This window comes from Lygodium microphyllum, chromosome 8, assembly GCF_053477565.2.
Source record: "Lygodium microphyllum isolate KBCC chromosome 8, Lygodium_microphyllum_v1.1.10, whole genome shotgun sequence".
NCBI classification, from domain to species: domain Eukaryota; kingdom Viridiplantae; phylum Streptophyta; class Polypodiopsida; order Schizaeales; family Lygodiaceae; genus Lygodium; species Lygodium microphyllum.
The window spans coordinates 3,419,714-3,563,892 of NC_141142.1; the positions used below are offsets into that span (position 1 = coordinate 3,419,714).

The following is a 144,179-nucleotide window of genomic DNA, read 5'->3' on the forward strand; positions in this document are numbered from 1 at the left end:
TTTCAAGGTAGCATAGTCATTGTAGAGAGGAACTTTGAAAGTGTAAGCACTAAATTATTGAGAGGTAGCAAAGTCATTGTAGAGAGGAACTTCGGAAGTGTATGCACTAAGTTACTTTTGGGTTATGATGTGTTAGTACTTTTGATAGTATCAAGAGTTGGTCTTCTTTTTGTATTGATGATATCTTGATTTAAGTTTTGATTTTGCACCAATGGCACCCCCAAGTCATTTGTAACTAAAAACTTATGTGTCTTTTTGCCTTAGGTCTTTATTGGCACACTAATTTCAAGGTATGTGTCTAAAGTCAGTATGCATTAATGTCCATTTTCTCTTTTGGAAACATTCCCAAAGCAGTTACAACAAATAAAAGGCTTGATTTCTTATTAGTAAGACATACTTAATATATAGAGCATGTTATGGGTGTATTGTCCTATCCTTGATTATTTTATTTGTCAGCTTTACGCTCTTATTATCCACACCCATGAGTAGTGTGGCATTAGGCTACAATAAACCTTTTATAAATGATGGTGTCTCTATAAGAAATTTAGGTGGTTCATGGTCTTTGGTTATAAAAGTTTCTTTTTATAGATGAAAAATGAGTTTAAGTCATATGTCCTACAAAAAACGTCGGTCATACATGTAAGATCCTTTAACACACCTTTTCCCCATAATTTTAGGGGGCTATCATAGTTCAACCAAGACGAGAGAAACTATGGTAATCAAATTTTAGGGGGCTACATTGTGAAAGAAGATTGCTTTCCATGCATGTCTTTGAGGCCTTCATAAGAAATCAAATGAGGAAAGATAAGAACTAGTTGATGAGGAGCACTAAGGATGTTCAAAGACATCAAGTTAGGACTAAACTAAGTCCAATGCTATAAAGAAAAAGAATTAAAGTGGATGATATTATTGAAAATCAAGCAAGGAAAGAATAAGTAACTTGGTTGAAATATTAAAGCAATCAAAATGTTCGAATGGAACCAATGTATGGTTAAAAAATGAGCTTATATTAGCATAGCTCAAAGGACAACCAGGAGAAATTGCCAAAATGAAGGTAGTTAGAAAGAAAAGCATCTAGGGACCATATCGAGGTAGCAAAGCCATCTTAGAGAGGAATTTTGAAAGTTCAAGCACTAGTTACTATTGGGATTGAGTGCTAACGGGCATTGGATAGTGCAATACGGTTGAGTTACATGGATGGTGATGATAATGGCTATAAGTAAGAGGTTGTTGGGGGTAAAGGCCAATGACCAATAGTTGGGTGGGCACCCCTTGTATAAATGTGTACTCTACAATCAAACATAAGTGATGATAACAAATAATAATGATACCATTCATTTTGTATCCACATCACTCTTATGTTCTCTTTGTAACTCAACCCTCTTGCACTTCATAGCCCTTTTCTCGCATGTCACCATTGCTTGCATCTCACTCTTGACATTGTCATCACCATCATCAATAGTGACCTGACCTACTTTTCTCTTTAGAAATCTCTAGATGACTCAAATTTTGTTGAATCACCCATGTAGCCTTTGCCCAAAACAACATATTTTCTAAGAAAAGCACTTTCCAAATTGATGCATTGTTCCCAAATTCGATATGTATGCACAACTTTTCAAAAAAATGAAAATAAAAACAAAAACTTGTTGCTTTTTTAAAGTTTTTGATTTTTTTTTTCTATTTTCAGAGGTTAACTCCAAAATAGTGGATAATCTAGGTAAGCTTATGAGAGCACAAAATGTTCTCCTTCATGCTCTCTTCACTATCTATAAGAAGACACTTGATCAAATATTTCTCTGTTTAGCCAAAAATCAAGCTCAAAAATAAAAAAAAAAGTTCATATTAGAAAAATATTTTATTATATTAGAGAAACTTTATAAAAAAAGAGCAATTACCAAAACTTTCTCACACATTTGAAATGATCTAAAAATCATTTCTCAACACTATTTACATGCATCACAAGAATATTTGACTAGTCTGTTGAGGTGTATTACATTTATCTTTTCGAGCATTTGTCAATAAGATTTTGTTCTATTTCAAGCATCAATGAAATGAATAGGAGTCACACATTAAAGACATCTTAATTGATGCATACCATGAATGCTTAGATGAAAATTCAACCAATGATAAATATTCATCGATGTTATTTTGTTTTTCATTGATATACATCCTAAGAAACATGTAAATTTAGCAATTGCCATGCATGACTTTGCTATTGTACCCATCAAAACAAAATAAATTTTTTTGCAACTATTGAATGATAGGTTTTGTAATGATATTATCTCTTACTATATATATATATATATATATATATATATATATAAACCCCTCCATTTTAGATAAATCGAGGCTTGATATTGATAAATAGAAGGTATTTCATAAAACTCTATGGTCACAAAAGAAATTGGGTGTCTCGTCAAATTTAGGTCCAAATTATCCTCAAGGACTAATTTACCATTTTTATTCTCCATCAAGGTGTGCATGAAATTGAATGCCCATTCTTAATTCTATCCCGATGGGTTTAAAGTGTCTTAGCAAATGCTAGACATGACTTTTAAATCCTTGACTAAAATAATACTTTTAGCTATGCTATGCAAAAAAAAGTTCTATCACAAAGAGTTTTTCTACATTTAACATAGTGTTAGTTTTTTCATTGGGATAAAGTGACCTCTTAGTGAGCATGTCAACTATCACACATTTAGTATCATATCCTCCCCTAGCTATAAGTAATTTCATTATAAAATCCATAGTTATGGATTCCCACTTTTGATAAGATGTGTCTAATGGTTGCATTTTACAAGGCATATGCTTTTGTTTTATCTTTACTTATTGACAGTCCAAACGATTACTCACATTTATTTTAATGTCCTTTTTCATGCCTAGCCAAAAGCATAAACTCTTGAACTTGTCATAAGTTTGGCTAAATCTAAGATGTGTAGAGAAATATAAGTTGTGATACTCTTTGGAAAATTTACTCTTAAATTGTGAAGAAATAGGAATACACATACTATTTAAATAATAAGTATTTACTTTTAGCACATGAAACTTCTCTTCATACATCTTTCTTGGATTTTCATTATTCAAGAAAGTAAGGATCTTGGAATATATTGGGCCATCTTTTACTTCGAGTTGGAATTAATCAACTAGGTTAGTTCGTATACAATAGTCAAAGTATTGCACCTATCGATTCTTAAATCAAATTTCACTCTAAACAAAAGATTTCTTCAATGTTTCAAGGCATGAACCACAATAGTAAGCTCTAAGTGATGTACACGATAGTTCAACTCATATTTTCTCAAATATCTAGACTCATAAGCCACTAATATTTGTTGTTTTGCCAACACATATTCTAATTATTTTCCATTAGCATCACAAGACAAAACAAGTGGTTTCCCCATCTTTGAAATTTTGATAGTACAAATTTAAGCTACCCTTTATTTTATGATTGCAAAGGTTCTATGATAAGTAGTAGTTCAAACAAAATCCTTGGTCTTCCTTGTCAAATCGATCTCAATGGTCTTACTATCTTAAAGAAAACTTGAATATGGGTTCTCTCATATTGAGCTAATCCCATGAAACTCCTCGCATCTTTCACAGACTTGGGTTATAGACCAGTCAACGATCCCAGCACTTAACGTGACTGCTAATAAATGTTTAGCTTAATATTGTTATGTATATGTTAAATCCAAAAGCTACATTACACTTTGCTCTAATTGACACAACCTTTACCAAAAAGAGTTATATGTGTACATACAACCTCTTTTCCATCTCATACAATCATAGGATTTAACTTAACCTATTTCATATTTCTCAACACTCTCCCTCAAGCTTAAAATGAGCTTGCAGATATAATACTCCAAGTGTACTTCTAAAGTACTCAAACTTACTTTGCCTAATGCTCTAGTGAAGATATTTGTCAATTGGTCATTGCTTTTGATGTGTACTAAGTCTATCTCTCCATCCACGACTTTCTTTTTGTGGTGAAATAATAGTGCACTTCAATTTGCTTTGTTCTTGCATGATAGACTGGTTCTTTGCAAGCATAATGCTATTAATGTTATCATAATACACGATAACTCCAACATTTATTTCAATTCCTATATCACTTATAAGTAATCTCAACCATGCCTACTTACATGATGCCACTGCTATTCCTCTACACTTAGCTTCTGTACTTGACAAAGCAACTGTGGGTTGTTTCTTGCTGCTCCAACTCACCATAGCTAAACCAAATGAAAAAGCACAACCATAGGTGGATCTCCTATCCATAATACTTCTTGCCTAGTCTGCATATGTGTATCCAAACAATGTAGACTCGATCCCTTTCTGCCCTAATTAACTATTTCCTTGCCATACCTCAACACTCTTGTCATTGCATCCAAATGTGACTTGCATGGACTTTGCATGTAGTAGCTTATCACTTCAACTAAATAGCTCAAGTCTGATCTTGTTGTGGTTACGTAGATTAAGCTACCAACTATTTTGTGTTGAACATGGTAATATCCTCAACATACTATTCATCATCAACCATCTTAATGTTTTGATCCAATGGTGTATCAAGTGGTTTACATATGTTGTTATCCCATACTTCTCCAATATTTCCAAGAAATATTGCCTTTGCATCAACCAAATTCCATGTGGTATATCAATCACGTCAATGCCTAGAATAATCTAAGATATTTAATGTCGAATGGCTTGTGCAATCCATGCTTTACTTCAACAATTCCTCTTTCAAGGGTACCTATTATGATAAGGTCATCAACATAGATGACAACAACCACCCTTCCATTCTCCCTATGTCTAACATAAACTAAGTAATCAACCATGCTTTGTTGAAATCCCATGCTACATAGAGGCATGTTGATCCTCTCACACCAAGCTCTAGGTGCTTTAACCCACACAGTGCCTTTCTTAGCTTGCATAGATAATGTGGATGCTAAGGGTGCAAGTATCCTTCAGGTTGTTCCATATATACTTCCTCTTTCAAAGTTCCATTCAATAAAGTATTCTTGACATCTGTTTGATATGAATTCAAGTCATAAATCGAAGCTAAGGCAAATTGATCTAACTGTAGTCATCTTTGCAATTGGACTGAATGTCTCCTCATAGTCCAATCCATATGTTTGTGCTTGACCATTTGCAACCAATCTTGCTTTGTATCTTTCCAAGGAACCATCTAACTTGCATGTGTCCTTATAAACCCACTTGCAGCCAAATGTTTTTTTGCCATAAGGCAACTTAACTAAGTCCCAAGTCTTGTTCTTAGTTAAGCATCAAATTCCTCATTCATTGCATCCTTCCAATCTTTTCTTTTAGCTGCTTCTTCACATCAAGTAGCCTCTACATGCTAAACATAAGATATCATGTAAGTATTATGCATCTTCATAAGGCCATTGTATGTTAACTTATCACTAGATGTCTTATTCTTTTCAATCTTCTCAATGGAGGTGCATTAGAAGGTGTTTCAACTAATCTTGCATATAGTGGTACATCCTTTCCTGCACTTTTTATGCTTGGAGTCCTAAAATGAGGTATCCCTGACTCATCATCCATACACTCATCTTTTGAACTTTCACCCATAGGTTTCTTTCCTTGTGCTATATCTTCCTTTTTTTGTGCACTCCTCAACTTGTGGCTCCATGGATTACAATTCCCATTGCTTTCTTCATTAACTTGAGGGCCAAACATGTCTTCAATATGTTGATTTTTTTGACTATTGTTTGTTGCAATTTTTTCCCATAACCATCATCACTACTCTCATAAGCATCCATCTCAAATGCAGCTTTAGGTGTATACCAAGACTCATATTCATTGAACCTTACATCTTTGCTTATGTAGACCTCTCTAGTGATAGGATCATAACATTTATAACCCTTCTTCTCATTTGGATAGCCAAGGAAAATACATTTGATAGCGTTTTGTTCCATTTTTATCCTCAAGTCATCACAGAGATAAACATAGCATACACAATCAAACACCCTAAAATTTGCCACTATAGGTGTTCTTCCATACATCTTTTCATATGGTGAGATGCCATAGTTAATGCTATAGCAAGCATGTCCATAATATTAGCTAATACAATATGTACTCCTGAGTCCAATAAGTCAAATGCATGTGCATTTGGTTGATCATAGCTCTTTCCACTTTAGCAATGATCCTTTTTTTTCTTATATAACACCATTATGCTATGGTATATTATGTAAATGCAACCTATCTCTTATCCCATGATTGCTTAGGTAATCAAAAAACTCATTTGACATATATTCACCTCCATTATCACATCTCAAGCACTTTATGTAAATTTCAAAATGCTTGTCTACCATAGCTTTGAATTTCAAAAAACTTTTCAAAAGCCTCACTTTTATGTTGCAAGGAATGGACCCATGTCATCTTGTTGAAATCATTAATGAATGTAATGTTAAGCTTGTATCTTCCACTCAAAGATACATTTTGACATGGACCCCAAATATTTGAATGTACCATTTCCAAAGGATAAGTGGCAATTCCTCCTCTCTTTGGAAATGGGAGTCTAGACTGCTTGCCAAACTGATATGCCTCACATACACAATCATAGTTAACGTAGCCAAACTACGAGAGACCATGGACAACTTGTCTAGATTGCATTTGTTTCAACATTTGTAAGTTGACATGCCTAAATCTTCTGTGCTGTAACTTTGCATCCTTGTCTTGTCCATGTCTAGTCTCCAAATACATAGAACTTTGTGTGATAGGAGTACCTGGATCCAAAGCAAACAACTTGCCTTTCTTTTGGCTATGAGTTCTCTCTCTCTTTGATATAGATATAGAAATTCATCCTTCAATAAGGTGCCCAAGCTCTGAAATCACATCTATATCTGTGTTTAATTCATCTAAATAGATGGAAGATGGATTCTTACCATTCTTAGCAAAGGTAGTTGGACTGTCATGTAACAAGCAAAACAAAGGAAAAGACAAAGATGTGAGAGCTCATTCATCTCTACTTGGAAGGGTAGGATAAAAGATTTCAAACTTGGAGCAAACAGAAAAAGCATAAAAGAGGTTTTAGCACAACATGTATATATGCATAGAGAGTTGGATTTGGAACCTAGCGCTTCAAATCTTTCATTGTATAGACTGAATTGTAAGTATTTTATTCTCAATTTGTTTCTTTTATTAAACACAATATTAGATTTTGTTGCAACAAGTTTTGTTTTTATTTTGTAGATGTCTATCCTTCTAATCTTGACGAATGGTAGTTCATTGAGTCTATTATTAATATTATTGATGTTATGCATGGTTGATTATTGGAGAAGAAATGTACAAAGATAGAAGAAAAACACAACTCATAGAGAATGAAATATTTTTTGTGACCATTCTCATATTATCCCTATGCATAATGGACAATGGGAAGCAATATCCCGGCTTCCTTTGCGTGATTTTACAAGCCTTGAGTGGTCTTTACCAAGTCTAGCCATTAGTGAGAACTATAGATGTAAAATCTTTTCTACAATACAAAAAATATTAAAACCAAATATCTCAAGTAAGCTAAGAAAGGTTACTTTGTTTATGCCTATTAATGTATTTATTGATTTCTTTTCTAGTGTTAAGATATAGAGATCAAAGGCCATGCTATCACTAGCATATGATCATGTCCTACAATTTGTTGATAAGGGACGGGATACAAGAATAGAAAGCAAGATGAATTCTAAGATAGATCAATACTCTATTGCTTGCAAATACATTCTTACTACTCAAAATTCATCCTTAGCTTTTATTATAGTAGATGACATTATGTTGGTAGTAGTCTAGTTGCTATGGATTAGAATCTTGATGATTTTAGCAAAGATCCTATAGTGGACATTGTTATTTGGATCAATGAGGATATTATTACAATAGTAAAGGTTAGATCATCATGTACACTATATTAAGTGAGATTGGATTTATAGAATGAAAATATCAAATTTCCATGTTCATTTGCATTCAAACTTAATAACAAATGAGTATGTTTGTACATCAAGTCATACATAGTGTATATATATATGATTTTACTTCTTGAATGGTAAACATTTATGCTAATTTTTTTGTATATGTCAAAGAAAAGAGAGAGAAAGATATAGTGCAAGGACATTGAAGAAAATATCTCTTTACTTTGATTATAAATATAAGCTCAAATATTGTAGCAAATTTGTATTTACTTTCTTCATGATGTATGTGCATGAGGTTTTACAACACAATACATGAAGGCTATTTCCTTTTGTGAGGAACATCTTTTTAGGAGTTTTTTTAACCCTCTTTTGATGCTTTGGTTGCCTTAGGTTTTAAGGGCCCCTCTTTCTCTACTTGTACAGTCACTAAAAATTGTCATACATTTGAATGAAAGGAATGCTAGTTGAGTGCTATTTTGCAAGGGACTCTCTTTTGAGTGAAACAATATCTTAAATCAAATATATTCTACACTAACCCGATAAATTTGTCATCATTAAGATAAATAAACTTTACCAATCTTGTGTAATTTACAATTATCCTCCAACCACAAGAATGACTATCATATTGATGACAACTCTACAAATAAAAACACAAAGCAAAATTAAATAACTTATTTGTGGTAGTTTGTGGAATCAAGTATCTTCATGTATTTGATAAAAAGCTTACTGCAACTTGTCTATACTCCATTTTCTATAAGTAGATCAGAAGGCATATGAGGATTTTTTTATAGAACTTCAATTAATATTTTTGTAACTCCATATAAAAAATAAATAAAATTTAGAGTACTTACAATAGATACATGTTCAAATGATCAGGAAGACTTGGAAAAATTCAACATATATCATAGCATTTCCATGTATTCCTTTCAAAGACTTTATAAAAAAACACTGCTTATCTACATGGTCTATGGCAATCAAGGTCCAATGACTGGGACAACAAGCTCATGGCATCTTTGTGGGCATATAGGATGGCCTGCAAAACAACCCTAGTACAAACTCCATTTAGGTTGACCTATGGAATTGAAGCTATTCTATGAGTAGAATTCTTTATTCCAATTTTGAGAATAGTAGCCCAAGAGAGATGGAAGGGCTGAGAAGCATGGACAAATAGGTTAGTGGAGCTGGAACACCTATCTAGTCTCATTGGAACCTATACTCTAATATGTGAAAAGGCATGATGCAAGAGTTGGTTTGATAAACACGTCAAACAATGAGACTTTGGCCAAGAAGACCTAGTCTTGTTGTACTCTGTCAAGGGACACAAGCAAAAAATGAAATTTAGGGGATTGGGATCTTTCAAGGTTTGAAATATTAGTAGAATAGGGAATGTGGAACTTGAAACCCTAGAAGGAGAGGATATAGGTTTTTTCAATGAAAGTCACATAAAAAAATATTACCCACCATCACATCCACTTCATGAACCTGCGATGATAGATCCACTGACAAATGTGAGGGTTGCAACCATCATTGAACTAGAGGAGGAGGACGAGGAAGCAATAGCATTAGCCTACCAGGGAAGAACCTTAACCATCTAAAACACATACACTCTTGATGCACTAATTGATGAGGGAGCCGACTCAAATATCTTAACACATGAACATTAGACTGCCATGGGTCAATCCCAATTGCAACCAACCAATGCAAAACATAGCTTGTTTGGAGGGTAGTCCTATCCACTCTTGGGAAAATGAAAACTAATGGTTTCTACCAATGCTTTCTAGAGCACGTTTAACTTGGCATATACTCTCACCATGTGTCTATGGTGTTGATGGTCTCTAGCTTATCTCAATCTCTCAAATGTGTAGAGTCATAGTTTCCTGCTTCAGTAGTGGGTTAGCTTGACCAAGATCCCCCTAGGGTGACAGGAAGGGGTAGAACATGTGTGTTAGTGTGGGCCCCTGATTGGATGGCTACAGACCTACAATAATGTTGGGGTAGAGGGAAAGTTCAAGGTAGTATAGGGTGATAGGATGGATTAGAATAGGTTTGTTAGTACTATAGACCCTTGATTGGATGGATAGAAGCTTGTGATAGGGTTGGGGCATGGGACAAGATGGGGTAAAACAGGTGTGTCAATATAGATCCATGAATGGGTGGATATAGACCTATGATAGGGTCAAGATAAGACAATGTCTATTACGATAGACGTATTCTGCCTTGTCTTATCTCGATAGTCACAAGAACATTTGCACGGTGGAAACGAGATAGAGACACTCACCAAGATCTTATTCATGGATTCGGCTTGACCATTGGTTTGAGGATAATATGAGAAGATGGATAACAAGTGAGTGATCATGTCATTGACAGTGTGCCTTGGTCACTAACCAACTCTTTGGGACCACCAAATCATGAGATTACTTGTTTCCAAAAACTTGACCATGGTCCTAGCATCATTTTTTTGAGTTATACTATGATGCGGGGCTAATTGGACCAATGAAGTCAATTCCCCATTTTTCCAATGATTGGCATGCAATCATCAAGGTCAACTCCATTTTCTTCTTGTAAATAGGGACTTTGGTTCGATGGCACTCATCACACTGCTTCACAAACTTAGTTGCATCGCAAAATAGCATTGGCCACTACAATTGAGATTGGAGCACTTTTCGTGCTGTAGTGTCTCCACCAAAATGTCCTCCAGCAATCACGCCATGTGCTTCCTTGAGCACATCATATATTTCATGTTCACAAACACATCTATTTAAGAGTCCATCATTGTCCTAACCGATACAATTGACTTGCAATCAATTGATAGGGTTGGATTTTCAAGATTGGCCTCCTTAACCTATCTTTTTCTATGGGTCTTCAACAGAATCTGTTCTCTAGGATGTGGACTATGTCATCTACCCAATATGGTGTGAGGTTTGCTCTAATCAAATCTCGTTCACTGGACACTCTAAATAGATGTGTATCTAGTAGGTCGTCATTGTTTCCCTATCTAGCAATATCTCCTGTGTGTACACGAGACATGTAATCTACCATATAATGCTATATGCCCTTGCGTATGGCGCCACACAGAAGTCAAATTCCAAAAGCAGAAGTAACTATTGAGAAATGCATCTTGTTGCATAGGGTTTATTCACAAGATAAAGCAATGCTTGATGATTCACAAAGAAAGTAAAGGGTGTCGCTAAAAGATAGTCTCTAAACTTCTTTATGACAAACACCATGGCCAACCCTTCCCTCTCTATTGTGGAGTAGTTCATTTTCATATCAGTGAGTTATCTACTAGCAAAGCTCACTGGATAGGCCATGTTATGTTCACCTAGTTGGCACAACACTACCCCCATGGTAAACTTTGATGCATCAATGTGCACATGGAAGGTGATGGACCAATCTGGGGATTTCAAGATAAGAGCTAAAGTTAGATCCTATTTAAGCCTTTCATAGGCTTGTTGACATTCTTCAATCCACTCCAATATTATGAATAATTTGTACAAGTGTCGAGCAATCAATGCATGGTTCAGCACAAAACACCAGTAGTACCTATGTGGCCTAAGAAGATTGAACTCCCTTGTAGTTGGTCAAAGGAAAAAGGTCTATAATCACCTTGACTTTTGAAAAGTATGTGGCTATCCCATTTCTCAACACAACATGCCCTAAAATATAACCGTGCTTCACCCAAAACTAGCTCTTTAAGGGGTTCAATGAGAGACCATATCGTCGACACCATTCAATGACTATTGTCCAAGTGCTCTTCCCAATTGGTGTGGACGTACATGTCATTGATGAAGACTTCCAACCATTTTCTAAGCATGTCCTTGAAGATGGCACACATGAGGCATTGGAAGGTAGCAAGAGCATTGGTCAATCCAAATGGCATGACTATGTAGGTAAACACCCCCATTCGGTGGCGAATGTCATCTTGTCTTCATCCTCCAGATGGACTTGCACTAGGTTATAGCGTGAGAAGCCATCCAGAAAACTATATGCTTCCTTTCCTACCACTCTCTCTAGCATGTGCTTAGTGTATGGTAATGGGTAGATGTCTCTCTTTGTGGCTACGTTGACCTTCTTATAGTTTATGCATACTTGAATCTTCCCATTATTTTTCATGACTATGACTATGGGCGACACCCAATTTTTGTGCTCTATCTCGTAAATGAATCCTACCTTCAATAGCTTATCAATTTCTTCTTTCACTACATGTGCATGCTTAGGATTCATTGCATATGGTCGTTGCTTAACTAGTACTGCATCAGGGGTCATAGGGATGTTATGAGTCAGGATACTCGAGTTTATTCCTATTAGTTCATTTAAGGACCATGCAAACACATCAACAAATTTCCTTAAGAGATGCATGAGATCATTCCCTCCTCCTCCATTAGATCGTCTGCTATGTATACGGGTCGAGGCTTGTTGTCCTCCTCTCTTGCCAAGTTGACGACCTTAACTTTGGCTGGCCTTTGATGGGTTCACTACTTATCCTTTCCGCTTGGCTCCTACTAACACCACTATTTGATCACCCTTCTTGAACTTTGTGAAGCACTTGGGCAGATCTTGGGGTTTCTTCTGTCGTTTAGCTTCTTCTGAAGACTTTGACTATTTCTTTCTCTCGTCCTTGAGGCTCTTGCACCGTAGGTGGGCTGAAAGGTCCCCCTTGGTGTGTTTGGTCCTAGGTGGTCGGGGTATTTCGGGGTCACTATCAGAGCTCACCGCTGTCTCAAAATTGTACTTTTCATCCTCATTGAAAGAGGTTGTCTCCCTCGGTGATTGCAACTCTAAGACTGACGCCATTCCAAATAATTGGGGTTTCTTCTCTCATTCAACTTCTGAAGACTTCGTGTTTCTTTCTCTCCTCCTTGAGGCTCTTGTACTATAGCTAGATTGAAAGGTCCCCCTTGGTGCATTTGGTCCCAAGTGGTCGAGGTATTTTGGGGTCACTATCAGAGCTCACCTCTGTCACAAAATCGTACTCCTCATCCTCACTAAAAGAGGTTGTCTCCCTTGGTGGTCGCAACTCTAAGGCCTCCATTCCAAATAATGGTGTGGTGCAAGGCTAAACTAATCTCGCTTGCTCATAATCTACCACCTCTAGGCATTCTAGCCAAGCTCATTTACAATCTATCTTGGCAACTTCTTTGCTCACTCTAAACGTGTTGACCTCTTGAGGTTTAGTATCTGCTCTAATTTGCTTAATCAATCTTCCATCTGTGTCATATTCTTCTACTTCCCCTTTGCCTTCCTCACTGATGAAACATCAATCTTTGTACTCATCAGCAGAATCCTCATACTTGGACTATACTTCACTTATTACAGGATTCCTATTCTCAAGCTTTGTCTCGCCAGTCATGAGAGTCCAGTTATGTAATAAGTTTAAGGCATGCACCTTAGTCCATTCCCACTCTTTCTTCCCATAAGATCCTTGAGGGGTTTTAGATTGGCAGCTGGGTTGCCAACTAGCTGCCTTGATAGGTACTTGAGGATTTTGTGGAGTTCCAACTTGTTAGTTGGGATGCGATAAGCGATTGGCATTAATTCATTGATGGGACTCTTGACCATCGTGCACAAGGGCACTATGGGGTATGTTAGGGGTTATGGCTTTGTTGGCCTTACTAGTTGAATCCACAACTTGCCTATATTCATCCTCATCCTATGAGAATGGGAGATCAATAGTTGCCAATATTATGTGCATCCAATCACACTCATCCTTAGGACAAGGAATGTACCTCGTTATAGGTCCATAATCGCTTTAGCCCTTGAATCGCCCTTGATCATGGCAAAGATGGTATCTCTGTCCACTAATAAGGTTTTCCAACTATCCATCTCTACTTGAATTTCTTTTGATCTATTGCTTATGAATACCAATCTATTACCCCAATTCTCTATCACCCTAGTATTCCTCATCCAAGATCTACCTAGCAGGATATCATAATCCACTCCCTTCATGACTATGAAGTTCATGGAGAATTGGATTCCCACTATGTTTAGGGGCCAATCCTTCAGAACTCCAAAAGGTCTAACCTTCATCCCATTCACTAGAGAGACATTGAATTTTTCAATTTCCATCAGTGGGTTTCCCCAAACTTGCATGATTGCATGGCTAAGTACACTAACCCTTACTCGTATGTCTACTATCCCCTTTTGCAAAGCATCTCCTAAGGCAATGACACATAAGACTGTGTACATCTCAGTGCCTTTCCAAAAGGCATTCACTTATGGGGAACTCGACATTGGATTTAGTGTAAGACTTGGTATGTGTGTCATGGCGTCATGATCCGACAAGTCTTGCAGTTCATGTTTGTTACTTTGTTCTACCCATTACTTCAATTCTTTCCATAATGCGGGGTTTTGCCTAAGCAATCCTGCCAATGACAATGTCACCGGAGTTGTTATTAGGGTAGTTAGAAAATTTCCATCCTTCTCTCCCTCCTCAACTTCATGGACTCCTTGCCAATGCTCTTTAGTCGTTTCCCTATTCGTGGCATCCTTATTCTACCTATGGAGTTGTTCATGTGGTGATGTTGCCTCTCATGCTCTCAAGTATGTGGGAGAGACCAGTGGGATCATGGTTGAGAGTTCATTGATCCCATCCTCAATGCTAGGTAATGAGATACCGGCATGCTTTGTTTGAGCTTGTGTCATGACATTTATGGGGATAGGTGTGGCATTGTTTTTGGGTGACTGGACACAAAAGAGTTTGAGCGCCAGAAATGGTATGATTGTTGAGCTAGTGGAGGGTTTTCACTTAAGGCAATCAGTGAATAGATGTGTGACTCCACATTCAGGACACCTCGAGTCAGCCTTCTCTCTATTTGCTTGCTCCTTTTCAGGGAAGTGAGATGAGATATGCCTTGAATAGCCGCACATCAAACATGTCATTGGCTCATGGTTCTGAGCTCCTCCTAGGCCTCTACCTCTCCCTGTGCCTAAGGCCATGACCAGCACAGATCTATAGTCCATCAATATGGGATTACCCTCTTCGTCATAAGAGACATAAGGGTTCATGTATGAATCATCCTCCAGTGGCTCCTCCACAAAGCGCACGGAAGCATTGCTTGGTAGATGGGTCATGATAGGCCCTGGTGGTCTAGGGATTCTCATTGGGTTGATGTCTACCCTCAGAGTGGCTAGCTTTGAATCGTTAGATGTAGGTAGAGCCAAAGGGGATCCCTTGTCAAAGTATGGCAGCCTAAATCCTGGATAGTACTGCTAAGTTTAAGGTTGTTGGTAAGGTAACTGTCTTGGCAATTGGTAGTGCATGGTGTCATACCCGACTCTTCCATAGTTGGCACAAGACCATGATTTGGGATCGGAACATTCAAATGGCAGGTGGTTCCCTCCACAGTGCACACACTGCAATGTGAGGTTGTATTGGACTTCGCATTGACTCTTGTATCCCAGTCGGCTCCGATTTTAGATCAGCTATAGCTTGGGTCTGATCACCACTCTTTTCTTTTTCTTATTCATTGGAGGTTTCTCATTCGCTAACTATTGCAGTTCTCTTCTTGTTTCTAAATGTGTTGCTCCCTTGTTGTGTAACTCGAGAGCTTCTCTCCCTAAGCAAGTCATCCACGCGTATAGCCTCCTCAAAAGACTTGCAAGCACATCCCTTTGCAAGTTTGAGTTGCTTGCTAGGGCCTTATAGAGTTCCTCATTGCGGATCCCCTTAATAAATATGGTAGAGACCACTCTCTCATGGGGTCATCCAGCTAACGATATCCTCTTATAGAGACTTCTCACATGTGTGACATAGTCCCGTAAGTCATCCTTGTCTTTTTGGCTAACATTCATCAACTTAATAATGAGGTTATCAGAGTGTCCTGCCTCTAAGAATCTCTTGACGAAGAGATCCTTCAACTAGGTGAAGTTATTGTATTTGACATTGTCTAAACTAGTAAACCAAATCTACCCCTTGTCTCCCAAGCAAAGACCAAATGGATGTGCTCATTGAGCGGGATCCGTGAGGTTGTTAGCCTTGCACATCTACTCAAATTACTTGACAAAGATGTAGGGGTCATTGCCTATTCGGTATTTATTGAGTTGCTTTGCAACTATGGGTAACTTCATTTGGCATTTGGGGAGCCCATCTAATAGTGATGCCGCTAAGGCTGCCCCACTTTTCTCAGTGCTAGTATTATCTAGCAATCTTTTCATGAGTAACTCACGTAGTGTAAGGTCGGCCTCTAAGACACTCTCCCTATTGGCATTGCCTCCTATTCTGTACCTACATGAGATGGCTAGGATCCTTTGAACCTCAAGGAGCTCTCTCTCCTACAGCAACCTTTGAGCCCTTTGCTTCTAGCTACAACTCACAATGCACTACAATTCTATCCTTCCCAATTTCCTCTCCTCCTCAAGGTCGACTATGATATCAGTTGTTGCTGGTCTTCCATGATGCACTCTCCTTGTTTGTTGGTCGTATTGTGTGACAAGTCCCTAGATGTCATCCAAGTACTCTGCCACGTTAATGTCAAGGTAAAGATTGTTCTCATTCGAGTTGGCACCTACCATGATGGTTGTCTCCTGACCCGCTAATGCTTCTATGAGGTCAACTAGGGCCGGCTAAAGATGTATCCCTAATCTTGGCTAGTCTTCCTTCCCTCAATGGGCTAATGGTCCTGCCTTCCCTAGGTCTTTGTTTCTAGTGTCTTCGGTTACTTGTCAAACCCTGAGGTTGTACTCCTACTGGGGTGGGTTCATTTTTAGCTTAATCTCCCTTAGTGTATTAATCCAAAAGGTTGCAAGTGTACACACTCATACGCTAGCAATACGACTCAATGTGAGTTGTGTGAAATTAGGCTTTCCAACTTTCACATGTACTTAAATGTCTATAATGCAGAGTGTACCCTTTAATGAAGTCAGCTAGATCCAATCTGTTTCATGCCATCACTACTTTTTTGAGCGGGTTTTGATTACTCCTAATAGTTGAATTTGGGTCCTTCACGAGTTGTGACAGGTGGTCTTTAGCCAAGGCGTCAACTTAGGTCTCTATCCAAGGTAGTGGCCAATGGTTAGTTATTTTAATCACTTCTAGACTGCTAGGTCAAGGTTTTTGAATGCAAACAATTCTATGGTCTCACTTGTTGGTCTGGATTCCAACTTGGTTGGTGGACAACTGGCAGTAAGCCCTAATAGGTCTCAGGGTGGTAGAAAATAGTCAAAAATAGGGTTTTGGACAACTTGTCTGAGTTCCAAACTTGGTCGTTTGAGTCCCAGATTCGAACGTCTAAGTGGGCTCCTAAAGGTAAGTGGATGTCCAACTGGTTAGACAACTTGGACTCGGACAAGGGGTGCCCATCCAAGCATTCACGTGGCTATCCAAGACCTGAGATTTGGCCATCTGAGGCCCTAATTTGGTCTAAGTCTGAGTGGTCAGAGACTCTTGCAGACGTCCGAGTGTGTCAACCTAAGTGGTAGAACGTTTGAGCCCGCGGTTAGGATTCGAACATCTGAGAGGCTTATGGTCGTCGCGCTGTCTAAGGCCTGTGGTCACCGTTGGAATGGCGCACAAAAACATGTTCTAAAGCAATGCAATAATCAATAATAAGTACTCATAGCATACCTAAAAGATCCAAATGTGTCAATGGCAAAGGTTGCAAGTGCTGCTACATGTGGACCTATCACTCCATGTCTCTCTGTTAATAGCTCTCTCTCAATCTCACAGTATGCCAATGAGCTCTCTTCCGCTTTTTCACCTTTTGTGTTCTCTCTTTCTCCCCTCACACTTTGTTTTTGTTCATGGATATTTTAAAAAAATAAATTCATTCTTCCCTTGTTTCTTGGTTATACAAAGAGTTATCATTTCCTTCTTTTTCCTTATTTCCTAAATCTTAATGTCTCAAATATGATCAAAATACACTTTTCCTACTCTTAACCAATGCATAGAAAGCTTCCTAAACCTAAACTAATCCACAAGGGAGATCGAATGGCCTCCAACTCCCTTGCTTCCTACCTAAAATCAAGTGTCGTTTCAGAGATGAACTCTTACTTCATCAATCGATTTGGAGCGTGCAAACACTCAAGCTTGAATCCATTTGTCCCAGCAATGGAACCAAAATGTCATCACTTTGGTCAACAAACCATCAAGACCCCCAAACTGCTTATTACTTCAAGCATTTTAAGTCGAGAGCTATGGCTACCTCTCACATAGTTGTGCGCACTCTTCCACACACCAATGTAGTGAGCTTACCTTTGAATCTGATCGAGTACCTCCTCCCACAAATTCGTCAATAGCTTCAAGATTCAAGATATGCCCTTAAGCAAGCTCCATCTCCAAGCTATGAGATTTGACCTCCATAGCCATGTGTGCAAGAAGGGGGAAGAAAGAAAAAGAAGATGGAGAGAGGAGGAGATGAGCTTCTCCATGATCCCTCACACACACACACACACACACAACTCTCTCTCTCTCTCTCACTCCCTCTCTTATGCACAAGAAGGAAACAAGAGCAAGAAGCAAGAAGAGAAAAAGTTTGGCCACACATAACAATGAGCTTTTTTATTCATTTCTTGACTTTATACATGCACTTATCCCTTTCTTGGGCAACCATCCTCTTTTTGGTCCAGCCTTTGTCCATTCCTCTACTCTCTTTTCTTCTCCTTTCTATTAGCATAGGCCTTAACTCGTGCCTCTCATTCTTTACAACTTGCATGAGAGAGAGCCTAATACTCTTTTACAAAATGAATTTCAGTGTGCATGTCACTTTTCTTGCTAGCATATTAAGGTGCGCTTATTATTGTGCGCTTTCTTTTACATTTGAGACTTTTTCATGCACTTCATGTCTTCATATTTTTTCTAGTGCGCCTTTATCCTCCGTCTTCCTCTTATCTTGGGGTTGTCTTCCATTTCCAAATTTTCAACTTTTCTGTCTTGGACTTTCGAGGGTGTAACACAAGGTGGGTATATCTCGAAAGCTTTTGAAAATTTTTGTGATGAGTAGAATATTAAGTGTCAATTGACCGCACCTTACATCCCTCCCCAAAATGATTTTGCCAAGTGCATGAAAAAGACATTTCAAGAGAGAGTCTAGAATATGCTTAGCCAAGTAGGCTTACCATAGCACTTTTGGGCTTAGGTAGTTTTACTACTGCCATCCACTTGATCCCCTTGCACTAATATTGATTCCCAAGTTGCAGAGGAGGGTTGGATTGGGAAACCTCCATCATATGCTCATTTTGCGCATCTTTGGTTGTGAGACATTTTGCCATGTTCCCAAAGACAAGTGTAATAAGCTCGATCCTAAGTTTGTAAAATGCCTCTTTCTTAGTTATGGGGATGTAGGTGAGATGGACTATCACCTATGGAATTCGCAGACTCGCAAGGTTATCCATAGCCATGATGTCATTTTTGATACGGAAAATATGCATAAGCATCCTGAGCAGGTGGTTGAGGTGGTACGCAAAGTGATCTTTCAAGAGGAGCCTCTTGCTCCTGTACAACCAACTAAACAATTGTAGCAACTAATGTTCTAGTAGCCCAGGCCTAGCCTATTGTAGAGGATCAACTTGCTTTGAGATGCTCTACTAAAGCTAGACATTAACCTAAGTCTTTTACACCCTCCACGGATTATGTTATGGTAATAGATGAAGGTGGGCCTCTCTCTCATGATGAGGCCATGCACATAGATGATAGTCACTCATGGGACAAGGCTATGCAGTCAAAGTTTGGCTCCTTATAGACTAACCATATATGGGATTTGGTTCCTTTTCCTGGTGGTAAGAAGACGTTGCCATGCAAGTGGGTATACAAGTTGAAAAGTATCCCTGGACATCTCGAGCCCACTTATAAGGCCAAATTGATAGCTAAGGGTTTCAAGCAAGAATACGGTGTTAACTTCAATGAATTCTTTTCTCCTGTGGTTAAAATAACAACCCTACACTTGGTACTAGCATTGGTTGCTTAGCTAGATCTGGATATTTATTAGATGGATGTAAAGATGGCTTTTTTACATGGGGACTTGCATGATGAGATCTATATGCAGCAGCCTAAGGGCTTTGGAGAAAAACGCAGGGAATGCCTAGTGTGCAAATTGAGAAAGAGTTTTTATGGCCTTAAGTATGCACCTAGGGAATGGTACTACAAGTTTGACACTTTTATGCATTCATAGGGATATAGCCATGGTGCTATGGATCCGTGTTTATACATGAAAAAGGCTAGTGATGGCCACCTTTTGATTGTGGTACTCTGTGTAAATGATGTGCTTATTGTTGGGAGCGCTCATGATGAGCTAGATGCCTTGACAACTCAGCTCAAGAAGAGCTTTGAGATAAAGGACATGGGATATGCCTCACATATTCTTGGGATGTGCATTATGTGCGATCGCTCTAATGGGCTCCTTTATTTGTCACAAAAGGAGTATATCTAGAAAGTCCCTGAGCAGTTTCATATGCACAATGATAAGCCTATTAGTTGTTCTTTACCTTCTCATGTGAAGGTTAATCATGCCAATTGTCTATAGTTTGATGAGCAGAAGGCCAAGATGGCCTAGATCCCTTACGCATTCGCCATGGGCAATTTGATGTATGCCATGATAGCCACTCATCCTGACATAGCATTTGCAATTGCAATTGTGATACACTGTATGGCTACACTGTATGGCAGTTTGATGTATGCCATGATAGCCACTCATCCTGACATAGCATTTGCAATTGCAATTGTGATACACTGTATGGCTACACTGTATGGCAGTTTGATGTATGCCATGATAGCCACTCATCCTGACATAGCACTGTATGGCTACACCTAGTAGTCGGCATTGGGATGCTGTCAAGGGTATCATGAGGTACCTGAAGGGCACAACGGCTATGTGCATATACTATGGTGGCCAGCATACAAGAGTCATGGGGTACACTAACTCTGATTATGTAGGACATGCAAATTATAGAATGTCCACCTCTACCTATGTCTTCAACTTTGCTCGAGGTGATGTTTCTTGGATGTCCAAGGTGTAGAAATGCATAGCCCTCTCTACTACCGAGATTGAGTATGTTGCAGCCCACTGAGACTTGCAAGGAGGCTCTCTGATTAGGTCATCTAGTGGCAAAGACCTTGGTATTACTAATGTGGTCCCTACACTACATTCAAATTCTATGAGTGCTATCAAGTTAGCCAAGATTTCGTCGGTCTTCCATGCGAAGACGAAACACATTAAGGTGTATTACTACTTCATCAAAGAAGTCAATGTAGATAGGTTTGTTGATCTTGTCAAGATTTCAAATGACCAAAATCCTACAGATCTACTCACGAAAAATCTCTCAACGGTGACAGAGTATTTTGCCTTCCTTAGAAAGTTGATGGGCATTGGACGAGATGACATCTTTCCTTATCTTGTTGTACTTATGTACATTTATACTTTGTTACTTTTTTCTTATTCTCTCCTCACTAGGGGCACAATCACCTTTAATTGGAAGGTTGTTGGGGGTAAAGGTACATGTGCCTAGTTGCATGTATATTACTACACCGATAGTACCTGTATACATGTACACTACAGGTGGTGGATGCCCATCACTATCACTTCCTTTTTTATTCCTTTAGTGATAAGGCTGGTCACACATTGTGACTATTGAAGTTTCCACACCTTCTCTCTCTCTCTCTCTCTCTCTCTCTCTCTCTCTCTCTCTCTCTCTCTCTCTCTCTCTCTCTCTCTCTCTCTCTCTCTCTCTCTCTCTCTCTCTATAGCTCTTACTTCTGCTTGTGTGCTTCCACTCCGGGCGGCTCACTCCCTTTAGATTGATGTGTTTACAAAATAACTTACAACAACATGAATGTGAGAGACATATAAATCATTATTTTTAGCTTTTGCTAATCCTTTGGTTTGTGAGGATATGGATGTAAACATGGTGCAACAACAAAGCATGGCCTTCTCAATGGAGTCTGGTTTGAATAGTTATCAAAGGAGGGCATTTTTGGATGTACTTGCTACTAATATGAACAAGTTGCAAAGTGTTGTGTCTTTTTGGATGGATACTTCTACAATTTTGTCTTAGCAAAATTACATGGGGAAGGGAAATTTTGTGTTGGTAATAGCATCATCTAGAATTGTAGCATTATTGTTTCTCAAAGGACACACTACCCCTAAACATTTAAGACAAGCTTTTGTATATTCATTGATGTAATTCTTCTAGTCTATTAGACTTTTCTATTTCTCCACCATGTATGGTAGAACTAATCAAAATGAGATTGCTCAATTTTTTCATTCATTCCCTAAGTTGACCTAATTGATAGACTAATTTTTTTCTTTGCAAATCAAGGGGTGTGATAGACGCACAACCATTTTACATTTCACTACCAAGGGATTGTACTTGGTTACCAAGGACATGGCAAAGCCACCATATGCTTTAGTGCCACCATAATATCAATGCCTACGAGAAGTGAGAGACTAAACATTGTCATGTAAGAACGATAACAAAATTAAACAAGTGAATACTAAAAACATACAGTATCAATACTAGAGTAACATGGAACAAACCTCACTGAAGGAGTCAATAAACAATAAACACATCCCATATAGTGTTGGCAATAAGGCTTTCTTATAAACAAACACAGAAAGGTCAAATTTTCAAAATGGATGAAGCAATAAAGTTGACTCCACACAAATATATAAGTCACCAAGAAAGTTCTTGCAATGCAATATAGCTATTGACAATCTAGTCCACACCATCAAGCGAGTTAACCAATCAAAGTGTTTATGTAGTCGTTAGGTATATGTTCTCCTTTACACATTGGAGAGCACATGTCACCGATGGTGTACTTGCTAAACTAATTTTTGGAGTCTTACAATGTAGAACAATTTTTTTTATATCTTATTATTTTTCATTTTGTCCTAAAGTATGTTTGTCTAATGTGTGAAGGTGTTACACCCATGTCCTTGCTGGCTTTTTAAAAATGCATGGCTGCACCTTAGACATGAAATGATTTTGTACTAATTGAATATTTGGGCTTACATTGATGTTTGTAATCAAGGGCCACACAAACCCATGATTACCAACTGTTACATGTCGTCCCACTACAATGTCCATCTTGGTGACCAACTTAGTGGAGCCATATTCACTTTTACAATACACATGGTGCCTCATCGTAGCCCACAAATATGGAACCCTTAACATTGGGTTTATCAAACCATCTCACTACCACTTGAGCTAGTAGGTCTCTGTACATTTTGAGTAGAGGTTAGGCATATGTCTCTCAATGTGTGTAAGAACATCTTAATCTGTAGTATTCCAAAACGAACATCTATGAGTTCGTAAGTGAGACCTTATTTCTTTCCTTCCTTCCCACGTGATAACTTATTCATTCTAGGACCTGGTAGAAAATCCATATTGAAAGTAGCAAATTGTAGATCTAATTTTTAAAAAAGCTATTCTTCCAGCAATCAACAATCAACAACGTGAAAGTGTTGCAGTACTTGCAAAACTTTTTGTTTTGCCAGATGGAGAGGTTCTCTAAACTTATGGAAACATTCCATGGGAATGTGCACAATAATGGTTTTTCCACGGAGAAACTCACCATGGGAAACCCCTCTAACTAGAGCGCAAGCAACTAGGCCTAGCTCGAGGGGCAAGTAGCTCTGCGTCACGACTTGTCCCTAAGACGTTGTCCTTAACCATTGCATAAATTCGTCATCACAGATGATATTATGACGTGGGTCGTCTTCTCGGTGCGCCTGTTCTATGGCAGGCCTGAACTTCTGTCCCAATTGGACGTCCTGCACGCCCGCTGCGACGTGCCACACAGCTCGGGAGAGGCACAACCAAGCCTTATTCAGCCCCTCCGCATGGCAGGACGACAGACACGATCAGCACACACCTCCATGCCAGGTCTTGCAGCGCAAGAATGGCCGCAAATGGGCAGATGATCAGCTTCGCTTCGATCGCCAAATCCAATCGCTCTGCAACACCGGACAATTCGACACGGCCCTCGACGTCCTCTTCCGTATAGAGCAGCAGAATGTGGACGCGTTTGAGCTCGCATATCGATTCGTACTGGACTCCTGTGTTGAAAAGCGATCGATTGTTGTGATTAAGCATGTGCACCAGTACCTTGCTCTCTATGGCTTGCATAGAGTTACTTTTCTCTCTGAATGCGTGGTTGCCGCCTTTGCGAAGTGCGGCAACCTTGAGAACGCTCTCCAAGTGTTCCATCCACTGCCTTGTAGAACTGTTTTCGGCTGGACCGTGCTGATTTCGGCATACACTGACTCTGGGCATGGACAGAAAGCTTTTCACATGTACCAATGCATGCTAACTGACGGTGTGGAGCCAAGTAACTACACACTTGTAAGCCTGCTGAAAGCTTGTATCCACACGAATGATTTGGCACAAGGAAAAATGATACATATGGATGCTCGGGCTAAAGGGTTGGATTCCGATGTGTTTGTGGCAAGCATTCTCATAAATATGTATGGAAGGTGTGGAAGCATTGTAGATGCAGAGACTGTATTTTATAGCTTATCAATTCACGACTTGGTGACATGGACTGCCATGCTTTCAGCGTACCTTGAACAGGGTCAGGGTGGAAAAGCCCTGCAGCTCTATAAACAGTTAGAGGAGAAAGGCTTAAGTTCGGATGAGCGATCTGTAATAATCGCACTTCAAGCATGTTGCATAGTTGCAGAGGACGTATCTCCAGGTGGTTTGGCACAATTTACTGAGGTTACAGGTTTGGCTATTGGACGAGAATTACATGGTGAAATTGTGATGAAGGGATTCGATTCTAATTCATTCATTGCCAGCAGTCTTGTCAATACATACGGAAAATATGGCACTACACTTGAAGCAGAGAATGTTTTCTGTGGGTTATCTGAACTAAATGCTGTCCCATGGACAACAATGCTTCATGCATATGTTGGGCAGAAAGGAGGAGCAAAGGCTTTGCGACTCTACAGGCAAATGGAAGAATTTGGTGTGAATATAGACCGCTTGGCTTTTCTTGCATTAATTCAAGTATGTACCATAAGTACAGAAAGGGACAATCCTCAAATTGTAGAAGAGCAATTCGTCACAGAGATGCTCATGCAAGTGGGTTGTGCATTCCATGCTGCCTCTTGGAGGGCTGGCCTTGATTCGGATGTTTTTCTTGGTAGTGCTCTTATTAGTATGTATGGCAAGTTTGGCTGCATTGCCGAAGCAGAAAATGTGTTTTTTCAGCTGGTAGAGCATGACGGGGCCTCATGGAATGCAATGCTCTCTGCATATGTTGAGAATGGTGATGGCAAAACCCCTTTACAACTGTACAGGCAGATGCAAGAAGAAGGTATAGACATAGATGAATGGACCCTAGTGACAGCACTCCAAGCATGTTTGACTTTGGTGAAAGGGGAGGAAATTGTAGAAGGATGCTCCAACAAATTGATTTCTTGTAAAATCAGCAGAGCTTTACAGATTGATGCTCAAAGGAAGAACTTTGAATCAAATCAGCTAGTTTGTAGAACGCTTGTTGTTATTTACGGTAAATGTGGAAGCATATTGGATGCAGAGAATGTATTTCATGGACTGTCCCTGTCCAAGATTGCATCTTGGAATGTGATGCTCACAGCATATGTTGAACAAGGTCTGTGGGAGCCAGTTTTACAACTTTATAGACAAATGCAAAAGGATGACATAACTATGGACAATATCACACTCATATGTGTGTTACAAGCTTGTGGTGGATTAGGGGATGTGGAAATATGCCGGGAGGTGCATTTTGCCATGGTGTCCTCTTCGAATGCTCAGTGTCTTGTCATGGCAACCACCCTTGTACATGCATACGGATATTGTGCTCGCATGCTGGATGCCCAGGCTGTATTTGAGGGGCTGCACCAGCCAGATGTGGCTTTATGGAATGCTTTAATTACTGGTTATGCCCGAGTTGGAGACGGCAGCACAAGCCTGCAGAAATTTGAGGAAATGCTATTGGCTGGAGTTAAGCCAAATGAGCTCACTTTTCTCCCAGTTCTTTCAGTGTGCAGCCATGCTGGATTAGTTGACAAAGGTCTTGAGTACTTTGAATGTATGATTCGTGATTATGAATTAATTCCAGGGATTGAACATTATTCCAGTATTGTAGATCTCCTTGCTCGAGCAGGAGACTTTGTGAGGGTGATAAACATGCTTTCATTGATGCCCATGCAGGTTGATCTTGCTACATGGATGCTCTTGTTAAGTGCTTGTCTTAAGCATGGTAGTGTAGAACTAGGGAAGTGTGCATTTGATCATATAGTCCAACTAGATCCAAGAGAGGCAGCCGCATATGTCATGATGTCAAACATTTATGCTGATGCTGGCCTATGGGACTGTGTAAGTGAGGTGCATAGAATCAGACCCAAGCAAGGTGTATAGAGAGAAAAATGCTTCCCTTTGACAGGATAGCATAGCAGGAAGGCATTTTCTTTCATGAAATTGCCAGCAGAAAATACTTCTTTTTTGTTGGAGCACTGGCTCCAGGGGACTCAGGATTGGCAGTTATTTTCAGAAGCATGGATGCTAACAAATTGTGGTTGACTGTTGTAACAAGGCAAGAGGCACTAGCGTTTATGCAGTCTAACCAGACCTTAAAACTAAATGTTCCAACCGCTATATTATGGCAACAGAATTGGCTGCTCCATGGTTGCTGCTTTGGACTTTTGAAACTGAACATAGTGACCAGATTGCATTTCCTCTTGTACACATGTAAGGCACATGCTTAGTACAGCAAGCTGTACAGGTAGACATGTATAAAAAGTTTATCGACATCGCAAGTGTAGCTTTATTTTTTGCAGAAGACTGCACAGGAACTGTATCATGATTATAATTAGCAGAGTGCAAATGTGCACCTCCGCTAGGTGAATTTATTCATGGTGTGGTGAAGTTACATAATGGGGTGAATAACGGCAGCAACTGAACAGTTGTTAACATCGTAAGTGTAGCTTTATCCTTTGCAGAAGGCTGCACAGGAACTGTATCATGATTATGATTTGTAGAATGCCAATGTACACCCCTCCGCTTGGTGAATATATTCATGGTGTGGTGAAGCTACAGTTGAAGTTACATACGGGGTGAATGACTGAGGCAACTGGCATGCAAAATAGCCTACTGCTTTCCAGCAGTGCTGGTGCAAAGGATGGTCTTGCATTGAGGATCTGCAGAAGCTGGCGCTCATGCTCTAGGGTTAGAACTAATCTATCAGCATCTTCCAACAAGGGCAGTGCTGTAGTGGTATCAGTTCTTTACACAAATGTGGATTTTTAAAAATGTTGATGCAAAAGCCAACTTGAGGAAGATATGGACTTGCCACTTGCCAGCATTTACTCTGCACAATGATGATAATGAATAAGGTCTGAATAAAGCTACCTTTCTTTTGGCTCTGGTTGAAGGAGCTTGTTCTAAGTGCGTTTCTCTGATGAGTCCACTACAGAAATGGACTGCAAATGATGTCTGCTGATGGAGCTCTTTGTTCTAAAGGCTTGTCTCCGTTCTTGTTTCAGGCCCCAATCAATGATTGTTTCAGTTTCCCCAGTCCAGTTTCTTCACCAAGAACGATTGCTGTGCACATAAGGCATTATCAGTTGGGAAAATGGCATCACATTGCTTAGCTTTACAAGTTTGTGCCATCCATCCGGTGCAACTAAGCTCTGTGTATACATGGATGCTGTTGTTGTATGTATGTCAAAATGAAGCATGAAAATTGGGACAAGTCAGGCCCAACTTGGGTTGTTGCAGTTCCTAAAGTATGACCACATGTTTTGACACTGCACAACAAACTGTTATCTTAAAGACTTGTGATGTTTGATTTGGCTGCAATCATTGGGGTGGACTTTAATTTCTGAAGAATTGTCATGCTTCCAGTGGCTTTTGTGAATCGAATGTGATGCTTGGTTGTTTCAGAAAGCTCTGCCGCCTTACACACCAGATACATTAGGTAGTGCCATGGACAATGATCATCTTGTGCTTCAAATATTCGTGGGTTGTGTGACCAAGGATGTTAGGGGGTTTTTATATTTACAAGAGCACAATGTAGAGCAGAGCGTGGCTGTCAACAGTATGTGGTGTTTGTGTTGTGATCAACAGTGAGCAGGCTACAGTAGCACGTAAGCATGCATTATGGTTCTGCAAATTTTTTGAAATGACCATAATGCTGCAAATTTTTTGAAATGACAAAGTCTGTAATTAGTCACATTTGTGCTTCTCACGTTTTGGCTAATAGAGCCCAACAATAGTTCAAATTTGTTATCCATGGTATATTGCGATCAAATGAATGTAATAATGCTCCTGAAAGAGCTCTTGATATGATTAGAGGAACACATACACTTGCAGTGAAAAGAGTGCGTTGGAGGACTAGAATAAAAGCATTAAATATTGTAAACCTTTGTATAGTCGATCAATATAAAATGACCATAGACTGTTGATTTGCCACAGTCAAATGACAACTCACTATAGGTGACTTTGTTAGCAGCATTCAACCAAAATTGTCTCTTCTTGACAGTACTATGACGGAGAGGATAGAAAAAGGATTGCTCGTATGAAGTTGAAAGGCAATAGAAGCGTGTGAAGGTTATCATTGATAAAGGCTCGTTTGCAAAGGCTTTTTCAAGCATCTAGAGAACTCTGTTATGACTTGAAGAATCCAAGAAGTGGAAAAGGATGAGTAGAGGAGAAGGCAAAGGCAGCTTATGCTGTGCACAATGACAAATCCCTCAGTTTTCATTTTGAGGAACGATCTTGTGGATCTCCTCAACTGGTTGAGGGCTTCGGGCACCATGCCCCCAGTCATGAATCAGGGTGTTATTAAGTTAGTCCCTAAGGCACAGGATCATAGGAAAGGGATGAATTGGCGGCCTCTGACCCTACTCAATTTCTCATACAAAGTGTATGCCAAAGCCCTTGCCTCGAGAGTTAAGTAGGTATTTGGGAAAGTAATCCATCCGAAACAATACGGATTTGTGCATGGTAGATGCATACATGATGCCATCTCAAATCTAATCCTCTCTATGGATTACACAATAAGTAAATAGACAGACTTTATCCTAGTTAATGTGGACTGGGATAAAGCCTATGACAGAGTGAACTGGGGATTTATTTTGGCTGTGATGGCTGCCATGAAGTTTGGGCCAGTCTACATCACGAAGGTAACAACACTGTTCAAGGAGGCTACGGCTTCTGTCAATGTTAATGGAGTTTTCTCTTCTCCCTTTGCCTTGCATAGGTCTATCAGACAGGGGTGCGCCCTGGTATCCCTCCTCTTTGCTCTAATAACTGATCCTTTGCTCTGCAAGATTGATAACTGTATCCAAAATGGCTCCATTAGGGCATTACTATTGCCAGATGGCTCTCAATCTGCAGTGCAGTTTTTTGCAGATGATAATGCATCAATTGTTGAAGCAGAGAAGCCCTCGGTCTCTAAATTTCTGCAGGTTTATTCTGAGTTCTCTCTGCTGTCTGCCTCTAGAATTAACCAGGCAAAAGCTGAGCTATTTTATTTGTCTTGGAAGGACCCTGAAGGCTGGATTATGGAACTTGGCTTTAAGGTGATGAAGCTGGGAGAGCTGTTTAGATACCTTGGTGCCCAGATAGGTATAGGGGTTTCTCTAAAACAGCATTTCAAATGGTTCCTTGAGAAATTCCAGGCCAAGATGAAGAGATGGTTCAGCTCCCCCTTCTCCTTTTCAGGTAAGCTGACTATCATCAAGACGATGATGGCGTCCACAAGGGTCTACATTGCTTCAGTGTTGCCTTTCAGTCAATCTGCTTGGCAAAAAGTTGAGAGAATTTCCAGAGACTTCTTATGGTCTTGTGCAGATAGCAAGTCCCCGGCCCAAATTGGATGGGATACACTTCTTGAAAAGAGAACCTATGGGGGGTGTAGGCTTGGAGAGTGTGGTGGGTAAGGCGCAATCCTTACTCATGGCACAGCTGAAGAGACTTAACGACAGCCAACCTTGGATGATCGTTCTCAAGCACTGGATTGGTTCAGCCAAGATTCAGGGCATGACTTGGAGGAACGTTGACTGGCAGGACACTGTTGTCTGTCATGCTTGGCTCAGAATTCTGCAGTCTGAAACTGCTCAGGCCATGGTCGTTTCTTGGAAGAAGGCTACAAGTGATGCCATGTGGAGTCCTAGAGAATCAAGAGGAGGAAACTCTTCATTGAATGGCAGCATTTGGCTCTCTTCATATGCCTTTGGTCTAGAGCTTGCCCCAGTTCACCGCTGTCCTGAGCTCTCTAAGAGCGTACGTAAGAAGGGGCTGATTGCTTGAGATGATATCTGGGATGCCCGTGACTCCCAATGGCTCTCGACAATTTTGTCTTAAGACTAATGTGTATTAAGTTTGAGAAGTCTTGCTAAGTAAGGAACCTATCTTCGCCTTTTGGCAAAACCTAGGTGGTAAACGTTGCATTGCCCTAGCATAATTCTTAGGTGCAAATATCTATGCCCCCTTCCAATTAGGATTTGAGGTAGTAATAAGTGTCAGACTTCAGCACAATTCAGGTTTAAGGCCTAAGAAGCCCTTTATTAGATGTAGTAGATGCATTAGTTACATAGTGACAGCGTTAGTTGTTGAGGCGTTGGAGGGCTCTTAGCCTCATTTTGTAGAGCATCTCTCATGGGACTGTTAGTTCACAGAGTTCAACAAATATGGCTTCTCTGATTTTGTATATTTTCCCATTCTTTTAATACAACTTAATGTTTACTTTAAAACAAGGATAATAATAATTGTGTGTGTGTGTGTGTGTGTGTGTGTGTGAGCACAAGGTGATAGATTAAAATTTGCACCGATTTGTCATAAGAATAGTTCATTGTAAAGGTAATATTGTGTGCTAAAATTGATTAAATAAAGGGAGTGATCAAATGTGGTTGATGTCCTTTTAAATTTATTGCATGACATTGGAATAAAATAACATAAGTAGCAAGGCCTTCTCTTAATTTTCATCTGGGGGGATAAAATTTCAGTAAAATATAAGAGAAACATTTACTTGTTAGCATGGAACTAGATATTATCACTTGACAAGATATGTGATTGAGCGCCATTATACAAAAAGGCAACCTAAGGTGAAAAACTTTCCATGCTACCTTATGCAAATCATAAGTGGATGTTTGTAGCATACTATAAAATGCAGAACAAGGTTTATGATAAGACTCTATGAGTTCTTTGTCCTCCTCTTGAATGAACTTAATTTACTTTTTTTGCCCTTATGTGATGCATACACACCCACCCTACTTAATTTCATGATACTCATTCACATGCATATATACCCATAAAAACACGCGCGCGCGCACGCACACACACACACACTCTCTCTCTCTCTCTCTCTCTCTCTCTCTCTCTCTCTCTCTCTCTCTCTCTCTCTCTCTCTCTCTCTCTCTCTCTCTCATTGCTCCTTACTCATAAATTGTTCTAGGAAGAACAATTCATCATTGGCAAAATGTAGTGCAATTAGAATATGACATAGGGGATTCCATTGCCAAAATCTATAGGCTACTACCATGTGTCATTGTAGGAGCTTTCTTGTTGCCAACTACAATGCACAAAGCAAAGGTCTCTATGGCTCAAATAGAATGATAAGAACCTTTGGACCCTACTCAAGCATGTCTTGAGGATTCCCAAAATAGCACGATGATAATCATCATTGATCATTTGAGTCAAGTGACAAGGACAATGACAATGTATTAGTCAGATGGATTTGTAACTTGCATGGTTGATGCTAGGAATCTAGGATCAAGTAAAAAATTAGTTCAATTATCAATATAGCTAGCAATTGATTCGATCATGCTAGGATCAATGCATATTATACATTGTGTACTCTGTGCAAAATGATTATTGTTCAAGATCAAGATGATTGTGAAATCAAAGCAGCATTTGTCATTCTAATCCTCACCATTGTTTGATGTACGATAATTTTTATTTTGTTATGTATTGACCATGGATGACTTAGTGTTTTCCTTTATAGTAGTAATGAGAAATAAGTGCATACAACTCAAGGTTCCTAGGTTCCCTTAAAAGATAGGCACACAATAAAATTTTTGCAAATGAATTCCAAATTTGTTAGAGATTCCATTTTTAGAAGCTACTCTTCACAAGCTTTCTGATGATACATAGCATGATGGGGTTTCCCTCAAAAGATGGGGACACATTAAAATTTTTGCAAATGAATTCCAAATTTGTCAAAGATTCCAATTTTAGAAGCTACTCTTCACAAGCTTATATTTAGTAACTTAAAGGTTCATTACCTTCAATTCAAAGTTAGAATCTTATTGGAAATCACCACACATTACCCATGGTAACTATTCCCTACTATTCCTTCGTGAGTTGCTAGGTTCACACACACACACACACACACACACACACACACACACACACACACACACACACACACACACACACACACACACAATTCTTGTAGACAACATGGTGTCTATATCCTTATCTTAGCTTCACATTTGGGGACACTATTCTTAGTGTGGACATAAGTATATGCTTATATTCATCACACACACACACACACACACACACACACACACACACACAGCGAGAGAGAGTTATATTGACATCATGTGGAGATCAAAACAGAACTAATGAAAAATAGAAAGGGGGGATAATAATGTACAATCTATTAAAAGATCCACCTAAATATGCTTAGATGATCACTTCCCTTTTGCTTTGGATGCCTAAAACTCCTCGATGATGTGCTCTACCTTGTTTACAAAGTGCCCATTTCCCTTGTTTTCATACTTCATATACTTTGTCCAATTTTTGTTTTATGTACAGGAACTAGAGGATGTGTTACATCCATATCTTGGTCCCTTGCAAGGATCTGGTTTGCTTTCATTACCTTGACCTTTTCTTTCATTACTATGTATCGTAAAACAAGATGCTTCCTTTGACCATGATTAAGGGGTCTCCATTGTTAATGAAGGTAATGGCCCTACACACCTTTATTTGTAGGATTTTTGGTTGACAACATAGATGCTATTGCATCTACTTGACTAGCTAAGAGGGAACGATTATACTAGAATTGCCTATAAATAGGCCGAGTGTGAACCATTGGATAGGTGCTAAGAGAGATAGTAGACTATAGACAAATTGTGAGGAAGATGGACTATAGACTAGCTAAAAGAGAATCACTATATATATATATATATATATATATATATATATATATAAAGTCATGATCTTGTAATTGATTAATCAAAACAAGTTTGCCTAATGTTTATTGGATTTAAGGAATATAGAATTAGATTTTAGTTTACTTTAACTTCCCTTTTCCTAGCTTCTATTCTTTTGGTACCCTATATGAAATATTTTCTAGCATTAATCATGCATGTATATGTAAGAAAAATCAAGGTTGTTAATGGTCCAATGTTTACATGTATATTGCATGTATACACTAGCAAATGAAACCTTTAATGACCCCCCAACAAGGTCACTCTTTAATGAGAAGTTTCTATCTAAAGATATGTTAGAATGGACCCAACTAAAATCATAGGAGTTAAAAGCACATGCACATTTACCACTCTTAGATACTTGTAACTCCCCTTTGTAACATATTGCTCAAGTGCACCAACAAGAACTGCCTTCACCAATGCATGCTCCTCACTAAGGATAACACAAAAAATAATGATCATAAGATGAATACCTTTGATGTGTGCATATGCCCTCTTTTTCCTCCAAGAGAGATACTCCAACCATAAAGAAAACCTGATAAGAGTGATCATATCCAAGTCTTTGCTGTGTGCACGCACTGTGTGTGTGTGTGTGTGTGTGTGTGTGTGTGTGTGTGTGTGTGTGTGTGTGTGTGTGTGTGTGTGTGTGTGTGTGTGTGTGTGTGTGTGTGTGCGTGTGTGTGTGCGTGTGTGCGTGTGCGTGCGCACGCGCGCGCGTGCGTGCGTGCGTGCGTGCGTGCGTGCGTGCGTGCGTGCGTGTGTGGGTGTGTGTGTGTGTGTGTGTGTGTGTGTGTGTGTGTGTGTGTGTGTGTGTGTGTGTGTGTGTGTGTGTGTGTGTGTGTGTGTGTGTGTGTGTGTGTGTGTGTGTGTGTGTGTGTGTGTGTGTGTGTGTGTGTGTGTGTGTGTGTGTGTGTGTGTGTGTGTGTGTGTGTGTGTGTGTGTGTGTGTGTGTGTGACAATTGAGCTTATCATAAAAATTCCATAGATTGCTATCTTTTAGAACTGGTGACAAAAAAGTAAAGTTTTTAATAATAATGGATACACTTCCTATTTGAATTATAAATCCAAGAATGATATTTTGTAGTGAGGTACATATGGGAGATTATGAACCATCCTCAATACAAGGGCCATACAATGGTGTCTTGTAGTACAAGGAAGATTTCTTTTTTCCATATTTTTTCAAATTCCTAGGAATACATTTTTCGAACGAGAGTAATAAAAATACATGGTAAAGAGGTGATCCTATTACTTGCAAAACCAATCAAACAAACTAGTTAGTCAGGACTAAAGAGTATCAATGGGTTGTAGGTGTCAAGGGACCACTTTGGTTGTCATCCCCTTCACACCATGAGAATAATACCTAATTTGAAGTAAAAGAAGACATATGTTTTCCTTGGCACATAGCGATTGCCTTTTGTCTCTAAATATGAACTGATCCAATTGCATTGTACAAATAAGCCTATAGTGTGGGAGTTGCCATAGTTTTGTGAGAAAAAACTCCCATATGGGTGTAAAAAACCTTTTTTAATTCCATGGAATCATTAGAACTAGTGTCTCTTTTTACTTTAAATTATATTTATAAATTGAAAAGAGATTACTAAGAGAGTTGTTGTTAGAGTAGTGGATTAGTAGGTGGTTTAGATTTTTTTGTAAATAAATAAGACCTTACCACTTTGGGGTATAAAGTATCACAATAGCAAGAATTAGTAAGAGATTTAACTGAGTACAAATTTTTGAAGATAAGACTATTTCATGGATTAGCTCATAAATCTATAAGGTATTAATGAAGTCCAAAATGTTTAGAATTATTCATGGTTTAGCTCATAAATCAATAAGACATTACCACATTGGGATATATATTATAGTATTTAAGAGATTTAACTAAGTCAAAATTTCGTAAGATAAGAAAAAATGATGAATGTAAAACAAGAAGTTTAAGGGGGAAAGAGAGTGAGTTGCATGATTATATTTTCTTTTTAAAAAATAGGCTTCAATTCATAAAAGGTTTTTCTATCTTGAAGAAGAAATATTTACAACATATTATAATTAATAATGTAGAGGAATGAGTAATGAATGTGATTAGCTCATTAATCTATTGAAAAGGAAAAAGGGAATGACCAAAAAACCATTGTATTAGAGGACAAAATTACCTTGTGAGTGAGAGCCAAAGTGTCAAGACCTAAAATGGGCCCAATAGCAACTCTCACACACTCTAACCTCATTGTCGGACCTCACACAACCAACCTCCACAGCCTTGCGACCATGAGTGACTGGTTGTAGCTAGAAGAACTCTTTCTAAACATAACATATTGCATTGCAATCCAATCAACTAAATGCCTACCCCAAACTCCAAGAAAGAGTGCCCAATATAAGGTGTCCAACACACTAGATAAATGTAACACAGGCTTGTTGTGGCTTCTAATCACAAGCATACTACCCCGTTATATATTTACTGGTCCTCGTCTTTTGCACATATCGATACACTTTCTCAACTCTTTCTCACCACTTAACCCTTGAATCCTCATGACTAATCAACTTGAATCTTCCTCACACACTTAGTCAATGTAAAACAAGTGATACACATCGATGTGTATAGAATAATGCTTGCATGCATAAGTATATGGAAGGTGCACAAACATTATTAATAAAGAAGACAAAGTGAAAGTGCAATAAACAATATTTCCATATTTTTCCACGAACATGCCCTAACGATATGGGCATTGCTATACAAACTCAAGGACCCTAAGTATCCCAACTCATACTACCCTTGAGTAAACAAATAATACAATATCAATCTATATATGATATGCATCAAATATTACTTTATTTCAACAATATTTATCAAAATTTTAACCATTTGGCACACTTAGAATACAATGTACCAATGCCATACTACAAACCATCATATTTGGACATAAAAACCCTTATTTTTTAATATTTTGAAAATGAATGTGTGATATTTTTATATTGTTTGGTTCGTAGATCATTTTGAGCATATTGCTAATTACTGGTAATTTTTTGCTACTTTTATTACTTTTTGCTTGCTTTTTTAATTTATAGCTATTTATTTTATAATAAATCAAAACAACATCAGATAGCAAATGTAAAGTATTAAAAATCTAGAGACTCCAGCAATGTACCACAAACATTATTTCTCATACCACTCTCACTTCTCCCTCTCTTGCACCCATCCTCGCTCTCATAGGAATATACCTTACATATGTAGGGAGAAAAGAGAAAGACTACAATGCACGGAGAGAGAAAGACTTTTTAAAAAAACATTCTCATTTTTTTGATTCATCATGGAAAGTCATATCATCACATAGAGCTCAACAAGTAGGCTCCAATTATGTATTCACAAAACTGCCAAACTCCAATTATGTATTCACAAAACTGCCAAACAGTGAAGATCAAGGAGAAGGAGATCAAGAAATTAAGCATCATAATTTCATTTTTTTGCTATGTACACATTTTTTCTCTTCCTTCCCCTCTTCAAAACCACTAGATACATTAAACAATTACACTCCTTTGAAGTTTGCCCAAGTGTCCCTTCAAATTGAGCATGTCCACTTGATTTTGGGACCTTTTTGGCCTCCTTGGGGCTGCCCATTCCACATCCCCCATAAACTAAGGTCATTTGGTATGAAATTCCACCTTAAGCAAACTTTGTCTCTAGCTTTAAAATTTTCAAATGATATATTAATATGTGTGTGTGTGTGTGTGTGTGTGTGTGTGTGTGTGTGTGTGTGGGTGGGGGGGGGGGGGGGGGTGGATGAAATGAAATAAAATGATATATTAATGTTGGCAAAAAGTCCAAAATGTCTTATGAGGCCATGAGTTACGATCCTATGTATGACGATACAATTGTCTAAGAGAAGAATTGCAAATGAAAATGTAACAAATAGTATCAGAATACTAGAAACTATAAGGAAAACTCTAATTAACAAATAAAAGAGCTCTAGCTGATATAATCTCATGGGGATGTAGAGGATCTTGGCCAATAATCTCTTGTATCTATTTATGGAAGTGTCCTTGACACTTGTATCAGGGTCTGGGGCATCTGGATTGGCTAAGCTAAATAGCTCGATCAATCAATACCCTCATGTATGTGTAGATGATTGTGAGTGTGCTTGTGCTAAGACCTACTAGGTGTCTCTTGTGAAGAAATCTGCAAGTTGCCTCTGGATGGGGCCTTGGTATCCTGGAGCTACTATACCTACACTTTTCATCTTTGTTTCTTCTCTAATGTGTCATTGATTATGGTTGTAAGTTATGTGTATGCTAGTTGCTTTCCTTTCTTTGCCACTTAGATCCATTTGTTTACTTCCTCTGCTTGTTTTTTAGCCTTCTTGAGTATCTCAACCCGAAAGATGGCTTCCTTTGTCATATGCTCTTCTTTCTTTTGGAGTTCTACATTTCCTTCTTGATTCGAGTAATCTCCTCAACCAAGTTTGATTGGATTTCTCCCTCCTACAATCTAAGGTTGAGTTGTATTTTAGCAAGGCTCTCTATTTTAGTGATTTGATTCCGTCATCTTAGGCCTCAATTTTCAATTCAATGTTTTTAATATGGTCACTCAATTGCATGTTGAGTGTGCTCAATCCATTGTTATACTCTCTTTTAATTTTGTTGATGGTGTTGGTGAGATAAATAGTTCAATTTGCACCTATTTCATTCTACGACTAGGTTTGTTTACTAATTGGGCCTAAAGAGGTTAGGTCAGACTAATTATGTGCGAAGTGAATAGCACTCATTGAGCCCGAATGCAATGTAGGAGTCATAGTCATACCAAGATTTGCAATAGATGGCCTAACCATAGGACCTCCTTGCAAGACTCAATGGTTTATTATAATATACTTAGCCTTGGTAGTAGACAAAGCCATGCATTTCTACACCTTGGACATCTAAGAAACAGCACCTCTAGTAAAAGTCAAGACATAGCTAGAGATAGGACTTTCTATTATCAGAATGTCCTCCATAATCAAAGTTTGTGTAACCCATGACTCAAATATCATGGCTACCATAACAAATGCACATATCTGCAATGCCCTTAATGTATATCATGATACCCTTCATTGAGTCCGAATGTCACCTACTAGGTATTGCCATATAATGCGCCACAACTCCCACTACAAATGCTATGCCAAGTCTAGTGGGTATCACGACATACACTAAGCTGCCCACTACGGATGCATATAGGAGCTTGGCCATCTTGTCCTAGTCATCATTTGACTAGGGACAATCTACCTAACTGACCTTTGGATGAAAGGTAATGGGCATCCAATACACTTATCGTCCTAGTTGAAAGGTGGAAAAAGAGTGGAAGCACAAACAAAACCAAAGGGAGAAGTAATAGCTATGGAGGTTCAAGCAAGAGAGAGCAAGACGATGTGTGGAAAACTCCAAAAAATCAAAATGTGTGACCTACCTTCCCTTATTCTATTGTCAAAGAAAGAATAATGAATAAAGTGATAGTGACGAGTGGTTGCCACCTATAGTGTACAGGTGTGCGAGCAATAAGTACAAGTAAATGTAGGTAGCTAAGCACAAGCGGCCTTTAACCCCCAACAATTTTGGTATATATATTCCCTTAAAACTTGAGAGAATATTTCTAAGAGGTACTTCACATTCCCAGTCATCTTTGGACTGCACCAAAATATCATTTGTAAATATAAAATGGCAGGTTTGTTAGTTAATGCAAAAGCTAGAATTATGAATTCATAATATCCATATGTGGTATGAAAAGTAATCTCTGGAATATTCTTAGACTCAATATGAATTTGGCGATAGTCAAATTTCACAATAATATTAGCAAATACCTTTGCACCACACAATTGAGTCAACAAGTCATCAAAGTGAGGAAAATGATATTTTTTCTTTATGATTTTTCTTGTTGAGTCCTTTTTAATCAATACAAAGTCTATAATTTCCCATTCTTTTTCTCTTGAAATAGCACAAGAGAACCTTAAGGCAAAACACTTGGTTTGATTCAACCTTTCTTCAAGAGGCCATCAAGCTACAACTTTAACACCTTCAACTCTTCTATGGTTGAACCTATAGGGTGCGTAGTATAGGGCTGTGATTTAGGTATACCAGGCAAGCCATCACGAAGGATATCTTTGTACTCATCTAGTGGCCTTTCCCTTCCATTTATTTTTAATGAGTTTATTATTATCACATTTAAAATTAAAGTTCTTTGATTTCAATCTATCAATGCCTCATTTTCAATAAACCAACTTATTTCAATTATTACATCCCTTTCTCCCATGCTAATCACATAAAAATCTCCATCATGTGTTTTATGGTTCAAGGTGAAAGAAAGATTTTATGTAAGTTCCTTTGTATAATAATTTTTCTCCATTTTCTAACCCAGTAGGACGTTTTATGTTTTATCAGAAACAATGAGCACTACTCGAGTTAATCAAGAAATTTACATCGTTTTTTCAATTTTTCTTGAAATTCTTATACAATAGACCCTTACATGACACATGGAAGATATCGTGCGTTCTCATTCTCTCCAAAAATTCTAGATCTTTCTACGATTGTGTAAGTTATCTCTTCTTATGGTTATTATTGCTAGAATATTTTGATTTGGTATTTGTTCTCTTTGAGAATTGTTTTACACATTGCTTTTATCCAAAAGTTGGCTTTTTCCTTGGTCTCTCACCTAGCAAGCCATTATATAGTTTTCCAATAGTCATTTTAGGAAATTTTGCATGTATTGTGGGTCTTGCAGTTCTCGAATAATTTTGCAATGCTACGGAGTTGTAAAATCACAATCTTGGCCTTTGATTCTTCAAAGAATTTTCACCGTGAAGAAATCTTCAAGATCTTTAAATCATGCTTGTAGTTCCCCTCTTATAGGCGACCACTTGATCAACCCATACTAGATCAATGACAATCTCTAACATCTTCATGGCTTCTTTCCTAGCATGTTCTCTTGTGGAATATGCAAGAGGGTATTGAATAAGTTTTTCATGCTTCTTGATTCTTTGCTCCAAGGTTTTCATCTTTGTAGATCTAAACTACTCTAATATCACTTACAACAACACTTCTTTATAATCACATTAGACTTAATGGAAATTAAGTTGATTGAAGAGAATTATGGAGACAATAGAATAGAAAGGGAAGTATTATTGTAATCAATGAGAACAAAAAAGAGTATAATCAATGAGAATTATAAGAGGAGCATCAACAACATTGCATGATGTGGTTCTAGATAGAGATCGGACATTCCACCCACCCTCAAAGCATGTCATATACATCTCGATCTCAATCTCAATCTCATTTCCATTGTCAATCACACTCACAATCTCAACCTCACTCTCAATCCCAATTATAGGATCATGAAGGTGTAGAATAGAGCACCTCAACTTGCTTTCCTCTTTAGAAATCTATGAAGAACTCCAAATTCATTCAAATACCTATGTAACTTTTTTCAAAAATTGTGTATTTTCCAAGAAAAGCTTACCCGAAATCAATGCTTTCTCTCCAAATTTGGCATGCATGTGTGACCTATCAAAATAACAAAAAAATAGATAAAATAGTGTTGCATGTTTTGTGTTGAAAACTTTTTCTATCGTTGGAGGCTAATTTCTTAAAAACAATGAAGAATTTGAGCACACTTGTGAGAGAACAAAATGTTCTCCTCAATATCCTCTTCAATCTCTACGGATGTTCTAGGTCAATATCAACTCCATTCAACTAAAAATCAAGCTCAAAGAAACAATACATTTTCCTATTAGAAAAATTTTGATTTAAAAAATGTGTTATTACCCAAACTAATCTATGCATTTGAAATTGCCTAAGAACCATTTCTAAACATAGTTACATATACACCAAAAAAATTTCAACATGCTTATTGAGGCATGCCGCACTTTGGGATTTGTCAAGAGTATGCCACTCTTGGAGCTATTCACAATGTCTCCAACATTACTCTCAACTCACCTCATTTCTAGCCCTTCCACACAAAGGGTTAAGGCTCCACATTGTATCATTACATATTCTCTCTACATATTATGTTCTCTCATCAAGGATAGCTTTAAGAATATATGCATAATTTTATGTTATAGAAAATGTGGTGAAAGTTCTAGTTTAGACTTTAGAAAGTGAAGCGTTTTGTTTTATAAACCAAAGAAATATTATAATAAGCCTTGCAAATGCTTTCTATGAAACCAATAAAGAAATAGAACCTTAAAAATGTTGTTTTTAGACTCATAATGGCAAAGTTTTTTTGGTAAATGATAGTTTTCCATGATTATGGAAACAAAATAGTAAATGATAGTTTAACCATGATTATGGAAATAAAATAGTATACTTAAAAGCAAGGTAAATCAAAAATTAAAAAATCATCAAAACTCAATCTTTTTGAAACCAAATATCTTTGGATAATCTATTGATTATCTAGAGTGCAACATTAACTCATATTGTTTATATAGAAGCTTTGCCATATAGACTAATTATATACTAAAGCTTAATCATACGAAAAGTTCTCTATTGAACACCTTTTTCTTTAAAAATCCCATGATGCTAAACATTCTTTCATCCTCCTTTGATCCTAAAATCATTATCTGAACCCATTCAACGAGCCAAAAAAAAAAAGTATGATATTATAGAACTTGACTTATGCTCAACTTGTTCCATAAATGGGTAATAGCACCTAATTTTGTTGGCTTTATAAGTTTAGTAAACTACTTCCAATATAGCCTCTTCAAAGCATTGTGATTGTTGTAAAAGTGCATCCCCATCTATTGTTAAGATGGTTTCATCAAATTCCTACTAGTACCACTTTTTCAAAGTGATCTTTAAGCACATGGAGTCATTTCTTGAATTCTTCTTGAACAATGTGCATGTCTTATTAGTGGTTTCAAAATTATGGGTATGCTATTTTTTTTCCTCCTATATTTCATCTCTTAAGCATCAATCTTTTATTTCATGTATCATAGAATTTGCAACTTGTGCCAATATAGTTCTAACACTCTTCATGATATCATTAAAATTTTCCATTTATATCAATTGTCATCTAATAAGTTATCCTTGAACTCACTTCCTAGACAAATAAATATGTACCAACCTTGAGTGTACTTTGATATATATTTGTTTATTCTTAAAAAACTATTGCTAGATTCAAACTCAAAGTCTAAGATCTCATGCGATTTTTTGAATTTCTCCTCATATAGAGAATAATTCATATTTATATAGAAAGGATCTAATGCTAAGCATATCATCTTTTGAATATAGCTATATTTAGCCATATTCATTGTTTGATTTTGAGCAAGCTTCATAAGGACATTAAGCTTTGCAAGTAGAGAAATAATTTCGACAATACAAAAATATAAATTATCAAAAATTACAAAAGAAAAATTAAAGATAATATATTGACTCGAATAACATTGGAATACCAATTGATGTAAGAAATGACTCCAAATTTATCAAAGTTGTTAGTAGCTTTAATACATTATCAATGCCCTTCGACTTTTGAGCTACTAAACTATCAAAGGGTTCTAGTAAAGAGGATACTCATAGTAATGTTACTTGGCAAGTACAAGCTTATGCTTCAACAATTTTCTACCCTCTATTAGACATTTTTTCCATCTATTGGGACTTCAAATATTGTTTTGAAACTATTATAAAGAAAAATACTAGATAAACTAACCAAATAAACTAGTTTTTTTGTAGTCTCAATTTTTACTAATTGCAAGATGCTCACTAACTTTTCTTAAATTAGCAAAAATAAGTTTTTAGCTATGGTATCTTTTGGCATTAGCTTAATTGTAAGAAAATGCACATACTAAACATGATTTTTCACACGATAAATAGTCATGCAAACCCAACTAATATTATCTTTAACTCTAATCTCATCTAACAAGAGAGCTAAAACTTGATATTTTTTTCTTTCAATTTTCCTTAGTGACCTTATCTAATGCTTTTATTGTATCTCATGTAGTATGCATTAATGTGAATGTGAAAAATCATCGATCATAAGTTATAACAAAGGCCTATTACATGGCTAACCATTTGTCTCATATCCCCACGGGAGAAGCGGTTGGACGAGGCATTGTGAACGAACTGCTAGACACACATCTATTCCACTTATCTCGCGAAAATTATTTGTTTAGATCTAACCTAATGCCATAATGGGTAGATAACATAGTTTAAGTACTTGAACACGGACTACTGGAACAATCGATAGAAAAATCCCAACTTAGGCAACTCATCCTGAAAATCCAACCCTATCAATTGATAGCTAACCAACTTTATAGGCGCTGGGGCAAGACGGGTTACTACGCAAATGCGTATGTGAGCACGAGATGCATGACGTGCTGACAGAGGCACACAACGGAATTGTAGAAGGACATTTTAGCGAAGACGTGATAGCCCGCAAAGTGTTGCAGTCCCAACTGTGGTGGCCCACCCTCTTCCAAGATGCGGCACAATTTGTGAAGCATTATGACGAGTGCCAAAAGAATAAAGTTCCAATTCGTAAGGATTGCATGGAGCTAACCCCAATTATCGCATGACAATCCTTTGAGAAATGGGAATTTGACTTCATCAGACCCATTAGTCCTGCGGCACAATATTCACAAGCCAAATACATCATTGTGGCTACCGATTATGTGACGAAATGGACAGAAGCATGAGCTACGAGAAAGAATGACACTCAGACTACTGCTAAGTTCCTATGGGAGCAAGTGATCTCATGATTCCACTGGCCCATCGAATTAGTTAGCAACCAAGGCACACCCTTCATCAATGAAGTGATAGCTCACCTCATGTAATCCTTTCTAATCATCCATCAAAAATCCTCACCTTATTACCACTAGGCAAACGATCAAGTCACATCCACAAATAAAATCTTAGTAAACATCCTGACTAAAGTCATCTCTACTTCACGTAGTGATTGGGATAACAAGCTGATGGTGGCCTTGTGGGCCTACCACAAGGGCTTATAAGATGGCTATAGTGCAGACCCCCTTTAGACTGGCATACGGTACAAAAGCAGTCCTCCCCTTGGAATTTTTCATACCAAGCCTCGGGATAGCCCTTCAAGAAAGATGGGATGGGAAGGAGGCATGGATAGAATGCTTGATTGAACTCGAACGCTCATCGAAAACCCCGGCTTCTAGCCACCCATGCACTAATATGCGAGAAGGCAAGATGCAAAAGCTGGTTTGACAAGCATGTCAAGCAACACAACTTTGAATAGGATGACTTAGTATTGCTGTACTCAGCCAAAGGACATAAGCAAAAACTGAAGTTCTAGGGGCTACAACCTTTTAAGGTTTGAACCATCAGCCGAACTGGCAACGTAGAACTTGAAACCCTAGAGGGTGAGGGCACCCATTGAATGAGCCCCCAATGCCATCACCCCTTATCCACATATGAGTAGCCACTATCACTGAGATGGACAGTGAGGATGAGGACGCAGTAATACCATCTTACCTAAGCATGATGGTCATGTTAAGCACACATGCATTATTAACACATTGATCGATGAGGGAGCTGATTTTAATGTCTTAACCCATGACCATTGGACCCAAATTGGCAAACCCTAGTTGCAGCCCACTAATGCTAATCTCACCCCTTATGGAGACCAACCCTACACACTTTTGGGAAAATGCAAAGATCACAGTCTCTATTAAGTCAGAGAGCCTATGCGTCATCTTCTATGTATTTGCCAAATACAAAGGATGCAGGTCAAGAATCGTTGTTAGGACGCACTTTCAAGAAGCAAGCACAATGCACTGTAAATTATGATATGCATCATATTCACCTTGCCATTGGCAACTTTCGAATCGTGACATCTTTCAGCAAGGGCAGCAAGGCTCCACCCAAGCCTGCCATGCCATCGATAGAGCTACCTAGGACCGAGCCTAAGGAGGGGAGTCGTGAGTCATCAAGACCCACCTAGACTACAAAACCACTGCCAACTAAGGCCATACCCAAAGACACCAAGCCCACGCTTAAATGGATGCCAAAGTACCAAAAAATTACCTACTTGTCGCCAGCAAACACAGCCCCGCAAGGCTAACACCTGTCATTCAAACCCTGAGTGACCGATCTGACGCTATTGACATGGGCGCACAATCAAGCCACAATGGATCCCCAAAGATCTATTGCGAGCCCAAAGATACTACAAAGGCAACACCTGGATATGGGTGCCCAAAAAGAGAGATCCTAGAAGCATTGTCCAACCACAACCATCACTTGCACCCCATCTCTAGGAAGCCACACTCTTGCTCAGGCAGTGAACACCCAACAAACCCGTGCAACAAAGACTACAGAACCCACGATGATTGCGGTCAAAAAAACCCAATCGATCTATCAAACCAAATAGCCGTGTAATACCCCGAAATCATCTAAGCCCGGAGAGATTAGCACCCTAGAAGATCCATTTTGTCCCAATGACCTTCTTGTGGCTTGGACAATCTGCCAAGGGTCAGATTCCGTTCCTATCAATGCTCTACTCTTTCAAGGTCTTGCCCATTACCTGAAACAAACACCTAGATGACCAGGTCTTGGCCCATCTTTACATTGATCGCATCCTTACGGAAGAGGAGCTACATGTGGCTAGCCTCACCAACTCAGGTGATTTTCTAACCGATGTCCAAACTTACATTACCCAAGTATGCATTAGTCCTCGTAATCTCGATCGTCATGCCCACTTGGAATACAACCCGGATTTCTACGATTGGCTTATGCCAAAGTAGATCACACCATAATGTGCTCCAATGTCTTGCCTCTTCCATGTCTAATCCTAGGAAGGATTCTTCTCATTCCCAAGGGGAGGTGAAGTAAGGTGAAATCAAGGAAAAGTGTCATAAAATTTTGGAAATGAATAGAACTGCTCGAGGGAAATTTTTCTTTTTATGCTCAAAGCATGTTCTTCTTTCCATAATATCATGATCAACTCCTGTTTATTTTTCAGCAAGAAAATGTCTTAAGAATGCTAATGGTGAACCATGTTATATCATAGTAACATAAAATGACAGGGCAAGATAAAGGTAGCAAGCTTCCATTCACGGAGGAAGAGCAAGCTAAGTATGACTTGGCAGTAGAAAAAAGGGGCTACATCCAGTTCACATTCAAGAACGCCATGAACCTAGAAGACACCATCATGGAAGAGCCGCCCATAAAACAACTCGTGGACCACTGCAGCCTATAGAAGTACGTAGAGAAGGTTGGGCAGGCGGTCAACAACGAAAGGTGCATAGAATTTCTGAGGAGTTTCAATGCCGAAAGGAACTATGGCATGGTGACAATCATGAAAGGGGAGGAAACCCACCAAGTAGAGGTGGAATTGAGCCCTGTAGTGGTGGAGAAGGCCCTAGGTTTGACTAGCAGGACAGAGCGACACCCAAAGAGGGACATGCATAGCATGCTAGGGATGAACAAGGCTATCGTATACACAGTGGATGGGATAAGCTTAGCGAACGTCCCAAAATCTGAGATCAAGTTGCAAAAAAAGATGGTCCATGCTCTCTTTTCCAGTCAAAGGTACAATCCCCTTATGAAGAGAATCGGGGTGCAATTGTTGGAGAGCATCGCAGTGGGATCCCTAGATGAAATAGATTGGAACACCTTTGTGCGAAAAACTATCGGCAAGAGGGAAATCCCTAGCCTCCATAGTAAGATCAGCCTGAAGGAAGTCCTCCTCCAAGGCATCTAGCATCAGGTTCTCGGTGGAATCCTAATAGCCATCATCCACGAGGCCTTGAAAGTCACAGAGGGAGGTGAAGAGGGAGTAGGGGAAACCCTTGACTGATTGCCTCACCACGAACAACCACAACCTAGTGAAAGGACTACAAGAGATAGGGAAGTGCAGGAGACACAGTCCGGCCAAGGAGAGCCGAAGGTGCCGAAGAAGGGAACCATCGAAGCTACAAAAGGAGACGAAAGAAACAATGTCAAGGGAGCCGAGCTGAGGAGGGCCCAAAAAGAGTCCAAGAGGACCGAAGATGAGAGAAAGAGAAAAGCATTGCAAGAGGCAGAAGAGCTAAGGAGAAAGGAGAAGGAAGACATGGCAGAGGCCATGCACAGGTTTGTAGAGGAGACCCATAGCCCTAGAGAAATGGTCACCTTGAGTCCACGGCACAAAGGCGAGCCAAGCGGCAGTGCTGAAGTAGCCCCAATTATCGTAGGAAAGGGCAAGGCCCCGTTGCATCCCCGCCCATCGACTCTCACACCTCAGACCGTCACCACCACCTCCACAACACATGAGCTAGTGCCTGCTATGGACACCACTCAGCTCATGTCCATGATGCAGTTCCTGGTCACAAAAGTACAAGAGATAGCGCCAGTGGCAGGAGCCAAAAGGCTGGCTGCAGTGGATGCTGAGTCAAGGCGAGACCCAAACCGGCAAAGGTTGGAAGCACCACCACGGCGCCACCAACAATGCCCTCGGCTCTGCAGACTATGAAGCCTACATAGCTGAAATCCTAACCCAGCTAAAGAAGGCTAAGGAAGAGAAGAAGGCCGCGCCTGTGGAACTAGAGGCCGAGAGAGAAGTTGTCGCAGCTCTACAACTAGAGATGACACGGCAAGCCATGGAGCATTAGAAGGAAATTTGAAACCTGAAAGAGCAACTCGATGCCAAAGAATAAGAGGCACAAGAGAACGAAGATCGCCTAAGGCAAAGGCCAGAGGATGAAGCCCACGACCTAGTGACGGAACAGCGGGACCACAAGTTGCTCATCCAACAGTACGCTAAGCTCCAGCAAAATGAATGGCATGGGTGGAAGCTATGCATGCCATGAACTATGGGAGAGCCTGCAAGAAGGAGACCAAGCATCAAAAGAACGATGCCAAGAATGGGAGGATGCCCTAGTATTCCAATTGTGGTCAGGAATGGAGGAGTAAGGAAGGTTGGCGCAAGAGATAGGAGTTGTGTTGAAGGAAAGGAAAGAGGCCATAGAAGAAGCGATCAGGAGCCTACATGACAACTTGCGAAACGCACAATAGGAAGTGGAGGGACTAATGGCCATGGCCATGACTGAAAGAAAATTGCACCTAATGGAGCTAGAAAGCCAAGCACAAACTACTGAAGATCTATCAAAAAGACTCATAAAGGCCCACCAACACCTCTCCATGGCTAATCAGGGTAAAAGAATAGTCGAAGAGAAGTTGAACCATCGGAATAAAGAGAAGATCCAAATGTTGGAAGTATGGGATCAGCAGCAATAGGTGGTAATGATGATGTCTCAAGAGATGGAAAGGAGCAAGGAAGATCTGGAAGAGAAGACACAACAACGGGAGAGGCACAACTTTGAAAGAGTGTGAGGGTTGACAGGGCGCCTGGTAGTGGCGGAGTGTGAGAGGGTGCTCGCAGAATCCAGAGCTAAGACTGCTGAAGCATGCTCCCACACACAAAGGCAAGCCTTTTTGAGCATTGTGCTTCATGTCACACAAGTTGAAGGCAAGGATTCGATGGAGAGAATGAAAGGATGTTGGAATTGACAACGAGAGCTTTAAGGTATGGCTTGCAAGAACACATACTCCCAACCAGCCTCCTAGGCATAACCAAGGAGCAACAACGCAGCTACCTGCAACAAGGTGGCCTCTCCACCAATGAGCTCAGGGAACTTGCCCACTATGGAATAAGACACCAAGGAAGGGCCGAGACTTTGAGCAGACATTCAAAGAAGAACCGCAAATTAGAGAGCCCGGTCCATCCTTGCGTGATCTACCGCCAGAAAAGCTAGAAAGTACCCAGGTTCCCGAGCATGTTATTGTTGTAAGAAGAAGAAGATGGGAACTTGTGGAGCAAGCCCAACAAAGAGTGCGAGCATGGCCACAACAGCTTCCTGACGAGTCCATGCCACCATGTGAGGATCACCATCCCATCAATTGGCCGCAGGAGAGAGCTGACCATTTGGCAACAACGGAAGCTCCAATCCCAACCCTTCAAGTTCTCCTTTCTCTACCCACAAGTCTTGGACCGAGTCTTACCCCTGGAGGTAGTGGAAAGGATCATTCGTTGGGGCAATACTCTAGCGAACCAATGGGTCGAGGAGCAGAGCATTGTAACCATGCAATGGAGGCGGGAACCCACGGACTACTGGCAGAATAAGGTCTATCAGGTTCCCAAAGTTGTCCGAGGTTACAAGGCGTAGCCAAAGTGGCGGAGGATGATTTGGGACACTAATTTTGATGCATGGATGGCCTTTTGCGGCATGCTACAAGAAGAACAGAATGATCCTATCTACATGCCCTACCCTCGTAGACATGGAGTGGATTACGATAGGGGGTGCATGGCAGGTATGACTTCCCAAAGATCTACAATGTCAATGCAACAATCCCTGAGGAATTCATGACCTTTAGAGCAGGGAACTTGCATCCATCCATCAACCGCTTCCTCAAGGATTTCTCTTCTTGCCCGGACCCTGCCTTCATAACTACTTGCAATTACCTTAGGACCATTAGGTTCTTACTTAAACAAAAGTCCACAGTTGAGGAAGCCCACCTTCCCCCACTCTTTTTTGACATTAACCTAGGAATAGATAGTTGCACTATGGCTAGGCTCATGATGAGGGAAACCTTGCTTCCCTCAGTTTGTATGAGGATCCTTGAAGACATGAGCGATAGCCACTTTACAAGGTGTAATCATCCTTTCTTGTCAACCACGCCTCTTAATGCAAAGGCTCACATCAAGGAATACTTGTAGAGTCGCGCCTTTTTGACTAAGTCCCTAAGACCACCTCATGAATCGTCCGAAGAAGATTAGGGTGGAACCTAAGAGCACTTACATCCAAATGCCGGCTATGATCATCTACGTAAAAAAAAAAGCGCTGAAACACTGAACCCCCCAAACGCACCTTGAGTGCCATAATCACTGCACCTAGGGTTTCCATACCTAGCCCCATCCCCCATGACACATGCTTAGGGCACATCAGGGGTAGGGCATACCTAGCAAGGTAATTCTTGCATATGGTTTGACATGTCACCACCCTAAGCCCCCTGCACCGCAGCTCCCTTAGGCACAAACTGGGTCCTCAAGTGCGGGACACCACTGAGGTCTTACCAAGGTTAGACCCATCTCCCAATTCCACAAACATTAGCACCATGCACTCCACAGTAAGGTAGAAACACCCCCAGGCAGTGCACCTTCTTTTCTTCCCAGGTACAAACACAGACCCTGACCACCAGCTTCAAAGGCCCCATCATCCATGCAATGCACTCCCTATCTTATGCAACATGTCACCATGCAGGCACAACAAAGCAAGGGGAGGACGCAACAGCCCCAGTCAAACGTGAATGAAGAAGCTCATTTGGAGCAATGCAAGAGAAGGCAACCATGGAGGGCCACATGACGGATCTGTCCAACTGTCTCTTCAATTTTCAATATGGATCCTCATATCTGCATTTTTCCATGCAGGGATTCATCCAACTTCATTTTCAAATCCAAAGCCATAAATCCCTCCAACACACCTTCCAACAACACTCGTATCCAAACTCAAAACACCACCTGGCTACCCCTATAACACCATCCGACTCACCACCCAGTAGTGCCATGGGACTAGCACTCAACTAGGAGGGGGGTAATGTGTCTTGCAAAGCGAAGGAAGTAGAAAATGAGGCACCAATAGGAAAAGTGCAAGGCAAAAAAAAGGAAAAGGCACCCTACAAGAGAGTGGGCCCGGAAGAAATCTAAAAGCATGGGAACAACCACCAGGAGTACAAGACACAACCATGGAAGCCGCAAAGCAAGAAGGCGCACCTTTAAATATGAAGGCATAGCCAAAACCTTTGTAAAAGAGCGCCACTCTCACCCGTGCAAATTGTAAAAGTAGATGGGCTGTACAATTTGCACGAGTGAAAGCGTCACTCTCACCTATGCAAATTGTAAAGGTAGATGGGCTGCTGTAGGAAAGAAGCCAGGAAGATAGGAGAACAATAGAAAAAAGGGCCTAATGGCCATGTAAAAAGGGGATGACCACCCAAGGGAAAGAGGTTTTGTATATAAGGTTCAAAAGTGAATGAGAGCTCATTCTTTTATGTGTGGCAAAGTGGACTCTTCTTCTTCTTCTCTTCTTCTCTTCTCTTGCATGCTTGTGAGTGCTTGAGGGAGGGAGTGTGAGTGAGTGAGGGAGGGTGAGGGACCATGGTGGAGAAGCTCTCCATCTTCTCCTCTCTTCTTCTTTTCTCTTCTCTTGCTCGTGGCAATGGAGCTTGGAGTGTGGAGCTTGAGGATCGAGCTCACTTGAAGCTTGCACTTGGATCATGGAGCTACTGGAGTGCTCGAGAGAGGAGGCAACTCGATTTGGCATGGAGGTAAGCTCACTACACTCGTAGAGAGGGATAGCGCATCATCTATGTGAGAGGTAGCCATTACTGCTCGCAGCTTGAAACGTTTGAAACAATAAGCGGTTCGTGGGTCTTGGTGGTTGACTCTACACTAGATTATAATGGAAGCAATCTTGTCACAATAATGAAATAACATAAGATTCAAGACTTTGGGACTGGTTTAAGGTTGTAGTGAGAGGAAGATACCTCACATCATCCTTCATGTCTCTCAAAATGAGTGCATTCTTTGGTCTTAGGAAAATGGCCTACAATTGAGGGCTACTATTTCAAGTCATTCACTATGTATAAGTATGCTCCTCAAATGTTTATTCATGATAAGTTGTAAGGTTCTACCAAGGTTTAAACCCACCTCTTGAAAATCAAACAAGGCCAATTTCCTTGGATGATACCCTCATTTGGCCAAAACCTTGGCTAAGGATATTAATAAGACTAGCCAAAGAGTTAGGGGAATCCAACTTAGAATTGGTGGAGGTGGTTATATCCAAAACATAGCTTGAGTCAACTATCAAGGTCATTGGAACCCTTAAGCCTATACAATCACACATACCAAGAGATCTCTTAGTGATTGTAGATGCTTTTTTGGCAATGAGTTGGGTCATCCAAAGCTGAGTTTCAAAATTGAGATGAGAATCTTAACTTCATTCTAAGGTCAAGATAATTAATCTTTGAGGGTGGAGATGTAGAGGTCATGTAACTAGCATGCAAGATTTTGACAAGGTTTAAAGAACCTCTCAATGAATTGACTCTTATTGAAGTAATAGATTATGATAGTGTTCATGCTATTGTTGACAATAAGTGAATCAACTATTAGGATTACATCGTTTGCCACCTATCAAGGTAAGTCATTTCAAAGACCAATTGATTATGGAACTACCCATTCTTTCCTTTCACCCAAGTGCTTGAAGAATGTATAATTGAATTATAGATCAACTAAAAATTAATAGAACTTACTTGAGAAAAAGTAGTAATCTTTGGGTTATTCCATTAAGAGCCAATGATTGTATCCTAAGAATGGGTTAGCTTACAATCAATCATGTTGACATCCATTTTGTGAAAGGTATCATCACCTTAAGAAATATTAATGGTAATCCACCAAGGAAAATCATGTTTACTTAGGATTTAGTTAGCTAAAGGCAATCACAATTGTAAAGGCTTGAGAAAGTGTGAATAAATATAGCTAGAAAAATAAAACAATGTAGATGAATTCAAAGTAGGAAAGGAACCCTCTTAACTTGGAGTTTATATAGACTTATATTTTAAAGAACTTTCAAATGTTCCCTAACTCATGAAGTTGGCATGGAATTGACTTAGTTCCAAGAGCCAAGCTTTATCCAAAGGACCCTACAAGTTAGTTCCATAAGCTATTGAGCTTAAGGAGTTGTCATATACACTACAAAACAACAATTAATTCACCAAAACAATTCACATTAGGGATTTCATTTGCTTTTTCAAGAAAAGAAAAAGGGATGGTTCTCTTGAACTATGTATTGATTGTAGAAAATTGAATCAGATCACAATTAACTACACCTTATTTCTTTGATCAATGAGCTATTTGATAGTTTGTAATGATCAAATACCTTCACAAAGATAGATCATATGTCAATTTACTACCAAATCAAGGATGAAGATTTTCCAAAATCACACCAAATGCATGCTATGATCATTGTGGATTCTTGCTAATGCATTTTGGTTTGCAAAATCTTGGAGAATCTTTAATTGGATAGTGCAATATATCTTTAAACCCCATTTGGATGATTTTTTGCTAAACTTATTTATGTCACCCTAGTCTACTTCAACTCAATTTAAAAAATTATGATAGCATTGGAAAACCTCTACAAGCACAAATTGTATACCAAACATAGTAAATATGCTTCTTCTACTAAGCAATTGAGTACTTGGAATAAATAGCCTTTGAAACACACAATGTAGTTAATCTAGCCAAGATCAAGGATATCTCAGATTGGCTGTTCCCTCAGTTAGTGATGAAATTTGTTCATCCTTTAACATGATGCTATGAGATTTTATCGAGGATCATGCTTTGACAGCTACCCTTGACCTTTTGAAGAAGCAGTCTCAAATTAATTAGTTAAAGTATACCAAGAGAGCTTCAATAAGATAAATGAATGCTTAAATTCTTTGATTGCACTAAGTTAAAGTTATTACATAAACAAACATTTTAACGAATAGCCCACACATTTGGGAAATGTGAGCTTTATGATTAGATATGTCATCCACAATGTCGAGATGGTAACAAGCATCCATGTACTAAAACTATGGAAGCATTACTTTATATTCCTTGAATTTGTATTGGCAACAAATCACATGGACCTATAGTGGATCTCTACCCAAATAGAGATTGACATGAGACAAAGGACATGGATCAAAATAGTCTAAGAAATTGTATTCGAAATAAAATTCTAGTGTCACAATGATAATGTGGTAGTAAATGCTCTTAATCATCGTGTCTTTATGAGCTCCTTTCTTATGGATGATCTTATGGCTCCACTAATGTAAGGATCCATTGCTAGTTTTGTTAAGTAACCCTATCTTGAAAGTCACATGATAGGAAATTTCTATTGGATCTTCAATATCGAGCAAAGATTATCTTAGCACATCAAGGAGGAACCACCCTTAGAGATATGGCAAAGTTCAAGGGCTACCACCTTTAAGATGGATATCCTTACTTTCAAAATGGGTTGTAGGTTCTAGGATCACCTAACTAATATAAAGAAGAACATTTTGTTCAAAGCCCATGATAGTGCTATAATAGGCCACCAAGGGTATGCCAAGGCTTTGACATAGTATGAAGAAGCTATTGCTTGGAAGAATCAAGTGAGGCACTTTAGATATGACTAACAATGTCTAATTTGTAAAAGATCAAGGCTAAACATGTGAAAATGCTAGAGGAACTCCAACCACTAAATTATAAGGTGAGAATTTGCAAGCATGGACTTTGTCTTTGGTTTGCTATCCATGTAAGAAGGTTATGAGGGAAATTTTCTCATTATAGATAGGTTGACCAAGATAGCTCATCTCAATCTAGTTAAGGAAACCTTTAAAACCTTTTCTAAGAAATTGGCACTAATTATGCTTTATATGTTGTCTATATTACCCAAACACGTGTGACCAAATAGAGAAAACCAACTAGATTGCCCTAGAAGATGGATTGTATAACTTATTTTGCTAGAATTTAGTTACAAAATATCATAACTTTGGAGCATTTGTATGATCCCATTCAAAGCATTGTATGTAGTATGGAAAAGTAAACTAATTCTAGCATTTGAGATATAAGGGCCACCCAAGATTGACAAAGAACTTATGTAGATACACGATATCTTAAGGAAGGAGGCAAAGTCTTCCTATGAATTAAGTGCCCAAGAAAAGCTCCTTATGGTTCATAATGTATTACATAGCATAGCTTGGTAAACATTTCATATCTAGCCATAAACATGTATTAGATGATGGATAGTAGACTATGATGCCTAGCCAAGGTGTAATGAAGATGAAACATAACACAAGTTTAAATATTAGGGAAAAACCACTTATGAATCATATATTTTATGAGTTCTTGATTGTGTGGAGAGACTATCCCAAAAGTTTTTGTCAAAATGAGGATTTCTCAATTTGCCTAAAGGGAGAGAACATAATGTATTAGGCTTCTCCCTCCCTCCAAATGAATAGCCGTTATCCCCCTACTAGGCTTCTCCCTCCCTGCATATAACCCCTCGTTGATCAATTTAATTAGTACAAAACCAAAATTTTTACCACCTCTCCCCTTGGCCTATCTCACTTAAAGAGGGAGTATGGAGAAAGAAGATGACCACGAGGGAAGACAAGGAAGAGTGAGAAGAGTGGAAAAGAGGAATGACAAGAGAATGACAAGTAGGCATTTCCCTCTCCTTCCAATATATACCCCCACCAATACCCATGGATATGCAACACCTCCCTTAGTCTAGTACGTTGTGTACATCCCCCTTCCCCTAGGACTATCTAGTCACTTAGAGAGGGAGTGTGGAGAAAGAAGATGAGCATGAGGGAAGATAAGGAAGAGTGGGAAAGAGGAATGACAAGAGAATGAGAGGTAGGCATTTCCCTCTCCTCCCAATATATACCCCCTACCCCCACCAATACCCATGGATATGCATCACCTCCCTTAGCCTAAGTACGCCATGTACATTCCCCTTCCCCTTGGCCTATCTAGTCACTTAGAGAGGGAGTGTGGAGAAAGAAGATGAGCACGAGGGAAGACAAGGAACAGAGAGCAAAGTGGCAAATAGGAATGAAAAGAGAATGAGAGGTAGGCATTTCCCTCTCCTCCCAATATATAACCCCCCTTGTGCCTCCACCAATACCCATGGATATGCAGCACCTTCCTTGGTCTAGTACGTTGTGTACATCCCCCTTCCCCCTTAGGACATCTCTCTCTCTCTCTCTCTCTCTCTCTCTCTCTCTCTCTCTCTCTCTCTCTCTCTCTCTCTCTCTCTCTCTCTCTCTCTCTCTCTCTCTCTCTCTCTCTCTCTCTCTATGGTCTTGCTCGTCCTCCACCTATCTAAGACTTGCGAGCAACCAAAGTTTCAATCAACTCATATCAACCTACTAAACCTAGGTTTTTCTTAAGCATAAGCATATACTTTTATGTTGAAAATATATTTATCTTAAATGAATAGAAGAGCTAGGAAAAAGAAAGTTAAATCTAAATTACAAATAATTTTTTATTTGTTCAATCCTAGAAAAAATAGGGAAAGTCTTATCTTGATTAATCTACCATATGACCATGACTTTGATTATGAAAATGCCTAATTACTTTATTTTAGAAAAAGGTAGTGAATGAATTAGCTTGGTCCATGAATAAGACTTCATTAAGTAACAACACTTTCATTGCAAAAATACTAAATTTATTTAATATTCATCATGTATTTGTTTACATTGGTTCATCTTCTTTGGGAATGGTAACATTTTGGGAGTGTTGGCTAAATTACACACCCTTTAAATGCAAGGTCTTTCTTTGGCAAGTGATAATTGGTGAGTGCCTTGTTTAGGAGGAAAGGGCTCATAGCAACTCCTTTTAACTCTTGTAATCATTGTTGACTCTTGTGAAGGTCTTGCATAGTTCTAGCCTAAATAAAGGCAACTCTACTTGGCACCTCATAAATCACTCATTGTATCTCTTGGTCGATGCTATTTTATTAATACCTACTATTTGAGGGTGCACATTAGTGGATTTGGCCTCGAGGAATTGATCGATCAACTAGAGATGGCCTTGCTAGAGAGAGACACTGCCAATGTTGAGGTCATGGCTCTTAGGGCCAAATTGAAGGATGAATGAGCATAGAGGCAAGAAACCCCAACCAAAAGTAAATAGGATTTGTAAGAGCTAAGAACCCAAGTAGCAAAACCTTACAATTGTTGTCTTTAAGTGATCCAAAGTTTAGCTTGAACTCACCCTAAAGGGTGTGGAGCACTAGAATGGCAACTAACTTTCACCAACCATACCACCTTCTAAACCCTAATGAGACACTTAGTAGTGTGCTATAAAGAGTTGCTAAACAAAAAGGCCATGGACCCCACTATCATTACCCATGAGCATCATGGCTCAAAGAAGGAGGTCATGGTCATGATCAATTTGATGACTATAAAAAGGGAAAACTTCATCAAAGTCATGCGAATATTGATCACACCCCAAGGCTAAAGAAGATGCAAACACCTTAAGACTCCAACTCCAACTTGCTAAGGTTGTGCTCCACCACAATTTTGGCCCTTCCTCCCCTACAAAAAATGGGAGCAAAGATGAGGATGATGATGAAAATGAGATACTGGATCTAAACATCCTAGAAGGCTAGCCAAGCCAAAGCCATCATGATGCAAAATGACCTAGAATGGTGCTTTCTATCAACAACCACCAACCCCCAAACTTAAGCTCGTTAATACTAATGTCCTTCTCTGCACATAAAGCTCCAAATGAGCAATCAATGCATTCCTTTGTTCTTTTCTCTAGTCCTTTGCAACCTTTTCAAAATTCAAATTGAATGAATTTAGCTTAATTTCATGTCCTATTTAAATGATCAACTCACATGGCTCAAAATGTCATTTGACAAGGGGTGGTGGTTGTATGTTTAATGGCAGATGCCTTGTTTTTTAAAGGGTTATCAATTAGGGTTCTAGATTCAAAATCATCTTAATTGCTAGTTAAGTCTTGAAAAGCTTTAATGTATCACTTGGCTTGGTTTTAGGCCTAGAATTATAGGGGCAACTCTCGAGTCTTCCCTTATGCACTTTGGCTTTCTTCTTGTGCCTCAATGTGGTTAAGATCAATAGAATTCAAGGCTTTCTAAAGCTTTGCATAACAAAGGTTTGAGGGAGGGGTTGGATATATGGAATGAGCATACCCATGATTGGTTGGAGTAGGACAAGGTAGTTTTCCATTGCCTATTGTGAGAAAAGGGGACCAATTGACTACATTATGTGCTTTTGAATAAAAAGGAGGTGTGGCTTACTATGATAAGTAGATTTGAAGGGTACCTTTCCATATTTATTATGACTCATATATGCAAGCTTTTATTGAGATGCATGAGAAGAATGAAATTTTAAAGATGTAACAATATTCATCATGCTAAGGTGTGGTATAAATGGAAGAAGTGCTTTCGAGAAATTTCAAGCACTTTTTAACTCTCTTTTCAATGCCATTTTCATATTTCCCTCATAGTACATGTTCAATATCTTGGGTTGATACTCTTTCCCTAAGATTAAATTTAGTCACATGGAAGCTTATTACAAGGAGATTTCAAATTAAAGATAGAGTGGGCAAGAGAATGACCACCTCTCCTCTCTGTCCTTAGTGTAAATGGCAGGAGGACGACATCTTGTACTTTTTTTTGGTTATGTAGAGAAGTGAGAAAAGTTTGGAAGGCTTTGGGCAAATGGGTAAAGACAACATGAATCAAGAAGAAAATATCCATGAAAGACATCCCTCTTTTGCATACTTGTGTGGGTATGGATGAGGAAACTTCAAGATTTTGGAATGTCATCAAGGTTGTTTATTTAAAAATGGATGAAATTTTGTTGTTTCCAAGGAGACCCTAGTTCTAGAAAACCATTTGATAGCTTCACCTAGTTGATGAAGGAGATTTTGGTGGTTTTCTAGGGCTTAAGGAAGAAAGTTCAAATCAAAAGCTATCTATAAGAGGTTTTCTAGAATTTAAAGGAATTATACATTGGCTTTTTTGGGGTTTAGTTTTATGGTCATGTTACATCCTTTTAGAGAAGTTAAATATTATTCATTCTTTAAAATATATCCCATCATCAACCAACAAGAACTAAAGTGCAAGTAAGTAAGGCCATTAAAGCTCTAATTACTTTAAGCTCCCTCAATTGCCTTAAAGCAGATTTTATGATGTATTGCTTGAGTTAAGTGGTTCGGGTTCAAACTTAAGGCCACCTCCGCACCTCCTCCCTTCTAATTTAGAAAAAAAAGGGAAATGTAGTTTCTCAAAGTTTATTTGGTAACCTCATAGCATTCCATATAGACAGAGCCATGTCTACTACTAGTACACTTTAGGAATTGAATGTTGCTTCTCATGCAACACACATAGACACCATATTGATTGCTGTTTATGTTGCTTGGTAATCTTGTCCCTTTTACCAAATGTGATAGGTTTTCATGATGCCAAGGCCCCCCATATAGGTAAGATAAATCAAGATCGGTCATCCCTAGGAATCAAACACAACTGGGATGTGCACACACATAGTTGGTGTGAACCATCTCGCCCTTCAAGCCATTGGCACCTTGTCCCTTTCAGCCCATATAGGTGAGATAAATCAAGATTGGTTCGTTCTTAGGAATTGAACACAACTGGAACGTGCACACATGTAGTTGGCGTGAACTAGCCCGCCCTTTAAGACATTTGGTAACCTCAAAGCATTCCATATAGATAAAGCCATGTCTACTAGTACACTTTGGGAATTGAACCTTGCTTCTCATGCAACACACATATACGTCATATCAACTACTATAAATGTTGAATGGTAATCTTGTCCCTTTAAAAAAAGAAATGTGATAGGTTTTCATGATGCCAAGGCCCCCCATACAGGTGAGATAAATCAAGATTGGTCTGTCCCTAGGAATTGAACACAATTGGAATGTGCACATACATAGTTGGCGTGAACCAACTCGTCCTTCAAGCCATTGGCACCTTGTCCTGTTTAGCCCATCCTTTAGGCCATTGGCACCTTGTCCCTGCCGGCCAAAACTGTCTGGTGTGATAGTTGAAAGATAAAACGCTTTTTCCTAAAAAGGAAATACTTGTCTGCTAACGAGAAGGAGAGAAGCTCCATTGAAGAATTTCGAACGACCACCTCGCGCTTTGGCGCAGGACACGAACTACCGAGCAGAAGGGGGACACCCAGAGCCGAGCCTCATCTGCGCACAGACAAGACACACGAGAGAGAGAGAGAGAGAGAGAGAGAGAGAGAGAGAGAGAGAGAGGTATTGAATGATCAAACGAAGGAGAAGAAGAAGAAGCAGTTCGCCTGTATGATCATCAGGACGCGATCGCGATGAGTGGCGGCATGAGCATATCTGTACCTCCGACTTCCTTGTGGACGGGAGCAGCTCTCCCCCCCGACGTATTGCCTCCGATTGATGATGAAAGTGGAGGTGGCATCTGCTGGAATCTGCTTCGATCCAGGCACCATGGCTTCTGGTACAGTTTTTTCGCAGCTCTTCCCGTCGTCTTGTTCCTAGGGTTTCTCGTGCTTCGATCCCGACGAAGCATTAAGAAGCTTTTGCACAGCCGATCTTATGTCGTTGCCACCTATTACGCTTTCCTCTGGGCCGTCGCTTTCTTGAACCTGATTTGGTTTCTTCTTCAGGTATTTCGCTTCCGTTGTTTCTCTCCATAAGGGTTTTCTAATCTCTGTGACAGTTCTATATTTTCTGTACGCTGCAAACTTTGCAGCTTATAGTATAAGTCGGTAGCATCACTAGCATAATAAGCAGTTTTTTAACACCCCAGGGAACCCCTTCCTGAGATGTTGGAATTAGAGTTGGAAGATGTTGGCATTATGCAATAAAACATTCACAGCCACTCATTTTTGAACATTAAACTATGCCATCGAAAACTGAACTTTAGAGTGGTCAGCTGCAATTCACACTTTAAACATTTGCGATTAAGCTAGGCAAATAATAGGAACTCCATATTGAAAAAGGGACGAGCCTAACTTAACCTATAGGATTGTAGCTTGACTATCTTAAGGATCCTAAACAAAACCTAGGAATCCCAACAATCTGGCCTAAAGGTGGATGATGGTTCAAACAGAAGGGATTGTATGAACCTACCATCGAACCTTGCTGACATAAAGACTTTGAACTGTCCATTGTACCTAGAGTGGTTTGTCCTCCCCAACTGAGAGGTGATCAATCTTGTTAGTTGAGTTCCCCAATTGAGAAGTGCCTTATGAAGAAGAAATATGTTGAGGAGGAGACTTGGGCTGTGAGGAATGGTACTGGTGGATGGAAAGAAAGAAGTGAAAGGAGAGGATGGAGCGTTGTTCTCCACATGGAGACCATATTGTCGCATTAGGGCCTTTAGTGTAGGAGTGGCCTAGTTAGATTCCATTGGATCCCGAGATGAAGGAGTTGTGAAGAAAACACACAATGTAAAACATAATAACTCAGACAAAAATGCAAAAACAAAAATAAAGAAGAAAGATAGCTTTGAAGTACTAAATGAATGCTATAAAGAATGAAAGAGTGTACAAGATTCTTAACGGGAGAGCTATCCAGTTGTTCTTGATGACTCTTGTGGAAGTGGCCTAAGAGAGTAGTTGGAGAGTGATGCCCACTAGAGACGGATTTGAAGGGTTGCAACCACAAGCTCGAGTTGAGATGATGCTGGAAATGGAAGGGTAACAAGCTGGAAACCAAAATGTAGTAGTCTAGAAGGTTGGAATTGGTAAACACACTACATAACAATGTATCGCTTGAAGACAATTGTAGCTAATCAACTATAGCAATCTGGAGCCGGGTAATAGTTGGAAGTGAAAGATCTGATGTAGAGTGGCTTGATCAATGGCAAAATGCAAGCTGAACAGGTGTCTTTGATAGGATGGATGTTGATATCAGCTAGCAACAACAAATGCAGCACATGTGCATCTCTTAAAGATTGGATGACGACTAGAAATTGGGCACTCAGGGGTAGAGAAGGCGTGGTATCAAGAAAAGGACAAAGAGACTAGAGAGACAATAGGGTTTGTGGGGAGAAACACAAAGTGTGCACGGCAAACATTGAGAGAGAAGAGAAACTCAGAAACATAAGGACACGATGATGATGCACTGAATCATGCTATGAGAAGGAAAGCTGATACAATGGAGTCAAAGCTCAAAAGATAATTGCACTATTCTGTTTGAATCAAGTGGTAGCATTTGTGGAGATCTGCACAGTGAAGGAAGTGAATCGTAGTTCTTCGGGCAATGGGCTATTGAAGTAATCACTGTAAGGTGAAGGATAACTATTGAGGGAGTGAACCATAGTCCTCTGATGCCGTTAGAGATGTGGAATGATCACCAGTTGTGGAGGGAGCGAAACACATTTATGATGCCAGGGAGTGACTTGGGGAGCAAAACTCAAATCCTAGAGTGTTGGAGCTGTCAAACGTAGGAGAGCAGCCTAGGTATTGACGCTAGGTGGATAATGATGACGCCAGATGATGAAAGATCTCCCAGGTTGCAAAAACGCAAATACATGGGGTGTGTTAGGGATGAGAAGGCAATTGCGAGGTAGAGAATGCTGTTGCAAGGTGTAGGGAGTTGACTGACTCCAGGCAGAAAAAATCCCAAACATAGACAGTCTAATGGTTGCCAAGTGGGAGAGAGAAGTTGCCAGGTGTGTAGGATTGATGCTAGGTGGAAGAAGCTCCAAAGCGCAAAACCAGTTGATAGAACATGGTGCCTAAAGGAGAAGAGGAAGGGTGAAGATAGCTACGAGCCACAAATTGCAATGTCCTCCTGAAGGGGTGTGAGGGAAATGGAAGGGGTTGGTGAGAGAAAGGAAGGGTGTTTGGTAATGGAAGAGGGGTGAAGAATGATTGAAGAGGTGGTGACCAAAGAAGGTGGTGAAGAATGAATGAAGTGACTACCTATTTATAGGCGTGAGCTGTCTAGGGTGGCACATCAGTGTGTAGGTGCCCATTAAAAAAGTGACCAAAATGTGGACACTAGCCCTTTTTGGGGCTCTAGTGCGAAACCCTAAAGGAAGCGTTTAAACCGAAGAAGTGGTTTCTCAATAACTCCTCTTAAGCCCAAAAAGGGATCAAGAAAGAGGAGGGAAGAGAGATAGAATGAAGAGGTAGAGGATCTTGGAGAGATTTCCACCTTCAAGGTAACTTGTAGTAAGGAATAGTAGATGGGATGAGCTGTAGGACGTGACTCCACCTTGGGAGATAAGCCACTAGCTCCATAACTCCATGTTGGAAGGAATTCAAAGGTCTCATTACGAAGTTGTAGTTGAACCTCCAAGGCCCTGATCTAGGCAATCTTTGAAGATCCTGGGTATTAGTAGGAGAAATGATTGCTTGAAGATAGCTATTTCAAAAGAGTAAATGGTGGGTGACGAACGTCATGATGAGTAGGTGCCCTCATTGAGAGGGGTGGGTTAGGGGCCCTCTTTGGAGCTAAACAAGTTGTCATGAGGACGTGAAAATTTGATGCTTTGCTTATGTTTAATTTGATTAAAGGATTAATCAAATGTGCAATTAAAAGATGCACATGTGTTGCACATGTGAGGTGCAAGCTACTTTTTCACAGTTGAAGGCCGAAGGACCCTGGGAAAAAGATGTGTGTCAAAGGCAAAAGTTGTAACAAGTTACACTTGTTAGATTCTAGGTGAATTTTGGTGTCAGTTTGCCCCTAGTACCATTAATTGGCCATTAAGTGTTAGTGCTGACACTAGGGACTAGGCATTAATTAATGGATTAATGCTTGTCCAAGGGTCAATTAATGCGTGGGACCACTTTGGGTTGCAAATGGCCTAGCCAATTAATTTTTGGATGGGCAAGGTCAATTTTCTGGGCATGGATTAAGGGTTGAATTAATTTTCAGAATTAATTAATTCTGAAAATTAATTAAATGGCTGGAAATTGCTGAAAATGGATTAAGAAAGCTGCCACTTGGCAAAACTTTCCCATGCAAGTGGGGAAAGGCTAAATAGGGCTGAAGGGAGACGGAAATCTCGTTTTTTCATTTTGGAGCTGTTGGAAAGAGGTGTTGGACTGTTGCTACCAGTTTTTGGGGCCATTTCCCAGCCATTGGAGACCATTTTGGTGATGGAGATTGCATATTCTTGACCTTGGGAAGCTGGCAATTGCTGCTGATGCACTTTCTTTTGAAAATCACAGTCTCTGATGCTCCTATTGTTGTTGGTGCATCCGTTTGGGGCTGGTACAGCAGGGCAGCAGCTGATTTTGATAAGTTCTTTGCGACAAATCTCAAAATTTTCTCTCTTTACAGCATTCTCTCATCTCCTTCAGCCTATGCTCAGCAATTCTCAGCAATTCTCAGCCATTTGGAGGAGATTTCAGCCATTTTTGAGGAGCTGATCTGTAATTTCTGCAGTAAACCCTAATTTTACAGTAGAAATTAGGGTTTAGCAGCCACCTTGGGATCCGTGCCAGAGATTGAAGGCTCAAGGGACTGAAATCAACAGCTAATAATTGAAGATTATCAAGGGATTTCAGGAGCCAGCCCATCCTGAATTGATTTGGGGCAGCATTTGGCCAGCTAAGGGTCACATTGGAGAAGAAGTCCTGGGTGAATCAAGGGGCAAATGACCCAAAAGGCTTGCTGGTCATTTATGACAGCAAGAGCAATTGGTTAGCAGGAGGAGATTGAAGAATCTCGAGTTGTACTTCTTTCAATTGAATGAAAGCTAAAGAAATACCGCAAGGGGTGCCAATTTTGGGACAACAGGGTGTCTACTGTCCAAGAATGTTATGGTAAAGTGTGTATTTCATTTTATGTGCATTTATTTATTGCTGTAATTAACTCTTAAATCAGGTTATTACCACCCATTCCGAGAAGGAAGGCTGGTTTCACAAGTAGAAGCCCCCTCTGAGGGCAAAGAGAGTACATCCCCCTTTGAATCCCCCTCGATGAGAGAGGGAATCTAAAAACTCATGGATCATAAACTTCGAATCATTTGATAATGAAGTGTTGTTGGTCTGTCGAAGAAGGTATTTGGTAGCGAAGATGTCGAAGAACTCCCAGAGGTGGCCTCTTAAACGTGAGTACTCGAGGGCGGGGAGAGATGAGGCTCATGTGGAGCCAAGGGTAAGCAACAATCGCTCTCTCAATGGAGTAGATTGCGAAGCCGAAGTAATGGAAGGTGTCAAATAGCCACTATCTCATGAAGGAGGGGATTGCCAAGGGGACGGTATCGAAACATCATTGTCTCTTGAGGGAGCAGAATGTAGAACTGTGCATTGTCAAGGTGGCATTCTTGAAACCCTAGAAGAAGTAGAAGCAACCTCCGTAGCGCATTGCGGCAATCATGAGGAGGGAGGCTATGGTACCAATTGATCCTCCTGTGGCTCAAAAGGACTTAGTGCGCATTGGATGTGTCTTATTGCCTTGAGCATAAAAATTTAAAAGCTGGTGCAGAATAAACTTTGTGGCCTAGAAGGGAGACGTGGCATAGCGAGTGCTTGGGGGTAGATGCATATACTTTGGAGGTGTAGGGAGCAAAGGTCCATGGCGGCAAGCATTGGTGGGGGTGCCGGTGATGCCTTAAGAGGAGCACTCAATGATTTGTTCATCTGCTTGAGGAGCAATCGTAGCACGAGAGTATCAACCTATAAAAGGGTGGGTGGGTGGGAGAGGAGAAGAAGGATATCTCTGTCACTTGGTGATTTTGTGGAAATGAAGGGGGAAATTAGTAGATAATGCCAAATCTGCAACTTGTCTTTGCCTTCTCTGATGTAGAGGATCTTTGTGGCTCACTGAGCGCCTTTGGCTTTGATACCATGTCAAGAAAATGGCAAAGAGACCAGAGAGATAGTAGGGTTTGGGGAGAGAAGCAGTGTGTACGGCAAACATTGAGAGAGAAGAGAAACCCAAAAACACAAGAACACCATGATGATGCATTGAATCATGCTATGAGAAGAAAAGCTGATATAGTGGAGCTAAAGCTTAGAAGATAATTGCACTATCCAGTTTGAATCAGGCAGTAACACCTGTGAAAATCAGCACAACGAAGGGAGTGAAACGCAGTCCTCTAGACATTGGGCTATTGAAGTAATCACTAGAAGGTGAAGACAACTGTTGAGGGAGTGAACCGCAATCCTTTCATGCCATTGGAGATGTAGAAGATGATCACCAAGTATGGAGGGAGCGAAACACAGTCCTCTGATGCCTTGGGCAACAAATCGCAAATCCTAGAGTGTCAGAGCTATCAAACGCAAGGAGAGCAGCCTAGGTGTTGACGCTAGGTGGTTAATGATGATGCGAGATGATGGAAGATCTCTTAGGCTGCAAAAACGCAAATACTTGGGGTGTGTCAAGTAGATGCCGGGGTGAGAAGGTAGTTGCTAGGTGGAGAATGCTATTGCCAAGTGTAGGGAGTGAACATCAGGCAGAAAAAGTCCCAAATGCAGGTAGTTTGATGGTCACTAGGTGGGAGGGAGAAGTCGCGAGTTGTGTAGGATTGACGCCAAGTGGAAGAAGCTCCAAAATGCAAAATCGTTGATGGAATAGGGTGCTTGAAGTAGAAAAGGAAGGGTGAAGACAGCCATGAGCCACAAATTGCAAGGTCCTCTTGAAGGGGTGTTAGGGCAGTGGAAGGGTCTGGTGAGAGAAGGGAAGGGTGTTTGATGACGGAAGAGGGGTGAAGAATGACTGAAGAGGGTGGTGGTGATCGAAGAAGGTGGTGAAGAATGAATGAAGTGACTGCCTATTTATAGGCATAAGCTGTCTAGGGTGGCTCATCACTGTGTGGGCGCCCACTAAAGAGTGGCCAAAATGTGGACACCAGCCCTTTTTGGGGCTGTCTGTGCGAAACCCTAAATGAAGTGTTTAAACTGAAGAAGTGGCTTCTCAACATGTGGCAGCAGTTACAATGGGCTGCATAGCCATTGAATGGCATGTGGTGATGGCTGGAATTTGCAAGAAGGGGATGAATAGTGTGGTTGGGTAGTCATTTGTTTCTTCTATTAATAGATGCGGATCCTCTTGAAATCAGGGTTTTGTCTGTGAGAGTGCACAACGGAAGAAGAAACACGAACATGGAGGAGAGACAGACAGAAAGCAAAGAATGAAGGAAGAAGATCTGCATTGACTGAAATGGATGCTGAATACTCTGAAATGGACTGATCAGTCCCTGCACGCAGCCCGGAGCGTCAGTGAGGGCACCAGATCAGGCTGGGAACAAGGGCAGAACCGATACCAGAGAGGGAGAGGAGAGAGAGTGCGCTGAATCTGAAGGACAGAATAGACTGATGGGGGGGGCTGCTATAAATAGTCCCACAGCCCTAAAACTGGCCGCCAGCCCTAAAACTGGCCGACTGGCCCAAAAGCTGGCCAACTGACCCTAAACTGGCCGATTGGCACAAAAAGCAGCCAATAAAGGCTGACTGCCACCCGAGAAGGGAATGCACACAAAAATCAGCAACACATTAACTGACAGAGCTCCTCTGTCTCCTGCCAGACTCTGACAGGAGCTCACAACCAGGAGATGACAGACTGAGAATGAAATAGAGCAGGCTAACATTATCTTATGGGACATAGAAACTTTGGTAATCTTTGAGTTTTGGGGGCTGTTTTAGAGAGCTTATGAAGATTAAATATGTAATGCATCTTTTTTAGCTTAATGGCCCCTCTTAGGCCCAAAATTGGATTCTGGAAGGGACTTCCAAGTGTGGCTCACTGTTAGCAGATTGGTCAGTTCATGTATAAGTTTGTGCATGATTTGTGGACTGGTGCTTGATTATTTGCATCTATCATACGTGGTGCTTGATTGACTTGTATTTCTAGGGTTGCTAGATGCTGGTCGGACCTGTTCACAACTGTACCCTTTATATAGGCTGGGCTTTCTCAGTCGCTTATCTTTAGGATACTCCAATACTTGTAGGTCCTATTGGAGAAGGGACCTAGTGCCAATGTCTACTCAGTCGGTGACTCACTGTTGTATCTGTACTGTCCCTTGTCTTGGTGTATGGGTTCCATCTCCTAAGCATTCTTCTTTTGAGTTCTTTGGCAATGTTCATCTTTTCTTTGGTGTTTCTCTCCTCTCGTGTTGTGCAGTCTATTTCAACACATTCTCACACTTCCATCAATGCACCCACTTCTGACATGGTATTAGATGTTTGTATCAGATTTTGAGGTGCTGTTTTCTGCTGCTGTAGGTTTGTCATCACCATCTACTGCTGTTATTGGTCTTCCTTGACTACTTCAAACTGTTTCCAGCTTGGGCAACCCTTGTTTACTGCTGTTTGGTTGGTTAATTGTCCCAAAAATATGCGTTTTGATTAGTTGTACCTGCATTTTGCTGTGGCGACCAGTTCCCAGGCTGTGTTGACTGCATTTAATGTATTAACTGCCTGTGTGTTGATTCTCTGCATCTGTGTTTATGGGTTTTGCATACTTTGCTAGGTGGGGACATATCTTTAGGCTGAATTTACTGAATTTGGTCCTTACCTAGCTGGTCTTGATTGATCTTCACTTGTCTAACCTTCTTTTACCTTTTTGCAGTAGTCATTTTGTGAATCAGCTATCCTCTCCACTATGTATAAACTCTTGCTAAGTGCAATGTGTAGTGTGTTTTGCTTGTACTCCCTTTGTTGAGATAGCAAAGCCATTAAGCTCATTGTATTCCATTAATTCCTATTTTGGTTTCCATTTACAATCCCAAATAGGCTTTATTTGTATCATTTTTTAGTGTTTGGTCGCTACCTAAGAGAGCCAACTCTAGATAGTTTAGTAACTGGTGTGTCTAAAAATAGGGCATAGGCATTCATCACTCCACACTCACTCTCTCCTTCATTCTTCATCATTTTCCCATCACACCTTTAGTGAAACGTCCTGCTAAGATCCAATGTGTATACAAGACACAATACAAGCCAAACTCACCATAAAAGGGATTGGACATCAGACTCACCTCCCAGCCGTAGAGCCAAATGGGCTCATGTTGTGCTAAGAAATGCACTTAGCCACTTAAACAGCCCCAAAACATGCTTATTTTAGGCTTATTTTAGCCAAAGCCCTAAAACGAGGAGCGGATCGAGAAAGCTAAGTGGGAGAGGATCTAGAACCCTACTTTTCTGTAAATTTGCAGCCATCCCTTCACTCTTTTACAATCTTGTTTTTGCAGGTTTTAGGTGTTACCAGCTTGTTGCCCACACCCCGGTCACGGAGGACATCTTAGCCCTTGCTGTCCATCACTGTTCCCTATAGTTTGGGGCCTGTTTCCAGCCCTCCACACGCTGATTGCTGTTGTTTCTGTTTGGTGACTGACTACTGTTCATCTGCACTGTTGTCATATAGTCTGCCATGCCAGCAAATTGCTGCGTTTGCAGACTCTAGCTGCCGCCTCGACAGTTTTCTCTCTCCTGTCTGCAGTGATTGCAGTCTTTCTCTCTCCTGTAGGTTGTGTTGCTTGCGCTTTCAGTCTTTCTCTCTCCTGCAGGCTGTCCTGCCTGCGTTTTCAATCTTTCTCTCTCTTGCAGGCTGTCCTGCCTGCGTTTTCAATCTTTCTCTCTCCTGCAGGCTCTGTTTTTAGTCTTTCTCTCTCCTGTAGGCTATCCTACCTGCGTTTTTAGTCTCTCTCTCCTGCAGGCTCCGTTTTTAGTCTCTCTCTCTCTTGCAGGCTGTCTGCATCAGATCCAGCTTCTCACTGCTGCGTTTGTTGGTGTTCGACATCCGGAGGCTTCTTTGCTGCGATTCGGGATTCGTTCGGGATACGGCATACTCTCCAGCTCATTACCCCTGCCCTGATCCTAGAGATAACAGGAGTTCGAGGTTCAGTATTCATTCACTGCATAGTGTGTTTGTTGCATGCGCATCATATTATTAGTAGTCATATCATTTCATTTATTCATTGTGTTCATTGTCTCTGAGTTACTCTAATCCTAACCCTAACTGTATTCTTTTTATCAGTCTGTGCTTTGTCGTACGGTTTCTGTTTATGTTTTTGTGTTAGGGTATTTTCCTTTACAGCTCAATCCTAAGTCTAAGAGCTATCAACACTTCGGGTCACGACCACATCCCAAGTGTGGAAAATGACTCTTCAATGAACGTACTGAGTCTCAAATAGCCCTAGCCTTAAATGGTTTGATGGAATCGTTTAGTTCTAAGATCAAAAACCAATTTAGATTTGGGTGGAACATAACAAGTAGTATCTTCAAGCCATGGAACTTCCTCAATTGGGACAATTTGCTCACCGTATCTCAATCGTTTCTTCAAACGATTCATGTGGAACACAGAATGAACTCAAAATTTTGAAGGTAAATCCAACTCATTGGATATGCTACTTATCTCTTGGTAATTTGAAAAGGACTACAATACTTGAAGAAAATTTATAGCACTTGCTGATAGTTGTTAAATGGGAGCCCTTTGGGACTTTAAGGTAAACTCACATGTCTTCACGAAGCTCCATAGGAGTATGATGTTGGTTAGGATAAAACTGTTAGCTTGCTTGATTTAGTCATGTCAGTCTGTCATCTCTTGGTTGTGGGCTTTTGTCAGAGTCTGACAAAGAGATGGAAGATTTGGCAATTTAGTGTGCATTTATCCCATTTTAGGCACATTTCTTGCGCATTTCCCTAGGTTGTGAGGAGGTTTCTGCCTCTGGTTAGTGCCAAATGTCCTCTATAGGAGTCATATAATGTGTAGCTCCACTGTTCACAATCCAAACAGGAATTGAAGTGCTCGGTTGTGATGAGTGGGCCTCTCAGTAACCTCGTCAGGAGGCAGCTCACAGATGTGGACGAGACTCGCATTTGTTGTCTCTATGGAGACGATGTGTGCCTCTGCAGACCAGTCACAGACAAGCCCTTTGGAGTGGAGAATGGTGTCGACTGAGATAGCTGAGTGGTGGCAGTACGAGTGTGACCTTTAAACTGTCCCTTGCTATTACCTTGCCTAGGCTGGGGGTTGTCCGATTGAGGGGCGGGGGTTTGAGATTTAGATTTGTGTGCTGTGCCTCTGACCTTTGAACAATACTTGTTATCAAAATGACCAGTCTTTTGACAATGTTGAGAATACCTATTCTTTTTAGGTATATTCTGCCACCCTTGTTTGAGTTGTGACTGGGAGTTTCCTTGTGATTCCCCGGACTGATTTTGTTTTAGCTTTTGAGTGGAGGTTTAATTTTGTTTGCCCTTCCCTTGTTTCCCCTTCTGAGAATAAGCAACAAGAGCCCCCTCTGAGAAAGAGTTCACATGAAATTGATCGAACAACCGTGTGTAACGTAACAGGACACTCAAATTCATAGAAAGTAGGCATGCTAGGCTTTGAATCTATACCTTCCACAAAGTTGAAGTATTTCCTAGGGAGTTTGCTCAGAAACAATGTGACTTGATTGTCAGAGGACTTGGGAGTCCCCGTTAGTGGAGAATTCGGTAAGAAGTCGCCGATACTCGGCCAACTTGACTTTCAAGTCATCCTGGTCAGTGATTTTAAAGAGTTGGAGCTCATGGTTAAGATTTATACAACGGGTCCTATCTTGAGCAGTATAGTGGTCAGTCAAGTGTGCCCATCGCTCTGACGCTAAGTCAAAATGTTGAAGTTGAGAATGAAACTCAGGCAATAAGCCGCGCTTCAGCCCGACAATAGCTGAGGCATTCTTGGCCTTCCATGAGTAGACAACCTTGTATTGAACAAGTGCGGGATTGGGTTGGGGTTCCGATCCCATAGGTTATGGGAGTTAAGGACATGTCTCATCAAGTTCGACCAAGTGGTAAAGTTTGACCTATTAAAACGAGACTTATCATTGAAAGCATGCTTGGCAGAAGATGAGGTGGAACCATGAGATATTCGGGAAGCGGGATAGGATGGAGGTGGAGGGTAAGATGGTGGTGGGTGTGTCTGATAGGAAGAATGAGGGGGAAAAGGTGGGTAGGCAGAAATAGATTGGGAGTGTCCAATGAGTGCCGATTGATGCAGAGGCACTGGAACATGAATGTTTCTATAAGGTGCTGATGGAGGTGGAGGCACTGGGATACGAAAGCCTTGTCCAAAGCTTGGCTAGGACACAATAAAATGACTAGGAGGTCCACCAGGTAATGGTATAGAGGCAAGTTGTGGTACCAACTGATCCACACTCGAGAGAGGTTGGGGGGGATACCCAGGCTGCAATAATCCTGAAAGTGTATGAGAAGTAGGTGGAATATCACTCGATGGAGGAAAGGATGAGGTACGGTGTGATGTGCAATATGAGGTGTTTGATAGGGGAATGTAAATGGTGTGAAGGAAAGTAGAGAAGCAACATAAGAATGTGGTGGGATGGGTGGGTTTTGAATTTGTGGTGTGAGAGGTGTAGATGCATTTTGTTCATTTTTACCAATTATTGATTGAAAATGAAATGATGATGATGCACCATGCACTGTAGAAATAGGAACACCAAATTCATTCTGATTTTGATAAGTAAACTGAAAAGAAGGAAGGGTAGAAGAAGAGGTATCTGGCTTTTTCTTATAATCTCCACGACGTGTGTTAACATACAAGAATTGGTCCTCAAGATAATCTTTTCCGTTGTCAATTGATTGTACTCTAGCTTTCTCATGATTTCTACCAGCATATTGCAAAGCAGAAGAGATAAAAGACGAAAGAACAAAAGACGAATCTAAAGTACCTTGCACCGGAGTGGACGGAAGAGGATGAAAGAATGAAACATACTCTGGATCTCTTTCTCCAACAGGGGGGGTCCATCCCTGAGGGAGGTCTCGATGGCCCTGCAATATCATCAGATTTATGCGCAATATCTAAAGAGAGAAATTCATGCATACCTTCATTGAGTAGCTTCTCTTGAAGAAGGGCAATCCTTCGATCAAGCTCCTCAATCTTCTTTCGTCTAAAGTCCATGATCACATTTTTAGTGAAAAGCTTGTATAGCCTTTCTTCCGTGTTGTCAGAAGTGTCTTTCACCATGTGGAGCAAGGTGTTTTGCCAACTCTTGCTTGGTTCTCGGCATAGGTTGTTCTGGAGACCAAATTGGTGTTGATGTGCTTGAAGTCATTTTAACCTGTTGTTATTCTTGCTTCTTGCGGAGAGCTTTTAGATCAAAGGCCTAGGTTTCTCAGAGAGTACCAGGCTCTGATACCATGTAAAGAAATACTCTGACACAAAAGCACAAATAATAATCGTACGATAAAGCACAGACTGATAAAAGAACATAGTTAGGGTTAAGGTAACTTAGAGACAATAAACATAAAAAATTATTGAAGTGATATAATTGTTGAATATACAATGCTCATGCAGCAAACACACTATGCAGTGAATGAATATTGAACCTCAAACTCTTGTATCTCAAGGATCAAGGCAGGGGTAATGAACCTTGAACGGATCTGGAATTGCAGCAAGGTAGCCTCCGGATGTCGAACACCAGCAAACACAGTAGTGAGAAGCTGGATTTGATGCGGACAGCAATGAGAAGAGAAAGACTAAAAACGCAGGTAGGACAGCTTGCAAGAGAGAGAAAGACTAAAAACGCAGGTAGGCCAACTTACAGGAGAGAGAAAATTGCTAAACGTAGACTGGACATCGTGGCGATAGCTTGCAGAAGCTGGGATCAGCTCCAAATTGCGTGAAGAGGGCTGGAAATAAGGTGCCAATTGATGTAGACAGCAATGGACAGCTTCGGCTGTGATGTCCTCTGTGAACGGGGTGTGGGCAGCAAGCTGAAACGCCTGAAATTTGCAAAAACGAGTTTGTAGATTGAATGGAGAGCAGCATACGTATTTATAGAAAGTTTGGGCCCTCCCAAGTGGGTTTGTGCTTATGGGACACAAACTCTCTAGAAGCGCGTTTCTTTTAAATAAATTAGACTTCTTCATTAATTAAGCAATGGACAACTTCGGCTGAGATGTCCTCCGTGAACGGGGTGTGGGCAGCAAGCTGATACACCTGAAATCTGCAAAAACGAGATTGTAGCATATGATAAGGAGTTGTGTCATACATCCCCATATGCGGTCCTTGACCTACCATAGCATGGAAACTAGTGTCACCACCAAAGTAACTTGGTTGCCCCATAATTGCATGCATGCCTTGTTGTCCAAAAAGCATTGGATTGGCACTTCCAAGTTGGCCTTGCATATGCATCAATAGCCCCATTGGCATCATTTGCTTATGCTCACTACTCGCATTTAGAACATCATGCTATTGTATTGGCTCTTCCTTTGGTGCATCTTGTTGTCCAGAAGCTCCCAAAGACAATTTCTCTTCTTGCCTTTCCTGCTCTCCTCTAAGGGTTCAAAAAGCGCATAAATTGAGAATCATTCACCAATTGCATAAACATTGCAGCTGTTGTTCTCAACTGAACTTTATAGTGGTCATCAAATTCCTCTTCCTCTTGCCGGCCATCAACATCTAAAGGCGTGGATGGATCCACATTTTGGTCTAAACCAACATTATTAGCTTGCTATCCTTGTTGTATGCCTTATCTAAGATCAATCATTGCATTTTCCCAACACTTTATGAATTTTCAGATCAAGAGGCATCATCCTTGCTTAATCCCATCTCAATATTTGAAGACATTCTTGTTGTAATGCTCGGTTGAATACAATTTTAGGACTAGAGCAAAGCTTTTGACCTTCAATTAGGTGGCTCAAGCATAGCAACTCGAGGAAATTGATGGTATCCCGGCAATGGAACCTTGAAACCAGCCTTCCTCCTTGAATAGGGTGGTAGATAACCTGATTAAGCATTAACTACAAGAAGCAAAAAATTTATGTGAACTGAAAATGCATACTTTATCACTTTAATCTTGGACATTGGACACCCTGTTGGCCCCAAAACTAATGCTTCTTGGGATATTTCTTTATCTTATATTGCAAATGGAAGGAGTAAAATTGAGATCCTTTGATCTCGTTTGCTAATCCAAGTGCCTCTTGTTGTCAAAACTAACCAACGAGCTTCCAAACCAATTTGCCCCTTGGTTTGCTCAGGGATTGGCCTTCACCTTACTTCTCGAAAGACAAATTCAGCTCCAAATCTGATATGGGCTGAGTTGGGCTTGCAATCCCTTTCTGTGATCGAGTTTTGGTCTTGAGAGGGGGTGTCAAGCTAAACAAGATGCACTACACATTAAATCTTCACTCAAACTCAAAAGATTTCCAAAACTCAAAAGATTTCCAAAAAGTTTGTGTGTGCCACAAGTAAACACTCAAACTTTGCGAGGATCCACATCTATGAATAGGAGGTTTCCTACTCCACTAGTTCATATCCTTTTTGAAGGTTATTACTCCTATTGTAGATTTTGGCCTTCAACTTCCCTTCCACTGGTTGTCTAGCCTACATGAGTGCTGCCACACATCAGATGACCTATTCTCAATCGCTGCCAATCTCCTGTCACTCTAGATCAAGTTGTGTTTGCTGCTGCACCAGCTGTTGCCATTGGCACACCCTTACTGCCTGTGTTTTCAGGTTTTCCAGGCTGCCCTACATCAACACAATCTTTTCGAGCCTTTTTCAGCTTTCAGTGATCAGTTTCCTTTGTATTCCGGTGGTTACACTAGTGTTTTAACCAGATTCAGCCTCTAGACTGATGTGTTTTGGTTTCCAGCATGTTGTCCTTTCACTCTCAGCATCATCTTAACTCCAATTGGTGGTTATAGACATCGGAATCTATCTCCAATGCACGTCACTCTTTGACTTTTCCCATTCATCTTGTATGTTGTCATTCATTTACTTCGAAGTTCTCTTTCTCTCTGTTTGTGTTTTGTGTTTTTGTGTTTATTGCGCTCTTGTTTGAGTTATTGCATTTTAGTTGTGTTCGTACATTTTATGCTTTCTTTGCAAACCCTAGCATCACTTTATAGGTGATACCTTGCCCCTGACATGATAGAGTACACCTTACCACAACCCATCGGGTTAATACTAGAGGCCAAACCAACATTGTGATGCCATTACTCCAGTCTGTCCTTGGATGAGACAAATTTTCATTACTTTTTATCTTTTCATAGACATAGGGGCTTTCATATATAGAGCTTTACTGGGTTATTTAGCTCTTACTAGTCCTTTTAGATGTCATGGTCTGACAATGGCTTTTAGATGTGAGCTTGTTTGAAAATTTTGTACTCTTATGTAATGTGACGAGATCATATCTCATTTCTATCATTTGTTAAAGTCTCATAGGCATCTGGTCCTAGCAGCATGACTAGGGATGTACTACAAGAAGTGGGAGTGAAAATCACTCTTCCATACCTTTGTGGACTCGTATGGAGATGGCTATAATGCCACACTGAAATTTACTCTAATTAGAAGTATGGCTTCTGTAAACCGAATACTCCTCTGCTTAGTTGATCCCTATTACTATACAAGTTAAAACTATGTTTTCCTAGATCATGCATTAGAATCTCTTCCTCCACTTATTGTTTGCCCAGACTGGATTTGTTTACTGTTGTTAGAATTTCAATATTTGAAGATAAAAGTTTTGAGGAGTTCTAAAAAGTCACACAAAAATGATTGAAAATTGCAAGATGGTACTTACACTATTTGTAGTGTCTGAGCATCATGTTTTATGTGGCAGGTATGGCCACCCAAGAGTGGCAGGACGACATTATGGGATTTTCTTTCACTTATTGTTAGTTTTGGGATTGTTTTACTGGAGGTTAGTGTGGTGGTTTTCCTTTCACAAGGCTATATTGTCAGTGGTTCAGATGCCTTGATACGAACATTAATATTCTCTGGTGTGGTTGCTACAGTTGATACTTTCATAAAGGTCTGTTCTTTCATTTGCCATATTTCTTGTGTTGTAAGCATTGTTATTCAGCTCTTGAAGTGCTTGCATTGCACATAAGACTATTTGCCTTTTTAGTGGAAAAGTTGGTAATTTCACAACTATGATATGACCAATAGTTCTCAACTTTTCCATTTATAGCAAATGATCATGGTGATCTAGCTATAAAGTAGGAACTAGAAAGTAGAAGTGTTACACAATCATTCCTAATTCAGGCACTTAGTTTTGCAACTTCTAATTATCATCAGCCTCGGCAAATTAGTCTGTCACCATAAGGCATCAGCATGACTTTAACAAGCTTGGAGTTGAAACTTGTTATTACACGCTAGTTTGAGTGGAGTATGTGGATGGAGTATCTAGCGATAGAAATGGGTCCCTCAACCACACTGGTGGGTACTGCAAGTATTTGCAAAGTATCTCCTCTCTAGAACTTACGACTGCCAGGGTACCAGTGAAGAAGCTATAGGAGTTGCAGGAACCTAAAGTATAATTGCAGGATGTGGTTGTAGCTAATTGAGTGTTTTTGTATTGCCTGTGTCCAAATTTGTGACAATTAAACGTTCTTCCTAGTACAAGTTGGAGTACTTAGCACTCATCAGCATTGTCAACCTCTTATCACAATAAAAGAGAGGTGGGCTTGCTCATATTCCAGAACAAGAGCAATCAATTTATTTCCAGGGGAATAGTTTACTGACACGTGTTCACCACTTATACTAGGTATTTATGCCAAACGAGTATCAATGAGAGGGATACATGCCTACACTTCGAATTGGTGGATAGAACTCTTGAGCCACAAAATAAATTCCACCTATCATGGAGGCACTGTCCAACAGCACTAGTTGTTGGTATTTTGCACAGCTTGAACTGTATGACCGCATGACCCATATTGAATTTATGTTGATTGGAATCAACAATAAGCCTGTTTTCCTGCTAAAATACTTGGCTTAGTAAAATAAATATTCATGGTTTGTGAGCATGTGGATTGGTACATTATTTTTGGAACTCATGTAGGTAACATTGGAGCTGGTTGGTCCAAAATTTTCCTGATTTGTTCAAAAACTTCCTATAATATACTGTACAAATATTACACCTATACAAATTCAAGAGTCTATGGTATACTCACAGCTCTTCAAAAAAAGGAAAGAGAGCTAGTACTACAAAATCAAAAGAACTAGAAAAACATCACTAATGTGAGGGCTGAAAGGACCTTTCAAAAAGGGGAAGTGGGAATGCCTTCACTTGCACATTTGCCAGTATGAACTTATTATGCCCAGTGTCCACTATGCTGAAAACCTTGTCCATGATGCAAAAAGGATCACAATCTGACTGGGCCAATGAATGCCTGCTGAAATTGATAAAATGACTGCCACTTATCACAATTCAAGTTTACAAATGCCTAGAAGAAAAAATTTCCATATAAGAAGGCAGGACCAAAGCAGCCAAAAAGTTCTCTCTGGTTAGAGAACATCGTCTACAAATGCAGGAGCAATGTGCCTCTGTTTGTTCTCGATTTTACATACATAATTTTCATGTTATGCTTCTTATGTAAACCTATTTTTGCAAGAATTTCTGTTGATTTTTTTGTATCTGAAAGTAGCAAATAATGAGAAAATATGTCTCTTATCACCCTGTTTTGTGCTTACATAGTGCTTCATTTCATAGGCTCTTTATATATTTGTACTTGGCGTTCCCCTTTTCCTCACAAGGAGCGATTCTGATGATCATAGAAAGTGGATCTTTTGGTTGATACGAAGCTTACTTTTTGTAGCAGCCTACTTTTTTGTCCTGATTTTACCTCACACAAAGTGGCGGGATAGATTGCCTGGTATGCATTGTTCATATCAACAGCATAAATTCTTCAAGTTATTCTGTGTGATAAATGAATGACTCCTAACACACTTCTTGGGCTTCAATTCATGGAGACTGATGTATAATAGTCATGGGACTCAATCACTGTTGCTTACCAGTCCGCATTATCAGTGGTAAAAGACCTTTAAAGTCATATAATTTCTTTCTTCAGCAAGCTTGAAAAATTGTCTCTTGATCTCATGTCATTATTGGCCTTGGCTACCTCATGGCCAATGCTATAAATCTCTTCAGATTGAATAGAATATGCCTTGCTAGGTATGTATTGTTCATATCAACAGCATAAATTCTTTAAGTTGTTCTGCATGATAAATTAATGACTCCTAACATGCTTCTTGGGCTTTAATTCATGGAGACTGATGTATAATAGTCATGGGACTTGATTATGGTTACTTATCAGTCCACATTATCAGTGGTAAAATACCTTTAAAGTCATATAATATTTTCTTCAGCAAGCTTGAAATTATTGGCCTTGGATATCTTATGGCCAATGCTATAAATCTCTTCAGATTGAATAGAATATGCCTTGCTATTTATTGAAAATGTGTTTGATAGTATCGTGGTTTTTTGAGGAAATGAGTATCTCTAGATTTAATGATAATAAGTTTTCAGTTGGTTTCTTAGCAGGTTACCAAATCTGGTTCATTATCTAATTACACAATAAAAGCTTGTTATAGTTGTCTAGAGTTCCCAAACATTGTCATACGATAGGAAGGATTAGTTTTAAGAGCTATCATCAGAGAGCTATCCAAATGCCTCTCATTCTTTTCTTTTGACTCAGAATGCACAAGCATATCATCAAAGAACGTGCATGCAAAGGATTTGCAAGGTTAAAAAAGTGTCCCCATCATCTTGTTAAAAGTAGCGAGAGCATTTGCCAAACCAAAAGGCATGACTGAGAACTCATAATATCCAAAGGTTTTCAGAAAGGTAGTCTTATGAATATGTTCAATAGGTCCCTGCAAATTATCCACATCATCATCAATCCATGGAATTAGACAATGATTTGTGATAGTATTCTTGTTCAAGGCCCTAGTCTTTGCTATACCATTGTATTTCAAAGAGAAAATTAACCATACACATGCACCAAGAACTATCCTTCGTTCATACCAATAATACAAGAGAAGGTTGAATTAGCCCCTTTTTGCAAAGGTTCAATAGCCAAATTAGGAGAGATGAAGTTTGCCCTAACATAGGATCAAAGAAGATGAAAACAGTCTAATCTCTCACGTTGCTCCATGCCGTACCACAACTCTGAATCTGCCACTCCCTGCTGCTCACAAACAAGATCAAGCACCAATCTTACAAAAGGCTTTCCTTTATGATCATTATGTGTTGCAGAATCCTAGATGGCCATCCTTTTAGGATAGTTCTTTGCAATAGACTCTTCTTATTCACAAAGGAAACACATTCCAGTAGCTTTCATGACTGATTTATCTTTATGATCAAGCTTCATAAATTGAGCTTTAGGCTTCTTTCCATTAGTAGGAGGTGTACTCTCCATTTTCATGGCCTTGTGAATTTTGCTATCTTTAAATTGTGTTGCAGGATCTATAAGGAAAGCATAACTTTGTCCCCAAAGTGATAGCCTAGTGGTAAAGCTTATGCTTCATAACATAGAGGTTGTGGGTTCATGCTCTACAAGGTGCATCATGGATAATATTTGGAGGGGAAGCACCTACCCTTGTGGGCATTTGAGTGTGTGAGTTTAACGAGGGAAAAAAAAAGTAAAGTGTAACTCTTTTGAGCATTCTCAATCAATTGAGCTATATTGTTAATTTTGTACTTGCAACAATAGTTTCTCAGCTTGTTGGGCAATAAATAACAATAGATCTTAATTTGCTCTGATAAAGGTCAGAAAATCTACCTAAAAAGAAGTTGTGTATCAATTAGAAGAGAAAATTGACTTAAACTTCACCCAAGTATTCAAAGCTATACCTTGAGGTAGGAAAGTAGACCAGCACTGCAAATCATTTGTTGGGTTTTACTCACGCCTACTTCGGTGAACCATAGTAGGACATTGGGGAACTTTTTACTCTCCGTAAGCAAGGTTTTTCCCCCTAGTCATATTACTCTTTATTTGTGTATTTATGCTACACAATTCGGTCGCTTATCACACATTACACACTTTTGTGTGTGAATGCACCTTAAGGCACTTACACAACCCTAAAGTCTAAGGGTTGTACTTTGTACTTTGAGTTACACACTTTGGAATTAATCAAGTATCAAGCAGTGACCATACTCTCACTGTCTCTACTGTTTACACACTCTATGCTGAGTTGATAGCTGCCATCTCCGATCCAACAAGTGGTATCAAAGCGTGAGGTTCATCTGGCAGCTGCTGAAGCTCTGCCTTTCAGCTTCCTCCCCAGGCCAGCTCCTTGTCCGCCAGCTGCAGCAGCAGCCACCACCTGTCCTACAGCTCCCATGCCAGTCTGGCCAGCCCAGCCGGTGGCCGCCCTGCTGCGCCTGCTCCAGTCGCCCTGTAGTGGCCCCCTTGTCGAGTCGCCAGTCTGTCCAGCAGTGTAGGCTGCACCGTCAATCTGTCCAGCAGTGCCGCTTGCTCTGCTGCCTGTCAAGACAGCTGCTGCCGCCATCTTGTCCTGTCGCCAGCTAACCAGCTGTGCCGCCAGCACCCACAGTTCGTCCTTAGCTCTGCTGAAATCTGGAAAAATTTCAGCCTAGTGAGACAATAGTAGTCAAGTGTGACACATTTTAGTTGATTACAGCTTGGCATTTGCTGTAATTTCTGGAAATTTGTGGATTTTCAGGTCAGGCCATCTTTTGTCGTTGCTCTTGTGCCTTTAGGAAGAGTGACATTTATGCCTTTAGGAAGAGTGACATTTATCATGGCAAATCAAAGACAAAGTGATGTCTTTACTTATGTATCTAAAGAGGATAGATTGGATGGCAATAACTATTCTTTGTGGTCCTTCATGATGAAGAATGTACTCGTTGCAAAGAATCTTTGGAATTATGTCAATGGGGAAGAAGTTTGTCTTGGAGATATGGCTCTTGCCAATCCTCCACAAGGAGGTCATGGTCAAAGGCAAGCTTGGGTTCAACCACCACCCCAAAGAACAACTGCACAAAAGGCTTGGGACACTAGGGATGTCCAAGCATTGTCACTTATTGCATTGGCAGTCTAATGGTCTATAATCTCGCATGTCTGGTCTATTGCTACTTCACGAGTAGCATGGCTTACACTTGAGGATATGTTTATTGGAAAAAATGATACTCGCATTTCTTTCTTAAAGAAGGAGCTTGAAAATGTGAACATGGAAGAAGGTGATGCTATGCAGGATCATCTTAATAAAATTCAAGACTTGTGCGAGCAATTGATGAATGTAGATAAGTATTATTTTGATGTTGAGATGATCTCTACTACTTTGAATTTTTTGCCACCTTCTTATTTGGTCTTTCACATGGCATTGAATCTTACAATGCGAATTTCTATGCAGACACTTACCTTTCTTCAGTTGGTTAGTTTGTTGCTGGAACAAGAGCAAACAAGGAAGAATAGTGGGGTGGATGTTGTAGCTTTTGAATAAGCTTTTGTGGCAAAATAGAAGGGCAAGGGTAGTTAGTCCAGGAATGCTCCGCAGAGTTCTGGAAGTTTAGGAACTTCGCAGAATAACAAGGAGTGGGATACGCCAGCCAAGAAGGACAAGTGTCATTATTGTAAAAAACCAGGTCATTACATCACAGAATGCTGAAAATGCATTGCCAAGGAGAAAAAGGAGTTTGGAATGTCTGTTTTAGATGCACCTACTACCGCTATTGCTATAGAGTCCACATCATTCATCATTGACCATGATTACTGTTTTTACACTTGTAGTCATGATTCCTCTTGGGAAAATAGCGCATACAACTCCATAGAGGATGCTAGCACTTAGTTCTTTGACACTGGTGTTTCTAAGCACATTACATCCCATAGGGATTTGTTTATCTTTGTTGTTGCAGCTCCTGTTGGCAAATTAGTGCAATGTGCCAACAATCCATCTTATCCTGTTAGAGGTGGTGGAGAGATTGTCTTGAAAGCCATTGATGGCTCTACTCTTTGTTTGTAGGATGCTTTATATATGCAAGGGATAAAGAAGAATTTTGATGTCTATTGCTTCTTTAGCAAAATGTGGAATGCAAGTCACATTCGATGATGATAATGTGTGGTCAAGGATAAGGAATTCTTGACTTTGGTACTTACTGGCATACTATGTCATGGACTTCATGAGTTAGATGCTCATTCGATTGATTTTAATGCTTATGCAATGTACTCAGATGTTGGAAGGCTTCTCTCTCCTGGAGAGACCTCTTGAGCATATTTGTGAGGGAGGCATTTTGAAAAAAATGCATCGGTTTTCTTTTTCTCGTGATGTTGCTTTTAAAGCTACAACCAGGTTGTAGATTGTGCATTCGGATGTATGTGGACCCATGTAGACAAAGTCATTGGGTGGATGTTATTATTTTTTCACTCTCTTTGATGAGTATATTTGTTTTTGTTGGGTTTATTCATTGGTGAAAAAGTCAAAAGTGTATGATGTATTTTTGGCTTTTATTGCACTTGTCGAAAATCAATTAGATTGTCAAATTAAGACTCTTCGTTCGGACTGAGGGGGGGAATACATGTCTTCCTTGTTGAATAATTCTTTGAAGGAAAAAGGCATTGCATATCAGTATACTACTACATATACTACACAACAGAATGGGGTTGCAAAAAGAAAGAATCGGTCACTCATGGAGATGGTCAAATGTATGTTGAAAGCTTAAAAATTGCCACATGGATTTTGGACGGAAGCAATTATGTGTGCTTGTCACATTTTGAATAGGTGCCCTACTAAGACATTGAAAAATTATAATACTTTTTGAGGCTTGGAACTGTAAAAAACCTTCAATTGGTCATTTTCGAACTTTTGTCGTCTTTCATATGCTCATATTTCCAAAGTATTGAGAAAAATGTTAGATAATAAGGTTGTCAAGTGCATATTTATAGAGTATAGTAGTGAAAGTAAAGGGTATAGATTGTACAATTCTATTTCCAAGAAAGTTTTTGTTAGTACAGATGTGATTTTTAATGAAAAATCATAATTGTCTCTTGCTAGTTATGACACATATCAGACTGCAAGCAAGGTTATTTAGCACATGTGAATCACATGGCAGTTATTTCATGGTAACACGCCAAGGACCTCGAGGATGCAGTGGATGTCAAAGACAAAAACTGTGATAAGTTATGCGAGCTAGACTTTGGGTGTTTGTTAGTGTCAATTTTGACCCTAGGATAGTTATTTGGCCAATAAGTGTTGATGGTGACACTAAGGACTAGCATTAATTAATGAATTAATGTGAGCCTAAGGGTCAACAGAGGTTGGGGACCACTTCAAAGTTGCAAATGGCTTGGCTAATTTAATTATGGATGGGCACATTTAATTTTGGGTAGGGTCAGAAGGGCTGAAATTAATTTTCAAGATTATTTAATTTTGAAAATTAATTAAATGGTCGGGTAATGCTGAAAAATGGATTTAGAAGGTTGCCACTTGGCAAAAATGCCCATGTGAACTGAGAAAACGTTTTCGGGTGTTTGGTCTCAACCATTCAGTCAGTTTATAGCTGAGAGAGAGAGAGAGAGAGAGAGAGAGAGAGAGAGAGAGAGAGAGAAGGGGGGGGGGGCTGCTGGTCCATTCTCTGATTAGAGAATAGCAATTTGCTACATAAGATAGCCATTTGGGGGACCTTAGCAGTTAGGGGACAGCAAGGAGTCACCTTCGAGGGGTTGACAACAACATTGTTGATCAGGTGACAACATTTTGGAGGTGTCTGGCAATAGGTGATTGCATTAAATGCAGGTTGGAGTAGGTAGTAGGTAGAATTTAAGGTTTTCTCATGAAGAAAATCAGATTTCTCTCTCATCTTGGCTTTCTCTCACCTTCTCTAACCCATTCTCAAGAGATCTCAACATTTCTCAGCCATTTTGAGTAGATCTCAGCCAAATTAGGTGATCAGTGGAGAGATCTTTGTTGTAAACCCTAATACAAAATTAGGATTTACTAGCCACCTTGGGACCCATGCCAATAGGAGAAAGCATTGTACACTGAAATTAGTGCTTGAAATTCGTGAAATTAATAGGGGTTTCAAATGCTAGGCCATCCATTGTGAATTGGGACAACATTTGGTCAGTTGTTGATGGTTCCGTTTGTGCAAGTCCTAGGTGAAAAATCAAGGGGTAATTAGCACGAATTGATTGTTGATTGTTGCTACAGTAAAGAGGCTTTTTGGAACAACAAAGATATTGTGAATCTTAGCTTGTACTCATTCCATCAGCAATCAAGGTAAAGAAATACGGAAAGGGGTGCCAGTTTTGGGGCCAACAAGGTGTCCAATGTCTGAGATTATTAAGGTAATTTGTGCATTTCAAGCTATATTCATTTGCTGATTGCTGTAGTTAAGTGCTTAATCTGGGAATTACTGCCCTTTACAAGAAGGAAGGTTGGTCTCACTGCAAATGATGTGTTTGAAGGGCTGCTGCCTATATCTTTTGGTGATACTTTTAGAGCTTCATTAAATGAACAAAATGTTCAGCCAGCTACTCTATTAAATAATGCAGAAATTCAGCTTGTGTGGCTGATCTGAATATTCAGCAAGATGCTGAACTTGAGGTTCATCAAGAGCATGCACATAATCAGGAGGTTAGATAGATACCTAGTTGGTACTTGCAGACTCTACAATATAGTCATTTGGATGCTCCTCTTGCTGGTCATACTCGTAGATAAACACGTTTGCATGATCATGCTAATGCTATGGAGTTTGTTATGGCAACAAACACGCTTGATGATGATGAGCCTGATTCTTTTGAGGATGTAGAACAAAGTTTGCATTGGATGGTACAAATGCAAGCTAAATATATAATTGTCATGAGAATCAAATATGCGATTTAGTTACATTGGGTGTTGGAAAGAAAGCCATTGGTACTAAATGGGTCTATAAGTTAAAACAAAAAGCGGATGGATCCATTGATAAGTACGAGGCCAGACTTGTGGCAAAAGGCTATGCGCAAAAGAAAGACATTAATTATGAGGAGAGTCGGAGACATTTGCTCTTACATCTCGTATGACTACTATTAGGTGTATGGTTGCATTGGTTGTCCATTATGGTTGGATTGTGCACTGGCTTGACATAAAAATTGCATTTTTATACGAGGATCGTCATGAAGACATATATGTTCAGCAGCCCATGGTCTTGTAGTTGAAGGATTTGAACACTTGGTATGCAAGCTGAAAAAGGCTTTGTAAGGTTTGAAGCAAGCTCCATGAGATTGGTATGCCAAAATCAACCCCTTTTTACTCTGCCAAGGGTTCATTAACAGCCCATCAGAGTCTACTCTCTATGTATGCAAAGAGGGGGGATCCTTGCAGGTCATCTGTCTTATATGGATGACCTTTTGCTCATAGGGACACATGCTGGTTAGATTTCAGCATTTAAGAAAAATTTGCATTAAACTTTTGAAATGTCAGATTTGGGGCCTTTGCATTATTATTTGGGCTGTGTGAATTTTGAATCCCTTTATGTTCACAAGACAATGTTACCTTGTGAAATTTGAATCCCCATACAACCATTACTTCTCCAGATATGTGGCATATATGCCACCTCACTATATCACGTATCTAGACAACCCCCTTTGCCTCAACCATTAGAGTAAATGCCCACATCATCCACCTTCTTTAGTGTAGAGAGGGTTTGTGATGCCATTGATAGACTATAGAATGGTTGGGCCCAGGACTACTACAGACTAGTAGTTGAGCACCTATCACATGCTAGAGATATACTTGTGCCCCTTCTAACCCACTTGTTCAACAAGGCCCTACGTGAAGGCTTCCCTATTGGTTGGCCATGTGAAGATATGCTAGGGTTTGCACTAAGGAAACATAGCATGTACGACCAAGATTGAACACAAAGACTTAAACCCTAAATGCAAAATGCAAAACGTAAAAGGAAAAAGACAAACGCAAAACTAAAAACTCAAACACAGAGACCAACACAAAGAGAAGAAACTTTGAATTGATTGAATGCTATAAATGAACATAAGAGTGTACAGAGTGCCCAAGGGTAGAGCAATGGAGTGTCAGAGAATGATGTCCATCAGAGATGGATCCTAAGTGCTGTAACTACCAGTTGGAAATGAGAGAGTGCTGAATAATGAAGGGCAATAGGTTGGTTGCCAAAACATAATAGTTGGAGGCTGAAACTTGGTAAACACAGCAATGTACCTACCACCAGAGAAGGCTGAAAATTGATCACTAGAGGCAGAGAATTGTTAGGTGACAATAGAAGAGGTGTTTGCTGATGTAGACGGCTTGTTGGATAGCAAAAACGTAGGTACTGCAGCAGTTGGCTAGTGGGAGAGATGGTAGTAGCCTATCGTTTGCACGAGATGTTGGAAACATATGTTGATCAGATGCTATGATGACACAACAGATGGAGATCTCTGAATAGCAGGGTGATGGCTGAAAACAAGCTGCCTAGGGCTTGATAGTAATGGGTTGCAATGGGTAATGGTTGGATAGCAGGTGGTAGGTTGTTGATGGCTGAAATTGGTATGGTAGAGTGAGAAGCTTGCACAAAAGGATGAGGGTGAATGGTGGGCAACCTATCTATTTATAGATGTCAAAGGGTGCCCCAAAAAATTAGGGTTTTGGGGGACCACCGAAACTCTTGAATCATGTACTAAATTTGTGTTTTCCATTAATTAAGCGTGTTTTGGGACTGTTAAATAATGCTAATCAGCTGTAAAGCTTGTTTTAGCTCAACAACCCCCCTCTCAAGCCCAAAAGTGAGCCTAAAAGGGAAGGCCGACAATGTTTACCCTGTGTCCCACCCCAAAGCAGTCAGGGCATTGGACTAAGGATACATGTCGGCTGCCTAGTGGCCTATCAAGACTATAGAGGTGATGGTTATCTTACCAAGGGAGTCCAAGTAGTCACTCTAGAGAAAATAGGGTATTGGACAAAGGGTGCTCATGGCTGCTCAATGGCCTACCAAGTCCTAGAAAGGCAGATGGAACAATTGTGAATTTTTTTTTTTTGTTTTTGTCTTTTTTGGGTGGAAAGTTAATTTTAGGGGTAGCGTCCGATTTAGTAATAGTGATCCAGAAGACGGGAGTAGGAATAGTACACCCAACACATCACAAAATGGTACAAGCTTACCCAACCACTCCAGGATGTTGATAATGAGGGAAAGGTGATGAAGTATCATGTGAAGAAGGATGGTGATGTAATCTGTTAGTGAAAACAGCTTAGGATCCGTCCAGTGGTGCTCTACACAATGGGATACATAGTATGCTACATGTTGAAGAATGCTCATGCAGTAGGTGCCACTTGCACAATGTCCCTTGGGGAAAAATTGTTAACTTGCCCAAATACCCTAGTACAAAGATGATGAAATCATACGATGCATCGGGAAATGTACAACAGGGGAAAAGACCGATGTTGAGGACAACTGTTGAAACCTGTAGAATACCAAGAAGGGTAGGAACACCCTCCCAACTTAGATGTTGTTGTCGAAGAAGGAAGAGGAGCCAGAGATAAATTTTTTGTGATGCCAAGCACAAAATAAACATCTAGAAGCATGAAATTGGAACCATTTGCAGTAGTAATCATGGGTGAACTAATGCCACATACATCATAGTTGCTGCTGTTTGCACATGTTACAAGCTTTCCAGCAGGGGCTGAAAGCAAAGATGTGAAGAGACACTTCTAAGAAGTGATATGCTTGGATACCCCACTATTAAAGTACTATATATGTTGTGTTTCAGTAGCATTGAATGTTGAATAAGCCATTGAAGAGTCAAACTGCATGTAAGAAATGCATAGTCCTCCTCCACAAAGTTGGTTGAAGCATCACCATTAGAAGATTTGTTAGCTGATGTTTCCTAGACAGCCAAACCGGAGCCCTTCTTTGCTTTGGCCAATCGCTTCTTACATTCATTGATATAATGATTGGGCTTTTTGCAATAATGACATTCCCCTTTTTCTTGGATTTTTCTTTGTCTTGAGTAGGCTTTTGATGGTTGTCTAGCATTAGCCTTTTGTTGATTTTTCACATTGTGTCTGACTTTTCCTTTGCCTTTGTACTTTGAGAGCATAGCCACATCACTTGAACACAATGCAACATTTTTCGAGTTCGTTCCTCTTGCAACAAGAGGCTTTCCAATTCCACAAATGTAAGGGGTTGTTGCCCCACCTCAAAAACGACATCAAAGATGTGTGGAAACCAAGATACGATTTAGGAAGTGAGTTCAATGTGATGTTTATCAATTTTGCATCTTGAATGACCTCATTAACATTGAGCAGCTGCTCATGCAAATCCTATATGTGTGAGGTAATTTGTCATACTATCACCCTCATCCATGTTTACATTAGCTAACTCTGTGCGGAGATATGATATCTTGGCTTCATTATGTGCTGCAAACATGCGCTCTAGTACATGCCAAGCAGCTTTTGAGGTCCTACAAGGTTGAATATGTGGAACGATAGCCCTTTTCATTGATAGGGCAATTAAAGATAGGGCTTGTGCATCCTGTGTCGCACCTCTAGTGATCCTCGATAGGAGGGGAAAGTAGTGCAACAACAGTAACTTGTCCTCAAGCATTACACTGAGGTCTCTCTCTGAGGTGCAAGACCTCATGGTCACTACAGATCACTAGTGACATGGTTCCACAAAGCCTTTGCCACAAGAAGGTTGCACACCATGAAACTCCACAGAGGGTAGTTGGTGCCATCGATCTAGTCCTCCTGAGTGAGAGCACTAAGGATGCTACTTTGATCATTGTGCCCCTGACGTGCAATGCTACCAATGATGCACAAAAATCAGCGGCCAAATATTTCAATGCTAGAGTATAGAATGTACTCTACCAAGTATCAAAAATCCCCACACGGGATAAGAATGCAAGTACCAAATTGTCACAAATCTTGACAAATGTGCCCAATGTCGCACAAATTAGTACTCAAGCCTGCAAATTACAGAAATGCAGTGCTGTACCTCACTTGCCTTGAAATTTGTGCGCAAAAAAGACAATTTACAGCAATTTAATCCTGAGTCTCACAAAATTTTTAGTGAAAATCCTCAAAATTCATTGCCAAATCTAATTGATGTAGCAAGATAATGTTGCTGTACTGCCTGTTATCTCCCTTGGAATGCGTATCAGGCAAAAGCCCAAAATTTCTTTGCAAAATTTCAAAGAAATTGAAGAAATTTATACCTTACAATTTGAATTTTTGCCAAAATGTTTCCTCGGCACGTGTGCAACAGTAACCAACAGCTAGAATCTGCCTCATAATGCATGTCAAAGCCTCTAGACCAAATAGCCCCAAATTTGTTGCACAAATTTGGAAGAAATTATGCAATGTTGGTTTGTGTAGTGTCAATTCGTGTGTAGGAAGCTGATTCGGACAAAAACCCCAAATTTTGGTGCCTTGGGATTCGTGCACAGAGCTCGTGACCCTTGGGCTGTGTCGGTGGTGGCTCAGCAATGTGGCGGCAGACACTGTAGATATTTGGCACAAGAGGTGGCTCAGTTGGAGAAAGTGCAGGCTGAGTAGGCGGCTAGGGAAGCAGCAGTGGCATTGAAAGTGTGTGCATTGGTAGTGGCTAGAGGGGAGCAAGAGGTGTTGATGCGCTTTAGGCTAGTGCAGTGTAGCCACTGGCTGGCAGAGTGCAGGCAGTGGTGCCTGTGTAGGTGGTGGACTTTAGGTGGCTGAATGGGCGCTTTAGGTGTTGTTGGTGTGTAGGTGCTAGGCGCTGCTGGCATTGGCAGGGCGCAGAGGCGGCTCTTTTGACAGTAGCTCAGCGCATGCTGGCTAGGTGGACGGAGCAGTTGGAGGTGATAGAGGCTGTAGGAAGATAGTGACCTTGGTGGCAGCAACAGTGGTGTTGACTAGAGTTGGAGGCGGTGGCAATTGGAACTTAGTTGAGCTGAGTAGCTTGCACCTCCCTCTCTTCCTTGTGTGTACGAGAGTCGGTGGCAACAAGACCTTGGGCAGTTGAAGCGAGAGAGTAGAGTGTAGTTGCTGAACTAAAAGATAGAGTGAAAGCACAACACTAGTTTAGGTCATGGTTTGGCCTAACCAACCTTCCACTAACTAACCAGAGTTAAGCTAAGTTATTCTAGTTCCTAGTGTCACTACTTTGATGTCTAAACATACTAGGTACACACACTACATTGACACTTTAATAAGTACGTACACAATTTAATAAGTACACACACAAATTACATGGGCATTGCCTAGAATCGGCAAATTCTAAAAGATGCACCAGATGGAGAAGACATGGAAAGGAGGGAGGAAAATGGAATACCACATCTCAACGCACAACCATCTTTGGTGAATTGGGGTCAAAGAGCCGATAGTCATGGTCTCCTAGTTGTAGCCAATGAAAATATCCCATGTGTATTTGGTATCCAACTTCCTTGTTACATCCTTGCACATCTAGATGGGCGCGAGTAGCATTGGTCATGGTGGTCATGAAGTGCCCTAGTGCTAATCGCATTAAGGTTACTTCATGAGCATTGTGACCAATGCTACTATCCGGATTTCAAAGGATGTACTATTCTCTCTCTGTCTTTTGGCATGTGCATGTAGGCATCACATTCGAAGTCTCAAAGAATGAGCAACGGAGGGCTTCCACCACCTAGGAGAGGCTTCATATGGTGTCATGGGGACATGTATTTTTATTGCTTTGCTTTGGGATAATGAAGTTGTGAACATGTGAAGTGCAAGCTAATTTGGGCATGGGGATAGTCCAAAACCCAAGTTGGGTAGTGCAGGATATTGGCAAAAGTTGTTACAAGTTATCCTGGACAAGTACTTGTGGGGCTTGGTGACAATCTTAGTCAAGGACATTAAATGGGCCATAAAAAATGAGTTGTAGTGTCATGTGGGCTACAAGAAATAAACATTTAATGTTTTTAAGGCTTATGGAAGTTAGAATAACTTTCAAGTTCAAAGGGCTTTAGCACATGAAATGTGGATGGGGAGAGGCTAGTAAATGGGCATGGACAAGGGAACTTTTAATTTCCAGCTGTTAATTAATTGCTGGAAATTAAGTCTAGAAGCCGAGTCTTGCATTAGAAGCTATGCCGCTTGTTGGATGGAGAGGGAACCTGCATGCAAACCTGGGAGAGGCTGTTTGGGGCTGGCTGGTGCTGTGGAGAGCCATTCTAGGGTTGTAAACTGCTGGAGAAGCTGACAGATTGTACCAGAGAAAGGTTTCCAACCATTAGAGTGCAGCCCAGCAGTAGCTGACAGCTCCAACTAGTGCCAGAATTGTAAGCGACAACTCTAACAGCCCTCAGGACAGGCAACAACATTCTTGCTGGCAGGCAACAGGAACTTGGTGCTTTTTGGCAGTGGGAACAGAAAATTTTCTCTCCTCAGCATGCTTTCTCTCTATCTGGTAAATTTCAGCCATTCTTAGCCTCTCACAGCAGATTGAAGGTGCGAATTGCTGTCAAAACCCTAGTTTTCTGCAGAAATTAGGGTTTCTAAGCTACCTTGGGAAATATGGTCATTGATCGAAAGCCTGGAGATCAGATTAGTTGCTGCAATTGAAGAGATCACAGAAGATCTAGAGGGGATTGCACATGCACATTTGATTTGACTTGCATGCGTGTTCTTGGTCCAATTAAGGCCCCAAATTGTAATAGAGTTAGGGGGCAAATTGGATCATGATGCTGCAGGTCATTTGTGACATTGCGAAGTATTGGAATTTGTAGAGAGATCAGCGTAGGGAGAGATTCAAGATCCACCACAGCAGCGGCAAGCCATTAATGAATAATTAGGCAAGTAATGCTAGGAGGGTCTTTGTGAGGTTTGGACTTTACCATTTTCTTTTTCCGTCAAAGGAGACAGAGCATCGGTATCAGAATGCGGTTCATGTTTAGCTAATGTGAGCACATTACATAAATTAGCAAATAAACGAAACAAAGAGACTCACTGAATAGGAGAGCTAGAATACTCTTGCATGATAGATGACACATGATAGGCTCCAAAAGTTAGTGCCCCTTACCCCTTACAAGGTTTCTTTATCATTATTCAAAGCTTGCACAAATCACAAGTGACTTGATGTCACAAGCCAATACTCTCTCAATACCTTTGCTTTCCATGTGCATTGCTCTTGAATCAGTTGGAGGCTTGTCTCTAGTGCAATGTTCTTAGTTGCTTTTACCAATTCTGACCAAACATGTTACAAATTAGTCCATTCACTCCAAGAAGTGTAATGCATATGAGTACATGTTGTCCTTTGTCCAATTGACATGTAAAAGTGACATTGGAGGTGCAAAGTTGATCTCACATTGTTGCACATTGCAAACAAGGTGCAATAAATGTGAATGTTAGATAGGATCTGTTGTAGGAAGTCTTAGCCTTGTTCATGCATCAATCCCAATGCTTTGCCCTAATGTTTGCACACTCAATTCATTGTCAAACTAAGTAAATTTAGACCTACATTGCTGGCATGGTAAATTAGCATTCAATTTATGCTTGAAGACAGAGGGCAATTGTTTTATCCTTGCTATATTCATTCCATTGGTCTTGCTTCCTAATTTTCTTATGCATTCCTTGAAGAAAAGGGCAATTGCTTTGATCCTTGCTATATGCATTTCATTGGCCTTGCTTCCTTAATTTTCTTATGCATTTCTTATGATAGAAGAGTTGCAATCTCACTTGTATGTGCTTTAAATTAATATAAATGATTGTATTTTGGTGAGTACACGTAATGCTATCGATCCATAGGAGCTCAATTAGCTTATTACCTTTGATCATGGTTCTCAACAAACTTTCAAGTGTTTAAAAATGCACATGAAAACTCAAGCATGCGAAACCCAAAAAACAAAAAGCAATATTTTGAGCCTAATTTCAAGGCGCATTTTCTTTGGTAATTATCTTGCATAGTTTCTATGCAATCCAACGCTGTTCCTCTCAACAAAGGAGGGATTTGTTTTTTAGATGAGATTGTGGGGAAGTCACTTTGTTTATGACCAAGTTGTCTAGAAAGTGCACAAGGCTTGAGATCTCAAAGGAGAAAACTTTGGCGAATAGAGGGATTTGTTGTGATGAAATTCTTGGAAAGTCACTTTGTTCAAAGGCAAGCTATTTAGAAAGCACAGAAGGCTTGAGATTTGAAAGAAGAAGAGAGGATTTCAGCTTGTAGTGTTGTTATAATCTTTTTGTTGAGAATTAGGTTAAAAACAATAACATATATCACTATAAATGGAGTTATAGGGCTGCTCAATGGGTTTTGCATATCAAGAGGAGAAGGTTGGATGCTTTTCTTACTCCATACATATTGTTAGCTCATAACATGAAAATTTTGCAGCAAAGATGAGAAGAATGGTTGTCTCTAGACTTAGGTTGCTCAAATGAGAGAGAGAGATCCCAAACAACCAAATTTCTAAATGAGTCACTAGCAGTTCCTTAATCAAAATTCAAATTTGAGTAAGAGCAAAATTAATCAATGGTTGATTTATCGTAAGTGAGGTGTTCGTTGGTTGACACTTAGGGATTGGGCTTGCTTTTAATCCAGAGTGGGTTGGTTATTGGGCGAGATTTTCAAATGCTCATTAATTCAGAAGTGTAGACTTTCAATTTAATGGTATCACATTGCACTTTGTTACTTTTGCGTTGCCCTTGTACTACATATAGCTTCTAGCCTTATCCATTGTATGCTTGGTGTGAAATCCTTCATTGTTGTTGTAATGGTCACCATGCCAAGAGCTAGGGGTACCCGAATTAGAGTTCATTTTAATTAGATTATTAAGATCATTTCTCATTCTGGAAATAGAAATGGAGCAATCAAAGCTAAAAATCTTTGAAATTTCAAGCCCTTTGAAGTTAGTGTGGATAGGAATTTCAATATAAGATAAAGAGTTGAACCATTTGGTTGTGCTTTATCTCAAGCTAACTGGACCAGTAGTTTCATCAATGTTTATAACCATAGTCTTTCAAGAAGACATTTTGACCTAACTCACAAAGTTGCTAGATTGATAGCAAAGTTCACAATCAATTATGAAACAAGAACTTTATTGCGTACCTACCTTGGTGAGATTTGGGCCTTGGTCAATATGGAAGAGAACCAAGCCAATCCGCTAATATTGGCCATTGACTTGTTGCGCCCCACTTGTAGGTCTTACTAGGATGATATGTCATAGGTTGATATGGTATGAGAGGTATCACTATTTAGAAACTTATTGTGTATCTTAGTGAGATTTGGGCCTTAGTTGATATTGAAGAGAACCAAGCCAATGTGATGAATCTTGGCTATTGAATTGTTGCACTCCACATGTAGGTATTAGTGGGATCAATATATCACAGGCTGACATGTGCTGAGAGGTATCGCTATCTATATCCACTTGATTATATGGCCGCATGGGAGGGTGTGGTAGGCCTCAATTTGTTGAGTACTAGAAGAAGAGGGTAGCTTGCAAATGTGAATCAAGGATTCACCATGAGTTTTCTCAAGGGAGGCAAGATGGGCACGAGGACCAAAGTCCATGGTAGGTGCATCAAGCCTTCAACAGTCGCAAATGACGCTATGTATGGGTTGCTTCATATACCACGTTACAAGTGAGGTTTCCATGATTGTTGTGGGTACCTTGTATGTGAGATGTGAGATCATGATCCCCTCTTTGTTGTCAAGGAGGGGCAGCCTTGCACCTCTAGGTGGGCTTCAGGTTTGAGGAGTTGTGGAATCATGGGATTTAACTGAGGTTGTCTAGCCTTCGATTTACATTTGTCATCAATAGTACATGCTTGTGGCAATGGGAGTAGAATGTAAATCTTGAGATATACTTCATTGTGATCTTCTACTTCTAGATCATTTCACGAGGCTCATGTATTGGTATGGCCTATGGGTTCAGGTTTCCACTGTGATCTATGATGATATTCACAACAAAGAGAACAACAGAGGAGAGTTTTGATGAGTAGAAATCGTAAGGGTTGTACGAACCTACCACTAGGCCTGGATATGTGCAGACTGAATCACTGCTCCTCCCAAGAGTGAATTGTCCTCCCCAAGCTAGGAGCTGTGTGATCTCACCCATTGAATGTTGTGGTTAAGGTGCCTCACTGTTCAGAATATTTTCATGTGGATCAAAGATGCTAGTAAGGGGAGCTGAAGGTAGAGGAATAGTATGAGGAATCATGGGCATAACAAATGGAGATGAATCTATTTGCCTAAGCTATTCATCAGAGCTTGGATGGAAGGAGATTTATCACTAGGGGATACAAATGGCTATGGTGGAGTTCACTCTGCTGACAAAGATGAAGGAAATTTTCCCTCCATTATGGATAAAAGCTGAGACAACAAGTGTTAGTTTGCATGCTCTTGTAGCAAAAATGCTCATGGTAGCTCACATGTCAAGAACATCTAACTTTGATACTGGGAAGACGAGCGATAACAGAGTGCACAAAGAATACAAACCCCTTGAGTGACAAATGAATCCTTAGATAAATGGAAGAATAGATAGATTGATCTCTGCACAAGCGAGGTATGAGATATTCGAAGCACATAGAGCAGCACCTGCCAACTGCTGATGAAGCTGAAACAGGGTGAAGACTTGAAGGAGAGGGCAAAGCACAGGTGTCAAGGACATTAAGAGAGATAGGTTGGGCATTGTGAAGCTGCATGCTGAGCTGGAGGCATCATCAACAGCAGGCCAGATTATGTCAATCAGTCGAATGGATCCCAGATGTGAGCAAGTAGCCGACACCTGATCACGAATTGCAAAGGAACTTTGTGTTTTGCTATAGGATGCAGTGTGGCACGACAAACTGTGTTTAGAGGTGTAGAGGCTTCATTTGCTGAAACAGAAAGTTGCATGGCAGGCTGGAACAGCAGTGGCGCTGGCTGAGGCAGCTGCATGGGCAGCAGGAGCAGTGAACTCATGTGATGTAACTTCATTTTGGTGTCTGCAGCAATGTTGAAGGCTGGGGCAGTGTCTAATGTTTCCTGGAGCAGTTGTGACTTGTGAGGGCAGCAAAGGCTCTGTTTTGAAGCAGGCACATTGAAACAGCAGTGTTTTGGTGAATTGGCAACACTGCAAATGCTGGAGCAGGCTTAGATGTCTTTTGGGGCTGGCAGTGGGCAGCAAGAGCCTGCGTTTTGGGATAATACAGTAGCAAGCAGCAGTAGCTGATGTTGGGAGGGCAGCATAGTAGTCATATGGGTGATGAAGCTGGCATGGAAACTGGGCAGAATGATGACACTAAATCGCACAAGCTTGGGATGGTGTAGTAGTCCTTCTTGCCCTCTTTTAGTGAGTTCTGATGGACTTAGAACTCAAGTAGACGGGAATAATCAAATATTTTTTATTGGGGTTTTTTCTAGAACTAAATAAACTGGCCAGTGATCTTGCTATCACTTAGTAATAATTGTGGCCTAATTTTTCCTTTTTGAGGCTGTTAAAGAGTGGAATGGATTAAGTGATAATGTTTTAATGAATTAAGTTGGGTTTGATGCTTGCAAAAAGTAGGATTGCTAGGATCTTGCTATCACTTAGTAATAATTGTGGCCTAATTTTTCCTTTTTGAGGCTGTTAAAGAGTGGAATGGATTAAGTGATAATGTTTTAATGAATTAGGTTGGGTTTGATGCTTGCATTTATGTATCGTGTCATGGGTTTCATCAACCATGATCCAGAGTGAGGAATACTTTTCCTCATGTCAGCACCCTTTTTACTGTGTGTATCAACAATGTGGACAATGCATCATGAAGCTAGTTGGTGTGCCTCTTGGCCTATATAAACAGGGCCACGTATCTTATATTCTCAATTATTGTATGAGAGTTTGGGTAGACTTGCTCATTTCCAATTGCAATGGTAAATGCAACAAAACTGCTCGGTCTACTGAAGAGGGTAGGCAAGCAAAGCTTTCTTGTTGGGCATTTTACGATCACAAGGAGCTGTTTGGTAGTAATTTTTGCTTAGGAATCATACATACTATGTGTTGTATGAGAATGCTAGAATAAGCATTTTGCCCAGTTCTATGTTCAAGCCATGCACAAACTCACGTTGCATGTCTTGCATTCACTTGGTGCCAGTGTCCACTTGTTTAATTACCATTATGAAATCCCTTACTAAAATGATCTAGTTTCACTCATAACCATTTGGAAGCATGAAAACTAGAGCTATATGTGATAAGGGATGAGCTTTATCTATGTCCACATTAGGGCCTTGAAATATTCCATGGTATATGCTCTCATCTCTCTTTTTTATAGTACTTATGCTCATCTCTTCCAGAGGTAAGAAACCCCTTCAATACATACACTTTGCCAATGTAATCTCTTTTGTCAAGAATGCATGATTTTTTCGTTCAAATAGTCCAAAAAGTTCAAACCTTGACCAACCAAAGCATTATGACTGTTCTGCTAGTTGAGAAGAAGAGTTTTCAAACAGCTAGAAAATTTCCCAAAACTTGGAGGCATACATTTGGCATATAGCTGATGCAATGTCTATCCAATAATACCCTTGTGATCTGGAAACATCAAAATAGATATGCTACTGTCTATATAGGTTATGAGGACTGCAGACAATCAGACAAGCAATTCAACTTTTTTGCCTTATTTTTGTCCCACTAATAACACTACAATCATATATCTCCAAAGAAATAGTCTGTGTCTGAACGGCAATTTTCCTGGTTTGTCTCATAGTAACATGGAATGGGTTTTAGGCACAGGCACCGGAACGGGACGGGGAAAGGGATAGCCATTCCCTGTCACCATGGAATGGGTTTTAGAGAAGGGGACGGGGGACAGGAATTGCCATCCTTTGTTGCCATGAGATGGGGCTCTAACATGGGGATGGGACTTGGATTGTACGGGGATGGGAAGATAGGAAATGGCCATATCCTGTTACTATGGTTTGTCTTCATGACTTGTCTAGGTTCTAGAGAGCATTAGCATAATTGTCTACCAATGGCTGTAGTGAAATCTGTGTTGAAGAGATTCCTCGCCAGGAAAGAGCATCACATTTCAGTGTTATTTTTGATTTATCATTATTTACCTTTGCTGTTAGTACTTTTTCTAGTGTTTTTGGAGCGCCATTTCATTGAGAATTCTGTTATTGTCAATCCAAAACTGAGATAAGGCACCATAGGTATTTGGATGTCCAAAGGATTTAAGCAAAGAAAAAGGAGTCACCAGCATAATCTTAGAACAAGATTGCTTGTTTTGTGGCAAGGACAATTGTAACCCTTGCAAGACTCTTGCATTTTTGAATCTATTTATGTGTAGTCTTAACAAATCTGTAGCAATAGCATTCATTAATGCACTAACAAGACAGCCTTACTGAACAATTTAGTAAATGCCCATTGTGATGAAAGCTTCTTATGAACGATGTGTTCAGCACACTTATTTCTATTTTGTGGGGAGCCATTCTTTCCTTCTCATTCTTGTTCACCAATCGGCTATACATGACAGCAAAGGTCTTAACTATGTAGGTTGGCAGCGTGTGTCTACTTGACTAACAACCAATTTAGAACTCGATATCTTATATATGTAGAATACAATGTATTGTTTGCATTCCATTCTTATATTATTTATCTGTTAGATGATGTATAACAAGTTGTTTCTTCTAAACTTTGTACATTCTAGAGGGGGTATTGCAACCTTGAATAATTGCTAATCTTTTACTTTTTGTGGGGTGCAGCTCGTCCGTCATTTTACCGTTATATTGTTATCCTCTTTGTACTCAATGTGCTGTCTGCATTTGGAGATGCCCTAATATGTGTTGGAGGAGACTTTGGTTACTGGTATGCCTATTGTGACCCTTTTTGTGACACGTTTTTGTCTGGCTGCTTTTTCTATTACTTGGTAAGTTAAGTTTAGAAAAGTGTAGTTTGTTGACATGTTATTTATTATTTCATGCAGCTTGCACGGGTTATCTTCATTTTTCTACAATGGTTTCTATCCTCCGTTACTCTACATGACATTCCTTGTGGATTATTTCTTAGTAAGTGCCAATACTTGACACTTTCTCCTCATGCAAAATGCATTTCCTTAAAACAATATGTGGACATGCTTTGGTATCACTCAAGTGTCAATTTTAAATTGTCCTACATGCTTAAGGGTACTTTGTGGGAAATAGGTGGTTATGGTGGCTAGCTAAGTCACTGCCATACTAAGGTTCCAATGCCCTCATGAAGAAAGAGAGCTAGACCTAGACACCAACCTAGGTAAAAAGCTAAGCCAACTTAGACCTAAGATCACCCGAGATAAGTTCTCATGTATCAAAAAAAGACCCTAGACTCCTCAAAATATAGCCTGGGTTTTGAACCCACAATAGTTGGCCCTATCCAATTATCAGCATTGGTAAGATTCTTGAATCCCACAATCTTAGGACTCACTCATGATTTAATAATCAAGATTTGGATGACATCGTCCCAGTATCTCTCTTTCTCAAGCAATTTGATGAAAAAGTCTTGGATTATCTGCTCCTTAAGGTTGGAAACAACAAACATTGAGTATGATTTGCCACTACTTGTCTCTTGAGGTTGAAGTTATGCACACCAGGAAGATTGGTTCATGTGATCTATATACTTTTTATTTAATTATGGGCTGAAGGGAATGTTGGAAAAAGTTTCTCCATATTGATTGACCATTTTGATACTATTATTTGAAGTTTATTCATCACTTGTACAAGTGTTGCTTGATGAAACTAGAACCCTGTTGTCTCATTGGTAGTTTTTGTGTGACAGCTGAACTGAGAGGTAAAATGTACCAATGAGTAAAACTCGGTGACATCTCTCACAAGGACCAAGTCTAAAGATATCAACTTTTGTAGAGGTAGTGGTATAGTTAATGCGTTAATACTCTGTAGCAAGACTAGACCCAAGTTATCTTCTACACCATCATAGACTAAGTTTTTTCTCATAGATCTCATGGGATCTCCTAAAGTTCTATCTACAATTATTGTGAGAGGACTCGGATAAGTTATTGCATGAGATGGCTAGTTAGTTGGAAGGCATGTTGTTGAGACTTCTTAATGTTCTATGGAACGAACTTCACCATTAGTGATAAGCTGACCCTTAGCATAACTCCTCTATCATAGACAGAAATTTGGCTCCTTCTGGGATCTCTTAACATTTTTCTCTAAAATTATTGTGAGAGGACTCTAATTAGAAATCTTGCATGAGATGGCAAGTTAGTAGGGAGGATGTTGTTGAGACTCCTAAATGTTGTGGGACCTCAACATCAATTCTGTAATTTGACCTTTAGCATAACTCGTCCATTTTCTCCCAAGAGAAGAATTTTGTATCATTCTTTTTAGGATATAAGACCCACACCAAATACCCACTTGTGGAGGCATCTCCCATCCAAATATTAGGTGAGAGAGCATGCAAGAGCCATGTTAGAATTGTTCCCATGCAACCTAAGATAGCTTGCAAGCTGAATGAAGGCTTGGTTGCATTGGGACCCTTCTCTTCAATGGCCTTACAAGAAACTCATTCCCTCTTGTTGGGATACCATCTCCTACCAACCAAAGAAAGTTCTTGATGAGGCAATTCACTTGGCTCCCAGCAAGAGGTGATGTACCACATACCTGCTAGGATTACTTGTTTAGGGACCACCACAATTGCTTAGAAAAGGCTAGTGGTGCTCCAATCAAGAAGCTATTCTATTGCTCAAGATAGGGGTGCTAGCATCTACTTTGATGTATGTCAATCCCCCTGACACCCAAGGTTGAAGCTCAATGGAAAACTTGAGTGATATTCTTTTGAGGTTTCCAATTTAGTTACCAAGTCCTTGGTTAAAAGCAAGTTATAGTGGGGCGTTTGTATATAGTGTACACCCTTGGGATGTCCCACTTCTTGTTGTGGCTTGTATAAATTATGTTTGCTGTGTTTACCCAAGTGGTAGCTTTATGCTAGCTATTTTAGACAACAGGAGAACCAAGAGGTATTATACATATAGAAGAACCTACTTTCTTGTTGGTTACTTGTTTAATCCACGACAAGACATATGCAGTTTCATTTTACTCACCATTTTTAGTCTCATAAGTCTTTTTGGTCCTTAGTAGATGTTTCTAAAAAAACTCTGTGTGTGTGTGTGGCGTGCATGCGATGATTGTAGAATAAAAAATATTGAAATGTACTTGGATTTTGTGTGTGTGTGCACTTGTGCGCACATGCGCCGAACGTGCACATGCATTTGTGGCTGTACACTCTCGCGCGCGCTTGTGTGAAGCTAAAAAGGGCACTTTACACATTAAACCTTCATTAGCTCATTAAACAATTGCCAAAACTTGAAGGCACTAAAGTGTTTTTTAGTGTCCCATAACCAAACCTCCCACTTTTTCTTGGTTCCATCTTTATAAACAAAGAGTATGCTAGGTCATTTGCATCCCTTGTCATCCCTAGTTTGTCCCAATCTTCATCACCACGTGGCTACCATTGCTTGCTATTGCCCACATACCTCCAACTATGTGTGAACACACATAAGTGTGTGTGAAAATGTGTGTCTAGGTGTGAATAGGTTTCATACTACTTAGTGTTAAATAAGGGCCAAAGATGTAGGTGGACACTTTAGCCTATATAGGGCCAATTCGTTGTACTTTAACTGATCATCTTATTATCATTGATAATCTTGTTATTTCAACTTTTGCATGTGCGCAAGTTCTCTCCCCTCCCCGAGTGAAGAAATACCATAATGCAAAAACATACATGAAAGCATATGACAAAGCATAAACTCAAAAGAACATAGTTAGGGTTAGGATAACTCAGAGACAATGAACACAATGGAATATGAATGAATGATTGAATATTGAATATACAATCCTCATACAACAAACAAACCATGCAAGGATGAAAACTGTATCCCGAACTCTTGTGTCTTGAGGATCGAGACAAAGATGCGGAGAGGGAGATTGTGTTGTACTCCTAACAGATCCCAAAATGCAGCAAAGACAGCCTCCGATGGTCAAACACCAGAAAACACGGCTATGGAAGTTTGATTTGATGTAGACAAGCAGTGAGGAGAGAGAAAGACTGAAAACGCAGGTACTTGAGGAGAGAGAAAGCTATGCGATAGCAGAAAACTGAAAACACAAATGCTAATGCGGTCCTCCCAGCCGAGTGATAGCAAAAACAATAGGGCGATAGTGACTGGATGGTTGCTAGCAGCAGGAAGTGGTCCAAAAGCAGTCGCCAACTGTGGAGAGGAGTTGCCAGGCAGCAAATGCAGCAATTGTGTGTGGATCAGCGAAGCGATGGCTCGAAGGTGAGAGAACAACAGGGTGGAGGTTGGAAACCAGCACCAAACTGATGTAGATAGCAATGGGCAGCTTTAAGATGAGATGTTCTTTGTGAATGGGGTGTGGACAGCATGGAGAAAAACATGTCTATTTATAGAAAGTTTTGGGACCTTGTACTGCACAATGTTTTAAAACTCTCTTGAACCACGCACCAATTTAGGGTTTTCATTAATTAAGCAATTTTGGGTTTGTTTAAGTGGCTATTTCAGCATGTAATGCTTATATTAGCTCAACACCCCCTCTTAGGCCCAAAAACCATAGTTGAGGGAAATGTCGCAATGGGAATGGGAACGGGATTTTTTGAAAAACAGGTTGAAAAGCCACCCATGTCTTGGGCTTGGGATGTAGCCCCGATCACCAAGCATACACCTTCCCCTATAGTATAATCTATTTTTGTTTGATACATTGAGCATCATTGAACTTACATATAGATCAAAATAAGCTGCTTTTTGGGCCAACCATGAGTCAATGTGTGTCTCATCACATTTCTCAAAGATTAGGTTGGAATTGAAGAGTCACTATCCTTGTGGTTGCAAGCACAAATGGAAAGTGGGGTGTGCAACTCGGTTGTTGCTGCATTTCTTTCAATTGAGTGGGGATGAGTCTACATTCAACATCATTAAAGAAGATCCTTTCGGATGACACTCGTGTATATGTTCAAGTTCCGAAGAAGCCAATGGAGCATCCTTTGAGATTCACTCATAGTTGGCACATGCAAGCAAGAGATTGTGAGAGCCCATGGTGATGATAGATGACACAATTGTGGAGAGCAAAGAGAGTTAGAGAGAGTCGAGAGAGCAAGAGATTATTTTATGAAGTATACAAATACAATGTTTGAGAGAGCAAATATGAGAATTTATTGCTTGCTAGAATAGGAGAAGATTGCAGAAATAGTCTTTATTTAATGCAAAACTAAGATACTTTTTTTGGGGGTTTGGCATAGGGGTAGGTTAAAGGGTTTGCTTGAAGGGCTTGCTTAGGGGGGACTAACTTTAAGGTTATAAAGTAAACTTTTAGAAAAATTGGAGGTAACATCATTAAATTTATTGCGGTTTACAACACATGGATATTGCGGTTTATAACACATGGGGACCTAAATTTATTGCGGTTTACAACACATGGTGACCTAATAGGTTTATTGATAAAAAAGCAACATGTGGATCCACCTTGTGTAGTATCCTAAAATGATGTTTTGGACCTTAACGTCATTTTTGAAACATTTCTGAAACTTTGCAACATGTTTCAAGATCGATCTTTTTTTGTGGGTGAAAAAATGTTTTCGTTTAGGGGGGAGCGGCCTCTAACTCTACCCAGTTGTGTTTTGGTTTTGGGTTGACATACAATGTGTTTTAGTTCTCAGCTATTAATATCGGCCTTCAAAAACACTTTTATTGCATGTGTTTGCACAATGCATGCCTATTTCTCTTCATTAGAGCCATTTATAGTGAGAGGATGGATGCATCACATGAAGATTTGCATAACTAAGAAGAAAATACTAACTTGCGAGCAACCTATAGCCTACTAAATAGTGATGCGAAGGCCTCAAGCCCTCAACTTGTCACAATTCTTTTGATATAAGAGATTGAGACAAGATGAAGATAAGTTCATGTGTCATGAAGGCTTGGAGTTTTGTGGAAATTTTGAATAAGTGGTGTTATGTGCATTGATATATTAAATTACTTATATATGGATTTAATTCTAAAATATAATACTCCTCCCCACCATTTTTTAGATTGGCCAAAACTTTGAAACTCAAAGTTTTTGCCATTTCCATTTCTTCTATTTTTGAAATCCAAGCTTGTGATTATCATGATCGTCTTACCACATGAACAACAATTCGTTGGAGCACATAGATCCCAATCCAGTGCCTTAATCAACACACTAACCATACCTCTATAATAGGTGTGCGTTTTGCAGCCATGAACTCCTAGCGCACAAACACACGTGACCATGCAATTCTTCTCGCGTAGTTAGTTGCCTTGGCTAGGAGCACTCATTAATCAAGCTTCCACTGCCCATGTTGTCATTATCCGCTTGAAGAAGCCATCATTTCTTCCTCTCCCCTAGCTTGGCAAGTGCAACCTTGCTTGTCATGTGACCGCTCAGGCCATCACAAACTCCATCTCCCTAGCTCTTTCCACATCACAATTTTCTTCCTTCTCTCCCCTTGCTACACTAAAGCTCCTTGTCTCTTCCTCGATACCATAGTACAAGGGAGTTTCGGAAACAAGGGAAACAGAAACGAGAAAAACTGGAGTTTTGGAGTTTTGGTCAAACTTTGAAAACGGGGAAACTGCGTTTCGGATTGTACACTAAAATAAATACAGTATTATGTGGATATGTAAATAGATCAACGTCTACAAGAACATGTGTCCAAATTTCATACAAAACTTTGAGTCTTCATGTCATATGATTGAAATCATGATTCATTATATATGTCACAACTCACGAGTGAAGATTTAAGAGTCAAGGCTCAATGGCTGAAACTTAAGACAGCTTAACACAATTAAGACTCAATTTTCAAAACTAAAGGCAACAAAATGAATTATAATTTATGACTAATGAATCATCTATGATCTAAAGAGCAATGAAGACTGACATCAAGAACAATGGAGATTGACATCAAGAATAATGGAACAAGAATCAAGATGCATAATAAGTGAAATCAAGATACAATGATACATGTAACTACGTCATGTGAATAATCTGTCAAAACTCGAAAGTCGAGTGAGCACTAAGCATTGTGTGTGTGTCTCTGGACTCTAGTAACTACTGAGTAATAAGTATCAACATCAATGAACAACTAGCAACTGTTGTCTCAACAAGAAGGCCCGATGTCTTTGTTGGGAACGCATGCCAAGTGGTCTTTCACGTGCGTTACACTCCCCAATTTCTCCAAACCACAATAGCTGCACCGCCACTTCTTTGATCCATCGGAGCCCTTCTATCCCTTGATTGGAGTGACGTGCCTCCAATATGGATCCGGCGACATGATTAGCTTTTAGGTAATGGGAAGGAGGAGGAGGAGAAGGTGGCTGCAGTGGCGGAGGTGGGAGTTGGACTGCCCCGAAATGAACCACAAGATGTCAAAATGCTGGTTTGCTGTTTTCGTTTCGGTCTGAAATGGCTGGTCCATTTCGGCAGCCCCGAAATGCTGTTTCGGGGTACTATGCTCGGCACCTCTTCTCTTAGACCAACAAACATTAGTGTTAAAGAACATTAACATTTATGGATATGCTAATACTGCCATTAGAATCAAACGGAACATGAATATCAACATTAAATTCTAATTGAATGAGAACATTCGATGCCACTAGTATTAAATTTGGCAATAACATTAACATTAAATGGTAATGTAAAAAAAAGTCACTAAGGCTAGTTTGAGTTCAAGGTTTTTGCTACCATCAATGGTCTACCATGGCCTTGGAATAGCAGCCCCCCAAACCCCAATTGATAGTACCATTGAAAACACTTGCACATAAGCATCACCTCAATACAAAGCTGAAGACAAGTACCAGACAAGAAACTTACCTTGTCATACCCACCACCCCTCACACTAGTAGGGTCCCATACCAACCTATACAAGATGAAAGCATACCTGTTAGGCATCAACTAATCATGGTTCCATAAGCAAACAATGGTTTTGTGCACATCACCAAATATTGTGCTAGATAGTAGGTTGATGCTTTGATACCAGTGAAGCGTCCACTTAGGATCCAACCTACACACGAGACATGATATAAGCTATATCCACGAACATATGAGTATTGGACATCAGACTCACCTCAAAGCCATAGAGTCAAATGGGCTCACTCCTTGAGCCTAGGAGTTAGAAGCAAATCGAGTCATGACCACATCCCAAGAGTGAGCATCCCATACCACTAGCCCCCACCATCCTTTGTATGGATGCATCGGCCTACAATCCTAGAGTCCAAGAGTGGTGATTAGTGATCACACAATGATGTGTACGATATTGCTGAGTCCTAGGAATAGGACTTGCCCTAACCATGGAGTGCTGCCTTTGGGTCTTAGTGCATTCATACTAAGTCACTTCATGATCATTGTGACCAATGTTGCTAGCGCCCATCTGGGTGTCCAAGGATGTAACAATCAGTGATCACTCAATGATGTGTACGATATTGTTGAGTCCTACGAATGGGACTTGGCCGCCCTAACCATGGAGTGCCACCTTTGGGTCTTAGTGCATTCATACTAAGTCACTTCATGATCATTGTGACCAATGTTGCTAGTGCCCATCTGGGTGTCGAAGGATGTAACATTGTTGATGGATATTGTCAATTCATGTGTGAGTCTGTGCATGTCCATGTGAGCTAGGCACGTTTCTTTTCTTCATGATTTGATCATTGCATTTCGATGCCTGATTTGATGGCCAACTGATCATTTATTAAGGCTGACTTATTATATTTATTGGCCTTTCTTTGCTGGCCAACTAGTAGGAGTGTAAAAGCCCACTCCTATATCAGATTCATGTCCGATTGGTGGCTTTTAGACTCGGGATCCATCTCTGGTGGATAATGCACTCCCACACGTCCCTGGCTGTACACATTCATGCATTCATTCATTCAGTTATCTTCATTGTTGTTGTGTGTTTGTGTTTTTGCATTAATGTTTGAGTTCATTGTGTTTCAGTCATGGTTGTACATGCATTGTTCGTGTTTGCAAACCCTAGCATATATCCGCGCGCGCGCGTGTGTGTATGTGTGTGTGTTATAGAGCAAGAATCGTCTTCATGCTCTATTATTGAAGTTCATGCCTTCAACGCTTGCTGATTATCAACCATGTTGTAGTTTGTCACCTCCTGGGCTTCTTAACAGTCCATGTCTTTATATCCCACTTTGTCAATCAATCATTTCATGCATGGATTTATGATCTTTACATGTGCAAGTGTCAACTCCTTGCCAGCTTGTCTTCCATGTATGGCCTGTTAACATCTTGACAGTTTGTGACATACCATCAACCTTAATTTGACAAGAAGGGTCATTTTCCCTCTCAAGGTTGTATAGCATAGTTTTCCAATCTCAAGGCTTTTAATTGCGACAGCATTTCTCGCTTTCGATTCTAACCAACCTTTTGAGAGGAAAAGAGTTCACTTTTCCAAGAAATTCAAGGGATGGATTTCCAACAAGGCAAACAAAGATGCAATTGCACCCAATCAAGGAAGTCTTTCTAGAGGTCGACTTTGGTGAAGTAGAATCTCCACTTGAAGGACAAGAACTCAATGTGTGAAGAACAAAGAATCAGAAAGCAATTCTGATAATTTGTTTATGGCTTGCAGATTCATGTTAGCTTCAAGTGTACGATTGCAAAAATTTGGTGCAAATTGATAGGTATTTTGGGACTAAATTATGAGCTCTGTAGTATTTTTGACCACCATTTCTTCCTTTCACTTCTTTCCTCAATCTATCAAGAGTTAAATAACTTCCTTTTCCTGAAATTTCAAGTGATGGATTCCAACATGGCAAATGAAGATGCAATTGCTTCCCATCAAGGAAGGTTTGTGGATAATTATCCCTACTGAAGTACAATCTCCTCTAGGACTAGATGTTAGGATTTCGAGAATGAAAAATCAGAAGGCCATTGTGGTCATAGGTCTTAGACTAGATGTCAAGATTGTGCAGAGATCATTCAGACTCTCTGAGGTAGATGGGAGAGGCTGCAGTGTGTTTGAATCGCTTGAGGTTCAGACGAGAGGTCTTCCTAGATAGTCCTTCAGACTCTGAGAGGTAGCTGGGAGAGGCTGCAGTGTGTTTGAATTGCTTGAGTAGCAGATGAGAGGCCTTCCTAGATAATTTGGCATTCTAGCATCTTCGTTCACTCAGGGTTAAGCACACAGTTGGACATTATAGACCACGAGACTGGTTATTTAACGAAGCCTAAATCTCTGCTGAGCTGGGAACCAGGGAGCATCTATCTTTCAATTTGTTTTCTCTCCATAATGGTAATAGATGTAGAGGTGAAATCGAATAGAGTTCTGTTCTTGGGGGAAAGAAAAGATGACTGTGCCCAAAATAGAGCTGGACATTATCTCTATAAGCAGACTTGTAGCTATTGGCAGTTTTTGTATTGCCAAAGAAGGCAAGACTTAGGCACCACAAGTCTCCTATTGAACATCATCATTAAATAATTTTAGAGAAGTACAAACATTTTTGCTGAAATTTATCCTTCTGAAATTTAGCATACAGGTAGCTATGCACATAATTCACCATAAAGATGAATCCATGTGTGAGATCAAAATTGATGTTTGACCTGCAAGCTCTACTGTTTGGTTAAACTTGTGTTGTTCCTGATTGCTGCTGTTGTTTGGCCAACGCCATTAATATTTTTGTAAGTTCCCTTGCTCTACACGATTTGGTGTTTGGGGACATCTCCTGATTTGGCATATGGACTGTGCCTCATGTTCTACAGGAGGAAGACTTGCATTTGGATGATCTTTACTATTCCGAAATGAAGGATGCTGGCTATTTTGACACTTGGGATTAATTAAGCATCAACTGCAAATCTTAGACTGGTCTCCTCAAGGACTATATATGTACAGAGCATAATCCGTGACTGGTTTGCAACAACTGGCTTGCAACTTTGTAAATCATGGAGTGGGGGAACAATCATGCACTGTGCCATTGTGCCAGTATTGTGTGTTGCAAGTATACAGGTTTACCATCTTTCAACAGACAAAAAGGGCGGACAATGACCACTAATCTTGGCAGTATCTAGGTATACTGATAGGGGTGGATGCAAAAATGTAGTGTTTCTATGGTACCCATTCTGCAGCCCCTATTAAATCATAAGGGGCTACTGGAGTGTATGCTGATCTAACATAAAGCAAATGCACATGTTTATGATTTTATTTTGGATGCAAAGAAAACAGGATTGACTCTTGATTTATATGAAACTGGAACTGAGGTTCTTGATTGCACGTCTAAAGTTCAGATATCATCTCCAAGTACATCGTAATTTCTAACCTAAAAAAAGTTGGGAAAAGCAAAAGGTAAGAAGCTGCTTCAAAGTGGCATGAGTGGTGCCTGTCCTGTAACTAGCATTGGTACACAGTAAAAGATCACTATTGTCATGGTGGGCAGGGATGCTGCTTTGAGTACACCACTGCATGGAAGTTGAAAAAGAAGACCCAATTTAATTTATGGGTTGGCTGCAATAGGTAATAGTAAGCGGAAGACCAGTGCTGCTACCTAGCTCTCACTTGAAAGCACTGTCAAGGCTGAAAATTCTGTGAAAATTATTGTTCATATGAAGTTCGTTATCTTAAATTGAATGAATGCTATAAATGGTCACAATTTGAATCAAACAAATTATCATTTGGCCACATTCTACCCTTTTTATTTGAAAATCCATGTACATTGAATAATCCCATAGCTGCCAATAAACTTAATTGGTCTTTACCTCCTGTTAATGTGTCTCATCAAAAACAGAAAGAACTGGAAACATGGATACCAGTAAGACTCAGAAATAATAAATAACTAGATTGAAGGATTTACGATAGATATAAAGTGGGGGAATACCCAGTCTGTTAATTCCTATGGGTTGAAATAGATTGTCAAAGGTGTTCCCATACATTCAGCAATTTATATTGGTCTTGCATCCCTGTTCGGGACTTGTTGGCCTTTTCATTGTTGAATTTCTAGCTATATAGGAATGATGTGATGATTTATTGTTTGGTGACCTATGATGGCGCATTGACCTTCCCTATGCCTTTTGTGGTGACATGTCATGGCTAGTATGCAGATATTCATTAATGCCACGTCAAAAGTCAGAGTTTTTACATTTTTTCTGGCCATGAAATCCAGCCATTGAACTTTATCCTTATTTGTTCACACACACATTGTGTCAGTACCATTGCTAAGAAACCAAGAAAAGCGATAACAAAACTAGCAAGTTGGTGTAACCTCTTTAGTTAAATTATTTTTAGTATTTGGTTATGAAGGTGACAATTGTGCAGTGTCATTAAATAACTAGATTGCTGGATCAAAATATTTGGACAAAAAGGTTATGGGTGGTGAGAAAAGCACAAACCCTTGAATATGATGAAGTTAAGGTCATTGTAAGCACTCAGTAAATCATGCAAGCAATTCCATCTAAATCTTTCTTTCAGTAATGGATCTTAATAAATCCAAGCATGAGATGTCTCAATCCCAAAGTGGTAATTCAACTATCCTCACAATTGACAAGTTGGAGGTGCTATTGCTTGGCGTATGAGGCACCCACCATGGCACTTTGCTTATGCTCAAGCAACTATTGCAACATCATGTGAGGGAGATATTGAGACAAGTAGGCACTATGTTAAATATATGGACACAACATATTATCTTATTTTTTGAAGATTTATTTCATTCGACTAGTCATCTTTTTAGCTTTCCTTATAGCCATTGATCTTTATGGTTTGATGTACTTGTTGGGTATATTTTGATTGGATTGTGTTGAGACATCATTTTACTATATGCTCATCTTCCATAGGCCATTTTGACATTTTGTAGATGCGTACACATATCCATACATCTATATATGTGTATGCATGGGCGCAAGTGTTGGTGGGTATGGGTGTTTGTGTATGTGCACATCCATGAGATGTGCATGTGTGTGTGCCTCCCCTGTGTGCTGTTTGATGTTTTAGAAAGAATGGAGTCTCTTATAGGCACACATGCCAACATTTAAGGCTTTTGATAGCACTAGAGAACCCTAGTGAGGCTACCATGCCATTCTAATAACCTTGACCGCATAATCTAAGGAAGCAACCTTTTCTTTATCAATGACCCAGGTAGTCTTGAAGAAACTTGTTAAATGGGAGAGCCTAAAGCCTTGCAAGAGATGATAAAGCATTTGCAAACCAATAAAAAACAACCTTCAAAATTTGAGAACTTCCAATTACTCCATGGCTTCTACTCATTAAGGAATGGACCCAAAGTAGCCACGTGTTGAATCAAGCCATCCCAATGTGTTGTGTAAATTACAGGCACATGACAAACCTTTCAAAAGACAAAAGGTGTGTCGTACAAGGAGAATTACATTTATAAGGTACACTACCTCAAATATGATATAATTGAACACGTTTTTAGCTTACAAAACAATAACTAGAGAGGTATCTCAATGAACAAAAAATCAATGTGTTCTTTACACTTTGTGTGATAACACCTCTTACCATGAAACAAAGAGATGAATTGTAAGCTTGTTAACTCCCACCATCAACTACATCCCTCTAGTGGACGACTAGCAATGCACGCATCCTAAAATCATGGCCAATAGGAGGTCAAACTATACAAAGTCCACCGAAATTTCTCTTAAGGTAGTGATAATGATCCAAAAACCCCAAGCCTCACTATTTACTATATTTCTTTAATCTTTGTGAGTGTGCATGTGGCTTGAGTTCCAAAACCCTAAGCATTAAGTTGATCTTGGAAAAATGGGCAGTCTATTAATTATAGAGGAGTTCACAAATCTTAAAACTAATTTACTTTTGGGTCATGATGTATTAGTAACTTCAATAGCTTCAATAGTTGGTTCTGCTTTTTGTTTTAGTGGTACCTTGGAGTGGCTTTCTTTGTGCACCAACGGCTCCTCGAAGTGGATTGTAACTAAATGCTTTGATTTGTATCTCTATGTCCTATATGCCTTTGACAAGTCTATAAAGATATTCTCTCTCTCCCTTCATCTTGGAAGGAAATTGAAACAAGAAAGGAGAGATAAAAAAAGGTATGATAAACACCATCTTTTCATAAGTATGAAGTTATATTCAAATGCCATTTTGAAAGTCTCATGAAAAAATTAACCATTTTTTATTTTTAAATGAAGAGATACTTGTTCTAGGTGTAGGTATGTGATAGTTTTCATTGCAAGATGTGGTTAACATTATTGAAATTTCGTAGGGCAATTTTTGCTTATCTATACAATAGCAGAACCAAGTCAAGATTCATATTGTAAGATATGACATAATGATGAGAAATGATTTGCGTGAAATTTTGCATGTGGATTGAGATGCTTTGAATAGGTGGCTTCAAGCAAGAAGAGAAAAGATATTAGGCAAACTTGGCAAATTTGCATATGCTCAACACCTTCCAAACCTTGAGGTAACTAATAGGAACCTTGAGACATTTTGCAACTTTCCAATTTCAAAATTGAGCCTTGAGGCTATTTTGAGTTTCAAATTTTAACATTGAGATGCTTGTAGCCTCACCACTTTTGTAAAAAGCTATTACTTTTCAATTTAGGAACCACCCCACAACTTGTAAGGAGAACTATGCTTTTGACAAGTTTTTGTTTGGACGTTATGCCTTCATTATCATATGCACTTTTAAAAGTTTCCCATATGTGTAAGAAGTCTTTTAGGACTTTGATTGTTCACGAGATTTAAATTTTTCTAAACCCATAATGTAAAAGCTATTTGAATCGAGGGCTTTCTTCTATCTCTTTTATTCCATTCTACCTCAAGGCGCTTCTACTAGTTTCAATGTTTAACAATTGTATATCAGAAAAAGTATTTGCATAATGCAACACCTCATAAGAACTATTATTCAAGGCGATCAATTTGCTAAATCTATATTTTAGACCATACAAGTTGTGTAGAAAGTAACCAAGTAAACAAAGCCTATGGTGACAACTTGCATGCAACTAAGGGAATGAATTGGTTGAAAAGTGCCAAAAAAATGGCCAATGTAGCTTTGTATATCTTGTGGCTATTGGCTATTGGAGAGTCAAAGGAGTACAGCTTCCCAAACACTCCAAGCACATGTGTTATGAAGTTGTTGTTAGATGGGACAATGTGTTCCAAGAATTGAGTGCCTCTATATCCCGAAGATGTGGGGAGTAACTTTGCCCTTAGCATTTCTTAAAGCATTTCAAAAAGGGCATGCGTGTGGTTAAGTCTTTTTATCTTTAGTACGCCTATTAGAAATTGTCAAAATCTTTTTCTCCTTTTATAAGAGTTCCTCCTTGGAGTTCAGGAGCTCCTGCATGAATTCCATGACCTTCAAATCTCATTCTAGGTTCTTCGAGTAGTTCCCCTCCTCCCATTCCTCCAGGATCTTTTGATTTTTTCCCAAGTTTTCTTGATTTCTGATGATTTTGTTTGATGTGTCGTACCAATAGGATGAGCTTTGTGTACCGTTCTTTATCTTTGCACTCATTTATCTAGATATGGGACTTTTTCTATGAGCATACAACGGAGTACATCACGGATGCACATATGTAGTGTAGACAAGTATTTCGACTCCAAGTTAGGCATCATGCAAATGCAAGTGATGCCTTTGAGAAGATGTACATCCATGATGTACTTTGCTACATGATTGCAAAAAAAGACAAGGAATTTGTGATCGAGGAGTGCAAAGTTGAAAAATGCTACACAAAGCTCATCCTATTAGTGTGCCATAGCAAACAAAACCATTGGATGATGTTGGAATGGAAACATGAGATGCTAGAATGGTAGCAAGAGAATCATCAGAGGAACTTGGAACAAAATTAAAAGATCCTAGAATAGAGGAGAACTACCAGAAGATCCTAGAACAAGATGATAAAATCATGGAATTTATACTAGAGCTCTTGAACAACAAGGAGGAGATCTTATCAAATGAAAAAAATATTTCCAACCAATTCTTGATAAAGGTATCGCGGGTAAAAAGACTCAATCACACACGATGCCTTTTTGAAATGCTTCAAGAAATGCTAAGGGCAAAGTTGCCGCCCACATCTCAGGGTCCCCGACTTCTCAAGGACATAGAGACACTCAGCTTTGGTCTCATCTGACAATAGCTTGATGACACGTGTCTACAAGTGTTTAGGGATCCCTACCTCCTCCAACTCTTTAAGCAAGAATTTCAGAATTCTTGGCCAACACCTATGGGTTTCTTTTGAAGCAACACCCCCTTAAAAAGATACATTGGGTTGAAAGGGGTGCACTCGACCAGTTTTTTGTATATTGACCTTCATTAGATTATTTTTGAATATTGGACTTCATTAAATTCTTTCTATATGAAGTGCCAATTTTTTTAATATTATCTTCTTTATTAGATTAGATTCTTTTAAGTTTATCTAGAGTTCAAGCATTTGTTTAATTATAGATGCTCAAGAATGCCACATAGCATAGCCATGGTTGCCCACTTAAATGACTCCATATTTTCTCATATTGAAAGCTAGTAGCACTGCATGTGTTAGATGCAAAGGATTAGAAGTACCTGATGAGATAGTCTAAAGTGGATTGCATAAGATGGGTTTGTTTTGTGCATAAGATGGGTTTGTTTTGTACAAATCACTAAAGTAGATGTATTTTTGGCCGAAGAGAGTAGAGAAAAAGGAGAGGTTCATGGTTTGGTTGCTTGTGAAGGAGAAAGAGATGTAGGGAGAAAGAGGGAGAAAGAGTGAGATGCGAATGAGGGATAGACTATTACAAACTTCCTCCCCTAAGAAATAGAAACTAAAAATATTAGTGTTTTTTGGAATGTTCTAATACTAGACATACACTAGGTCACACAGAGGATGAAGGGGTTCGTTGAAAGAAGGAGCCTCTTGTTTCCACACCAACCGAACAAAAAGGGAATATATAATTGATCCTTCATTTTTCATCAAGCGTCTATTAGTGGATCAAAGAAACACAAGTTCAAAGCCCTTTTTCTTGCAATTCCAAAAATGCATTTGGATGAAGAACATGAATAATAAGGCACTAGGCATCATTGCTTGGGGATTAAGTGATGATGTGTTACATCATATATCTGGCATTAGAAATGCTAAAACCGCCTGGGAGGAACTTGATAAAATGTTTGGTACTCAAGCAAAGAATTCAAAGGTAAAACTTCACATGCAGTTTATAAACTGGATATCAAAGACAGTGCTTCTATGACCATACACATTAATAAGTTTAAGAGTTTAAAAACTCAACTTGCATCTCTTAAAAAGAATATTGAGGAAGATGAAGCAATAGCCGTACTTTGAGTAATGTTCCAAGCCTCGCACTTAAAGATATTGAGCACTCACTACTCGATGAAGAAGGCAAAGTAAAAACCAAGAATGCAAAAGACAATGTCTCATCATCTAGGGAAAATCTTTTGTACACCAAAGGAGCTGCTGGACCTGAAGGAAGAGGTCGAGGATTCATCAACAACAATATCAAGGATCGGATTACATGTCACTATTGTGGTAAGACTGGCCATGTAGCCAGTGAATGTTTCCACAAGAAGAGAGCCCAACAATTACAAAGTGATCATCACCAGAACCAATACATGGAAGAAAGAGAAGAAGAAGAATATGCTTCCACTACCATCAACAACTCTGACAGATTGTTTTGAAGAACTTTCATTGTATCTTTCATATGTTTTTTTTCATAGTGGATCTTTCTTTTCCTTAGTGAATTTGATTTGTACAACCCTTGCCAAGATGTAAAGTCTCAAGCTTTAACTTGACTAGGCTGCCTATGAGCTAGTCTTCCGGGCCATGTTATCATGAAGGGGGGGCAAAAGCCAGCAAGTGTAGGGACTCATCATTTGAGGGGGGGTGTTGAGAAATAGACAAATGATGTATGCTCCAAGAGGAGCTATCCTGAATCCCATATGCACAGTGAGGAGAGTGGAACAACTCAAAGCCTATAAAGCATTGTACTTGACTATGAAATGAACACAATATCATGATGCTTTGTACTTTCAGTTAAGTGTCTGTCATTGTCAATTCTACAAAAGATTGTGTTTATGAGTCCAAGCTAATCTATCTTGGAACCTAATTCACTTGTGTAATAGTTTGTCTCTACTTGTCCATGTCATTATGAACTTGGTTTACATCTTTGATCCACCATAGCTTGTGTCATGTCCTAGATCCACATCATTTAACAAAAGGCAATAGCAATTAACAACTTTTAAAGCTTGGAATTGCCAATGGCACATTATAGAGTTGATGGATTTAGAAGCAATAAAGACTACCTAATATGACACATGGGCAGAGAGAATGTTTCGCTATAGGCAGCAACCTATATAAAGGAAGGAAGTGAATCATTGTTGTTGTTGTTTGAGCATATGCACAACCCTATACATCGAGCATCAAAGGGTGCTCCTACTCCATGCCATATCCTTCCTGAGTATTTTTTGCTAGTATTCCTTGACTAGAATAATAAGTGCTCTCTAACAATAGATCTTACATTGTACTATCCACAATCATTACATTCAGTGGTACTATTGCCTTGATCTTATATCCTAACAGCTGTTTAGTACCTTCTGCTCCTAAAGATCTGTGTTGTAATTGTTTTGGTCCCTAATTGTTATATTGATTCTTACTTCAACAATATATTTTGGATTGAGTCTTGAGTATATTTAGTGTTTGATCTTTGTGCTATGACTATGTATTGCTTTGCAACCCGGGTGCTAAATGTTGAATGTGATGTCAGTGTCTGTCTCTATTAGTTTTAAGTACATGTGTCATCATCCCTATGGTGGTTGTGCTTGGACACTGGTTACACAGGTCCAAAGAAAGTGATCAAATCACCCCGCTGTAGCATAAGCGCATCCAATACATATCAAGTGAGCATGTACATGAAGTAAGCATCCCTGAATCTTGGTGAAAGTAAGCTCAAGCTCAATTGCGAATGTCCAAAGTTCTATGTAACATCCAAAATGTCAAGAAAGCTTCCATTTGGAACGAAGAGTGAATCCCAAATGAGCAAAAGAAGATCAATATATTAGAGGTGTAGCATCCAATTGTCCAAGATACATGTGACATGCATCTGGGAGCATAAGACCTCAATAATCTTCAAGCCTGTAAGTAAAAGCACAAAAACAACCAATGTATAAACCCAATGCTCCAATACATGTAACCAAGGTCAAACCATAGCTCAATAGCATCAATCAGCATATCAACATGTAGAATCAATGCCATTCAACATGACAACTATTAAAGTACTGAAGAATTATGAACTTGTAGTAGACATAAAGTGCTTCAGGATAAATGCTTGTTGTATAAACTATTTACAGTAGTAAAACTATCAAGAAAATGAGGCAAAGCAAGCTCTAGGTCAGCCCTCAAGCATATTAGATCAATTTTATAACATCCACCAAGTGTCAAGTATCAAATACATGTCATATGGGTAGTGCAAATGAGCACCAAGAGCTCAAACAATAGATGAAATTTCTGTCATGCTACTATTACAACATGCTATCCATAGTATAGTAGTAAAATAACTATCAAAATCAAGTCAATGAGAGCTCAAATCAATGCTAGAAGTATACCCATACATAGTTGAATGATTCAACACCAATGCATAGGCACACGAGTGTCAATACAACAATATGAAAGCCACAATCTCTGAGAAGACACTATCTCTATCACAGCAAGTCCATTGTTCATATACATCAATAATAGAGTTTGGAAGCTCCAAAACTCGTGTTGAACGTTGGGGAAGTGATCAAGAGGTTGGAGTGTCAAATGCCACACAAGAGGTAGGAGATGCACCAGATTGATTAGGAAATGGGGCTAGTTAGCCAAGCGCAAATCATGTTGAGTTGATTGCCCTACATATTGGTCCTACTCCTCAATACTAAGGCTTAAACACTAATGAGAAAGGTCTTTTGCACCCCTAGAGTAAGCCGCAATAGGTAGGGTAGAGGATAGAGCTCAATGTATACCTCGGGGTGAAGAAGCCATGTCTGCCATGAGTAAACTCTTGTAGGTATTATTATAGGTTGAGAAGCAAATGTTAAGTGAGGCTACTCGATCTCAACTCTAATACTAGCTGAGGGAGAAGGGAGAAGCCCTGAGTAGAAGCACACAAGTGGAAGCAAGAGCTATGGTGGTAGAAGAAGCAAGAGAACAAGAGCAAGAGAGATAGGATGCGAGAATTCCAATAGTCACAATGTGTGACCGGCCTTTCCTTATTCAAATGTCACTAAAAGGATAAAGAATGAAGTGATAGTGATAGGCGGTTGCCACCTATAGTGTATAGGTGTGTGAGTATCATCAGTGTAATGAATACACATGCAATTAGGCACATGTGCCTTTACCCCCAACAAATCTTCCTCTTTTTTTGTCGATCCACTATCTCCCAAGTATCATTATTCATTATGCTATCATACTCAGCTTGCATAGCTTCTCTCCATGCTAGATCGTTAAGTGATTCTTCTAAGTCTGTTGGCTCCTTTACTTCTCTCATAATCTTAGCCACCCAAGGCCATATTGACTATATGGGAAGAAGCCTTCCTTTGCTCATCTATTCTCTGAGATCTCATTGGTCCTCTTACCTTTCCCTCAATAGTGGTAGACATAGGATTACTGCGATCATAGAGTTGCTTCACCCATCGCAAGAATGGCTTTTCCAATGGCATGATTGCATGTTGATGAACTTTTTTATCATCTAAAGATTATGCTTCCTCCTCCTTGAGAGTAGGGATAGCTTTTGGGACATGTTCATAGTGGACTACTTCTTCATTGGATGATAAGACGAAAGAACTTATATTCTTCTCTTCCACTATGTATGGTTGCTCCTTGAATACCACATCATGGCTTGCTATGATCTTCTTTGCCTCTTGGTCATACAATTTGTAAGCCTTTTGCTTATCACTATAATCTAAGAAGATACATTTTGTACTTTTTGGTTTTCACTTGTTTATCTTATCCTTTGGAACATTTGCATCCAAAAGCTCTAAAGTATAAGATAGATAGTTTTTTTACTAGCATAGGCTTCCCGAGGAGTTTTGCCCTTAAGAGCCTTTATATAACCTTTGATTGAGAATGCAGACTTTGATATTAACAAATTCTGCCCAAAACTAATTAGGCAATCCAACATATACCTTGCCATTTCTGCAATGGTCTGATTTTGCTATTCATTAATGCCATTTTGCTAAGGTATATGAGGCACTGTCAATTGACACTTAATCCCTTTCCTCTTGCAAAAGTCTTCAAACTCCCTTGAGTTGAACTCACCACCACTATCTATTCTAAACTTCTTCATACTTTTCCCTATTTCATTCTCAATAAGTTTTAGCCATTATTTAAACTTACCAAACTCTTCAACACTATCACAAACAAAGTACACCCACATCATCCTACTATAGTCATTGATGATTAACATAAAATAAGAAGATTCTCCTCAAGGCTTGTGCAGGCATTTTACCACATAATTTAGCATGCACCAACTCTAGAGAAGCCTTTGCTTTGTTCTTGCTTTCTTGTGGAAATGCCTTTCTTTGTTGCTTGCCCATCATATAAGCTTTACATGGTCCCTTCATTTAAGTTATTATTGGCATGTGAGACACCATACCTTACTTATCTCCTTTAACATTACAAAGCCAATGTGACCAAATCTTTCATACCAAAGCTTACTTGTATCCACACACCAGCGATGGCTATAAGAGCACTTAGCTCATACATGTTTGTATTGAGTTGGCAAGCTAGATGGGTCCGCACACCTACACTTAACACATTAGTGATCATAATGATCCTCACATAGCTACTAACTTATCACTTATTATGTTTAGTTTATTGCACCTACCTATAGCTAGCATAGTTATAGTACCAATTGATTAGTATAGTCAATTATGCACTATTTGACTTAGTAGGCCACTTTTTTTAATGTTGTATCTTATCTATACTTTGTGTATATTGTATTGTGTGTGGAAGAAGAAGAATAAATAAGAAAATATTTTGGCCTCCATCTCTCTTCTTGTGTCATTGAGTGAGCTTCCTCTTATGTGTATGGTGTATGCTTAATGTAGCAGCTCAAACAAGTCTCCCCGCCACGTGATTCTTGACATTGTATCAGAATGGAGCCACTAAAAGAGGCTAGTTTTAAGGTTAAAGTGAAGGAGAAGAAGCAAGGATTTGACCAAGCAAGTAATGGGTAAGATGCTCTCATATTCTTCTACTCTTTCTCTTAAATAGTGCCTATGGAGGAACCCCAAGCAAAGAGAGTGAAAATCTCATATTACTATGAGATTTGATGTGTGAGTATAGCATTGTATATTCTGCACATTTTTCCTTTAGGATTTTCTGATGCCCGGAGGCATATTCCACGATGGATTTCGTGAGGTTTTTTGGTGGATTCCGTAAAACTATATTTATTTGCCGGTGCTCGTACACAAGGTGGATTCCTTGTGCGAGAAGTTGATGGGAACGTTGTCCTTTTCGGGCGTCAAATTAATTTAATGTGCATGTGGGTGATTCTGCAAAATACATATCAAATCAATGGACATTTATGAGTTTAGAGTGCGCACTCAAATTAAATTAAGGCTAGGATAGAGTTCCAACCTATTTAATTATTTGTAGCTGAAGATTGCTAGGTATTCACTTTTGTTGGATTTTATCTTATTATTTTCTAATAATTGTGAATGCTTCAGTTGATGTGTAGAGCAGGCAACAATGGCATTGGGTAGCACCGAGACGGTGGTGTGAATTCAAAATGCCTAGAAGATTTACTATTTTGTATAGGCGAGTGCCTTATCACTAAAGGTGTGGCGCCAATATTTATTTAGGCGTGCTTACTTATTAAAGCGCTTGACAAAACATTTACAATTGTGAATGCTTCAGTTGATGTGTAGAGCAGGCAACAATGGTGTTGGGTAGCACCGAGGCAGTGATGTGAATTCAAAATGCCTAGAAGATTTACTATTTTTTATAGGCGAGCATCTTATCACTAAAGATGTGGCGCCAATATTTATTTAGGCATGCTTACTTATTAAAGCGCTTGATAAAATATTTATTATTTTATATACATATAGGCGCTCGATTTAATATTTCATTATTTGACATTGTATTTGGGCACAGCCTGACTTTTGGATACCCAAACGCTTTACTTTATAATTGGGCAAAAGCAAACACAAAAGCCAAAAGCATGCTATTTGTAAAGTGGGCTATTATTGAGCTTGGAGATAAATAAATCTATAAATATTTGCCTTGTGAAGTGCTCACACAAGGCATGGGGGGAGATTGCACCCAATTGGTCTATTTGTCTCATGTCGTGCTAACTCTCTTTTTGCTTTAATGAAGGTTTTATAGAGTTCTTTGTTCTTGGGGACCTTTTGCCATTCACTATGCGCGCATACAATACCCGATCTGTGCACTAGTGGTATTAGAGCGAAGCTAAGATCAAGAGCTTCCAATCACTTACCATCTCACACGAAGGCGAAGCTCTTGGAACAAACGGACTCTATGGGTTGTCTTGCGACGAACTTACAATACAAGCGTGTTCCTAGCGGTGAAGAACCCCCTATTGTACCCTCTGATCACAAAGGACCTCTCCCAGGATGCAAAGGACCACTCAGGAATCCCCTTTGTGAAAATGTTTTTTCTCAGAGAGAAATTGCTAAGTTTCATGCTAATCGTTAAGCTTATAAAGCTTAAGCCTCCAAAATTCAACAATTTGCGACGGGAGAATGTCATTGCCGATTCTGATCAAAATGTGCCGTCGTCCTGCAACGAATTCCAAAATTTATTAAGCTTTTTAAAATCTTAAAGTTCTAAAGCTTAACTAAAGCCTAAACTTCAATTTTCAATCTCTTCCATAGCAGGTGTTCGCACAGTGGTACTCCCGAACCAGTTTCAAAGTTCAAGCAAGCCTTTGTTTCCACTTGCAACTTGGCAAAGCTGATTCACAGTAAGCAGGCTGTTACACATAGTCTATGGGGAAGACTATTTTGCTTGGAAGAAGATCATTATCAATTGTTGTACTCGAGAAAAGCAAGATCGTAAAAGCAAAAAGCCATTTTTAAAAAAAGCAAGACTTGTAAACCCAAATTTGTGCTATGCTCATCCTTCTAACGAGATTTCGAGTGTGTGAGGTTGTTTGAGATTTTTGCTGGATGTCGGATCATCACATGGACAATTTAATGGGTGAAGGTGATTTTCCAGAGCCGACTATGAAGCAAAAATTGAATCTAATCATGATGTAGCTTCAAGAAGAGTGAAGAGCACATCAAAATTTGCAAGCACAAGTGGCTACACTGCAACAATCCACTGTTGATCAAGACAGAGCATAACTTGAAGATGTTATTCGACGTACGATTGACTCTCTCAAGAAAGAGTCCAAGATAAGTAAAAGAAATTTCAAATTCTGTACTTTTAATGGGCAACGTGATGGCAAAATTGTTTTTGCTTTCATCAGTTAGTTTGACGACTATTTTTATGAAGAGCAATATGTTGAAAAATATAAACTTAAATGCGTCACTAACCATCTAGCAGACAGAGCATCATTATAGTGGACTGTTGTCCGCAAGAGTGTTGATTGTTTCTCTACTTGGGAAGCCTTTCAAAAGAAAATTTTGTAGAATTTCATTCCACTTCAATTCCATGAAAGAGCTATCAAACAGTGGGATCTCTTGCAACAAAGAGATCATGAATCCATCCCACGATACACTGAGCATTTCTTGAGTGCCTTACTTCAACTTTGAATGCTTGAAGACGTTTCTAAAGCGATCCACAAACACAAGTATATGCCCAGTTTGCTTGGTCACTTCTATGTGAAAATGAATATGTTCAAGCCAAAGACTTTGGAGGATGTGATTTCTTTAGCGCATGATGCAGAGGATAACATTCGTGGACGAGAAAAGTGACTGCAATAAATTTTTATTAATGGTAACTTTGGTACAAAGCAATTCAATTCTAACTTTCAAAGATTCTATCAAAATCACTTTGTTCATTCTTCTCTCCATAAACCTTGGACTCGACCTTCTACTTTACCATCAACTGCTAATTCAGACCCTAAGCCTTCTCTCCAGCCAAATCCCAATATACCCAAAATTCTAGCCCTTACCAATAATGTCTCCAAAGGAAAACCTATGGTTTGCTACAAGTATCATCAACTTGGAAACTTAGCAGTGAACTGTTAATCCAAGAAATAAGCTGTTCAAATTAATCACTTGGGAGCAACTGATGACGAGGACCGTGAAGATATACCACACTTCAATAAAGATGACGATGACATCAACGATGCTTCAGATACTTTACCAGGTATGCCAAATCCTCATTCATTATTAACAATGAAATATTTTGTGCATGGTCAAGAAAAGATTGTTTTACATGATGATGGAAGCACACATGACTTTATTTTCGCAAAGCTGGTAAAAGAATTGAATTTACCTACTATTTCAACTCATTATCGCCTAAAGGTTGCATTCTTAGGCACTAAATACAATGTTATACAAGAAGTTTATAATTTAGAGATTAAAATTGGTGATTATATCGAGAGCAGAAATTTCTTGGTTGTGCCTTTGCAAGCTAGTGATATTATTTTAGGAATGCCTTGGCATCACAAATATAACCCTGACATAGATTATTCTACAAATTCCATGAAAATTTATTTTAAAGGGAACCAAATCACATTACATGGATTCCACACATTTGATAATTTTTCACTACTTAGTCATACACAGGCTAAACGCGCATTGAGAAAAGGTAGTTATAAATCATATTTAGTATGGGTGAATGAAATTGAAGCTAAGAAAAATCAGATGCATCCTAGGCATGCCCAATTTCTTTCACAATTTAAAGATTGTTTTGCTCTACTGATTTACTACCTGGTTTACCACCTACATGTCGTGAAAACCATAAAATAGATTTAATCCTAGGTTCTCAACCACCATGTAAAGCACCTTATAGACACAATCAAACTGAACAAAAAGAAATCTAAGCACAAGCTGAAGAACCGTTGAACCGAGAACTTATTAGGCCCAATAGTTCTTTTGGTGCACTTGTCCTATTAGTTAAGAAGAAAAATAATACTTATAGGATGTGCATTGACTATCGCGTCTTAAACAAAATCACTGTTAAGAATATATATCCAATCCCTAGGGTAGACGACCTCATGGATAAACTACAAGGGGCCATTGTTTTTAGTAAGATATATATCAAATTTGGATATCATCAATTACGATTGAATACACCTGACATTTTCAAGACTACATTTAGAACTTAGCTTGGTCATTATGAATTTCGTATTATGCCTTTCAGATTGACCAATGCACCAGCTACATTCTGTCATATGATGAATCATATATTTTTGAAGTATCAGAATTGTGTGATTGTTTTCTTTGCTAATATATTAGCTTTTAGTAAGAATGAGAATGAGCATTGTGAACATCTATCTTTGGTTTTTAAATTGTTGAAAGAGAATCAATTGTATGCTAACCCTGATAAGAGTGAATTTTTCCAAACCCAAATTGAATATTTAGGTCACATTGTTTCTTTTGATGGTATTCATGTTGATCCTAAAAAGATAGATGCAATTTTGAATTAGTCAATCCCTAAAAATGTGCATGAGTTACGTTCTTTCTTACGTCTTGCCAGCTTTTATAGAAAATTTATGAGAAATTTTTCATTGCTTGCATTGACTTTGACAAAATTGTTAAAGAAAGGTGTTGTGTATCATTGGTTTGACAACCGATAAAAGTCTTTTGATTTGTTAAAACATGCTTTAATACATGCACCTATCTTGCAACTACCTGATTTTAATCGACCATTCTTTCTAGCCACAACTTTTGGATGTCCAAACGCTTTACTTTATAATTACACAAAAGCAAATACAAAAGCCAAAAGCATGCTATTTGTAAAGTGGGCTATTATTGAGCTTGGAGATAAATAAATCTATAAATACATGCCTTATGAAGCGCTTACATAAGGCATTGGGGGAGATTGCATCCAATTGGTCTTTTTGTCTCATGTCGTGCAAACTCTCTTTTTGCTTTAATGAAGATTTTATAGAGTTCTTTGTTCTTGGGGACCTTTTGGCATTCACTATGCATGCATACATCACCAGATCTGCACACCACTTTTCTAATGCTTTTTTGGGTATCTGAAGTTGTTTCTTTTCCCGTTTAAGAGCCGCAAGGTTATGAATAATAGTTTTAGGGTGCACTCACTTTCGGTTGTATCAACCAAAGTGGATGCATAGGTTGCAGATTTCAAAATTGTAATTTTTGAGATGTTTTCTAGGAAGAAACATAAGTTTTATCTACAAATAGGTTGCAAATTACATGTACTATTAAGCAATCAATGAAAATGGTTGCTTGGTGTATGGCTCTGCACTTGTTGTGAAAGGAGGTTGTAGAAGACTTGCTTGTTATTTTGTATAATTTTTGTGATAATAGCAGAGAATAGTGAAAATCCCATCATTGAGAAGCTGGACAAGAACAACTATCCTTCATGAAAGTTCAGTGTGACGGACTTCCTAATTGGAAAGAGCATTTATGAGTTCGTTTCAAGTGAAGAAAATGAGCCAGAGTTGAGTATCCCTGTGACTGTAGATGAATTAAGGGCATGGAAAGAATCAAGCCATGCTCTTTTGACTAAACATTTGGGGGAGAGATCCTCCCCCTTCCCCTCCTCCCTTGTGAATATTTAGGTGTTTGGATCTTATCTTAGACTTTATGGCCTTGCAACTTGATTATGGGTAGCCAAAAAAGATATAACTTGGAAGGATGGTTATACGTTGGGTGGGTGCTCACACCCGCCCTTAAAATTGACCAGTACTTTCATTACACACTAGGCACGTGAGCTCTTAACAAGAAAGATGATTTTGCACATTGGATATTAAGACATTCTTGAAGTTGATTGATGGGGAGATTCAACCCTTGCCAAGTAGGAAACTCAAATTTAGGGTGAAAACTCTTGTATTCTTGTGTCATGGGTGAAGACATTATTTTGGGTAGGAGAGATCCCTTGCCTAGAAGTGACTGTCAAGCATAAAATACAGATCCAGTTATATTGCGACACGTAGCCTTTCGGCCCACCCGTGTGTGTAACTGGCCTAAGGTGGATTAGCACATATCGAGTTAATCAAAGAAGGGCTCGTTATGCACATTCCAATTGCGCATCGGGGAGAATGGAGACGAAGGTGAGAGAGAGAGCGAGAGAGCGGTTTTCACAGTTACTACTACCTACAAAGAAGGGAACACATGACAGGGAAATGTCGGCTACCTTGTCTTCTTCGCAATGGTAAGTTGCTACCACAAGCGGCTCTTCTCTTCTTTTGCCAGCAGGAAAAGCTGCAGCATCCCTTCCCCTCGCACGATACCAGCAGACAGGAATCAGGCCAAACGGGGACCGAAGCCTCACCATCCTCAGGCAGTGGACTTTCTCTCACCAGCTCATCAGCACACCTTTCTTAAGCATTTGCGGGGCCGTCACACAAGCCGGGATAGTCCTGATGATGGAAGCTTCAAGCAAGCGGAAGGCCATGCACGCATTGGATGCACAGAAGCAGGTGGCAATGGCAGGCGCAGGTTTGAGAGGGACGGTCCCTGTACACCAGCCAGACCGCTGAGCAATGAAGGTAGCCATAGTCATCATTCCCAGCCAGTGCAGGAAGATGCCCACCTTCGTGGACAATCTCTGGGAGAACGATTCCACAGGCATGCCTACTTCGGTGATCAAGGTAGCCATAGTCATCATTCCCAACCAGTGCAGGAAGATGGTCACTTTCATGGACGACTGCTAGGAGAACAACACCACGGGCATGCCTACATTGGTGATCAAGGTAGCCATCCCCAACGGACGCAAGAGGACTGTGGACAACCACTGGGAGAACAATTCTATGGGCGTGGCTACCTTGGTGATCAAAGTAGCCACAGTCATCATTCCCAACCAGTGCAGGAAGATGGTCATCTTTGTGAACGACCACTAGGAGAAAAATTCCATGGGCATGCCTACTTTGGTGATCAAGATAGCCACAGTCATCATTCTCAACCAGTGCAGGAAGATGGTCACTTTTGTGGACGACCAGCGGGAGAACGATTGGATGGGCATGCCTACATCGGTGGTAAAGTCAGCCACAGTCACCATTCCCAATCAGTGCAGGAAGATGATTACCTTCATCGACGGCCAGTGGGAGAACGATTCCATGGGCATGCTTACATGGCTGCTCAAGGTAGCCGTAGTCGCCATTTCCAACCAGTGCAGGAAGATGGTCACCTTAGTGGACTACCAGTGGGTGAACGATTCCACAGGCATGCCTACATCGGTGATCAATGTAGCCATGGTCATCATTCCCTGCCAGTGCAGGAAGATGGCCATCTTTGTGGATTACAACTGGGAGAACGATTCCATGGGCATGCTCACATTGGTGATCTTTCAAGAGATAGTCTATCTCACAAGATCAACCATATTACCGAGATCTTGCTTCGGCATTCATCTCCTGACCCATTGCAATTGGATGCATCTCTCAGTCCTTTTGCACCAAACTTGAAGCCTTACCTTGTCTCTGGGGTACTCAAGCGTCTAGGGGGGCTGGGATCAACGGCAGTACCTGCTGCTACTGGTTTTTTTGGTTGGGCAGGCCAGCAGCGGGGCTTTAGTCACACAGTTGGATCATATACCTGCTTTATTGACATCCTTGGCATGGCCCATGACATACGTGGCATCTCGCAATGCCTTATAGACATGACAACTGCAGGTATTGCTGGGAATGCCAAAATATATAACACTCTCATTAGAGTCTATGGTCGCTTGAGTATGCTAAAGGAAGCAGAAGAGACATTTTGCTACATGAAAAGTTTGCAGCATGAGCCGTCTCGCCATGCTTATACTATTCTTCTTAATTGTTTTGTGAAAGCCAGGTATATCAAAAAAGCAGAGGAGATCTTCCAAGATATGAAGGCTGCAGGATGTCCACCCGATTTAATTGCTTATTCTGTCCTAATGGATGGACTTGGGAAGGTTGGAAGGGTAGATGATGCTATACAGTTATTCTGTGAAATGACTGAAGCAGGGTTTAGTCCTGATATTGTAGCCTTCTCGACCCTTTTGTCGCGCCTCTGTGATGTGGGTAAACTAACGGAGGCTCTGTGGCTTGTTAATGAGGCTTTTCGGCACGGTTTGGAGTTGGATGTCCCCTCTTGCAATATTTTGTTGAACGCATATTGCAAGGCAGGTAAGTTTGATGAAGCTGATAAGCTTATGCGCAGTATGAAATCAAGCAATTGTGCACCAAATGTCATTACATATAATACAATCATACATAGCCTTTGCAGCGCGGGCAAGATATTTGAGGCTCTCAAAGTCGTGAGTTTTATGCAGGAGAATGGTTGTGCACCAGATGTAAGCACGTTCACCATATTGGTGAACTACTTTTGTAAAATGGGTGATATTGACAAATGTATCCAACTTCTTGAGGAGATGAATTCACTAGGATGTGCGCCGGATGTATGGATTTACAATGCCCTGCTCTCTGCTCTTTGTCAAGCAGGTAGGTTTGGGGCAGCAGCTGATCTCTTTGAAAAAATCTCAAAACCGTCATTTGCATCGTGTGATAGTGTTCTAGAGAGTTTCTCTAAGGGAGCTCCTGAGGCTGAAGGGCCTAAAACAATTCTACAGGCTGTGGAGAAGGCTTGCAAACTAGATATTGTTACTATCAGCACATTAATAAATGGGCTTTGCAATTCAGGCAGGCTGGAGGAGGCACTTGAGCTTGCTAAAAAAATGAAGGAAAAAGGGTTGGCGTGGAATCATATTATTTATAATACCTTGATAGTAAGCTTTTGTAAGGCAAAGAGACTTGAAGAAGCCTGGGATCTCTTGACAGAAATGTGGGACAGTGGTTGTGATTACTGCTGCAAATCTTTCACTTCATTCATTAGTAGCATCTGCGCAGCTGGCAATGTTGTTGAAGCATTTGAAATGCTGGATCTGATGGTTCAAAGGCACTGTATACCAGATGACTATTTTTATCGGGCAATTGCCAAGTCACTTTCAAAAGCAGATTGTACACAAACAGCTCGTGAGATAGTGGCTGTAAAGGTCAAACACAGTCCTCCTGTAATGGTTGATGTATATACAAAGCTACAAAATGTCCTTGAGAAGCTGTAGCCTCTGCTGCCTTTCAACTTTCTACATCATGTGGTCACGGCTGAAAGGAAATTGCATCATACTTTTTCAAAGATCAATTTCAGATTTCAGCTGCCCTGCAGGGTGTGTAATATGTGGATGATGCTTGAATGCTTCAACTCTGTCTATCGAGTCAATGTGGATGCTTTGACAATATAGAGAGATGCCTTACCATCATAAGTCTCGAACTGCAGGCAGGTAGCAAAGGTCAATGGGGCTTTAAATGTGCTTAATGCATTCAGCTGGCTTATATTGCAATTTGCATTCTTCTCCATAACATCATGAGTGTACATTCTGCTTTCATTTCTTTGCAGTATCAGTAGGACTTGCATGTCAATAACTTCCAGCAGAACAGCAGACAGGAATCCGGCCAAAGTGGGGACAAAGCCTCACCATCATCAGGAAGTGTGCACTCTGTGAGCAGTGCAGGAGCATGGCTTTAAGCATTATGGGCCAGTCACAAGCCTGGGGGTTCCTTATGATGGAAGCTGCAAGCCATACATGCGTTGGATGCACAAACATGGGTAATTTCGCATGCAAGCTTGGGAGGAATTCCACCTACACCAATCGGACCAGGGGCTGAGGATAGTGATAGTCATCATTCCCAATCAGTGCAGGAAGATGGCCACATTTTTGGACAAGGAATGGTGGGAGAAGGGATTGCATGGGCATGTTTCCACTGGTGAGCTTTCAAGTGATAATGTATCTCTAAGTATCAACCGTTCAGTTAAGATCCTACTAGCATTCATCTTGTGAGTCATCATTACTGGATGCATCTTTCAATTTTTTTTTTTTGCACTAAACTTGAATCCTTACCCTTGTCTGTTGGGTACTCAAGCTGCTAGGATCATTGCCTGTTGCTACTGGTTTTTTTGGTTGGCGGGCCAGCAGCAGGGCTACTGTGACACAATCAGATCATATACCTTATTTACATCCTCAGCATGGCCATGACATACGTGGCATCTCTTGATGCCTTATTGACATTACAGCTGTGGGTATTGCTGGGAATGCCAAATTAGATAATACTTCTAAGAGTCTTTGGACACTTAAGTAATGCTGAAGGAAGTAGAAGAGACATTTTGCTACATGAAAAGTTTGAGGCATGAGTCGTCTCTCATCATGCTTATACCATTAGGCAAGTATATAAAAAAAGTGGAGATTTTCTAAGGTTTGAGGTCTACAGGATGCGTACATGATTTAATTGCTTATTCTGTCCTATTGGATGGACTTGGCAAGTTTGGAAGCATGGATGATGTTATACAGTTATTCTGTGAAATGACTGAGGCAGGGTTTAGTCCTGATAATGTAGCACCCTGTTGGTCCACCTTTGTGCTTGGAAGGCTCTATGGCTTGTCAGTGAGGCTCTTCTGCATGGCTAAGAGTTGGATGTTCCCACTTGCAGTATTTTGTTGAAAGCATATTGCGAATTGAGGCACACTCCCTATAGTGGACACTATAAGCTAGCTCCCAAAAGAAGCAAAGTCCTTGTCAATGGGTGAATATCTAATGCTTGAACTAAAATTGAACTCAAAAATTATGTCCAAAAGCGAGATAGAAGCATGGATGTACTATTCTCCTTGTTATATGGCCATAGCAAATCTAGAGACAGAAGTAAAAGAAGATATAGAAGCAGAAGTAGAAGATACAATAGAAAGCATGTTTTTTTACCTATAGAGCCCCTACAAAGACAGTGGCTAAAGAAGATGACAATAAAAGTGGAGATGAAGATAATGAAAATGAGTTGGATCCAACTCATCTATTCAACCAGAAGAGGATAGAAATGAGGTTTGAGGAAGTTGATAAGCTTATGTTTGGTATGAAATCAAGGAATGTCATACCACATGCCATTGCATAACCAGCCATACACAGCCTTTACATGTGGGTAGGATACTAGAGGCTCTTTAAGCTGTAACTTTGATACAGGAGAATGGTTGTGCACTAGATGTAAAACATGTTCAACATATCAGTGAACTACTTTTGCAAAATGGGTGATATTAAGAAACATATCGACTATTAGGGGGAGATGAATTCACTAGGATGTGCTTTGGATGTATGGATATACAGTGCTTAGACTTTGTCAAGCACAATTTGGGGCCGCAGCTGATGTCTTTAAAACAACCTCATAATGATCATTTGCATCTCGTGATAGCATTATAAAGAGCTTTTCTAAGGGAGCCCTGGAAACTGAAGGGTGGAAACGATTCCATGGGTGGTGGAGAAGGCTCACAAACTAGATATTGTTACTAATAGCACAATAATAAATGTGCTGTGCCATCCAGGCAAGCTAGAGGAGGTGCATGAGCTTGCTAAAGGAATAAAAGAAAACATATTGGCATGGAACTATATTCTAGAGTATCAGATCCTCTTTGGTCTGCGCTTTTATAGTGTGGTGTCCAAAGGTATATTGGAGAGGTGGTTCTACTATTGCTAATTCTTTTATTAAGCTCTCCACATCCTCCTCAGCTTGCTCTATGGTATTGTAAATTGAAGCATGGGACCTGTTGACAGAAATGTAGGACAGTGGTTGTGGTCATTGCTGCAAGTCTTTTACTTTGGTCATTGGTGGCCTATGATGCCACTTATCCGGGTTTCCATGGAAAGAGGTGTTGGTGCCGAAGAAATGGGCCCTCATTTGCTGTGCTGGATCTGATGGTGCAAAGGCAATGTGTACCAGATGATTTTGTGTTGGGCAATTGTGAGGTCACTTTCAAAAGCAATCTTGTCTCTCCACATAGACATCGTGGTAGGGAACCCCTCGCCACGACATGGCACCTCCTCTCATCGGGATTGTCTTTGCGTACGTCGTGCATGGTCCCTCCCTTCCTCTACCTTGCGATGACAGGATACCCTCTCCCCACGATGGAATAGTTTGAATGACACCTTTTGAACCTCCTACGCTTGTGATTCAACATCTTTCCCTTCTGGTCCATGATTATTCTCTCTTGTTGGATACTAATTGCATTCGTAAGGTTAGTCTTCATCTTTTTGTGGCCCTGAAGTTTCCTCTAGTGGATGTGAAGCTTTGTTACTCTCTTCTGAAAACGGTGCACAAACTGCTCTTGAGATGCTTGATATAAAGATCAAACACAGTCCTATAATGGTCAACATGTATATAGAGCTATGAAATGTTCTTGAGAAACTATAGCTTTTACTACCTTTCAACTTTCCAATGTGTGGGCATGCCTGAATTGAAAATTCATACTCCTTTTTCAAAAATCAGTCCAGTTGGCCTTGTAATAGGTGCATGATGCTTGTGCTGTCTCTATCTGGTTAATATTGGATGTTTTGACAATGTGGAGAATAGCCTCATAATCATGTCTCAAATCTTATGTAACACACATGGGCATTGCCCACACATATGGGTGCCATACACCAGACAGGCAATGGGATAGGTGCGAGGCAGATGATGTGGCGGAAGGATTGTATGAGAGGTGGGGCTTGTGTGTGAAAGGGGAGATAGATAGGTCATGGCATGACTTGAAGATGGTGTGCAGCAGATCATGGCAGCGGTATTGTGTCTTGTTGATTGTGGGAGTAGGTCGACAGCAAAAAGGGAATGATGTTTTCCTAAGGCATAGCTTTAAAATTGTCAATGATGTGGGACACCACTAAAACATCAACCTGGCTGTTTTAATTAATTGAAAAAAAGCGATGGATGATGGAGTGTTAGGCTAAATGTTGTGTCAGCTGTGCAGTTGAACAAATAAGATAAAATAAGGCTGTAGGTGCAAATATTTGGGACATTGTAACAATCATCTTGGAGAGGGTCAGCAATCACATAATCTTTTTCTTCTGTTTTTGTGGAGTTGCAAGGAGTAGCAAAGAGCAAGTCTAGCCATGTGTTGGAGTGTGTGTAGAATCGGAGGCATTCGAGGCTTGATCAAAGTGAAGACTCTTGGAGGTAGATCAAGACAAAGTGAAGAGCTGTCCGGGATAAGACAGCTAGGTGACCTCATGGATTTGAAGTGCTGGTTTAAGCTTAGGCTTTTGGAGCCAAATTTCTATTTTTCTGCCTCTCTTGGGTTCTTTTGTCTTCTGAAGAGTTGTGCATTCGGATTGGGAGTCTTACGTCTTAGTGTTAGAGATTGTCATCCCTTGGACATGCATTTTTCTCAATTAGGGTGGTTACATATGCAGTTTTCAGCCGGGCAGTTATTTGAGAGAATTTCGGTGTACGGAGCAGGTTTGCCACATCAGCAATGCCATGGCAGCAGCAGACATGCAGGATGCAGTCGGACTGCCACATGGCAGTCCAGTCAAACTGCTGTATAGTCGGCCAGTTTTTCTGCACAGTCGGCTGCATTAAGTGCAGCCAACCTGATTATTTCTTGGCATTTTAATTAGGCTATAAATAGCTTGCCACCAGCACACTCTCATTCTTGCAGTTACAGATTTTAGGGCAGAGATTGGGCAGATTGCAGTAGACTTTGAGGTGTCCAGCAGGGAGACATTGTCGAGGTCGAGATAGGTAGACATATGGACTATGCCCGTATACATATCTGCATTCCTTTGTATTCAGCATACTTTATACAATAGATCTTCATGTTCTTCTGTCTCTCTCTCTCTCTCTCTCTCTCTCTCTCTCTCTCCGTGTTTCACCCTACTCTCTCAATCTTGGTCCCACGCTTCCGCACTACTGCACTCTGACATGGTATCAGAGCAATGAAGATGGACTAACTGAGTGAAGAACCCATCTGAAGAGGAGATTTCAGCGCAACATAAGGCTGCATTTCCAGCTTTCAAGGGCGAGCGGGAGGGTTGCACATCGGAACAAGGCTGAAGCGAGCGTGGCTATGCAGAAAAGGATCAAAGTTGGTGAAGTTATTGCTATTTGTTGCTGTTCCAAGAGGAGGAAGGCTGAGTTTTTGGCTTTCAAGTGTAGATTTGATCTTTTCATTGCCTCCAGCAGGTTAAGGTTGTTCGAGACGAGCAAACCATATTCCTAGCAGGCCTTGTGTTCACAATCAAAGGGGGTTGCTTTTGTGTTCTGTGTAGGCACTATAGATGAAGATGTCTTTTGAGGCTGAGACAGGAATGATGAAGTTCTGAATCATGGAGTGAATGTGATCACCACGAATCATGAACCACGAACCGCAATGTCCTCTTGAAGGGGTGTGAGGGTAGTAGAGAGACTGGAGAGAAGAGGTGATGGACTGAATGAATTAGTTGTAAGGAATGAATGAGAGAGTGGCCTATAAATAGGCACAGTCGGTCTAGGATGGTGCTCCTTTTTAGGGCTGCAAACCCTAAACGCAAAAACGCAAACTGTGGGTGAAGAGTGAAGGGTTTCTCAACATAAGTTGCAGTCTTTTTCTGCCTTAACTTTTCTTCGTCTTATCTCTCAAACTCAGTTTAAGCTTTGGCATACTCGGTTTGGCCACCTCAATTATGATTACCTTCGGAAGGCGTCTAAGGACCAGCTTGTTCAGGGTTTGTCGGATATTGTGGTGAGCTAGCAACCTTGTGTATCTTGCATCTGTGGGAAGCAGACTCGTGATGTTGTTCCCAACAAGGCTTCAAGACGGTCTTCAACACCCTTGGAGCTTGTTTCTACTGATCTTTGTGGACCGATGAGGATGGAGTCCCTTAGAGGGAGCTTGTATTTCATGCTAATTGTGGATGATTACATTAGGATGACAGGGGCCTATTTCTTGAAGTTGAAGTCAGAGGCTTTCTCCCACTTTAAGGATTGGTTGCTCTTTGAGGAGAACTGATCGGGACAGAAGGTGAAGACCTTGCGATCGGATAAGAGTAGAGAATTTGTTTCTAATGAGTTTGCTCGCTTTTGTGCAGATCGTGGTATTTACTAGGAGTTTGCCAATACAAATACCGCTCAGGAGAATGTCATCTTGGAGCGGAAGAATCGCAGTGTGATCGAGATGGCTCGTACTATGATGGAGCATCGTCAGACACCTCAATGTCTATGGGTTGAGGTTGTGGCTACTATAATCCACATCCTTAATCGTTTCCCCACTTCCACTGTTGTTGGTATGACTCCTTATGAGGCGTACTTTGGGTCAAAGCTAGATGTTTTTTATTTCAAGGTCTTTGGGTGTGATGCCTATGTTCACATCCCGAAGACATAGCGTGACAAATTTGAAGCGGCTTCCAAAAGACAGGTGTTTGTGGGCTATAGCTCGCAGTTTCAAGGCTATCGATTGTATGATCCCGTTAAACGGGATGTCTACACGAGCCGTGATGTTCGGTTCATGGAGGTTCTAGCCCTAGAGGGGGGTGAGGACCACCTTGTTCTTGGAGATCCTGGTGATAGCTGGGCCGCAGCGACCATTCCTCTCGAGCTTGTCTCTTGAGGACTCTTCTTCAGACGAGGAGCCTAGTTGCCAGCTACTGGATTCATCGATTGCTCCTCCCTTGTCAGTGGACCTTCCAAAAACTTCAGCAGATGGAGAGTAAGGAGGCGAGATCCGGCCTTCTCGTTGGGCCCGTGACATGCTCCGAGATTTAGGGATCGAGGGGGTCCTTGAGGAGTGGCAATCGCAAGATGGACTGCGGAGGTCATGGAGGCACTAGACACATTCTATGGAGCTTGTTTGCTCTAACTACTGTTTGATGTCCCGTGTTATATAGGATAGAGAGCCTACCTCTGTGAAGGAGGCTTTACAGTCTGATCATTGGCGGAAAGCGATGGAAGCCGAGTTAGAGGCTATTGAGTAGAATGGCACTTGGTACCTTGTGCCTCGTTCCGCTCATAAGAAGGTGATTGGTGTCAAATGGGTCTTCAAGACCAAGTACCATAGTGATGGCTCTTTGAACAAGCACAAGGCTCACCTTGTTGCTAAAGGTTTTACTCAACACCGAGGTATTGATTTCCATGATACTATTTGCCCCCATTGCTCGTATGGCGACTATCTGTGCTGTTCTTGCCTTGGCTGGTCATAGGAGATGGCCCGTTTTTCAGTTGGATGTGAAGTCGACCTTCTTGAACGGTGATTTGGAGGAGGAGATTTATATAGAGCAGCCTCATGGCTTTGGTTCCTCAGATGGGAAGGTTTAAAGGTTGAAGAAGGCCTTGTATTGCCTAAAGCAGACTCCGTGTGCTTGGAATGAGAAGATTGATTCGTTTCTCCAAGAAAAGTTGGGATATCGGCACTCTAGGTCCGATCCACAGCTTTATGTGCACACTTGCGCCATGAGATTTATCAGACTCAGAGGGGGATTTTCATCTCTCAGCCAGAGATATGTATAGGAGTTGTTGGTGACCCTTGAGATGGAGGATTGTCGGTCCATTTCTACTCCTATGGATCTGAACTGGAAGGCCACTTCACACTCAAATTCTCCTTTAGCGGATGCTATCCTCTACCGTCAGCTGATTGGATTGTTGATTTGGCTCCTCAGCACATGGGTTTATCTATGTTTTGCTATAGGTCTCTTGGCTGGGTTCATGAGTCCACCTCAGCAGGTGCATTGGCAAGCTGCCCAGAGGATACTACAATTTCTAAGGGGGACCTCCGATCTAGGGATTTACTATCCAACAGGTATAGGTGCTTCCAATCTTGTCCTTGCAGGTTGGAGTGATTCGGATTGGGCTGGCGATGTGGACCATAGGGGGTCTACTATAGGTTATTGTTTTACCTTGGGTGCAAGTGTTATCTGTTGGAGTGGCAAGAAGCAATGCAGAGTAGCGCTATCTTCAATTGAGGCGGAGTATCGAGTCGCGTCTTCTACCACTTGTGAGATTGTGTGGCTTTGGAGATTGTTGGAGGAGCTTGGTTGCCCCCAGACTCATCCTACTATTCTACAGTGCGACAATGAGAGTTGCATGGCCTTGGCAAGAAATCCTGTATTCCATGCCCGGATGAAGCACATAGAGATCCAGTACCACTTCACAAGGAGAAGCTTCTGGATGAGACCATCGATTTGGAGTACTGTAAGACCGAGGAAAATCTTGCAGATCTATTTACGAAGGTGCTTCCCCAGGCTCTACTTCACTCTGACACTTAGATAGCTGAGTTGAAAGGGAGTTGAAATGCGGCATGCAGCTACGTTCTCTTGTATTAGCGCAGTCCTCCATTAGCACATTGCCACAAACAGGTGTGCAGACCCCACATGGTGAAAGTGCGTGGAGTATTTAGACAAAGATGCATGCATGTGCATGCATAATTCTTTTTATTTTTGAAATTATTGCTCTTTAATTTACAGATTTGGGATGTGCAAATGGCACACATCTACATGCGCGTGTGCACACACAGGTTTTGCATGGGGATATGAGAGAGAGAGAGAGAGATTTGCAGCAGCTCAGCCCAACATGACCCTCAACTCAGTCCTGCGCAACCAGATTTTCCTAGCCAATGATCGTGCTCACCCTACAGGCAGTTAGTCCTACGCAAATATTTTTTTGGATAGTTCGTGCTGACCAACCCTGCAGACAATCTGTAGATAGGCCAGGCCCATGGGCACACAGTCAATTTCTTAGTCCAGTAGCCTTTCTATCAGTTGTCTGCAGATTTAGTCACAGAGTCACTTAAAGAAGCAGGTACACTGTAATACAGACCTGCTTTTGTATAGTTGTGCAGGTAACATGCACAGGTGGACATGCAGTCAGGTCCCTGGACTTTGGTGACACAGAAAGAGAGAGAGCAGATCACTGTGTCTCTGTAGTCTTAAATGCAGACTGGGACTCTAACCTAGGCAAGATGCAGACACCTTGTGGTATAGATGTGGATTTCCTTGATCAGCAAATTTGAGAAGTGGAAGAAGAATTGGTGGGCTCTGATGTTGACACTTCAGCTGAGGATTTTCATGAGCACATGCAACCTGCCAGGCATCTTTAGGGCACCAGAAACCAGAGGATTAGATACCACCTTGCAATGTCTGATCCTTTGGTTTCTGGTGCTCTAGAGATGCCTCATGAGGTGGCATGTACTCCTCACTCGCAGGCAAATGAGTCTTTAGTATATGCTTGCAAGTGCTAATAATCTCACGAATGACTGTTCGTGTGTGCATGAAGGAAAAGTGAAAATTTTCCAGACAGTAATCATGTAGTAGCTGTCATGGGGATAGAAATAGTATTACAGCAGATTGCTGCCTTCCATGAGAGGGCAACTATGTTTATTTTATGGGAAGGACTCCTTTGATTCTCTGTATTAGAGCATGGCTGTAGTCAATGCTTTTGAGTGATGATAGGCATTAGAATGATGTTTAGGGCATGTGTAGGCTCCTTTTGTGGAGGAGATTTATGATGGATTGAAAGGGTTCTTTGAGGTCCTATTTTACACGGAGTCTTGTGCATAGATAATGTAGTGTATCCCTCTCTTTCTAGAGAGTTAATTGGTTCATGCGGTCCCATGAAGGCCCATGGAGAAATTTCAAGATGTTCTTAGGCAGGTATGCCCAATTTGGATGGATGTGGTTAATTTCCTTTTTTTAAACCTTTGGTGACACCTTCATGTGGTCCCAGGAAGGCCCATGGAGAAATTTCAAGATGTTCTTAGGAAGGTATGCCCAATTTGGATGGATGTGGTTAATTTCCTTTTTTTAAACCTTTGGTGACACCTCCTTTGGTATTGATACCTCTTGGTCAGGTTTTGGTGGAGCCTCGTTTAGCCTCTTATAACGAAAATAGAGCTTGCATGCTTTGGGATATTGGGAAACCTTGAGCTAGTAAAACTGGTTTTGAGACACTAGGGTTGCACACGTCGGTTTTTGAGCTGAAATGGGGGACTTTTGCAAGACACTCTTTTAGATGTGGCCAATTGGGCCGTTTTGTTTCTAAATTGATCATGCTCTTGAGGTTTTGTAGCGTGATTTGGATTCTCAGGTGGATATGTAGGAGTATGAACCCCATGATGTGCCTCCGTAGCAATGTGTTTCTCCCATTGTACCTCTTGGTCTATGTGGATATGAAAATATAGATTCGCTTCAGGCTAGGCTTGTAGGTGAGTTGTGTTTTGTCTGTTAGGAACAAGTGTCTAAGGATGCTCCTTGGATTACAGTGGTTGAATGCCATGCTTCACAGGAATCCCATTCGATTCTTGCGTATTCAGCTTTTGATAATGTCGCACAGACTTTTCAATGCATGGGTAAGGGCTTTTACTCTACATCTTAAATGTCTCATGTCCCTACAATTGGAGTAGTTAATAAAGGTGCTTTTGATTCTACTTTGAGGTTTGATGCTCATGGAAGGTTGTTGCCCTCTAGGTGTGTATTGCATACTCAACAATAGCAATTCCCTATTTGCACATCAATTGCAAGTGGCAAAGGGCGAATCTTGTGGATGTAATCCGTGGTGAAATGGAGAGATTTTAGGTTGCTAAATTTGTGGATACAAAAGGGAAAGTGGTGATTCAATAGTTCTTCCCCTCTTTGTTCATCATGAGGCTTGCCTTATGGAAGGTAAATGGAGTTCATCGAGCACAATAAGCTATATAGGTTGTGGAGGATTGTTTTTGCCAATAATATTGGGATGTTTTCTATGCGTAGAGCGTAAACAACACTTGTTAGCTTGTTCTACCTATGATTTTACGATGTTCTTCAGTGGTCGGGTTTCTCATAAATCTGGAGTTATATTGGTTGCCCCAATCTTCGTTGCAGCTATCATTTGTTTGTCAAGATGTTTAGGGTAGATTCTTTGTTGTGGAGATGATATATTAGGGGGAGGTTTTGTGGTTGGTGTGTGTGTGTGTGTGTGCTCCTATTGCAGCTTGGGATTGTCGTTAGCTTTGGGAAGATTTGCAGTGTCTTTCTAGGGCATGTTAGAGGCTTGTTATGGATGACTTTAATATTTGTGAGTCTACAGACTAGGCAACTTCACCTCACTTTGTTATGGATGGTCATAAGTGTTAGACATGAGATGTATTAGTAGCCTTGTCATTGAAACAAGATACGTGATTGTGGTTACATTCTTATGGATTTGGATTTACATATCGGCTCTTTAGCATTTGGATACTTGGCTTGAGTTGGATAGAACGTGCATTTGCCACAATCATTCCTTTCTTTCAATAGTGATTGACATATGCGTCGAGAGACATTATGTTCTTTTTTATCATTATCCCTTGGTTTTGGAAATGACCAATTGGTTGGTGCATTCCTTTCTTCCAATAGTGATTGACATGTGGACCGAGAGACATCATGTTCTTTTTAATCATTATTCCTTGGTTTTGGAAATCACCCATTGACTGGCACATGCCTTCAAGCCTCTCCTTGCTCTCTTGCCTTTGTGTTTTAATTAGTATTTCGGGCCTTTGTGTTTTAATTAGTTTTTCAGGCACATGCAACAACTGCTTGCTTCATTCAACATGTAGATTCTGTCTAGGGGTATCAATGCATAGCTCGTTCTTAGGTATAATGCATGTGCCTTCTCTTGACAATACAATATTCAATATACATTTACTTTTCATGTTCAATTACAACATTTGCAACCTTTGTTGGAGCATTTGGTATCTATGTAATAGGCTAGGGATGATGACTTGGTCACATGTTTTGAATGGTTGAAATACAGAGTCCAAGCTCTTGAACATCCTCAAGTACTATCTTGAACATTCGGTATCTATATAATAGGCTAGGGATGATGACTTGCTCACATGTTTTGAATGGTTGAAATACAGAGTTCAAGCTCTTGAACATCCTTAAGTACTATCTTGTTATAGTTCTTAGCTTTGGTATTCTTGTAACTGCACTTGGATGCATGATTAGTCGTATGCCTTTCACCACACTTGAAGCATAGACCGGTCTCTTTGCACTCTCTAAAAAGATCCATGGGTATGAATTTGCCATTGTTTGTTGAATTAATTTTTGTTCTACTATCACCTTGTTTAGGCTCAATTTTATGGTGGACTATTGGCTTTGAAGCACTTTATTGCCTTGAAGCATTAAATATGGGATATGTGGGGACTTTGGGGTTACCAAATGAAGTAGTAGATCCACCATAATTGCCATCAAAGTTACCATGTCTATTAACATTCCTTTTCTATTCAAAAAAAGTTTGCATAGGGATTGACCCATTTGGATGCTTTGCATGATAATAACTACTAAACTCATCATTTGTTTGCTTAGCTACGATAGAAATATATCCTAGAGAATATTGTGCATTTGATGAATGATCAGGATGATATGGTTATTGACCTTGCACATATTATTCAAATATGCCTTTAGTACTAAAATATTTTTTGCGACCACATGAAGTTCTTTTTGATGTTGTTCATTTTGTCCATTGATACATTTGTGACTTGTTTTGAAATCAGGTTAAGCTTGAATGGGTAGGATATTATAAAGGCTGAAGTGGAGGATGTGCTATCCCATTTCCTACACATGAAAAGACTTGCTTGGGATGGCCTCCCTAATGAGTTGTTTCCAATCCATGTGGAATAGCTTAGTGACTTGCCTTTGCTAGCACATCTGGAGGCCCACTTTGATGCCCTTGGATTGGAAGATTGTAATTATTCATTTATTGCGCAAGGTTCCTTTTCCATGTATGTTGAAATATTAGAGATCCAATTATGTTATGGATTGTTTATATAAATTCATTACCAACAGATTATGTAAAGTGGTTCCGCAATTGATTTATCCATGACAGTATGGTTTTATTAAGGGATGGAACATCATGCATATTATTTTGAATGTTCAAATGGGGGTTGATTATGCCAAAGCCTCTAGCTAGCAGGTTGTTATGATCCAGCTAGATATTGAAAAATATTGGTCTTATTAGCTAGTCTTTCCTATGGTAATTGATGTTTACCATGGGTTTTGGTCCTCACATGACTTTTATTATTGTTACAATCAATGGGGATGCTACGTTACATATTGCGCTTAATTGGGAGAGAGGGAGTTCACAAATGAGATTGCCTTGTCAGCCCTCTTAGTCATTTATTGTTTGCATTGGTCACTCATTGATGCTCTCTTTGTTGGATAGGCTCGTTGATGATGGAGAGATCATTGGTGTGACTCTTTCTAGTGGTGCCCAACTTTTGGGCCAATCTCTAGTAGATGATTTGGAAGCTTGACTTTATAAGTATATAATGTACATAGACTCACATAATTTGGTCCATCGGTATGTTAAAAACATGATTGAATGCATCTTCAAGTGTTTGCAAATAGTGATGGTGGATTAAGTTTTCTTCACTTTTTTGAGGCCTACTATTGGGTGATTTAAGCTAGTGGTAGGTATCCTTGCAATAATAAGTTACATTGTAAATTCCTTATTCCCTTTCTTGGATATCAAGATACAAGATCATGTCAATGACTATCTAGTTCCCTTAGAGCTTGAACTCGAGGAAAAGTTTTCTGATTTTATTCCTCCACAAGTGACATTGATCTTGAAGACTACACAATGGGGATGCATAGTTTGTATTTCACATGTAGGTATGTTTCTTAAGACTAATGAGACTAATGTGAATGTCAATGGCTATTTGGAGTCCATGTGGTTTAGCTTCAGGGTTTTATATTAATGCTAATAATATATATTGATTTCTCATGTGGAGACCAATTTGTAAGTATTAGGCTGGCAAGGGGCCATTGTTTTTAAAGGCAAAATTACTCGGTACTTGGGATATACCATTGGCATGGATGTTGCTTCTCAAGTCTTGCTTGATTTGGATGTCCTCGTAAGTTCATGAAAAGTTTATGTATTGGAAATCTCAAGGCTGGCCGCTTTATGTGTAGTTGAAAGTGACTTAATCTATCATGGTTACTATGGACTCCTATTTTTAGCCCATGCTTCCCTAGACCAAGATGTCCCTATTGGAATTGGTGCAACCCATTTAGTTTATGTTGTGGAAAAAGAAATGGAATCCTTTCTCCCTACTAATTGAATTGGCTCATGGTAGAAGATTCTCTGCTTTACAATTTGGCATCCTCTTGATCTCCGAAAGGAGGCAAGTTCATTACATATGGAAGTGTTGGCCACTTCAAAGTTGCTAGATTGGCTTTTCAAAGACTTATACTAAGGTAAATTCAATCAAATGGCTAGATCAGGGTTGTAGACAATACAATATGCTAGCATTCCCAGGTAGCCCCATCTTTATTCTTTTTGTCACATAGTTAGTACATTTGGGTGCCTAAAGGCTATAGCTAGATCCGATTGACCTTCCATGAGAAACTTCATTGGTATACTCCATTAGCTACTTTTCAACCTTCTTTCCCTTGATAGGATTGGTGTTTGTGAAACTAGATTTTCAAAAAATATTGGTTGATACCATAAGATGATAGAGGATAAGAGATGGTGGGCCACTAAGAAAGCCAATAAAGTTTGGCATATTTGAGATAGTAGAGGGAAGAAACATGACACAGCTATGGAAGTCCAAGATTCCTTATCAAGGGGAAGTTTTCATATGGAGGCTACTTATTGGGGGTCTTTCCACTAGGGATATGTTATGGTGCTTATAAGATCTCTTGTGGCCATGTAGCCCCGATTCATCTCTTCATCTTTTGCCCTATTGCAAGATAGATTTGGAACTTTGTTTCACGTGCATAGACCTCGGTGACTCCAAAAAACGGATGCCCATCTATTCTTGGATCATGTGTAAGATGCCTTCTTTGTCCACTTTGCAATCAAATTATCCTTGCCTCTTTCATTTTTTTAAACGATGACTCTCTGGTACATTTGGTGCACCCATAATGCCTTCATTTTTAATTTGGTCTCTAGTAGCTATGGTCATGTGGCCCTAATTGAGGATTACTATAGTGGCAGATCTATTTCATGGTTTCGATGGACCTAGTTCTCCCTGATGCAGATACTCATTGGTTGCATATTGTTTGCTCCAGTCTGTTGTGCCACCCACATGATACTTGTGCACTATGTTTTGGTGGCCATTTGGCTTTACTTGTGATTGTTTCCTTATATTGGCCAAAAGGCTTGATGTAAATACTATCATTTAATTTAAGCTTCTCCACATGAGAGAGAGAGAGAGAGAGAGAGAGAGAGAGAGAGAGTGTGTGTGTGTGTGTGTCTTATATTGGTTTGGGTTTTAGTATATATACTAGTAGAAAGCTTTAACCTTTGACGCAAC

The 144,179-nt window shown here is 40.0% G+C and overlaps 3 protein-coding genes across 10 annotated transcripts; all 3 read left to right on the forward strand.

The window, feature by feature from the left end:
• Window positions 1–23,485: 23,485 nt before the first annotated feature.
• On the forward strand, window positions 23,486–30,492 carry LOC148031909 (pentatricopeptide repeat-containing protein At5g39350-like). The gene has a single exon (XM_087682490.1). It carries the CDS (start codon window positions 23,571–23,573, stop codon window positions 26,217–26,219), a length of 2,649 nt encoding a protein of 882 aa, XP_087538616.1. The 5' UTR covers window positions 23,486–23,570; the 3' UTR covers window positions 26,220–30,492.
• Window positions 30,493–59,586: 29,094 nt separating this feature from the next.
• Window positions 59,587–109,711, forward strand: LOC148031910 (protein CANDIDATE G PROTEIN-COUPLED RECEPTOR 2-like). Of its 2 annotated transcripts, none has more exons than XM_087682493.1 (6): window positions 59,587–60,190; window positions 76,051–76,131; window positions 77,923–78,085; window positions 98,812–98,914; window positions 99,033–99,114; window positions 108,841–109,711. In XM_087682493.1, exons 1-6 carry the CDS (start codon window positions 59,876–59,878, stop codon window positions 108,913–108,915), a joined length of 819 nt encoding a protein of 272 aa, XP_087538619.1. In that variant the 5' UTR covers window positions 59,587–59,875; the 3' UTR covers window positions 108,916–109,711. The 2 variants fall into 2 exon arrangements, with proteins under 2 accessions (XP_087538619.1, XP_087538618.1); XM_087682492.1 differs by having other exon boundaries at window positions 59,593–60,190; window positions 76,051–76,242; window positions 108,841–109,664.
• Window positions 109,712–126,196: 16,485 nt separating this feature from the next.
• LOC148031911 (uncharacterized) lies at window positions 126,197–141,745 on the forward strand. Of its 7 annotated transcripts, XM_087682498.1 has the most exons (3): window positions 126,197–129,898; window positions 139,375–139,569; window positions 141,417–141,745. In XM_087682498.1, the coding sequence occupies exon 1, from the start codon at window positions 126,328–126,330 to the stop codon at window positions 129,196–129,198; it is 2,871 nt and encodes a 956-aa protein (XP_087538624.1). In that variant the 5' UTR covers window positions 126,197–126,327; the 3' UTR covers window positions 129,199–129,898; window positions 139,375–139,569; window positions 141,417–141,745. The 7 variants fall into 7 exon arrangements, with proteins under 7 accessions (XP_087538624.1, XP_087538622.1, XP_087538620.1 ...); XM_087682496.1 differs by lacking the exon at window positions 139,375–139,569 and having other exon boundaries at window positions 126,197–129,968; window positions 141,417–141,743; XM_087682494.1 differs by lacking the exon at window positions 139,375–139,569 and having other exon boundaries at window positions 141,417–141,743.
• The last annotated feature ends 2,434 nt before the right edge of the window (window positions 141,746–144,179 follow it).

Excerpts from the sequence above, each read along its gene's own strand:
- LOC148031909 (XM_087682490.1), top strand. The coding sequence starts at position 23,571 with ATGGCAGGCCTGAACTTCTGTCCCAATTGGACGTCCTGCACGCCCGCT.
- LOC148031911 (XM_087682498.1), top strand. The coding sequence starts at position 126,328 with ATGGTAAGTTGCTACCACAAGCGGCTCTTCTCTTCTTTTGCCAGCAGG.
- LOC148031910 (XM_087682492.1), top strand. The coding sequence starts at position 59,876 with ATGAGTGGCGGCATGAGCATATCTGTACCTCCGACTTCCTTGTGGACG. Across the intron at positions 78,086-98,811 it reads GTGGCGGGATAGATTGCCTG|CTCGTCCGTCATTTTACCGT; the intron begins GTATGCATTGTT and ends TGTGGGGTGCAG. Across the intron at positions 99,115-108,840 it reads TCCTTGTGGATTATTTCTTA|GAGGAAGACTTGCATTTGGA; the intron begins GTAAGTGCCAAT and ends CATGTTCTACAG.